Source organism: Jaculus jaculus, chromosome 10 (assembly GCF_020740685.1).
Source record: "Jaculus jaculus isolate mJacJac1 chromosome 10, mJacJac1.mat.Y.cur, whole genome shotgun sequence".
Taxonomy (NCBI): domain Eukaryota; kingdom Metazoa; phylum Chordata; class Mammalia; order Rodentia; family Dipodidae; genus Jaculus; species Jaculus jaculus.
The window spans coordinates 101407827-101543282 of NC_059111.1; the positions used below are offsets into that span (position 1 = coordinate 101407827).

The window sequence follows — 135456 nt, forward strand, 5'->3', positions numbered from 1 at the left end:
GCTATCCCTACCTAGAGTGACTTGGCCAGCTCAGTGGAGTCCCCAGCCCAGAGGCAGGTACCAGGGCTGCAGGGAGGTGTCACACATGGCCTCCCAACACCCGGCAGCCCTACTGACCCTTGGGGACCCAGGGACCCTGGCTTGGAGAAAGATGAGAACCACGGCCTTAGAAGGAGGTCCAAGGCAAGAGTCTGCTGAAGGGGAGGCCAGGCTGCATGCTGCATGGCTTGATGGAAAAAAACATTGGCCTGTATCAAAAGACCCGGATGTCTAGTTCTGCATCTCCTAATCTTGGGCAAAGCAGCCTGGCTTCTGAGTCTCCGAGCTCGTCTGCCAACCACAGAACCACCTGTCCACTGCATAAAGACAGCAGTGCAGATAAAACAGCAAATAGGACAGTAAGTTTTAAAAGTCTATGCACCTATAAGGCATTATTTTACTAAAGACTGAAAGACCAGGGCTGGAGAAATGGCTTAGCCATTAAGTGCTTCTCTATGAAGCCTAAGGACCACGCTTTGAGGCTCGATTCCCCAGGACCCAAGTTAATCAGATACACAAGGGGGTGCATGCGTCTGGAGTTCATTTGCAGTGGCTAGACATCCTGATGCACCCATTCTCTTTCTTTATCTACCTTTTTCTGTCTGTTGCCTTCAAATAAATAAATAAAAATTTAAAAAACATTTTAAAGATTGAAAAACCACACCCTATATGTCCTGATATTCAAGTATCAGACTTGTTTAATGATACATAAACATATGTGTGATTGTGTTATGTTTCATATATACATATATGTATAGGTTCTTGCTTTTAAAAAGCAATTTAGGGGCTGCAGGGATGGCTTAGCAGTTAAGATGCTTGCCTGCAAAGCCAAAGGACCCAGGTTTGATTCTGCAGGACCCACATACGCCAGATGCACAAGGTTGCATGTGCGTCTGGAGTTCATTTGCAGCAGCTACAGGCCCTGGCATGCCCATTCTCTCTCTTTCCCTGCCTCTTTCTCTCTGTCAAATAGATAAATAAATAAAATTTAAATTTAAAAAAACAGCAATTTAGGGGGCTGGGAAGATGGTTTAGCAGTTAAGGTGCTTGCCTGCAAAGTGAAAGGACATAAGTTCAATGCCCCAGGACCCACAATAAAGCCAGATGAACAGGGTGGCACGTGCATCTAGAGTTCCCTAGGTGTGTAACATCTGCTGGTGTCTGGCTAAATGTATATACTATGCTCACCAAACTTCCCAGTAAGCACTTCTCTTAATGTTCATGCCCATATATTAATGCTACTCTCACTTTTGGTTAGAGAACCTTCTCTTTTCAGATGGCAGTGACCTTGGGATGACTCAGAAGGCACCATGGTGCTAAGAAGTGACAGAGGAGTGCTCAGCACTGAAATATCTCAATCACACCTTCCAAGGCTCAGGGTCCATTGCGGAAGAGGTGGCGGAAAGAATGTAAGAGCCAAAGGAAGGGTAGGACTCCTTACAATGTGCTTCCCCCAGACACAAAATGGCCTGGATATCCATGACCTCACAGTGCCTGACACTACCTACACAAGACCCTCATAATAGGAAGAAAAGATCATGACATCAAAATTAAAAAGAGACTGATTGAGAGGGAAAGGGGATATGATATAGAATGGAGTTTTAAAGGATAAAGTAGGGGAGGGAGGGCATTACCATGGGATATTGTTTGCAATTATGGAACTTGTCAATAAAAATTAAATTAATTTTTTTAAAAAGCAATTCAGGGACTGGGAAGATGGCTTAGCAGTTAAGGCGCTTGCCTGCAAAGTGAAAGGACCCAGGTTCAGTGCCCCAGGACCCACAATAAAGTCAGATGCACAGGGTGGCATGTGCATCTGGAGTTCATTTGCAGTGGCCGGAAGCCATGGTGTGCCCATTCTCTCCCTCAGTCTCTCTCTATCTGCCTCTCTCTCTCAAATAACTAAATAAAAGATTAGAAAAATAAAAATAAGGGCTGGAGAGATGGCTTAGTGGCTAAGGCACGTCTGCAAAACCAAAGGACCCAGGCTCAATTCCCTAGGACCACATAAACCAGATGATCAAGGTGGCACATGCATCTGGAGTTTGTTTGCAATGGCTAGAGGCTCTGGTATGCCCATTCTCTCTCTTTCTCTTTCTCTCAAATAAATAAAATTTTAAGTTTTTTTTTAAATAAAATAATTTTTAAAATACTTGTAACTATTATGTTTCAATATATACATACATATATATATATATATATATATATATATATATATATAGGTGCTTGCTTTTACAGTGCAATTTAGTAATACATATTTAAAGATACGTTACACAACCATTTACAACATGCCTACTTAGTTCCAAGTATTTCACATTTCTTTTTTATAATCCTAAAAATTTTTTGTTTATTTATTTATTTGAGAGTGACAGACAGAGAAAGAGGCAGAGAGAGAGAGAATGGGCATGCCACGGCCTCCAGCCACTGCAAACGAACTCCAGATGCGTGCGCCCCCTTGTGCATCTGGCTAACGTGTGTCCTGGGGAATCGACCCTAGAACCGGGGTCCTTAGGCCTCACAGTCAAGCGCTTAACTGCTAAGCCATCTCTCCAGCCCGTATTTCACATTTGATGTGATTTTTGTTATTTTTTTGCTTTTTAGGTAGGATTTCATTCTTGTCCAGGCTGACCTGGAATTCACTATGGAGTCTCAGGGTGCCCTTGAACTCACTGCAATCCTCCTACCTCTGCCTCCCGAGTGCTGGGATTAAAGGCGTGTGCCATCACATACGGCTTTAATGTGGTTTTTTCTAGATACACCCTGAAACTAACTTTGGATCATCAGAAATGCTCCCAGCAACTTAAAAAAAAAAAACAAAAAACGACAAAGAAAAGATAATTAAGATAGCATCTAAAAGCACAAGGGAGGCCATGTGGGACGGTGAAATGGCTGCTGGGTCTGTGGACGTGGTGCCCATGGCTCGCTATTTCACTGAGGAAATGACAACCAGAAGCACCCAGAGAACAGACAGGAAATCCAGTAGGCCTGCACAGGCTGTGTCTAAGATAAGGGTTCTGGAAGACTTCAGGAGGGAAGGCCCACTGCTAACGGGGTGATGGGAGATGGGGTGAGCGAGAGGGAGGTAGAGAATGCGGAAGGCTATGGAAGGAAAATACAGCCTGGGTAAGAACAGAGAGCAGGGCTGGAGAGATGGCTTAGCAGTTAAGCGCTTGCCTGTGAAGCCTAAGGACCCCAGTTTGAGGCTCGATTCCCCAGGACCCATGTTAGCCAGATGCACAAGGAGGCGCACGCGTCTCAAGTTCGTTTGCAGTGGCTGGAGGCCCTGGCGCGCCCATTCTCTCTCTTTCTATCTGCCTCTTTCTCTGTCGCTTTCAAATAAATAAATAAAAATGAAAACCAAAAAAAAATTTTAATAAAATTAAATTTAAAAAAAAAAAAAGAGAATAGTGCTGGAATCGCCTGAGCAGCTTAAGTCTGCACTGAAGACAGAACACCACCCTTCAAAGCCATTCTCCTAATGACCAGGCAGCTACAGGGGGCGGTATCCTGTGCAGAAGGGCAGTGTACAGGGCCCGTGAGCCTCAGCATGCTCTGACCATCCTCCACCTTCTTTTCTAATCTGAGCAACACTTATCCAGCATCAAACATGCAAGGGACTTGGTCTTGGCAAGAGAATAATAATCTCCTGGGGGCCGGAGACCCCCAACTATACATCAAGTGATATTGGTGTGACTGGCAAAGGAAGAAGAGGTGGTGGAGGTTGTTGCAAGGCTGGTTAGGAGCAGGTCCTTACACTAGATGGTGTTGGGCCATGCTTGAAGGAAAATGAAGATTCGGAGTTCTTGAGGGTGAAAAGAATTATGTATTTTGCTTTATAAACTCTCTTCCTCCTTTTTTTTTTTTTTTTTTTTGTTTGGTTTTGGTTTGTTTGTTTTTGTTTTTTTGAAGTAGGGTCTCACTCTAGTTCAGGCTGACCTGGAATTCACTATGTAGTCTCAGGGTGGCCTCAAACTCATGGCGATCCTCCTACCTCTGCCTCCGGAGTGCTGGGACTAAAGGCGTGCGCCACCATGCCTGACTTTTTTTTTTTGTTAAATATATTTTATTTATTTAATATTTGAGAGAGAAAGGGGCAGAGAGTGAGAGAGAATGCACATACCACGTCCTCCAGCCACTACAAAACGACCTCCAAATGCATGTGCCCCCTTGTACATCTATCTGGCTTATGTGGGTGGACATCACCTCCTAGGCAACATAAAGTAGACAATAGCAACAGGAGAGTGTATCAAACACTGGCAAGGGGAAACTGGCTATAACACCCATAAACCCACCCCCAATAATATAACGCCTCCAGGAGGCATTGATTCCCAAATCTCCATCAGCTGGGAACCCAGCATTCAGAACACTTAAGTTTATGGGGGACGCCTGAATCAAACCACCACAGGACTATTACTGCCAGCCCAGGTTTGATTCTCCAGTACCCACGTAAAGCCAGACATACAAAGTGGCACATGCATCTGGAGTTTATTTGCAGCAGCAAGAGGCCCTGTTGCTCCCATACTTACTCTAAATAAATAAATAAGTATCCTGCGAAAAAGATGGTTACCAGGGTAAAACAAAAGATAGAGATTAAGAAAGATGCTGAGGCAGGAGGATCACTGAGTTCAAGGCCAGTCTAGGGCTACAAAGTGAGCTCCAAGACAGCCTGGGCTAGAGTGAGACCCTACCTTATTAAAAACAAAAATATGGGCTGGAGAGATTGCATACAGTTAAAGCACTTGCCTGTGAAGCCTAAAGACCCAGGTTTAATTCTCCAGTAAGCCAGATGCACATAGTGGTACATGTGTCCGGAGTTCACTTGCAGTGGTTAGAGGCCCTGGCATGCCCATTCTCTCCCTCTCTCTCTCCCTCCCTCTCTCTCTCTCTCTCTCTCTCTCAGATAATAAATAAAACTATTTTAAAAATAAATAGCCGGGTGTAGTGGCGCACGCCTTTAATCCCAGCACTGGGAAGGCAGAGGTAGGAGGATCGCTATTCGTTTGAGGCCACCGAGACTACATAGTGAATTCCAGGTCAGCCTGGACTACAGTGAGACTCTACCTAGAAAAACCAAAACAAAACAACAAAAAATAAATAAATATAAGTAAATAAATAAAAAGTAGTAGGGGAACGGTTTCCAATTCAATGAGCTTCATATGCAGTTCCTGTAAGTAATACAAGGCCAAAGATTAAGAAAATGGTGTCTAAGCCAGAATTCAGAAAGCAGAAGGAGGTGACAGTGATGACTGTGACAAGATGACAGCATGAGGCAGGAGGATCATGGGCAGCAGACGCAGAGTCACCTAGTGAGGACTTGAGGAGGAAGCTGGATGTGCCTTTGCAAACGGCTGGATGTCCTGGGGCACCCATTCTCTCTGTCTTCCATCTGTCTCTCTCTACTTACAAATAAATAAAAATACTAAAAGTACCTCAAGAAAGCAGAAAATCCAAGGCACTCTCCCTCCCCCCTTCTCTGCCTCTTTCTCTCAAACAAATAAATAAAAATAAAATATGCTAAAAGAAAAAAAGAGGGGCTGGAGAGATGGCTCAGGGGTTAAGGTGCTTGTCTGCAAAGCCTAAGGACCAATGTTCAATTCCCCAGTACCCACGTAAAGCCGGATGCACAAAGTGGCACATGCTTCTGGAGTTCATTTGCAGTGGCTGGAGACCCTTCTGTCTCTCTTCTATCTCTGCTTGCAAATAAATAGTAAAAAAAAAGAAAGAAAGAAAGAAAGTCCGGTTGTAGTGGCGCACGCCTTGAATCCCAGCACTCAGGAGGCAGAGGTAGGAGGATCACCGTGAGTTCGAGGCCGCCCTGAGACTTCGTAGTGAATTCCAGGACAGCCTGGGCTAGAGTGAGCTCTACCTCTAAAAACCAAAATAAAGAAAGAAAAATAAAAGAAAATAGAGAAGGGGAGGGGAACTCAGCCAGTTATTCATTGAGATTCAAGAACTTGGAGCAATCTCCATTCTCCACCTCACCCCGTATCTGATGCACACAGCAGGCTCCTCCTCGGCCGGTTCTTGTGGGAGCATCAGCTGTGGCCCCCCAGGGACAGAGAGCACCTGCTTCGCAGCCATCGAGGCCCTGGGTTCCATCTGCAGCACCACACAGAAACAAAATCCCACCAGTGGGGTCTGTTCCCACCACCACCTAGCTGTCAGGGAGAGATGCACTTTCCTCTCCATTCTTTTTTTAAATTACTAAGGAATATTTTCCAAATTTTAGCTGGGCGTGGTAGCGCACATCTTTAATCCCAGCACTTGGCTGGGGAGGCAGAGGTAGGAGGATCGCTGTGAGTTCTAGGCCACCCTGAGACTACATAGTGAATTCCAAGTCAGCCTGGACTACAGCGAGAGCCTGCCTCGAAAAACCAAAAAAAAAAAAAAAAAAAAAAAAGAAAGGAAGGAAGAAAGAAAGAAAGAAAAGAATATTTTTCAATTTTTATTTATTTATTTGACAGGGACAGAGAATGGAAGTGCTAAGGCATCCAGCCACTGCAAATGAACTCCAGATTCATGCGCCACCTTGTGCCTCTGGCTTATGTGGGTCCTAGGGAACTGAACCTGGGTCCTTTGGCTTTGCAGGCAAGCACCCTGAACCACTAGGCCATCTCTTCAACCCACTTAAAGATTTTTTTTGTTTGTTTTTTTGATGTAGGGTAGCTCAGGCTGACCTGGAATTCACTATGTGGTCTCAGGGTGGCCTCGAACTCACAGAAATCCTCCTACCTCTGCCTCCTGAGTGCTGGGATTAATGGTGTGCACCACCACGCCCAACCTCTTAAACAATTTTTAACTAGTATTTTTATTTCCAGAACATGGGAAACTTGAAGGGCAAAATGTTTTCCATCCAACACTCCTTTATCTTAATGTGTAAAGGCTCCCTACTGTATATCTTTTCAAATTATTTTTTGACCAAGAACACATTTTCAAATGAGCTTTCACTAGAGCCTTTTCTTCAAGGGAAAAATTCAATGGGAGAGTGAAATGCGCTCATGGGCATTTGTTAAGGTTAACTTCTGCATAGGCTGGCAAAACTAGAACAGAAGGGAATATGCTCATAGGACGGCATATCATCTCAGCACCAAGTGTTTTTAGCATTTCATTCAGGCAGAGCTCAGGCGGCCACCGAGAGGTCAAGAGCTAAAGTGAGTAAGAAAACACTGGCTGGTGTTGGGACACAAAGGCATGACTCTTCTAATGAGATGTTTTGAGCCTCCTGTCAACAAGAAGGTTAATCATAAAAACAGGGTTCATTAATGGACAGCTCTTAAGTTACACACAGGGAATTTAGCCAAACTGAGCTTGCCACAAAGGGAGAAGGCAAATTTTCATAGACTGTCACATTATAATGAGGCCCTTCCAGCACCTAGGGCAAGGTGGCCCTGTGACTGGCAAGGCTGTGGGATCAGGGTCTGCAATGCTCAGCACGAAGCACACTTGAAGGCACCGTAGTATTGTAAGACTCAGAGCTGGAAGCTGGGTGTGGTGGTGCATGCCTTTAATGCCAGCACTTGAGAGGCAGAGGTAGAAGAATCACCATGAGTTCGAGGCCACCCTGAGACTGCATAGTGAATTCCAGGTCAGCCTGGGCTAGAGTGAAACTCTACCTAAAAAATAAAACTTCAGAGCTGGGAAGGCGGGGCGGGGGGGGGGGGGGGGGAAGGGGAGGGGAAGGGAGGGCAAGGCAGGGGAGGAAGGGAAGGCAGGGGAAGAGGGGGGAGGAGAGGGCCAGGGAGGAGGAGAGGAGAGGGGTGGGGGTGGGGGAAGGGGAGGAGAGGGTGGGGGAGGGGAGAGGGCTCCAGCATGCTGAGCATGAGCAGGCCTTGTGTTCCAACCCCAACACTATAAAAAAAAGAACATGAAATACAGAGACTTAACCAGATGGATGGACATTTATTATAAAAGTTGGGTTTTCCTCCCTTCCTGTGTTTATAGTTTCCCTTTATGTCAGCAAATGAACAATAAAGTGATCAGAAATCTGCATGATTAAGTAACAAATTCATCAACACATCATATTTTTGGAGAATAAAGCAAGAAGGGGAAAATATTCCTTTAATCCAATGCAAATTAGGTATTCCCTCAAAACTGTACATGTTCCTCCTACTTTGTTCACATATTTAAAAAAATATTTCATTTATTTATTTATTCATTTGAGAGACCGGGGGTGGGAGGGGTTGGAAGAGACAGATAGAATGGGCACACCAGGGCCTCCAGCCACTGAAAACAAAACTTCAGACACATGTACCCCCTTGTGCATCTGGCTTACGTGGGTCCTGAGGAATTGAACCCGGGTCCTTAGGCTTCGCAGGCAAGCACCTTAACTGCTAAGCCATCTCTCCAGCTCTGTTTGCATATTTTCAAATACATATACAGAAGGGCCTTAATATGTTGATTAATATAGAATTCACAGCCTTGAAGACATATTCTACAATCTTCTAAAGATGATATGCCTTGGGCCCTAGTAATCCATTAACATGATTCAATGTCACACACCACACACCTGGGACAAAATGTCTTTTCCCCTTTTCTCTAATTCAAGTTTTCTACTGAGGTAACTCCAGGAACCCAGTTGTAACAGACCTCAATCCTCCAAGAACAGAACCACACAGGGTAGCTTCCAAGAGCACCTTAATGTTCCATGACGCTGGGGCTGAAAGGTCCACACTGGAATGGTCAAGATGAACTGTGTTCCTCATGGTCCACGACAGACAGACTGCCTCCAGGAGTCAGAGTCAACGGTGAGTGACGTTGGAGAAGAACAAGAAGATGATCATTTCAGGACACGTCTGCTTCGGAGATGAGGCCAGAGTGACCAAGCCTACGGGCTCATGTAGCACCGTCTTCCTGTCCCAGAGAGAATGCTCTGTCTAGGGCGGGCCTGGGGCTGGAGCTCTTAATCAGGATCTGACGCCTTAGCAGTGATCCACTCTGCAGACTCATGACCAGAGCAAATTCTACTCCTTAGCCACACACACTTGCGTGATTCTGTCTCCTGCCCACGCAGCCTTAAGGCTGGAGAACAAGGCTGCGAGGACAATACTTACATTGAAGGCTAAAGGGGTAAACCTCAACAGGCTCATTCCCCTTTCAGTACATTCATGAAATGATCATAAAAATCTATAGTTCCTGTAGTGTAGAAAACCAGCACTCACTTCCTACTGGCCAGTGTCTCGGGCGGCTGGCAGTGTGGACGGGGCCTGAGAAGCCGAGGTTACGTGGGTGCTCTGAGACGACCCCTAAACGGGGAACTGAAAAACCAGCTGTCCTCAAGGATCCCCTATTCTTTCCTGAGGATTTATTCACTCAATATGTGAGCTCGTCTGCTGTGCATGAGAGAGACTATTTCCCTCACTATTAACGGTGAGATAAACAGAATTGTACAACTTGTCTGTGAAGAGAAAAGAAAAATTTAAACATACAGCAACAATTTACTTCTGTTAAAGCATCATGGTTTGAACCTAAACATGGATTTGGCAAGTACATTCATTGTTTTATTACTTTCAACCTTCAGCAAAATTTAGAACATTATTTCTGAAAACAGTAGCTAGTATAGTCAGTACAGAAGACACTTAATGTCACATTAGTTGTCAAAAAAAAAAAAAAAGAACTAAACGGACATGGTGGCGCACGCCTTTAATCCCAGCACTCGGGAGGCAGAGGTAGAAGGATCGCTGTGAGTTCAAGACCATCCTGAGACTACATAGTGAATTCCAGGTCAACTTGGGCTAGAGTGAGACCCTACCTCAAAAAAACAAAACAACAACAATTAAAAAAATAGAACTAAAGTGTGTAATTGTCATAAGTAAAGCAAAAACCAGTTACTGGGGCTGGAGATGGTGTAGTGGTTAAGGCACTTGCCTGCAAAGCCTAAGAATACATGTGCATGTTTGAATCTCCAGGTCCAACGTAGCCAGACGCAAAGTGACACAAGTGTGCAATGTCACATATGTGCACAAGGGAGTGAATGCATCTGAAGTTCGTTCACAGTGGCTGAAAGGCCTTGGTGTGCCCATTTTCTCATCCCCCCCATCTCGCTCTCTCTGTCAAAAATTAAAAAAAAAAAAAAATAGAGCCAGGTATGGTGGTACACGCCTTTAATCCCAATACTCAGGAGGCAGAGGTAGGAGGATCACTGTGAGTTCAAGGCCATCCTGAGATTATAGTGAATCCCAGGTCAGCCTGAGCTAGAGTGAGACCTTACCTCAAAATAAATAAATAAAATAAACCTGTTATTGACACTTTTTTTAAAGATGAAAAACAGTTTCTTAAAGCAGATCCAAGTCTTTCTATAACTCTTAGTGGGCTCACACCAGCAGATTGATCAGAAGGTATTTCCTCTACTTAGTAGGGAACACAATTTGTTTGTTTTATAGTTCTGGGGACTAAACCTCAGGCCTCCAACATGCTGCATTCCAGCTGTAAATTGATGTTTGAACCTTTTATTTATTTTTTTTTTATTTTATTTATTTTTTAGTTTTTCGAGGTAGGGTCTCACTCTGGCCCAGGCTAACCTGGAATTCACTATGGAGTCTCAGGGGCAATCCTCCTACCTCCGCCTCCCGAGTGCTGGGATTAAAGGCGTGCACCACCACGCCCAGCCTTTTACTTATTTTTTGAGCTAGGGTTTTGTTTTGTAACCCAGACTGACCTCAAACTCATAATCCTCCTGCCCCTGCCTCCAGAGTACTGGGATTACAGGCATGTGCCACCATATGTAAGTATTTAGAGCTGAAAAGCTACACGAGAACTCCAGGGACGTGCTCAGCTAAACGATCATGGAGCTCCCAGGAGCAAGCTGGGGACAGCTGCTTAGACTTGGAGTGACCATGGCTGGCTCCAATAAGGATGGCCTAGATTTATGGACATGATATTAAATTCATACAGCCAAGCACAGTGATACGTCTTTAGTTCAAGTACTTGGAAGGCTGAGGTAGAAGGATCTTTGTGCATTCAAGGCCAGACTGGGAACATAGAGTGAGTTCCAGATCAGCCTGGGCCAGAGTGAGATCTGTTGAAGGGAAAAAAATTCACTCCCAAAGGAGCTCAACTAGACGTGTCATGAGCAATGTCCTACCAATAATAAGACACAGTATGTCACATACCCATTCAACAGAAAGTAACATTTGAAAAACATAAATCTTAGCTGGGCATGGTAGTGCACACCTTCAATGGGAGGAAGAGGTAGAAAGATCACTTTTGAGTGTGAGGCCAGCCTGGGACTACAGAGTGAGTTCCAGCTCAGCCTGGGCTAAAGTGAGACCCTGCCTTCAAAGAATGAAAGAAAGAAAAACATAAGTCTTTTTTTTTTATGTGATACTAAGGTTTTTTTATAGTTTTTTTTTTAAATTTATTTGCGAGAAAGAGGCAGAGAGAGAGAGAGACAGAGAGAGAGAGAGAGAGAGAGAGCACATACCAGGGCCTCCAGACACTGCAAATGAACTAAACTCCAGATGCATGTGCCCCCTTATGCATCTGGCTCACGTGGGTTCTGGGGAAGCAAACCGAGGTCCTTTGGCTTTGCAGGCAAGTGCCTTAACCACTAAGCCAACTCTCCAGCCCAAGTTTTATTTTTTAATACTTTATTTATTTATTTATTTATTTGAGACAGAGAGAACGAAGTAGACATATAGAAAGTGGGTGAGCCAGGGCCTCTAGCCAATGCAAGTGAATTGCAGATGCATGTGCCACTTTGCATCTGGCTTACGTGGGTGCTGGAGAATTGAACCAAGAAGGTCCTTAGGCTCAGCAGGTAAGCGTCTTAGCCACTAAGCCACCTCTCCAGCCCAAGACACAAATCTTTACTTTGCATTAGTTATTTACCAGAAAGTACAAAACCCAACTAAGAATGTCTACAAGAACAACCGTTTCCTCCAGATACCGTCGTCATTTCTGAACGTGGGCACAGGCTGTGTTAATTACAGCAGCGCTTCTTTTTCTAACACCACGTTGCTTTCTTTCAGAATTCCCAAATCATATTTAGCAGACAGATGACAGCTCAAAGGAGTACATGATTAATAGCTGGCCGTACGTAAGTAAGCCTCTTGCTGCTCTGCAATCACGAATGACAATACTCCTCAGACTTAGGTCAAGACGGGAGAACCAGAGGCCCTTTGGCGCACTGGGAAAAGAAATGAGTCTTCTACACTAATGAAATATTACTTTTCGCATAAGGGTAGGGTTTAAAAATCAATCAGCAATTTTGTTGATTTCAAGAAGTGATGTCAGCAAATGCTGCAAATTAAATAAGAAAAATGTCTAGGAACCTCCCCAACACAAACACACACATTCAAGCTTACCATGAGAATGAAAAAGTAGAAAACCCACATCCATCCTAAGTTGTCTTGGATCAAAGACACCAAATACTAAAAGGGAAGAAAGCAAATTACAATATAATCTTTTATCAATTAAAAATGAAATAGCTAAAAAGCAGATTAAATATGGCATTTTCAGAAAATAGGCAGCTCAGGTTTGAATGTTGTTTTCTCATTTAAAGTCCTTCCACACACTATTCCCTGTGTAACAACTCTCAAATTCTCCCACGTCAGCCTGCCTTCTGTGATTACAAGTGTGCAAAAATAAAGCCTGGCGTGGTGGCGCACATCTTTAATCCCAGCACTTTGGAGGCAGAGGTAGGAGGATTGCTGTGAGTTTGAGGCCACCCTGAGACCACACAATGAATTCCAGGTCAGCCTGGGCTTACAGCAGGGAGGGGAGTGGCTTAAGGGCAAGGCTGATAGAGTTCTAATCTTAAAATCAGGAGTTTGTGAGTTCTCCCCGCAGGCAAAGGGAAATCATTCTAGAATGAACCAGGAGCAGGAATGAACAGACTAACAATCATTTACTCCTTCCTGATTTGCTTCCCTGACTGTGAAGGTCAGTCTAATGGCGACCCATGTTCAAAGCCAGGAATCTGAATACTAGCAAGTGAGGCATTAGAAATAAAACTCGAGGTAGACAGGTATGGTGGGACATGCCCGTAATCCCAGCATTCAGGAGGGTAAAGATAGGAGAATTGAAGGCCAGCCTAAGATACATGAAACCTTGTCTGGAAAAAAAAAAAAAAAAAAAACTCAAAAATGCCAATTACGGGCTGGAGAGGTGGCTTAGCAGTTAAGCGCTTGCCTATGAAGCCTAAGGACCCCAGTTTGAGGCTCAATCTTCCAGGACCCAAATTAGCCAGATGCACAAGAGGGTGCATGTGTCTGGAGTTCATCTGCAGTGGCTGAAGGTCCCGGTGTGCCCATTCTCTCTCCCTCTCTCTCTCTCTGCCTCTTTCTTTGTCACTCTCAAATAAATAAAAATGAAAAAATTTTTAAATGCCAATTATAATTCAACCACTTAATTAACAAAGAAAACATTGATAAGAATAATATAAAATGTCTTGGGGCCTGGGGAGATGACTCAGCAGTTATGGTGCTTGCTTGCAAGGCCTGCGTGCCTAAGTTCGCTTCCCCAGTACCCACATAAAGCCAGATGCACTAAGTGGCACATGCACCTGGAATTTGCAATGACTAGACACTCTGGAGCATCCATTCTCTCTCTCTCTCTCCCCCTCCCTCCCTCCCTCTGTGTGTCTCTATCTCTCTGCTCTCAACTAAATAAATAAACAGATAAAGACAAATATTTTTATTTTTTATTTTTGGTTTTTCAAGGTAGGGTTTCACTCTAGCCCAGGATGACCTGGAGTTCACATTGTAGTCTCAGGGTGACCTCGAACTCATGGCAATCCTCCCACCTCTTCCTGTGCTGGAATTAAAGGTGTGTACTACCATGCCCAGCTTGCCTTTTTATTTATTTATTTAAGAGAAAGAGGTGGATAGAGAGAATGGCCATGCCAGGCCTCCAGCCACTACAAACAAACTCCAGACGCATGCGCCACCACATGCATCTGGCTCATGTGGGTACTTGAGAATCAAACCTTGGTCCTTAGGTTTCATAGGCAAGCACCTTAACCCACCTCCCCAGCCCAATTCAACTACCTCACGCAGATGACTCCCAAATCTGTATTTCTGTGAAATTGCCACTTCTGAACCTGGACTGCTATATAGCCTAGGAGAGGGATGTCTCTTTTCTTTTTAATATTTTATTTTTATTTATTTGACAGAGAAAGAGGGAGATCAAGAGAGAGAGCAGACACACCAGGGCCTCCAGCCACTAAAAATGAACTCCAGACGTGTGCGCCCCCTTGTGCATCTGGCTAACATGGGTCCTGGGGAATCGAACCAGGGTCCTTTGGCTTTGCAGGCAAGCACCTCAACCGCTAAGCCATCCCTCCAGCCCTTTAATTTTTTTAAATATTTTATTTTTATTTATTTGGAGGGATGTCTCTTGCCTGACCCAGAGAGATCATGAGAGAAGGCATGAATGAAGCAAAAATAAAAGGCAAGGTAAACATTCTGACTAGCAGCCTGGAGCAATCCTAGCTTGGAGGCTCTCAAACCTCAGGGTGCACACTATCACCAGGAAGATCCAAGAAAACACGGGTGCCCAGGCTTGGTGACAGGAAGTCTGCAGGTAGCTCAGATGATTTCGCAACGTGACAGGTGTGACCCACCCTCAGAACGAGTCACAGATGTCTAGACATGGAAGAAAAAGTATGACTCAGAGCCAGCTGCACACCCCATGGCAAGCGTGGCAAGGGTCCATGTAAAGATGTGCATACACGTGTGTTTGGTAAAAAAAAAAAAAAAAAAAGGAGAACAGGTAGGGTTTGCATACAGGTGGTAACAATGAGAAACATAGGTCTCGTGTCCCCATCTTGGACTGTCAAATTTGGCTTGGGAAGAAGTGGGTGGCAAACTGGGGCACACAGAATAGCCTCATGAAGTCTTGGGTTACTTACAGACAGGAAGACTCTAGAAGTAAAAGTAAAAACAGCAGGGTGTGGTGGCACACACCTTTAATGCCAACACTCTGAAGGTTGAGGTGGGAGGATCAATGTGACCCGGAGGCTAGCCTGAGATCACTATAGTGAATTCCAGGTCAGTTTGAGCTAGAGCAAGACCCTACCTAAAAAAAGAAAAAAAAAAAGCAGCTAGGCGTGGTGGCGCACGCCTGTAATCCCAGCACTCAAGAGGCAGAGGTAGGAGGATCACCGTGAGTTCAAGAGCAACCTGAGATTACATAGTGAATCCCAGGTCAGCCTGGGCTAAAGTAAGACACTACCTTGAAAAGAGAAAGTGTGGGGGGGGACTAGAGAGATGGCTTAGCAGTTAAGGTGCATGCCTGTGCAGCCTAAGGACCCAGGTTCAATTCTCCAGGTCCCACATAAGCCAGATGCACATGGTGGTGCATACATCTGGAGTTTGTTTGCAGTGGCTAGAGGCCCTGGTGTGCCCATTCTTACTCTCTCCCTGTCTTTGTCTCTAATAAACAAATAAAAATTAAAAATTAAAAAAAGCTGGGCATGGTGGCACACAACTTTAGTCCCAGCACTCAGGAGATAGAGGTAGGAAGATAGCTGTAAGTTCGAGGCCACCATGAGCCTACATAGTGTATTCCAGATCAGTCTGGGCTACAGTGACACCCTACCTCAAAAAAAAAAAAAGGAACTAGGGCCTGGCATGGTGGCACATATCTTCTGTTTCAGCACTCGGAAGGTGGAGGTAGGAGGATTGCTTTAAGTTCAAGAATAGCCTGGGCTACAGAGAGAGTTCCAGGTCAGCCTGGGCTACAGTGAAACTGCCTTGAAAACCAACAACAACACAAAAAGAAGGAACTGGGCTAGAGAGATGGCATGGCAGTTAAGGCACTTGCCTGTGAAGCCTAAGGACCCAGGTTTGGTTCCCCAAGACCCACATAAGCCAGATGCACATGGTGGCACATGTGTCTGGAATTTATCTGCAATGGCTAGAGGCCATGGTATGCCAGTTTTTTTTTTTTTCTCTCTCTCTCTCTCTCTCTGTCTCTCATATATAAAAATTGTTAAAAAGGCTGGATGTGGTGGCGCATACCTTTGATCCTAGCACTTGGGAAGCAGAGGTAGGAGGGTTGCCGTGAGTTCAAAGCCACCCTGAGACTACATAGTGAATTCCAGGTCAGCCTGAGCTAGAGTGAGACCCTCAAAATAATAATAATAATTAATTTTTTTTTTAAAAAAGGAGGAAGTAAAACTAACAGAGGACCTTCCATATTAGATCCCATCGGCTGGACCTCAGAAGAGCGGGAAATCCCAAAGGCTTTCTTTCAGTCCAGGGTTCACAGCACAGAGTGCCACCTACTGTGGGTCCAATCAGCAAGCAAGCGCTTCCGTTTCTGATGGAACCAGACACGGGAATCCTAGCCCCTCTCTGGTCCTCACCTGGCCCACAGCAGCACCAATGCTCCCAGTTCCATCCACAATTCCTGTGACGGTTGCCAGCGCCTCACTGCTCCCCTGGATCAGCTCTTGCCGACCCAGGTCTGCCGAAATTGCCGAACTAATCATATTAGAGGGTCCACCAATGAAAAACCCTGCAGCCATAAACAGAACGGATCTTAGTGAGACACGACTCAGCAACGCTAGCAACCTAACATTTCAATTAATGTGTTGTCGCGGAGGGGAAGAAGGAAAGTCTACCGGAGAGTATCATCTTCTGACTAATTAGCATCCGCATTTCTGAAATGCTCTCGTGAATGATGTGACACTCCGGCGTATTTATAGATACGGAGAACACAGCAAAGCATGTAGCCGTTCTAATTCTGTGAAGTGTGTGTTCATTAATCACTAATTGCATGAGCTTGTCATAGTCTGTGACAGCAGAATCGTATCACATGAGCATCTAACTATCCAAACCCGACCAGCACACTGAAGAGATTTCCAGCTGCCACTGCTCGTGGTGACGCTGCCTCACAGGGACAGGCTGGTCCTTGTGAACTGGGTCACGCTACTGGACTCAGAGACGTGTGTCTTGCTGAAGTTAAAAAAAAATGATTTTTTCCATGGGATGCTCCCTAATTGCACCCAATTACTTCACCTGATGCTTGAGTTTAGAAATACTGACCAAGCCAGGCGTGGTGTCGCACACCTTTAATCCCAGCACTTGGGAGGCAGAGGTAGGAGGATTGCCGTGAGTTCGAGGCCACCCTGAGACTACACAGTGAATTCCAGGTCAGCCTGGGCTAAAGAGAGACCCTACCTTGAAACCCCCTCACACACAAAAAAAATACTGACCAATTCTGATATGGGAGGAAAAGCTAGCTATCCTGGACTTTTATAAGCTAATGAACTGATTTCCAGTGTGGCATCTTCCTAGTAAGTCACTTTCCTGTCATTGAGCTCTACGTAGTTAAGGCTTGCGTGTCACTCGGGTCTGGGGTGACGGGTTTCCCTTGTTCCTTTACATTTCCAGAGGAGCTTCGGGGCGAACAGAGCTGTCTGCCTGACGTACCTGTAACGGTCATCAGAAGCGCATTGATGGACTTGTTGTTTGGAGAGCCTGTGAGCAGACAGACACACCACAGTGACTGGACCCGCGGTTGCATGAGCCTCCATCCAGAGTGCGCAGCAGCCCTCCCAGAGACAACAAAGAGAGGCGACTTTCACTGCCCCCTCCAGCCTTTGTCATGTCTGCCTCTCACTGCTCTCAAGCTAATGAGACGTCTAAAAGCCAGAGAAAGACTCTACCCTGTCTTAAGAACACATACACCAGGCCTACTAATTACCATCTCCCCAGTTCTGAAACCTTGCCCCCTTTTATGGTTTTATTGGCTCTAATGCTCTCCCTCTGGAGCCACCCCTCAAACAAAGCGCTACACTCCCAAGCAAGCTTTTAAACAAATCCACAAAACAGGAGCCATGCCAGTTTCCGCCCCACACAAATAAAGCCATGTGATGACAATTCCCAGGCACTCCTCAGACTCTCCAGGGCTGGCCACTGACTCAAATGCATGCATGCTCCCAAGAGGTCAGGAACCCACACAATTGCAAAGGAATACTCACGACTGTACCCGACAAGGGACCCGATTGCCAGGAGCAGGCTGAGGGCCAGCACGGGCGCCCTCCTCTGTAGTACATCAGAGATGAAGCCTTGTAGAGTCCCACCTGCAATCACAAATAGCACACGGTGGTCAACAGCGGCCCTGAGTGAGCTCAGCTGCTGAGGCATGCTCCTTGGGTCCTTTACTCTGTCACATCCTGCCAAAGTACATCTGGCTCTCCTCAAGTCCCTTACATCACTTCCTTTTAGGAACATGAACTGACTACATCACCATGACAGCCGAAGGGGACAGGACACCATACATCAAGTACCAAAATAAGAAAAGAAAAACAAGCCGGGCATGGTGGCGCACGCCTTTAATCCCAGCACTCGGGAGGCAGAGGTGGGAGGATAGCCTTGAGTTCAAGACCACTCTGAGACTACATAGTGAATTCCAGGTCAGCCTGGGCTACAGTGAGACCCAACCTTGAAAAAAAAAAGAAAGAAAGAAAAAGAAAAACAAGCCAGGCATAGTGGCACACGCCTTTAATCCCAGCATTCAGAGGCAAAGGTAGGAGGCTCCCCATGAGTTTGAGGGCAGCCTGAGACTACACAGTGAATTCTAGGTCAGCCTGGGCTAGAGTGAGACCCTACCTTGAAAAGCCAAAAAAAAAAAAAAAAAAAAAAAAAGAAGAAGAAGAAGAAGAAAAACATCAGCCACATGTGGTGTCATGCACTTTTAATCCCATACTTGGGAGGCAAAAGTAGGAGGATCACCACCAGTTTGAGGCCACCCTGAGACTAGTGAATTCCAAATCAACCTGGGATACAGCAAGACCCTCCCTCAAAAAAACAACAACAAAAAAAAATCAAACCACTCACTGTTCCTTACTATTTTCCCTTTCAAGACAAGAAAACAAACTAATTATAAAATGCTTTTCCTAGCCAGGCATGGTGGCACACAACCTTTAATCCCAGCACTTGGGAGGCAGAGCTGGGAGGATTGTTGTGAGTTTGAGTCCACCCTGAGACTACATAGTGAATTCTGGGTCAGCCTGCTCTAAAGTGAGAGCCGACCTCAATAAATAGATAATTGCCTTTCCTGGTCTGTGTTTAAATTTAAAAGATGATTCATTGAGGCAGGTGTGATGATGAACACCTCCTAAGCACTCAGGACGCTAAAGCAGGAAGATCCTGAGTTTGAAGCCAGCTGAGGCTACATAATGAGTCTTGATCAAACTGGGCTGCCTAGTGAGGCCCTGTCTCACAACAAAAGAAAGAAAGAGAAAGGGGGCGGGGGAGGAGGGAAGGAGGAAGAATTATGGAAAGAAAGAAAGCGAGAGAGAGAGACAAGAGGAAGAGAAAAGAAGAATGAATTATAGAAGATGCCTCACAGGCTATTAATAGCAGCCAAGAAAACATTCACTAAAATTAAATACAACTGTTAGGTAATGACTAATGCATGAGGATGTTTTGGTTTCTTGCGGTGCTGGGAAGGAGGCCTGAGCCTGGGGTCACATATGAGGCAAGCAATCTACCAGTGAACTGCATCCCCAGATCAATTTTTTCCTTTTGCTCCTAAGCACAGCAGTATGGTCAGGTCTAAAGATGATAATATTACCTTTGGCTCTGAACTAAGAACAAGGGCAACCAAGTTCCAATATAGTAACAGTATGTCACCTAAGGACACGCATAGTGTGCACATTCATGTGCTCAAGGTAGTCAGTCTTACCACAATTCTAAATGCAAACATCACAGAGATACATGAAGGTGGGGCCATAACCATGTAAATAAGGAACACACACAGAAATACATTCTGTGCATCCAGCTTACTTAGAAGTTTCTTCCTTGTTTGTATTTCTGGCTGTAGCGCAAGGTCACTACTGACATCTGTTGTAGCAGGGTATAGGGAGGCATGTCTTTAATCCCAGCACTCCAGAGGTGGAGGGAGGAGAATCATCATGAGTTCAGAACCAGCCTGGGCTACAAAGTGAGTTCTAGGTCAGCCTGGGCTAGAGTGAGATCCTACCTCAAAAAAATAAAATAAAATAAAGGAAAAAAAAAAAGTCTGGTATAGGCCTAGCGTTGTAGCACATTTGCCTAGTGTGCAAGAGACCCAGAGTTCAATCTCCAACATTGTTAAGAAGAAATATGGAGGTGCACGCCTTTAATCCCAGCACTCGGGAGGCAGAGGTAGGAGGATTGCCATGAGTTCGAGGCCACCCTGAGACTACATAGTGAATTCCAGGTCAGCCTGGGATAGAGTGAGACGCTACCTCAAAAAAAAAAAAAAAGTTGGAAACAATGAGGCAAGTGTAAAACACTGACAAAAAGAAAACCTCTGGTACCAGACATTGTGTGCTCAGGTATTACGTTTGTTTCCTTGGCTGAAGATGGTGGGGAAGGTGGGGAGAAGCCACAAGGAACACATTCCCGCTCCAACTTGGCTCTCTCACAAAACTAGCTTCTGAGCCACGACAGCCCGAAACGTGTACAAAAGGGATGTGCTTAAAGAGATCCCCAAGTGTCTGCCAAGACAAAAGAACTGATCATAAACAAAGAGCCAAGGAAAAAAAAAAAAAAAAAGACAGCCCCATAAATCGCAGCCCTGGCCTGGCCTGGGCCTTCCTTCCTGTGAACTTTTGGTTTTTACAGGACTTTGGCTGTCGGCTGCCAGGACAGGTTAGGAACAAGGGCTGCAGGATAACTGCCGAAACCTTACGTGCCGTGTGATTTCCTAAGAGAGGGCAGTAGAGTCAGCGCGCCTACAGACGCACGCCAGCATACCTATGATTCCTCCGACATCGTACCAAATAGACAGCTGGTCGGCTTCAGCCTCCTTCCAGCCGAAATTGTTACTCAGGTAAAAGGGCAACCAGAAGAAGAAGGAGTAGTTCACCAGCTTCAGGCAGGCGTAGGCGAGCGAGTACTGCGAGAGAAACACAATTGTCAGCATGACAACCTTTCATGTCACTACTACGCAAGACGCAACACGCGAGGTTGGGACATGTGGCGCCTGACTGTAAAAGGAAATCTACAAATTCCCACTTGCCTGACTTCACCCAACCTCCTTCTTCTCTTTACTCGCTCTGGTTTCTAGAAAAGACTTCCAAAAAAAAAAAAAGCCTGCATGGCCATTTCTTAATTGTCCCCAGTTGCTTCTATCATTTCTCTGGTAGAAGTAAAGCAGGATCTGGAACCCAGCAAGCAGGGCACGTATGCATTTCCTTATTCAGACAAAAGCATGTGCTGGTCCTGCTTACAAAGAACATGCTTAGGAATAACCAGCGCTGTCCATAAGCAGATAAATGTAGAGACGCATCGCTGCTTCCTACAAAGGTAACATCGTAAACCACGGAGAGTAATGATGCCTACGCATCAAGTTCCAGAAGCCCTTTGTCAGAAGACAGCATCTCTGGTGAGTCGCAAAAGAGAGGGACTTGGCCATCGCCAGCCTCTTGACTTTGGAATGAAAACAGTTGCAGTGACCTTAAGACGGTGGTGGGGCTGAGACTCCCATATTCAACACGTTATTACCAGGAAATCCTGACATTTAGCATCAAAGGAGAAGGGGGAGGAGCAGAGGGGCTGACTTCAAAGGGTGTCTGGCGAGTAGACTCCTGCCTCTGGGCTGCCAGCTATTCCCTAGGTGCCACTTGTTTGAAAGGAGCTTCCCTGGCCCGGCAGCAGCCACCCCCTAGAGAGCCACATCCAATCACCAGTGTTCGGTCCAGACAGCTTACTATGAAGACAAAGACATGGAGTTAAGTGGACTTCCTTTCCTCCCCCTGCCCATGGCAGAGAACAATGGCTTGGGAAGTACAAAGGAACCAGCAAATGAGTTCCACGTTTAGCCACAACAATCTGAAGTTCTGTCTCAACAACAACCAAAAAAAAAAAAAAATTGCCAGGGGGAAATTTTAATACCTAGTTGGAAAACACTGTCTTAGCATAAGAACAGGACTAAAGAAACCAGCATGTCCCTTACTATCCCTCAGCCTGGGATTAAAGAACTGTACAACAGTGGGCTGGAGAGATGGCTCGGTGGTTAAGGCACTTGCCTGCAAAGCCTAAAGACCCAGATTCGATTCCCCAGGACCCACATAAGCCAAATGCACAAGGGGGTGCATGCGTCTGGAGTTTGTTTACAGTGGCTGGATGCCCTGGTGTGCCCATTCTCTCTATCTGCCTCTCTCTAAATTAAAAAAAAGAAAATTGTAGGACATTTAACTCACACTTACCTAGGGTTAGGTTAGATTAGGTTAGGTTTTCTCAGCTTGGGGACAAGACAAAGAGTCCTCAACTTACACACCAGTGCCAGAGCACCCCAAAACATCAAGACAGAAAGACTGCAACAAAAGGGACTCAATTCACACCCAGAGAGCTCTTCTGACTGCAAAGCTTGTGGGAACACTGGAACGCATTACCAAGAAAGACTGGAGTATTCTGTTCTAGGCCTTCTAAAAAAGGGGCAAACATTTTTTTTTTCCCTCTTGGAATGATTAGAATGTAGGCAAGCAAGGCAGTCAATGAACAATTCTAAATCCTTTGGGGTGGATGAGCTGGAGAAACTGCTCAGTGGTTAAAGGGACCTGCTTGCAAAGCCTTCTGCCCCAGCACCCATGTAAAGCCAGATGTGTTTGGCAAGAGACCCTGACATACCTACACACATGTGCAAATAAAATAAACCTTCGGTCTACATGTAATACTAGAAACCCAAAGTATATATATTTTTAAAGCCTCTGGCTGGAGAGATGGCTCAGAAGTTAAGGCAGTTGCATGCTAAGCCTAATGACCTGGGCTCTATTCCCAAGTACAGACAAAGCCAGATGCACAAGGTGGCACATGCATCTGGAGTTCATTTGCAGTGGCCAGAGGCCCTAATGAGTCCTTTCTCTCTTTCATCTATCTATCTATCGGCCTCTTTCTCTCTTATGCTCTCTCTTATATAAAAATAAATAAATAAGACAACATACTTAATTTTTTTTAAAGCCTTGAGCCAGGCATGGTGGTGCAAACACTAAGGAAGCAGACATAGAAGGACTGCTCCAAGTTTGAGGTCACCCTGAGATTACATAGTGACTTCCAGATCAGCCTGGGCTAGAGCGAGAACCTACCTCGAAAAAACAACAACAAAAAAGTCTCAATCTTGCCTTTCTAGCTGGGCTCATGGGTCCATTGCGGCCCTGCCCATCTTCCCACATTCCCTGTGACTTTTTTGCTCTAGAACTGAGTGATTATGGCAGGGTTTTTTTTTTTAATATATTATTTATTTATTTGAGAGACGGTGAGAGAATACGAATAAGCACGCCTGGGCCTCCAGCCACTGCAAGCAAACTCCAGATATATGCACCCCCTTGTGCATCTGGCTTATGTGGGTCCTGGAGAGTCGAACCGGGATCCTCTGGCTTTGCAGGCAAGCACCTTAACCGCTAAGCCAACTCACCAGCCCCACAGGTTGGTTGGTTGTTTTTTTTTTTTTTTTAAGTTCCCCAAAAGCTGAAAACGTTTCGTCTCTGGCCCATCATGGGAAGGGTTTGCCCACCCTGTATTAGACACCAGGGAAGCGCAGCTCGGGGGTATTACACGAACATTCTTCTCAACACATACTCCTAAAATTAAAGCAGCTGCCTTTCCCAGCAGAGTACGATGGAAGACATGGACCCTCGTCAACTGTGTGAGGAGACCAGAACTGTCCTTACCGGTATGACGCCAGGAAGGCAGCAGGCCTGGCAGAAGCTGATTGCCTTCACTGGGGGAGCAGCACTGTTCTCCTGGATTGAATAGTTAGGGTCATATTCATCTTCGTTTTCAGCACCATTAATGAGCGGCCGGTGTGAATCTTCTAAGTTTTCTTCCGCCTCAATACCTGGGAGACCTAGGACCACGAACGACCAGCACCGTTGATGGACCGCCTACTCTTTATACGCCCGGCATCATGCTAAGGGTTCTGCATATATCACTGCCTATGGGGGTCAATGCTACTTTTATTTTCTTTTTAAAGAAGACCAAACTAAAGTTCAGAGACCAAGGTCAACCAAGGCCGATTAAGGTCACAGTGCCTGTTTATACTCAAAGGACAGAACTATAAGCCCTTTGGCTTCTGAGGTTTCCCTTGGCCACATTCTATATTTAACCCAAATTAAACTTGACACTGAATCCACTTTGTGAAGGAAAAGAATCCGGTGTCAAGATGTAAAATTAGAAATGCACCCATGCCAATTCCTAGCTTCTGTCTCAGGTATACAAATGACTTGCAAGTGCTCCAGGTGGGGTTCCTGCGTCCGCAGGTGAGCGCTGCTCCCTCACACCTGGACTGGGCTGCAAAGTGCACAGGATGCAGAGCACAGCACTGCTCCTTTAACTCCCCAACGGGAGCATGCTGTTTCCCCGGGAAAAGAGGTTCCATTTCCTGCCTTCCGATTTCCCTTGACCCCTAAGAGTAAGACATCTTGAATGAAGAGATGGCTTCTCCTCACCGATTTCCTCTGGTGATACTAGCAGCCCAAAGAAGATGACGATCCCGCCAGCAAACTGCACCGATGCGGTCACCAGAAAGGCATACTGGAGGAGAGGAGAGGTGGCTCTTACACACGGGGTGGTCAGCACAGGGATGTTCATGATAGGCACCAGGGGGGAAGGCTGGGGCAGCAAACATGGGGCCTGGGAGGGACACTGGCACCCAGGGCTTCAGTGCTAGGTGCTACGTCAAGAGTTCTACTTGTAGCCAAGCGTGGTGGCGCACGCCTTTACTCCCAGCACTCGGGAGGCAGAGGTAGGGTGTTCGCTGTGAGTTCGAGGCCACCCTGAGACTACATAGTGAATTCCAGGTCAGCCTGGGCCAGAGTGAGACCCTACCTCAAAAAAAAACAAAAACAAAAACCTTAATTGTTGGGCTTGGCTGTGAAACCAAAGGACCCAGTTTCAACTCCCCAGGACCCACATAAGCCAGATGCACAAGGTGGCACATGCATCTAGAGTTCATTTGCAGTGGTTAGAAGCCCCGGTGCACCCATTCTCTCTCTCTCTCTCTCTCTCTCTCCCCTTCCCTCCCATCCTCCCTCTTTCTCTATCAAATAAGTAAAAATAAAATATACAAAGTAAAATGAAGCTTACTGTTAGGGTGGCCTGACTACAGAAATGATTGACATTTAAATTGTTACATCTTGTTTGTTTACTTACCCTTCCCCTTATCTATCACAAGTGTAAAATAGGGGCTGGAGAGATGGCTTAGTGGTTAAGTGCTGGCCTGTGAAGCCTAAGGACCCCAGTTCGAGGCTTGGTTCCCCAGAACCCACATTGGCCAGATGCACAAGGGGGTGCATGCATCTGGAGTTCGCTTGCAGTTGCTAGAGGCCCTGGTGTGCCCATTCTCTCTTTCTCTCTCTCCTCTTTCTCTGTCATTCTCAAATAAATAAAAATAATTTTTTTTATTTTTTAAATACTTTTTTTAAAAATTTTTACTTTATTTATTTGAGAGCGACAGACACAGAGAGAAAGACGGATAGAGGGAGAGAGAGAGAATGGGCGCGCCAGGGCTTCCAGCCACTGCAAACGAACTCCAGACACGTGCGCCCCCTTGGGCATCTGGCTAACGTGGGACCTGGGGAACCGAGCCTCGAACCGGGGTCCTGAGGCTTCACAGGCCAGCGCTTAACCGCTAAGCTATCTCTCCAGCCCAAAAATAATTTTTTAAAGTATAAAATAAAAATAAAATCTCAACATAGTGAATTCCAGGTCAGCCTGGGCTAGAGGTAAATCCCACATCAAAAAAAAAAAATCAAATAAATAAATGAAAATAAAAAATAAAACCTCTGTTCAGGGACCAAAGCTTTTTTGGAGGGCTACCTTATGCTATTTGTCCCCCAGGTAATCAACTCCTCCACTTTTACTCAGACTAGCAATGGAGTGACCTTTAAAATAGTACTGAATCCAGGACAGCCTGGGCTAGAGTGAGACCCTACCTTGAAAATAATAATAATAATAATTAATTTAATAGTACTGAAAGGCAGCATGCAGCTAAAGTAACAAGAAGGCCCAGGCCTAGCTGGGTGTGGTTACACACGCCTTTAATCCCAGCACTCGGAGGCAGAGGTAGGAGGGTTGCTGTGAGTTCACGGCCAGCCTGAGATTCCATAGTGAATCCCAGGTCAGCCTGGGCTACAGCGAGGCTGGGGTGAGGCACAAGCTTCCTGCATGGCTAAAGCAGGGAGCTCTGAACCACAGCGAAGAAAGCTGGTATCAGGACCCAGGCTCCACCACCAGGTGGCACCACAGGTGTGGTAAAATTCACACCTGAACCAGTTAGGACAATCCAGGTAGGATGCTGAGAAGCCTAAAATAAGGGTGGCTATGATCAAGGATGAGCCAAAATTGTTGGTAGACTGTTTGAAAATATATCTACTGGGCTGGAGAGATGGCTTAGCAGTTAAGGTGCTTGCCGGCAAAGCCAGAGGATCCAGGTTCAATTCCAAGTTCCCACATAAGACACATGCAAAAGGTGGCCCATGCATCTAGAGGCTGTGGTGTATCCATTCTCTCTCAAATAAATAATTTTTTAAAGTTTTTTTTTTTTACCTGGAATGCACTGTGTAGTCTTAGGGTGGCCTCAAATTCACAGTGATCCTCCCACCTCTGCCTCCTGAGTGCTGGGATTAAAGGCATGTGCCACCATGCCCAGCTCTTTATTTAAAGTTTTTAAAAAGCCCCTTCCATGATTTTCAAGGAATTTGCATCCTTCATTTTATTCACTCACTCGCCACACTGAGAGCGAGAAAAGAGAACATTCAACTTCCATACACGCAGAGCAATGACAGTCTGCACCGCGCCTCCGGTTCTGCTGGCTCGCAGAAGCAGAGGAGCCACTTACTAGGAGGACTCCATCTCCTCGAGAAATCTGGGGTGGGCACCTTGGGGCTTCTTGAACCTCTGGTGTTTCTGGGACAAGACAGGAATTCAAAGAAGTTCAAATGTTCCAAAGAATTGTCAACATTCCAAAATGATTCTCCCCAAAGACTCAGAGACAGAAAGTAATCTGTCCAAATTCCTCTGTCTACATGCAAAAGCCTCATTTACTTTTAACAATATTTTATTTAGCTGGGTGTGCTGGCTCATGCCTTTAATATCAGCACTCGGGAGTTAGAGGTAGGAGGATCACTGTGAGCTCAAGGCCACCCTGAGACTACAAAGTAAATTCCAGGTCAGCCTGGGCTAGAGTGAGATCCTATCTTGGAAACAACAAAGACAGAGACACAGAGAGAGAAAAAATGGGCATGCCAGAGCCTCTAGCCTCTGCAAACAAATTTCAGATGCATGTGCCAGCTTGTGCATCTGGCTTACGTGGGTCCTAGTGAATCAAACCAAGGACATTTGGCTTTGCAGGCAAACGTGTAACCGCTAAGCCATCTCTCCAGCCCTGTATTATTTATTTGAGAGAGAGAAGAGAGAATGGGCGTACCAGGACCTCTAGCCACTGCAAACAAACTCCAAACACATGCACCACCTTGTACATCTGGCTTACATGGGCCCTGGAGAATTGAACCTGGGTCCTTTGGCTTTGCCTGGCAAGTGTCTTAACCACTAAGCCATCTCTCCAGCCCTCAAAAGACTCATGTAAGTTTGAGCTATCGGGAATCCACTAGCTCACCATTCAGATCCTGCAAAAATGCACAATAGGTTGGATACTCGCCACCCCAAAAGACCTCTGCCCAGCTATACAGGCTAGTCTCTAGTGGGCAGTGCCCCTCAAAGAGGTCCATGGAGATGGGAGGTCCCTTCACTGAGACCGTCATTCCCATACTGGGTCCACCGCCTGGCTATGTGGCAGCAGCTCCTAGGCTCTCACTCAATACATACAGCTTTATGATGTTTTTCCCTACTTGAGCTGCATGGCTGCCAACGACAAACTCAAGTTTGAGTTTCCTTGTGCACAGCCTCTGCAAACCAGGTTAGCTTCCATCAGTTAGTAACGGCACACATGGGGGCCCATGAATCACTATGCCTTTTAAACCCATGTGGTGGCTTATGCCTGTAATCCTAGCCTCTGGAAATGGGGGTAGGAGGGCCAGGAGTTCCAGGTCACCCTTGGCTACATATTGAATGTAAACGCACAAATGCACACCCCAAAGCCTGTAATACCCACCTCGTAACCGTATTGCAGAACAGATGAAGCTAGGAAAGCGCCCAAAATATTGCCCACTGAAGCACACGCACTCCAGAGACCAAAGACAACCCCTCGCCTAGAAAAACAATGGAAGACAGGAGACCACAGTTATCAGCAGGGAGTTTATGTGAAGGTCAAAAAAAATAATAAAAATAAAAGGGGGGGCTAGTGATATGGCTTAGCTGGTAAGAAGCTTGCATGCAAAGCCTAAGGACCCATGTTCGATTCTCCAGATCCCACATTAGCCATATGCACAAAGGTGAAGCAAGTGCAAGTTTGCATACGCCCACTAGGTGGCGCAAGTGTCTGTAGTTTGATTACAATGGCTGAGGCCCTGGTGTGCCAATTCTCTACCTTTCCTCTCACTGTCTTTCTCTTGCTTCTTGCTCCTTCTAAAACAATAAAAAGCATGTCAGGTATCTTGGTGCATGCCTTTAATCAAAACACTCAGGAGACCAAGATAGGAGGATCATTGTGAGTTCTGGGCCAGCCTGAGACTACAGAGTAAGTTCCAGGTCAGCCTGGGCTACAGTGGGAAGGAAGAAAGGCAAAAGAAAACACACTATAAAAAATATGAGCTGGGTGTGGTGGTGCACACCTTTAATCCCAGCACTCTGGGAGGCAGAAGTAGGAAGATTGCTGTGAGTTCAAGGCCACCGTGAGATTACATAAAAATAAAAAATAAAAGTAGAACTTTAAAAATTAAAAAAATATTTCTTTTTTAAAAATTGGGGGCCAGGGGCTGGCTTAGCAGTTAAGTGCTTGCCTATGAAGCCAAGGACCCCAGTTCAAGGCTCACTTCCTCAGGACCCATGTTACCCAGATGCACAAGGGAGCGCACATGTCTGGAGTTTGTTTGCAGTGGCTGGAGGTCCTAGCATACCCATTCTCTCTCTGCCTGTCACACTCAAATAATAAAAATACATTTTTAAAAAGTTGGAGGCCACAGAGGTAGGAGGATCGGCGTGAGTTCAAGGCCACCCTGGGCTACAGTGAGACCCTACCTCGAAAAACCAAAAAAAAAGTTGGAGGTTAGGCATGCTGGTGCACACCTTTAATCCCAGTGCTTGGGAGGCAGAGGTAGGAGGATCACCATGAGTTCGAGGCCACCCTGAGACTACATAGTGAATTCCAGGTCAGCCTGGGCTAGACAGAGACCCTACCTTGAAAAACCAAAAAATATATACATATACATATACATATACACATACATACATACATATATATTAGACATAATAGCTTAGCGCATGAGATAGCCCAGCAGTGTAAGGAATGATCATCTCTAGGGCTCACAATATACTCTGCCACATCCTTCCCTCCAGTACTGTCTAAAATGCAGGGGCGATGGGCAGTCTTGAGCACCAAGTTAACTGACTTTGATAAGACTCCATAATCCAATATGAAAACCACTTCAACAAAGTGGCCAAAGAGCAAGGACACGGCGTACCCAGCTTTCCCAAACCAGTTGCCCATCACGGCCACCACACAGGGCCAGCCGGTGGACTGCAGGAGGCCGTTGACGATCCACAGGCTGCAGTAGAGCCAGGTGTTGTAGAAGTGTAGCCATTCTGTGAGCGTGCCAAAGGCAAACACCTCCGAGAGAAGGAAAGAAAGCACATGTGACATCCACTCGGTTCGTTCCAGAGCACTCACCTACCCACCAAGGAGGACATTCAATCAATCACGGAGCGCTGCAGAGGTGGCAGACTCTTACAGAGCTTTGACTCAGAGCTGGTACTGAGGAAGCAAACATGAGGCCGGCACCAGCCAAGGAGGCAAAGATGCCAAATGGCCGTGTTATCATCATCCCTTCACCTTGCACCTTCCACTCTGAATTTTTGAAATACTGCACTCATTTGTTTATTTTAATTGAAAGAGAGAAAGAGGCAGAGAGAGAGAGAAAATAGGCATGCCAGGGCCTAGAGCCACTGTACATGAACACCAGACGCAGTCCCTGGATTTTTTTTTTAATTTTTTTAACTGTTTTTGTTCATTTATTTATTAGAGAGTGACAGACACAGAGAGAAAGATAAAGAGGCAGTGAGAGAGAGAGAATGGGCGCGCCAGGGCCTCCAGCCACTGCAAACGAACTCCAGATGTGTGCGCCCCCTTGTGCATCTGGCTAACGTGGGTCCTGGGGAATCGAGCCTTAAACTGGGGTCCTTAGGCTTCACAGGCAAGAGCTCAACCGCTAAGCCATCTCTCCAGCCCTGAATTTTTTTTTTTAATATTGAAAAATATCCTGGGCTGTGGTAAGCACTTCTCTTAATGTTCATATCTATATATTAATGCTACTCACAGAAGCTTCTCTTTTCAGATGGCAGTGACCTTAGGATGACTCAGAAGGCACCGTGGTGCTGAGAAGAAGGGACAGGAGCACTCGGCACTACATTCTCTTAGCCCTTCCGGAGCTCAGAATCCATTGCGGAAGAAATGGTGGAAAGAATGTAAGAGCCAAAGGAAGGGTAGGGCTCCTTACAATGCGCTCTTCCAGACACAAGATGGCCTGGATATCCATGACCTCGCAGTGCCTGGCACTATATACACAAGACCCTCATAATAGGAGGAGGAGATGATATCAAAATAAAAGAGAGACTGGTTGAGAGGTAGAGGGGATTTGATGGGGAATGGGGTTGCAAAAAGGAAAGTGGGGGGTTATTATTATGGTTTTTTAATCTATAATTATGGAACTTGCCAATAAAAAATTTTCTGAGCTGGAGAGATAACTCAGCAATTAAGATAATTGCCTGCAAAGCCTAACAACCTGGGTTCAATTCTCCAGTATCCATGTCAAGCCAGATGCACAAGGTGGCAAATGCATTTGGAGTTTGTTTGCAGTGCTGGAGCCCAAATTTGCCCATTCTCTCTCTCTTCTCCCCAGCCCCCACCCCACATATAAATAAAATAAAATGAAATTTTAGCCAGGCTTGGTGGTGCACACCTTTCATCCCAACACTCGGGAGGCAGAGGTAGGGGGATCACTGTGAGCTCAGGGCCACCAGACTATATAGTGAATTCCAGGTGAGCCTGGACCAGAGTGAGATCCTACCTCGAAAAACCAAATAAATAAATAATTGTAAAAATTTCCTAAGAAAAGACATATAGGTAAATAGTGTGTAAGAAGTACAGATAAAGCCAGGTACAGTGACACACACCTTTAATACTAGCACTGAGGTAGTGGTAGGAGGATTGCTACTAGTTTGAGGCTAGTCTGGGACTACAGAGTGAATTCCAGGTCAGCCTGGGCTACAGCAAGGCCCTACATCAGAAAAAAAAAAAAAAAAAAAAATTTTTTTAGGAGGAGCTAGGAAGCACTCAAGATGACTCTGGTATGGAGACTGCCTGGCACACCAGTAATGGGCCAGGCACCATTCTGAATGCCCCGCGTATAGGCACTCACATGACCCCAGGAGGAGGGAATCCGTAAATGCCCTTTGCGAACGAGGAAGGTAAAGCGCTGGAAATCACATGCTGGAAAAATTCTGAAGTGGGAATGGGAGGAAAACCCAGGATGTCCCAAAATAGAGAATCTGCAGCCATAAGCACTATATGCCCACTGTTCGAGAAAGCCAGGCTGAGACAGAAATAACCAGAGTAAGCAGCAACAGATTATAAATGCTTGCAAGAGCCCAGAAGAGGGGGGAAAAAAAAGGTTACTTTCGAGAGTGGGGGTGGGAAAGTCAGGCCTCCTCAAGTGACTGGAAAGGGATGCTGAGGGAGAGGCTGACCCAGGTCCACAGAAAGCCAGGCGCGGTGGCGCACGCCTCTAATCCCAGCACTCAGGAGGCAGAGGTGGGAGGATTGCTGTGAGTTCGAGGCCACTCTGAGACTCCATAGTGAATTCCAGGTCAGCCTGGACTAGAGCGAGACCCTACCTCAAAAAAAAAAAAAAAAAGAATGAACGCACTGTGATGGAGAGGAACTGGCCAGATCAGGGGCATAGAATGTGACTGGTTTGACTCGAGCAAGGGGTGAAGCAAGTATGACTGGACAGGCAGGCAGGTCAGGGGCTCCAGACACCACATAACCCTGCGCTGTGGATTCAGACTCAAGACTCCAAGAGGGATGGGCACGGTGTTACTTGCCTCCGAGGATCACAACACTGAAGAGTAATCTCACTCTTCCATCCCACCCCCGGAAGCAGGAGGGTTACTTCCATTGTAGGATATCTGATCACAATAGAAATGGTTATTACAATTATAAAATCTTTCCAACTTACCACTAATGCAGAAGAGCACATGCCAAAAGATAGAACCCATCGTAAATTCAGCCGATCCCCAATGATGCCACTGACGAAGAGGCCCTAAAATTAAAGCATTTCTTGTGACAAGCTCGAAATAGGAACACAGACTACAAGAGGTGCCAGGCACGCAAAGCAAGTGAGGCGAACCGAACACTGAGGTGAGGGGGAAAAACAAAAGATCTCAAAGTTTCTTCTCACACCTACGCTAGCTGTCTATGCATACCACATTCAGAAAATGAGTCGGACTCCCAGAAGCACGCCACTGCAATCTTCTGCAAGACACCGCAAAGCAGGCAGACCCTGGTTTCACTTGAGTCCCTGACTGAGAACCAGTAGGAACAGTTCTGATGGAACGAGCGTCCCCATCACATAGAGGAGCTGGAGTCCCAAGCCTCGGCCCCTAGACGTTCCCCAGGGATTCCCTGAGCCATCTGCAGTTGCGTTAACAAAAGTTCCTAGGTCTGAAGAGATGGCTTAGTGGTTAAGGCCCTTGCCTGCAAAGCCTAAAGACCCATGTTTGACTCTTCGGATCCCACAAGAGCCAGGCGCACATTGACACATGTGCACAAGAAGGTGTACGTGTCTGGAGTTTGGTTATAGTGGCTGGAGGCCCTGGCACAACAATTCTCTCTCTTTCTCTTTCTCACTAACACATACAAACACACTCTTCACATTTAATAAAAAAAAAGGGGGGGAGGGCTGGAGAGATGACTTAGCAGTTAAGCACTTGCCTATGAAGCCTAAGGACCCTAGTTCAAGGCTCTATTCCCCAGGACCCAGGTAAGCCAGATGCACAAGGTGGCACATGCATCTGGAGTTCATTTACAGTGGCTGGAGGCCCTGGCGTGCCCATTTCTCTCTCTCTCTCTCCCTCTTTCTCTGTCACTCGCAAATAAATAAATAAAAATAAACAACAAAAAAAATTTTTTAAGTGTTCCCAAGGGCTGGAGAGGTGGCTTGACGGTTAAGGGGCTTGCCTGCAAAGGTTAAGGACTCAGGTTCAATTCCCCAGGACACACATAAGCCAAATACACAAGGTGGCACATGCATCTGGAGTTCATTTGCAGTGGCTAGAGGCCCTGGTGAGCCCATTTTCTCCCTCTGCCTTTAGCTGCCTCTTTCTCTCACTCTCTCTCACTAATAAATACATAAATAAATTTTTTAGAAAAGAAGTAATCCCTCAGGTATTCTGCACTCAGCAGTGACCTTCTATGACATGCGTAGAAGCTTACAGGGCACCCAGGCACTACTGAACGCTGCCTCTCGTTTCCTGACATCACAGGTAAGGAGAACTGGGAGGTAGGGAAGAGAATTAGTTGAACAGAGGCTAAAATGATGAGACCAGGCCAGTAACAGAAACTAAAGACCTTACAGGCAACACAACTTATGTTTCTTCCACAAGCATATAAAATGAATACATGGGCTAGAAAGATGGCTTAGCGGTTAAGGCACTTGCCTACAAAACCTAAGGACCCAGGTTCGATTCCCCAGTACCCACGTGAGCCAGATGCACAAGGTGGCCTCCACAAGCATGTGTACACACACGCACCTATGCAAACACAAATGCACACCACACACAAAAACACATGCAAAAAAAAAAAAAAAGTCAGGCATGGTAGTGCATGCCTTTAGTCCTAGCACTTGGGAGGCAGAAGTAGGATTGCCATGAGTTCAAGTTCAAGGTCATTTTGAGACTACAGAGTGAACTCCAAATCAGCCTGGGCTAGAGTGAGACCCTACTTTGAAAAATCACACACACACAAAAAAAAGTCTAGTTCTCTTTCAGATAAGGGGATTTAACAGGTTCTGTCACAGAAGAAAATGTACATCAAAAAAGAATTTAGGGGCTGGAAGGATGGCTTAAAGGTTAAGGCGTTTGCCTACAAAGCCAAAGGACCCAGGTTCGATTCCCCAGGACCCATGTTAACCAGAGGCACAAGGAGGCACACATGTCTGGAGTTAGTTCATTTGCAGTGGTTGGAGGCCCTGGCATGCCCATTCATTCTCTTTCTCTCTCTCTTCCTCTTTCTCTGTCAAATAAATAAATAAATAAAAATATTTTTTAAAAAAAAAGAATTTATTAGGCTGGAGAGATGGCTTAGTGGTTAAGGAGCTTGCCTGTAAAGTCTAAGGATTCAGGTTCAATTTTCCACGTCCCACATAAGCCAGATGCACAAGGTAGCAAATGCATCCCAAGTTCGTTTGCAGTGGCTAGAGGCCCTGGCACACCCATATTCATTCATTCTCTCTCTCTCTCCCTGTCTCAAATAAATAAATAAATATTAAAAAAAAAAAAGAATTTATTAGGGTTGTGGGTACGAGGACAGCTCAGAGGTCAATACTGAGAGCATGTATACCTAAGCATGAGACCCTGGTTTTGATACCCAGAAGTGCATTAAATTCTTTGAAATAAATTTTTTTTAAAACCCTCAAGTTTAAAAAAAAAAAAAACATTTTAAAGGGCTAGAGAGATGGCTCAACGGTTAAGATGCTTGCCTGCAAAGCCTAACAACCTAGGTCCCATGCTACACAAAGACACATGCACCAAGTGGCACATGCATATGGAGTTTCTTTGCAGTGGCTGAAGGCCCTGGTAACACCCATGCCCTCTCTCTCTTGTTCTCCTTCTCTCTCTCTGCTTACAAATAAATTTAAATTTAAATTTAAACACACACACACACACTCGAGGATGGTGAGACTTACCACAGCATAGGAAAAGAGGAAAACAGTATCCAGGGTTCCAAGGAAAAGAGTGGCTTCCTCAGTATTGGGAAACAAGTGGTTGCTGCTCCAAATCTGTAGGGACACAAGAATGAGTCACTCGCTGCTGGAATCTCTTAGTGCCTCACAGCTCTCAATCTCTTCATAACCACCTGCCCCCATCCCTGTGCCCACAGAACCTTGGTGGCAGCAAAGAGAGCAAATCAGTAACCCATGGATACAGGCTGGGCAGGGCACTTGTGCAGCCTGTGTGCGGCCCTGGGTTCAATCCCCAGCAATGCAATGCAATTTTTTTTTTTAATTTATTTATTTGAGAGAGATATAGAGATTGGGACAGAGAGAGAATGGGCACACACCAGGGTGTCTAGCCACTGCAAACAAACACCAGATGCATGTACCACCTTGTGCATCAGGCTCATGTGGGTACTGGGGAACTGAACCTGGGTCCTTAGGCTTTACAGGCAAACTCCTTAACCTTCAAGCCAACTCTACAGCGCCCCCCTCCGCCTTTTATTTTAATGCACACACGTGCGCGCACGCGAAAGGGGGGGGGGGAGAATTAGCATGCCAAGGCTTCCAGCCACTGAATTTGAACTCCAGATGTGTGTGGCCTCTTGTGTGCATGTGCAACCTTGTGTGCTTGTTTCACTCTGTGTCTGGCTTACATAGGACCTGGAGAGTCAAACATGAGTCCCTGGGCTTCTCAGGCAAGTGCCATCTTTCCAGCCCCAAATTTGTTTTAGAAAGTAACCATGGTTAGCATCTGGAGTGCATTTGCAATGGGAGAAGGAAAAAAAAGAAGACAGAAAGAAAGTAATCTATAGATAAGAAAACACAAGCCAGGCATGGTGGTGCATGCCTTTAATCCCAGCACCCAGAAGGCAGAGGTAGGAGGATCGCTGTGATATGATGTGATGTGAATCCCAGGTACTCCTGAACTAGAATGAGACTCTACCTTGAAAAACAAAAATCAAAAAACTGCAGGTCAAAATTGAGTGAGAAACTGTCTCAAGGAACCAGGCAGATGAGTCATACAGGACACCTGACATTCTCCTCTGGCCTCTGCATACACATGCACAAGACATGTGCATCTCTACACACACCACACCACACCCACGTGTGCATGCATGTACAAACACACGCACAGGCAAGGAAGGAAGGAAGAAATCATGTTGACCTCCATCTAGGACAAGCCTCTTTTTTTGTTTGTTTGTTTTGGTTTTTCGAGGTGGGGTTTCACTCTAACCCAGGCTGACCTGGAATTCACTAGGCAGTCTCAGGGTGGCCTTGAACTCACAGCGATCCTACCTGTGCCTCCCAAGTGCTGGAATTAAAGGTGTGCGCCACCACGCCCGGCTGGTTGGTTTAGTTTTGTTTTGTTTTTTGTTTTTTTTTGAGATAGGGTTTCCCTCTAGCCCAGGCTGACCTGGAATTTACTATGTAGTCTCAGGGTAGCCTCAAACTCATGGCAATCCTCCTACCTTCTGCCTCCCCAGTGCTGGGATTAAAGGCATGCACCACCACATCCAGCAGGTTTTTTGAGGTAGGGTTTCACTCTAGTCCAGACTGATCTGGAATTCACTATGTAGTCTCAGGGTGGTCTGGAACTCACGGCGATCCTCCTACCTCTGCCTCCCAAGTGCTGGGATTAAAGGCATGCGCCACCACGCCCAGTGTGTTAAAGTATTCTTTAAACACAACTACCACAAAAGAGGCTACTAGAACTGGGGTAATAGGAAGGGCTAACTACAAAAGAGCACAGGAGAGTTTTTTGGAAGATGATACAAATGTTCTAAATGGTTGCTGCAGTAGTTAGAATATTTTTTAACTTTAGATTGTATGTATGTGTTCTTTTATCTTTTTATTGCCTTTTCATTATTATTATTATTATTTTTTGACGGTTGGTTCTCACTCTAGCCAAATTCACTATGTAGTCTCAAACTGGCCTCAAACTCACGGTAATCCTCCTACTGCTGCCTCCCACGTGCTGGGATTAAAGGCATGCATTAACACCCAGCTCTATTTTTTTTTAATATTTTTATTTATTTATTTGAGAGACAAAACAAGGCAGAGGAAGAGAGAGACAAAGACAGAGAGAATGGGTGTGCCAGGGCCTCCAGCCATTGCAAACGAACTCCAGACGCATGCGCCACCTTGGGCATCTGGCTTATGTGGGTCCTGGAGAATCGAACCAAAGTCCTTTGGCTTTGCAGGCAAGTGCCTTAACCACAAAGCCATCTCTCCAACCCCCAGTTCTATTTTTTTATTTTATCTTTTTTATATTTTATTTTTATTTATTAGAGAGAGAGAATGGGCATGCCAGGGCCTGTAGCCACTGCAAACAAACTCCAGATGCATGTGCCATCATATGCATCTGGCTTATGTGGATACCAGGGAAATCAAACCTGGGTCCTTAAAATTCATAGGCAAAGTGCTTTAATCACTAAGTCATCTTCTCAGCCATAATTTTATCTTTAACAAAAAGTAAAATCCCCAAAGCTGGTAGTATACTTCAGAGAAGGCAAGAAGCTGGACTTAAACTGAGAAAAAAGGAATGAGAAGCAAACCCTACTCTCCAAGAGTCTAGGTCTGCAAAGAGATGCCAAGGCCAGAACTTGATCTCTATTTAGCCAATCAACCCAGACTACAAAACCTTCTGTTCTGAAAAATCAGAATGGTAGCACCTGGGCTGAAGAAATGGCTTAGCAGTTAAGGCGCTTACCTACAAAACCAAAGGATCTCGGTTCAATTCCCCAGGACCTACATAAGCCAGATAGATGCACAAGGTGGTGCATACATCTGGAGTTCATTTGCAGTGGCCGGAGGCCCTGGAGCACCCATTCTCTCCCCCAAATAAATAAATAACAATAAAAAATTTAAAAAAAAAAGAATGGTAATACCCATTTTTCAAATTAGGGGGCAAGGTGGTACACGCCTAATCCCAGCACTCAGGAGACAGAGGCAGGAAGATTGCTGAGAGTTCAAGGCCAGCCTGGGACTACACAGTGGTCATTGTGGACTAGAGCCAAGACATTACTTTGAAGAAAACAAACAAAATAAATTAATAGTAAATAAGATGTGGAAATAAATCAATAAATACATAAAGGGCTGAGGGTGTAGCTCAATCGAGGAACATTTGTGTAGCAAATGCTGAGTTAAATCCCGGGGACCGCAATCAATCAATCCTCAAGCAAGCAGAAGGTCAATGTTTATCCAGACGAGCTCAGAATATGAAACGGCTACAGCAGAGAGAGCTCGCCTGCGCACAAGGCTGGCCCCTTGGGAACACACATTCCCCTAACGCGGGGCGAAGGGGGGGGTCTCCTACCATCCCGTAAAAGAGCAGTTCATTCTCTGTACCCAACAATGCTGAACCCTGCCTTCCTGGGAGCCTGGAATTTTGATGTGTGCCACACGAAGGGTGCCCACAGGGCCAGCTCCAATGAAACCCTGGGCGTAAGTCTCATGTTGTCACAGCTTGCTGCTGGAAGATTTAAACACATCCTGGGAGGGCAACCTTGAGGGCAAGTGCCTGGTGTCCCGCAGACTTCACACCAGGGCCCCTTCCATTTGCTGATTTCACGTTCTGTCTTTTGACTGTCAGAAGTCACAGCTGCGAGAACTACACGCTGGGTCCTGAAGTCCTCCCCGAGCCATCAAACCTGGGGTGGTCTTGAAAACCCGCCAAACACCACATTCATAAAAAATAAACAACCAACAATGACAATGACAATGAAAAAACCAGGGGCCACCTGCAGCAGTCAAACCAGACCCAACCCTTCTGTGTACTGGGCAGACTGCGCCTGACTCATCCCACTGAGCTGAAGGAGACAGGGATGAGGCTTTGCCTACACAGGAGAACCTGAGAGGGACAGATAATAAGACTTCTTCTCAGGTCAAACTGTGGCCTCAGAAAGTACCAAGTTTCTTCTCGCCAGAAGTGTTGAGCAGAACTGCGTGGTTGTCTTGCCCCAGTGACAGCACACACATCTACCAAGTCAGGCAGGTCACAGTCACTGAGACTCGGCTACAGTCTCACCCTTTCCTCAATCTTTCCTTTGAAGAGTTCCTGCAAACTTAAATTCCAAAACACTGTGCACGGTGCCTCTGCTGCCATGGAAGCTACATGAGGACAGATCTCTTTTTTTCTTCCCCATCTTCAGAGGCTTTTGTTTTTACCTTGTGTCTAGAACACGGCTTAGGAAGAAACATTGTTGCTCAAAAAGTAACTGAGTTAAAACTTCTTTGCCTTGGAAGCATATTCATTTCACCAACAAACAGCTGTCATGTGCTCGCTTCGGCAGCACATATACTAAAATTGGAACGATACAGAGAAGATTAGCATGGCCCCTGCGCAAGGATGACACGCAAATTCGTGAAGCGTTCCATATTTTTAAAGAATGTCAGAGTCACATGTTGGGTCATGATATGCAGAGACATTTATCGTACCAATAACTGTGGGCTAACTCCACAATGCACGACCCATTTACATCAACAAGGAGGGGCTATTGGGAGGGGGTAGGTCATGGATGAGCCTAAACAATGGTACCAAACTGCCTATATTTGCTGAAAAGAAATCTAATAAATTAAATTAAAAAAAAAAAAACAGCTGTCATGTTTGAAGCAGCTCAACTGGAGGAATAATTCTTAAGAAAAGAAAAAGAAGCTGGAGAGATGGCTTAGTAGTTAAGGCACTTGCCAGCAAAGCCTAAGATCCAGGTTCAAGTACCCAGTATCCATTATAAGCAGGATGCACAAGGTGGCGCATGTGTCTGAAGTTTGTTTACAGTGGCTAGAGGCCCTGGCACACCCATTCACATGTTCTCTCTTTCTCTCTCTCTCCTAGGCATGGTAGCACACACCATTAATCCCTGCACTAGGAAGGCAGAGGTCAGAGGATCACTCTGAGTTCGAGGTCAGCCTGGAACTACAGTAGTGAATTCCAGGTCAGCCTGGGCTAGAGTGAGACCCTACCTCAAAAAAAAAAAAAAAAAAAAAAAAAAAGAGGGGTGACAGATGGCTTAGCAGTTAAGGTCCTTGCATGAGAAATCTAAGTATCCAGGTTTGATTCTCCCTATGCACACAATGGTACATGCATTTGCAATGGCTAGAGGCCCTGGCATACCCATTCTCTGTCTGCCCCCCTCTCTAATAAATAAATAAAAACAAAATATTAAAAAAAGAAAGAAAGAAATTAAGAGGGCCGAAGACATGGCTTGGCAGTTAAGTGCTTTCTTGTGAAGCCTAAGGACCCCTGTTCGAGGCACGATTCCCCAGTACTCACGTAAGCCAGATGCACAAGGTGGTGCATGCATCTGGAGTTCGTTTGCAGGGGCTGGAAGCCCTGTTGCACCCATTTTCTCTCTCTCTCTGCCTCTTTCTCTGTCTGTCACTCTCAAATAAATAAATAAATAATTTTAGAAAAAAGAAATTTAAGATTACACATAAACAGAACTCAAGGAATATGGTGCCAGGCATAGTGGTGCACAGGATAATCCCATCACTCAGGAGGCAGAGGCAGGAGGATCACCGTGAGTTCAAGGCCACCCTGAGACTACACAGTAAATTCCAGGTCAGTCTGACCCAGAATGAGACCCTACCTTCAAAAACCACAAAAAGAAAAGAAAGGAAAGAAAGAAATATAGTAAAGACTGAGAAGGATGTATATTGAAAAAAAGTGCAGTAAAGGACAGCACCTCTGTCCCAAACAGGCATTAAAGGATTTACCTGATAAACAAACAACATATTTAAATACTGAAACACTAAACTTTATAATACAGAGTATGTAAGAGTTTAAAGAAAGGAAAATTCAGTACAAACTGGGGGGGGCGGGATTTGAGAAAGTGTTGTATGTCTGTGCATAATTATGTACCCGCGCTTACAGATGCACACACCCAGACTGCAGGTCAGAGGGAAACATCGGGGGTCCTCAGCTATTGCTCTTCTATTTGTTTCCTTGACACAGACTATCATAGACCCTAGAGGTGCCTTTTTTGGTTTAAAAAAAAAAAAGAGGGCTGGAGAGATGGCTTAGTGGTTAAGATGCTTGCCTATGAAGCCTAAGGACCCAGGTTCAATTCTCCAGGTCCCATGTAAGCCAGATGCATGTGGTGGTGCATGTGTCCGGAGATCCTTTGCAGTGGCTAGAGGCCCTGGTGTGCCCATTCTCACTGTCTCTCTTTCTCTCTCTGTCTCTAATGAATAAATAAATAAATCTTTAATGCTAGGCGTGGTGGCCCATGCCTTTAATCCCATCACTCAGGAGGCAGAGGTAGGAAGATCACCATGAGGAGTTTAAGGCCACCCTGAGACTACATAGTGAATGTAAATTCCAGGTCAGCCTGGGCTAGAGTGAAACCCTACCTCAGAAAACCCAAAAAAATAAATAAATAAATAATAAATAAAGAGTTTAAGGGTGACCCCTACTCTCCTCTTAAATCCACCCCAACACTTTGCTTACCTCTTCAGGGAGTTCCGCTGTTGTGTTATGAGCATTTGGGGTCCACTGCTTAGAGATACTGACTTTGACATTGCTGAATGTTTTTCTGGAAGCATGAAGCAACGAGTAACTGCAAAACAGAGAGAAGAAACACAACCAAGTAGCAAAAAACATTGCAGTCAACAAAACCAAACATATGCCCATTTACTCAATTTTAGAATTCTTGTCTGTTTTATTTTTTGAGGTAGGGTTTCACTAGAGCCCAGGCTGACCTGGAATTCACTATGTACTCTCAGGGTCACCTTGAACTCACAGCAATCCTCCTTCCTCTGCTTCCCAAGTGCTGGGATTAAAGATGTGTGCTATCATGCCCAGCTAATTTTGGAATTCTTTACAAAAAGGAAGTACTATTTTATAAGAACCATCAACAGAGACTGTCTCTACTCAGAAAAAAATATATATAATCAGTTGTCTTCACTAGGAGTCCACTGTTTCTTCATAACTTATCCCTGGAACTGGATGTGACTTTTCTTTTAAAAAAAAAAATGTTTTCTAAAAAAAAAAAAAATGTTTTCTTTGTTTATTTTGAGAGAGAAAGAGGCAGATAGAGAGAGAGAATGGGCACACCAGGGCTCTAGCCACTACAAACAAACTCCACACACATGCATCAACTTGGGCATCTATCTGGCTTAAGTGGGTACCAGGAAATCAAACCTGGGTCCTTAGTCTTCATAGGCCAAAGTTTTAACCACTAAACCATCTCTCCAGCCCATGGATGTGCCATTTCTGTCAAGCATTTGGGGTCTTTAGCAACCAGCCACTTGCATTAGCCACTCAGAAGTTTCTTCCACATATTGTTGTGTTTTCCTCGTATGGACTAACAGTACAACCAGAGCTGGGGCAATGCAGCTGCACACAATAGCACTGGATGTGCAAGCCATGAGGGCCTAACTTTGACATCCAGACCCCCATAAAAAGCCGGGTGTGGTGGAACACACCTTTAATCCCAGCACTCGGGAGGAAGAGGTAGGAGGATCGCCATGAATTTGAGGCCACCCTGAGACTACACAGTGAATTCCAGGGTAGCCTGGGCTAGACTGAGACACTACCTCGAAAAACAAAACAAAAAAAGCCTTGTGTGGTGATGCACACCCATAATCCCAGTCCTGAGGGGGCAGAGACAAGGGAATTAGTGAGGCTCATTGGCCAACGAGACTGACTAAGAAAGCAGTAGAAGGCTGGAGAAATGGCTCAGCAGTTAAGGTACTTGCCTGCAATACCTAACAACCTAGGTTCGATTCCCTAGAACCCATGTAAAGCCAGGTGCACAAGGTGGTATATGTGTCTGGAGTTCGTTTGTAGGGGCTAGAGACCCTGGTGTGCCCATTCTCTCTATCTGACTCTTTCTCTCATAAATAAATACACTTTAAAAAACAACCGTAGACCTAGGTTCAGTGAGAGACTCAAGGAAACAATGCAGAAGAGACAAAGGACACCTGACTTTCTACCCTGGCCTATGCACGCGTGCACCCAGAGTACACGCAACTGCATACATGACACATACACATACCACACACACGCACACGTAGTAAAATCTACTGAGAAGCTAGTGGAGTCACTGAGTCATATACACATGCTCTGATCGCAAATTGCCTGGTCTGTATTGCTACTGAAGAGATCACTTAGGGTTACACAATCGTCAACATGGAAAATGCCTTCAGTCATAGGTAGAGGCTGCTAGCCCTGGCCTCTCACAGGAGTGCTCAGAATTCACTACAGATGCCCCAAACCATCTTTCCTGCTCCAGAGGGCACAGAACATGAATATGTGCCCACTGTTAATGAGCTACTATTCCAATAAACAGTGCACTTCATATTTTATTGGTGCTTCTTTTTTTGGAATTAATTAATTTGCAAGCAGAGGAGAGAGAGAATGGACATGCCAGAGCCTTCAGCCACTTCAAACCAACTCCAGATGCATGCACCACTTTTATGCATATGGCTTTATGTGCTATGGTGGTTTGAGTCAGGTGTCCCCCATAAACTTAGGTGTTCTGACTGCTAGGTTCCCAGCTGATGGAGATTTGGGCATTAATGCTTCCTGGAGGGAGTGTATTGTTGGGGGCGGGCTTATGGGCTTTATAGCCAATTTCCCCATGCCAGTGTTTGGCACACCCTCCTGTTGCTGTGGTCCACCTTATGTTGGCCAGGGGGTGATGTCCACCCTCTGCTCATGTCATCGTTTTCCCCTGCCATCGTGGAGCTTCCCCTCGAGCCTGTAAACCAAAATAAATCTCTTTTTCCCAGAAGCTGCTCTTGGTTGGGTGATTTCTACCAGCAATGCGAACCGGACTGTAACATGTGCACACTGGGGAACTGAACTCAGATCATTAGGCTCTGCACGCAAATGCCTTAACCACTGAAACATCTCTCCAACTCCAGTGCTTCTTTTTAAATCTTTATTTGTTTGTTTGCATATAGGTGTGTGTATGGGCATGCCAGGGTCATTTGCCATTGCAATCCAATACTCTGGCCTTACGTGGGTGGCTAGGGCATTGAATCTGAGCCAGTAGACTTTGCAAGCAAGTACTTGAGCTATCCTTCTGCATCCCTAAATTAGTGTTTCTTTTTTTTTTTTAATTTTTTTATTTTTATTTACTTATTTGAGAGTGACAGACACAGAGAGAAAGACAGGTAGAGGGAGAGAGAGAGAATGGGCGCGCCAGGGCTTCCAGCCTCTGCAAACAAACTCCAGACGCGTGCGCCCCCTTGTGCATCTGGCTAACGTGGGACCTGGGGAACCGAGCCTCAAACCGGGGTCCTTAGGCGTCACAGGCAAGCACTTAACCGCTATGCCATCTCTCCAGCCCTAAATTAGTGTTTCTTAACCTCCACACTACTGATATTTTGTACCAAAAAAGAAAAAAAAAATCTTGTTGGAGGGGCTAACCTTATGCAGAGTGGGATGTTTAGCAGAATCCCTTGCCTCTGACAAAAAATAAAAATAGCAATACCCCCTCCGCCAATCAGGACAATCACGATGCCTCCAAACTGACAAATGTCCTAGGGAGGGCAAAATGACCCTTGACAACTACTGTACTGGATCTACCGAACAAAGGCAACCCGAGCTACATAATGAAAACTGTCTCAACGAAAGCCAAGAGGCAAGGATATGGTTCAGTAGTTCAGTGCTTGTCTAGCAACCCTAACCCTAACCAAAACAAAACAAAAAGCAGAAAAAAGATCAGGCATGGTGGCTCACGCCTTTAATGCCAGTACTCAAGAGGCAGAGGTAGGAGGATCGCCTTGAGTTCAAAGCCACCCTGACACTACATAGTGAATTCCAGGTCAGTCTGGGCTACAGTGAGACCCTACCCTGCAAAACCAAAACAGAAAAGGTAAGGCTCAGTGATTGAGTACACATACAAATGTTATGGCTTCATCTCCACCAAATACTAATTAAAATAGAATAGAAAGTTGAATTATGGAGCCAGGTACAGTGGCTCACACCTTTAATGCCAGCACTCAGGAGGCAGAGGTACAAGGATCACAGTGAGTTCAAGGCCACCCTGACACTACATGGTGAATTCCAGGTCAGTCTGGGCTAGAAGGAGACCCTACCTCAAAGAAAGAAAGAAGAAAAGGGGCTGGAGAGATGGTGTAGCGGTTAAGCGCTTGCCTGTGAAGCCTCAGGACCCCGGTTCGAGGCTCGGTTCCCCAGGTCCCACGTTAGCCAGATGCACAAGGGGGCGCACGCGTCTGGAGTTTGTTTGCAGAGGCTGGAAGCCCTGGTGCGCCCATTCTCTCTCTCTCTCTCCCTCCCTCTATCTGTCTTCCTCTCTGTGTCTGTCGCTCTCAAATAAATAAAATAAAAAGTTAAAAAAAAAAAAAAAGAAAGAAGAAAAGGATGGAAGGAAAGAAAGAAAAAAAAAGGGGAGGGGAGGGGAGGGGAGGGGAGGGGAGGGGAGGGGAGGGGAGGGGAGGGGAGGGGAGGGGAGGGGAGGGGAGGGGAGGGGAGGGGAGGGGAGGGGAGGATAGACACAAAGCACTGCATAATCCAGGTGTGGCACCACATACCTTGTGGTGGTTTGATTCAGGTGTCCCCCATAAACCTAGGTGTTCTGAATGCTAGGTTCTCAGCTGATGGAGATTTGGGAATTAACCCCTCCTGGGGGGAGTCTATTGTTGGGGGTGAGTGTATGGGTATTACAGCCAGTTTCTCCATGCCAGTGTTTGGTACACTCTCCTGTTCTTGTTGTCCACCTCTGCTCATGCCACTGTTTTGTCCTGCCATCGTGGGGCTTCCCCTCGAGGCTGTAAGCCAAAATCAACCTCCTTTTCCCACAAGCTGCTCTTGGTTGGGTGATTTCTACCAGCATTGCGAACCTGACTGCAACCCTCCTATAATCCCAGACGTGGGAGGTGGAAGCAAGAGAACAAGAAGCTTAAGGTTATCCTCGACTGCACAGTGATTCTGAGGCTAGCCTGGGGTATGTTAAGACCCTGTCTCAGGAAGAAAAAAATAAGTTATGAAGGTAACATTAAATATTTAGGGGGAGAAAAGGAAAGAATGACAGAGGGCTAGTGCTTAATAGGCGCCTCCATCTTCAGCTTCAAAATCAAAGCAAAAGCCGGGCGTGGTGGCGCACGCCTTTAATTCCAGCACTGGGGAGGCAGAGGTAGGAGGATCGCCGTGAGTTTGAGGCCACCCTGAGACTCCATAGTGAATTCCTGGTCAGCCTGGACTGGAGTGAGACCCCCACCTCAAAAAAAAAAAAAAAAAATCAAAGCAAAACAAACAGGAGTACAACAGGAGAAATAACTGTTATTTCCTTAGAGGCCTATGCCAATTGGTGCATTAGACACACTGAGACACTTCTCCCCCAGAAGCAGAGGACAGAACCAAACGAGCATGTCACATGCCACTACCTGAAAAAGGTGAGCAAGAACACGAGGACATGGTGATGGCTGAACCGGGTGAGCAGAGCCCCTCTCTGAAAAGCACGTGGCCACGCCATGGTCTTCCCGACCTCCTCCTCAGCCTGACCGGGAAGTCTGGGCAGTGAATGGGCTACATCACTTCTTCTGTCTGAAAAGAGAAAACATGTTATTAACTTTTCTCTTTTTTTAAACGAAAAACCAGTCATCATGGCACACACCTGTAATCCCAGCACTTGAGAGATGAAGGCAGGAGGGTGATCACAAGTCCAGGCCAGCCTAGAATACATATACTATGACCCTGTCTTCCCCTCTGCCTCTAAAACAGCTGGTTATGGTAGAGCTTGCCTACAATCCCAGCACTTGAAAGGCAGAGGCAGGAGGATCAGGAGTTTGAGGTCATCCCTCTATTCACTACACAGTGAGTTTGAGGCTGGCCTGGTCTACATGAGAGCCAGTCTCAAAAAGAAGAGATAGTTTAATGGTTAACACTGGCCGGCAAAGCCAGAGGACCCTGGCACCCATGTAAAGCCAGATGCACAAGACGGCGTGTGCGTCTGGGGTTTGTTTGCAGTGGCTAGAAGTTCTGGTATGCCCATTCTCATTCTATCTGCCTCTTTCTCTCTCAAATAAATATTTTTTTGGGAGCACTACTGACCTACAGTAAGAAAAACAAAAACAAAAAAAGAGGGTCTGGAGATATGACTTAGCTTAAGGTGCTTTTTGGCAAAGCCAAAGGACCTAGGTTGAATTCCCCAGTACACACATAAGCCAGGTGCCCAGGGTGGCACATGTGTCTGGAGTTCATTTGCTGTGGCTGAAGGCCCTGGCATTCCCATTTTCATTCTTTCTTTCTCTCTCTCTCTCTCTCTCTCTCTCTCTATCAAATAAATAAGTGATTTTTTTAGAAAAGGAACAGAAGGAAAGGGGAGGTAAGGGGAAGAGAAGGGAGAAAAGATAATCCAAACTGTCCAAACCAAAATTTGTAAAAGCTGAATTACATTTTTTTTTTTTTTGCACAGGTGTGTACATGTATGTATGGAGGCTGCCTCAATTGCTCTCTGTCTCAATTTGAAGACTTTGAGGGCTGGAAAGATGGCTCTGCGGTTGAGGACACTAGCTTGCCAGGCCTCACAGCCCTGGCTCTATTCCCCAGTGCCCACATAAAGCCAGATGCAAAGAACTATTTGTATGTGGAGTTTGGTTGCAGTGGCAGGAGGCCCTAATGTGTTCATTCCCCAAGCCCCCTCACTTGTAAATAAGTAAAATAAAAATGTTTTGGCTTTTATAAAATATTTTATTTTATTTATGAGAAAGAAGAGGTAGAGAGAGGGGGAACTGGGAGAGGGAGAGAATGGGCACACCAGGGCCTCGAGCTGCTGCAAACGAACTCCAGATACATGCACTACCTTGTGCATCTGGCTTACGTGGGTCCTGGGGAACTGAACCTGGGTCCTTTGGCTTTGCAGGCAAGTGCTTTAACCGCTAAACCATCTCACAAGTCTATAAAAATGTTTTAAGATTTTGAGGGTTGGAGAGATGGTTTAGTGGTTAAGGCGTTTGCCTACAAGGCCAAAGGACCCAGGTTCAATTCCTCAGGACCCACGTAAGCCAGATGCACAAGGTATTGCATGTGTCTGGAGCTCAACTGCACTGGCTGAAGGCCCTGGTGCACCCATTCTCTCTCTCTCTCTCGCTCTCGCTCTCTCTCTAATAAATAAAATAAAAAGCTTGGGCTGGAGAGATGGCTTAGCGGTTAAGCGCTTGCCTGTGAAGCCTAAGGACCCCGGTTCGAGGCTCGGTTCCCCAGGACCCACGTTAGCCAGATGCACAAGGGGGCGCACACGTCTGGAGTTCATTTGCAGAGGCTGGAAGCCCTGGCGCGCCCATTCTCTCTCCCTCTATCTGTCTTTCTCTCTTTGTCTGTAGCTCTCAAATAAATAAAAATTTAAAAAAAAAAAAAAAAAAGCTTTACAAAAAGATTTTGAGACAGAATGAACCAACAGCTCACTGATTTGGCGAGACTAGCTAGCCAGTAAGCCCCAGGGAGCCTCCTGTTTCTGCCTCCCCGGCACTAAGATTACTGGCACATGCTGTCCCGCCAGGCTCTTCAGAGGGTGTGGGCATGTGAACTCAGGTCCTCATCCTTGCACCAGCCCTCCTTATGCTTGCACAGCAAGAACTTCACTCAATGCGCCAGTAACCCGGCACCTGAATTAGTTACATTTGTGACAGGTCAGCCAATAATGGGGGAGGGCTCACAGGCCAGCTGACAGCAGACATCTTTTATAGTTATCAAGTCTCAGGGGGATGGGAAGGACCCTCGACAAAAGATTACCACCTCATAGAAGGAACACTCATATGAACAAGGCATGGTGGTGCATGTCTTTAGTCTCAGAACTCAGAGACTGAGGTAGGAGGATTGCTGTGAGTTCGATGCCATCCTGGAGCTGTAAGTGAATTTCAGGTCAACATAGGCTAGAGTGAGATCCTACCTTGAAAAAGAAATAAATAAAAGCAACCAGGCATGGTAGCACATGCCTTTAATCCCAGCATTTGGGAGGCCAAGGTAGGTAGTTCACCATGAGTTTGAGGATTCTCTAAGACTACATAGTGAATTCCAGGTCAGCCTCTGATACCCTACCTCAAAAAGGGAAAAAAAAAAAAAATTCGGGCTGGAGAGATGGCCTAGCGGTTAAGCGCTTGCCTGTGAAGCCTAAGGACCCCGGTTCGAGGCTCGGTTCCCCAGGTCCCACGTTAGCCAGATGCACAAGGGGGCACACGCGTCTGGAGTTCGTTTGCAGTGGCTAGAAGCCCTGGCGTGCCCATTCTCTCTCTCTCTCTCTCTACCTCTCTCCCTCTCTCTCTCTGTGTCACTCTCAATAAATAAAAATGAACAACAAAAAAATTAAAAAAAAAAAAAATTCTCACACAGAAAAATGGACAACCCTGGGGTAGAGATAGCTTAGAGGATAAGCTAAGCCTAAGGACGCAAGTACAATTCCCCAGTGCCTATGTAAAGCCATGCACAAGGTGGCACATGTGTCTGGAGTTCGTTTGCAATAGCTAAAGGCCCAGATGTGCTTATTCTCTCTTTACCTGCCTCTTTCTCTCTCTCTCTCTCTCCTTCATAAATAAAGACCCAGAAGAAATAGAAGTTCCAACTACATTAATAATATTAGAAATGTCAATTAAGGGTTGGACAGATGGCTTAGAGGTTAAGCACTTGCCTATGAAGCCTAAAGACCCCGGGTCAAGGCTCGATTCCCCAGAACCTATGTTAGCCAGATGCACAAGGGGGCGCATGCATCTGGAGTTCGTTTGCAATGGCTGGAGGCCCTGGTGCACCCATTCTTTATCTGCCTCTTTCTCCCACCACCACCCCCGCCTCTCTCTCTCTCTGTTGCTCTCAAATAAATAAATCGAAAGAAATGTTAATTAAGGCATGTATGGATGAAATTCAAATAAAGAGAATCAGAGGCCTTTGCTTTCCAGTGCATGTTGACAGTAGCAGTTACGACTTGTTTTCACTAGACACAGCTTAGGACATGCACCCAGTACAAAGACTTTTCTTGTAACTTTGGACAAAACGAATTTGGTGAGTTCGAGGCCACCCTGAGACGACATAGTTAATTCCAGGTCAGCCTGGACCAGACTGAGACCCTACCTCAAAAAACCAAAAGGAAAAAAAAAAAAAACCCAAAAACAAAGGCAGAAAAAAAATCCTGCAGTGAACCATCCATTTTTTTTGGGGGGGGGGATTGAGGTAGGGTCTCAATCTAGCCAACATAAGGTAGACAATAGCAACAGGAGAGTGTGCCAAACACTGGCAAGGGGACACTGGCTATAACACCCATAAAACTGCCCCCAACAATACACTCCCTCCAGGAGGCATTAATTCCCAAATCTCCATCAGCTGGGAACCGAGCATTCAGAACATCTAAGTTTATGGGTCACCTGAATCAAACCACCACAGTAGCCATGTAAAAATACAATTGGACAGGGCTGGAGAGATGGCTTAGCGGTTAAGCGCTTGCCTGTGATGCCTAAGGACCCCGGTTCAAGGCTCAATTCCCCAGGTCCCACATTAGCCAGATGCGCAAGGGGGCGCACACGTCTGGAGTTCGTTTGCAGAGGCTGGAGGCCCTGGCACGCCCATTCTCTCTCTCTCTCCCTCTATCTGTCTTTCTCTCTGTGTCTGTCGCTCTCAAATTTAAAAAAAAATTAAAAAAAAATACAATTGGACAAAAAGGGAATGATCTAAAAGTTAAGTTTGAGGGCTGGAGAAATTACTTAGCACTTAAAGGCACTTGCTTTCAAAGCCTGCTAGCTTAGGTTCAATTCCCTATACCTACATAAAGCCAGATGCACAATGTGGCATGTGCATGTGGAGTTCATTTGCAGTGGCAAGAGTCCCTGGTATTCTTTCTCTCTCTCAAATAAGTAAATAAAGTACTTTTTTTTTTTTTTTTTTAGGGCTGGCGAGATGGCTTAGCAGTTAAGGCACTTGCCTGCAAAGCCAAATGACCAAGGTTGAATTCCCCAAGACCCATGTAAGCCAGATGCATAAGGTGGCACATGTGTCTAGAGTTTGTTTGCAGTGGCTGGAGAACCTGGCACATCCACTCTCATTATATATTATATATTATATATTATATATTTTTTAAATATATTTTCTTAGCCAGGCATGGTGGCACTTCAGAGGCAGAGGTAGAAGGATTGCATGAGTTCAAGGCCATCCTGAGACTACATAGTGAATTTCAGGTCAACCTAGGCTAGAGTGAGACCCTACCTCGAAACACCAAAAAAAAAAAAAAAAAAAAAAGTTAGAAAGATAAAATAAAATGAGCTAGGTGTGGTGGTACACGCCTTTACTCCCAGCACTTGGAAAGGGAGGCAGAGGGAGGTGGATCACTGTGAGTTCAAGGCCACCCTGAGGCTACATAGTGAATTAATTCCAAGTCAGCCTGAGCACAAGTGAGACCCTATCTCGGGGAAAAAAAAAAAAAAAAAAAAACAAGAGGGCTGGAGAAATGGCTTAGCGGTTAAGCACTTGCCTGTGAAGCCCAAGGACCCCGGTTCGAGGCTCGGTTCCCCAGGTCCCACGTTAGCCAGATGTACAAGGGGGCGCACGCGTCTGGAGTTCGTTTGCAGAGGCTGGAAGCCCTGGCGCGCCCATTCTCTCTCTCTCCCTCTATCTGTCTTTCTCTCTGTGTCTGTCGCTCTCAAATAAATAAATAAATAAAATTTAAAAAAAAAAAAAAAAAAAAAAACAAGAGCTGGGAGAGTGTTCCCAGTTTGGGACAGGGCAAATACACCTGACCAGATCCTTCTTGGCCTCCCTCTCGAGTGCAGCATTCTATCTGTTAGGACCTTTCCTGGAATGGTGCTTGACCTATAATCAAACAAAGTAGGTCACAGGGTTTCTCTGCCTAACTCTTACCCAGAAAATCAAGGAAAAGTATTATTAAGTTTTATAGCTTACTTGATCGACCTTGGAATGAAAATTTCTAGCCTCTATAGTCTGCCTTTGGGGGGAGGCTGGGGAGCAGGAGACAGGAATGTAGATAAGTTAGAGAGAGAGATTTTATTTTATTTAATTCATTAATTTATTTTTTAGAGAGAGAGAGAGACAGAAAGAGGCAGATAGAGAGAGAATGGGCACACCAGGGCCTTCAGCCACTGCAAACAAACTCCAGACGCGTGCGCTACCTCGTGCACCTGACTTACATGAGTCCTGGGGAATCGAGCCTGGGTCTTTTGGCTTTGCAAGCAAGCACCTTAACTGCTAAGCCATCCCTCCAGCCTGAGACTTTGCTTTTGGTAGGCCCATTTGGGAGGACTTCACCTTAGGGCATCATTTTCTGGGTCTCAATGGGGGCAAACCTGAGGTTAAAAATATACATATAGTATGTTACCTACAGCTGTGTAAGTCACAATCATCTGCTTGACAGTTGTAAAGCTAAAACAGTCAATGTATATGGAGAATGGTTGCAGTCAACCTTGTGTTGCTGCACAAAGAACCTAACCAAGAGCTGCTTGTGGGAGGAGAGGGTTTATTTTGGCTTACAGACTCGAAGGGAAGCTCCATGACGGCAGGGGAAAACAATGGCATGAGCAGAGGGTGGACATCATGTGGAAGACAGCAGCAGAAGCCCGTTGCTGAACACAAACGGAAGCTGGCGATATTACCCATAAATCCACCCCCAACAATACACCACCTCCAGTAGTATCCAATTCCTGAACTGCCACCAGCTGGGGACCTGGCATTCAGAACACATAAATTTATGGGGGACAGCTGCATCAAATCTCAAGTATTAAGACAATTATTTGAGGTGGGTATGGTGACACATGCCCATAATCCCAGCATTCAGGAGGCTGAGGCAGGATTACAAATTTTAGGCTAATCTGAGATTCACAGCAACCACCTCCCAAAAGATAATTATCTTGGCTGCAAAGCAATAGCATAGCTAATTTCACTTTAAAGACATTCCTTCAAAAAAATGTTAACATAGCCGGGCGTGGTGGCGCACGCCTTTAATCCCAGCACTCGGGAGGCAGAGGTAAGAGGATCACCGTGAGTTCAAGGCCACCCTGAGACTACATAGTGAATTCCAGGTCAGCCTGAGCCAGAGTGAGACCCTACCTCGAAAAAAAAAAAAAAAAAAATGTTAACAGGGCTGGAGAGATGGCTTAGCAGTTAAGTGCTTGCCTGTGAAGCCTAAGGACCCCGGCTCAAGGCTCAATTCCCTAGGACCCACATAAGCCAAATGCACAAGATGTTGCAAGCATCTGCAGTTCGTTTGCAGTGGCTGGAGGCCCTGGCACGCCCATTCTCTCTTTATCTATCTGCCTCTTTCACTCTCTCTCTGTCTGTTGCTCTAAAATAAATAAATAAAAATAAACAAAAAAATCTCTCTAAAAGAATGTTAAGGGCTGGAGAGATGGCTTAGCAGTTAAGCACTCGCCTATGAAGCCTATGGACCCCGGTTCGAGGCTCGGTTCCCCAGGTCCCACGTTAGCCAGATGCACAAGGGGGCGCACGTGTCTAGAGTTCGTTTGCAGAGGCTGGAAGCCCTGGCGCGACCATTCTCTCTCTCTCCCTCTGTCTCTCTCTCTGTGTCTATTGCTCTCAAATAAATAAATAAAAAATGAACAAAAAAATATTTAAAAAAAGAATGTTAACAAGGGGCTGGAGAGGTGGATTAGTGGTTAAGGCACTTGCCTGCAAAGCCTAAGGACCCATGTTCAATTCCCCAGTACCATGTAAGCCAGATGCACATGCATCTGAAGTTTCACTGCAGTGGTTAGAGGCTCAGGCATGTCCATTCCCTATCTGGCTCGTTCTTTTTCTCAAATAAAAAAAAATAAAATAAAATGTTTAAAATATCACTGGGGCTGGAGAGATGGCTTAGCAGTTAAGACATGTGCCTGCAAAGCCTAAGGACCCAGGTTCGATTCCCAGAACCCACAAAAGTCAGATGCACATGGTGGCGCATGTATCTAGGGTTCATTTGTAGTGGCTAGAGGTCCTGATATGCCCATTCTTTCATTCTCATTCTCTTACCATAAATAAATAAATGGAAAAAAAAACTAATTTTTTTTTCAAGGTAGGGCCTTGCTCTAGCCCTGGCTGACCTGGAATTCACTAATTTATCAAGCAAAAGTAACACTTCTAGTCAGGCGTGGTGGCACATGCCTTTAATCCCAGCACTTGGGAGGCAGAGGTAGGAGGATCACCCTGAGTTCGAGGCCACCCTGAGACTACACAGTGAATTCCAGGTCAGCATGAACTACAGTGAAACCCCACCTTAAAACACACACACACACACACACACACACACACACACACACACCAAAAAAAAAAAAAACTTCCAAAAAGAAATGCTCCAAGTTGGGATTACATTGCTCTGACAGTAATAATGGCACAGTACAGGGTTGTGTAATACATGACTACTGAGATATTTCAGACGATTTTCTAAATAAACTACCTTTTTTAATCTTTCTTTGGTTTTTCGAGGTAGGGTCTCACACTAGCCCAGGCTGACCTGGAATTCACTATGTAGTCTCAGGGTGACCTCCAACTCACAGCGATCCTCCTACCTCTGCCTCACGAGTGCTGGAATTAAAGGCGTGCACCACCACACCCAGCTACTGAGATGGAGCAGAAAAGCCTTAATAAGTACATCAGGAAAATAGTTTTAAACAGTCACCTGCTATTGACAGAATGCCATCTAAATGCATACTATTATCCTATTTAGTCCTGTGTAATTAAAATAATTAAAAAGGAGCTGGAGAGAGGGTTTAGTAGCTAAGGTGCTTGCCTGCAAAGCCAAAGGACCTCAGTTTGATTCCCCAGTACACACATAAACCAGACGCACAATGTGGCGCACGCAGCAGGAGTTGGTTTGCAGTGTCTGGAAACCCTGGTGTGCCCATTCACTCTCTTTTTCCCTCTCTCAAACAAACAAATAATAATTAAAAAGAACACAGTGAATATATATCCTGGACATCCCAGAGATGACTTCCAATCAGACGTGAACACAGGCGTTCTTGCCAGTTCTGAAACATCGAGCACCTCCGGGGACCATTCTTGGTGCTTCCAAGTTTCATGTAGCCCAGGCAGGACTCAAACTCTCTATGTAGCTGAGGAGGACCTTGAATTTTTGATCCTCCTGACTCTATTTCCCCAATGCTGGGATTATAAGCGTGGTTTATGCAGTTGGGTGGGGGGCAATCAATCCTAGGGCTGCATGCATGCTAGGAAAACACTCTACCCACAGAGCTACATTCCCAGTTCCTTGTTGGTTTGGGTGTTACACTGTAGGTACCCTCATATTCACTGTGTCAGCACAAACTGCCCTCCAACATGTGGTAATCCTCCTGTCTCAGTCTCCCGTGTGTTGTGATGACGCATGCGCCACCACAACTGGCTCAAGGTAGGAGGACTGCCATGAATTAAAGAACATTCTAGGGGTAAAAGTGAGTTCCAGGTCAGCCTGGGTTCCAGTGAGATCCTGGCAAGAAAGGAAAGAAAGGGGCTGGAGGGATAGCTTAGCAGTTTGTCTGCAAAGCCAAAGGACACAGGTTCAACTCCCCAGGACCCACGTAAGCCAGATGCACAAGGGGGCGCATGCATCTGGAGTTCATTTGCAGTGGCTGGAGCCTTGGCATGCCCATTCTCTCTCTCTCCCTCTCTTTCTCTCTGTCAAATAAATTAATAAATAAAAATAAAATATTTTTTAAAAGAAAGGAAAGAAAGGGAAGATAGAAAAGGAAAGAGGGCAGCCAAATTTCTTTTCAATTTTTTTTTTTTATTTGAGAGTGACAGACAGAGAAAAAGGCAGAGAGATAGATAGAGAATGGGCGCACCAGAGCCTCCAGCCACTGCAAAGGAACTCCAGACACGTGGGCCCCTTGTGCATCTGGCTAATGTGGGTCCTGGGGAATCGAGCCTCAAATGGGGGTCCTTAGGCTTCACAATCAAGCGCTTATCCACCAAGCCATCTCTCCAGCCCTCTTTTCAATATTCTTGAAATCACAATAGCTTGTCATGTAATATTTTCGCAATTAATACTTAACTACCACATAATAACGGATAGAGATAAGAAGTCGCTCTTACAGTATTTGTGGGATTACACATGATGTGCATGTTTGGGTGCATAGTCCATGGCAAGGCAGGCTCTCTTGTTTACTGCTGTTTGCCAGGCTAGCTGGCCTGGGAGCATCTGGCATATTCTGGTGTCTTCGCCACCCTTCTTGCTGTAGGCACGCTGGGATCACAGACTACAACTAGTGTTTGACTTTTTCAAGGAGACTGCGGATTCAAATATTCATATTTGTACAGCAAGCGCTCAATCCACAGAGCTATCTCCCTACCCCCAGTATTTGCAATTCAAAAAGTAACAGTGTGGGCTGGAGAGATGGCTTAGTGGTTAAGGCACCTGCCCTTTTTTGTTTGTTTTGTTTTTCCAGGTAGGGTCTCACTCTAGCCCAGGCTGACCTGGAATTCACTATGGAGTCTCAGGGTGGCCTCAAAGTCACGGCGATCCTCCTACCTCTACCTCCCTAGTGCTGAGATCAAAGGCGTGCGCCACCACATGCAGCTTTCTACCTTCTTTTACCTTTAACCACAGACCCATCTCCCCAGGTCCCTACAATACTGGGAAATTGAACCCAGAGAGGGCAGGCCTTGCAAGCAAGCACCTTTAACCCCTAAATCATCTCCCCAGCCCTATAAGATACATTGTTATTGACCAAAGTCACCATATTGTACAATTTATCTCTGAAGTATTCCCTCTGAAATTCTTGTATCCTTTAACCAACATTCCATAATCCTCCATAGTTACCTTAAAAGAAAAAAAGAAAACTTGCCGGGTGTGGTGGCACATACCTTTAATCCCAGCATTCAGGGAGGCAGAGGTAGGAGGATTGTTACGAGTGCAAGGCCACCCTGAGACTATATAGTGAATTCCAGGTAAGACTGGGCTACAGTGAGACTCTACCTTGAAAAACAACAAAAAAACTTGTTAAAAAGAGTTGGCTTAATGGTTAAGGTACTCAGCTGCAAAGCCAAAAGACCATGGTTCGATTCCCCAGGACCCACAAGGTGGCACATGCATCTGGAGTTTGTTTGCAGTAGCCAGACCGTGGAGTGCCCATTCTCTCTCTCCCTCTCAAATAAATAAATAAAAATAAAAATTTTTTTAAATGAGATGGGGGTCTGGGCATGGTGGTGGCACGCCTTTAATCCCAGAACTCGGGAGGCAGAGGTAGGAGGATCACTGTGAATTCCAGGGCACCCTGAGACTACATAGTGAATTCCAGGTCAGCCTGGGCTAGAGTGAAACCCTACCTTGAGGGGGAAAAAAAAAATGAGATGGGGGAAGCCAGGCATGGTGGCACACACCTTTAATCCCAGCATTTGGGAGGCAGAGATAGGAGGATCATCATGAGTTCAGGGCCACCCTGAGACTACATAATTAACTCCAGGTCAGCTTGGGCTAGAGCGAGACCCTACCTCTAAAAATAAAAAAATAGTAATAATGAGATAGGGAAGCTGGCTTCTTCTCCAGGGTCTGACTCCTTCCCTGCACCCTCACAGCTGAGTTCTGTCAGAAGAAAATCACCCGAACAAGCTGACATCAGATTTAAACCACAAACCTCAAAGAACATGCAACACTGCCCAGGAAGCGACCACACTTTAACAATCGCGACTTGGTGCTTTTCCACTTCTCTTTTGACACTCCCAACAGCTTTCTCTGCTCTTTCACTCAGTCCCATGGCTTTCTGTCAATGACTCTGGGGTTTTAGGTCCTAACTCAGATCCTCCAGGGTTCTACCTGACGTCTTGATATCTCTCCACTGCCCTGAAATAGAATCCTTGCATTTCTCCCTTCCCAGGAATTTCCCGCCTCAAAAAACAGTACCTCCCTTTATTCCTGAGGCCAAGGTGACAGGAGATTTTTCTTTTTCCAGGTAAGGTCTCACTCTAGCCCAGACTGACCTGGAATTCACTATGGAGTCTCAGGGTGGCCTCAAACTCACAGCGATCCTCCTACCTCTGCCTCCCAAAAGTAAAAGGATTAGAGGCCTGCACCACCAAGCCTGGCCTCTCCTTCTTTATTGCTTTCCTCCATGGAGTTTATCCCAAAATGATCGCTTGGTTTATATGTTTGTTGTTCATTTATAAGCTTCATGAGACAGTGGCTTCTCTGTCCAAAGTCCACAGCTCTAGCTCCAGGATCTCCCAGAGCACTTAGAATGATAAAAACTTTATGATGACTCATTGACTGAGGGCCAATACTGACTGCCTGTAAGGTGCCAGGCACCCAGCTGGGTACTCTACTCTGCACACATTATTATATTAAGGCCTCCAGATATTTTCCAGACGAGAAACATATGAGAAAGAACTATTTCCTGTGGGGCATGGTGACTCACACCTTTAATCCCAGTATTTAGGAAGCTGAGGTAGGAGGCTCTCCTTGAGTTTGAGGGACTACATTGTGAATTCCAGGTCAGCCTGGGCTACAGCAAAAGCCTACTTCAAAAAAAAAAAAAAAAAAAACTAAACAAAACAAGCCGAGCATGGTGGGGCATGGCAGAGGTAGAAGGATCACCATGAGTTCAAGGCCACCCTGAGACTACGTAGTGCATTCCAAGTCAGCCTTGGCTAGAGTGAGACCCTACCTGGGGGTGGGGCGGGGGGGGAAGCCCACCTTATTGACTACAGTGCTTCCTGGGAAGTACAGTGGATCGGTAATTACTTCTCTCTCCAGAATTCAGTTTTTGCATTTGTAAAGCAAAAAGTTTACATGTACTCAAAGTATAAGAAGTAGATAGGAAAACAGTGGATGGATGGTACAGGGTACCAGTTTTTCTTTAATATTTATTTATGTGCTTATGTATGTGAGCGTATTTCAGGGTTTTTTTGCTGCTTCAAATGAGTAACCGTCCAGCTTTACAAGGAGGGCTGGGGAATTGAACCAGAGCCAGCAGGCTTTGCAAGCAAGTGCCTTTAACTGCTGAGCCCTACCATCTTCCCAGTACTTCCCAGGCCCTGCCATCTTCATAGTACTGTATATGTTATGATTTATCACCCCAACCCTCATCACTTACACAAGCATCTCTTTATCTCACATTATCTACTTTGAAATACTTACCAATATCACATACTTTTACTCAAGTCTACCCAAGTGTGGCAGTGTGTTCCTATATTTCTAGCACTCCCAGAACTGCATGTTTAAAGACAGCCTGGACTACACAGTTAGACCCTGTCTCAAAATTAATCTCCCTGTAATTTTTCTCTCTTCTTAAACTGGCTCATGTTAAGTATCTAATTATCTGTTTCAGAGTGCATAAAACAGCATCTTTATTTTAGGGTTCCTAAAACCATGTCTCCCTATTTTTCTGTTTTGAACACGTCTCAAATACAACTAGGGCTGGAGAGATCGCTTAGTGGCTAAGGCACTTGCCTGCAAAGCTAGGTTTGAATCCCCAGGACCCATTTAGATGCACAAAGTGGCACAAGCATCTGGAGTTCATTTGCAGCAGCTGGAGGCTCTGCCCATTCTCTTTCTCTCTATCTGCCTTTCTTTCTCTCTCTCTCTCAAATAAATTAATTAGTTAAAATGTTTTAAAAAAAAAAAAACATTTTTTTTAAGACAACTAGGAGCTAGAGAAACGGCTTAGTGGTTAAGGCACTTGCAAAGCCAAAGGACCCAGGTTTGATTCCCCAAGACCCACGTAAGCCAGATGTACAAGATGGCACATGTGTCTGGGAGGCCCTGGAGTGCCCCTTCTCTCCCTCCCTCCCCCGCCTCTTTCCCTCTCTCTCTCAAATAAATAAATAAAGACAACTAGTTTTAAGAATAAAAATCTGGGCTGGAGAGATGGCTTAGCGGTTAAATGCTTGCCTGTGAAGCCTAAGGACCCCGGTTCGAGGCTCGGTTCCCCAGGTCCCACGTTAGCCAGATGCACAAGGGGGCGCATGCGTCTGGAGTTCGTTTGCAGAGGCTGGAAGCCCTGGCGCGCCCATTCTCTCTCTCCCTCTATCTGTCTTTCTCTCTGTGTCTGTCGCTCTCAAATAAATAAATAAATAAATAAATTTAAAAAAAATAAATAAATAAATAAAAAGAATAAAAATCTCAGGGCCGACAGTGCAATTCAGTAGTAGGGCGCTAGAAGTTCTCACTGTCATCCCCAGCAGCAAAGGGAGAGGAAAAAAATGATATAAAACCACCTCCACCTTCCAGACAAACCACTTCAAATCATGTCAGTGGTCACTGCTGGGACATGTCATTACCACTGATGAAACAGGCAGCAATCCAGAACCTTAAACAATGAACAGTGCATTTGCTCCCAGCAGCCGGGAGCAAGCATACAGTGCACCCACACTATTTTTGCCTAAAAAGTTTTGTATTGTTTCAGACACTGGCCCACGCTTGTAACCCAGCACTTAGGAAGTGGAAGGAGAAGGATCAGGAGTTCAAGGCCTGAACCACATCCCAGTACTTGGGAGGAAGAGGTAGGAGAATCGCTGTGAGTTCAAGGCTAGCTTGGGACTACAGAGTGAGTTCCCAGTCAGCCTGGGCTATGTTGAAAAAAAAAAAATAGAAACAACTAAAAGTATTGTTCCACAGAGAGATTAGAAAAGAGTTAACAGAGGGCTAGAAAGATGGCTCCGTGGTTAAAGGCACTTGCATGCGAAGCCATATGGCCCAGGGTTTGACTCCCCAGTACTCAAGTAAAGCCAGATATACAAAATGCAGTTGGAAGTGGGCTTGTGGGTATTATAGCCAGTTTCCCCATGCCACTGTTTGGCTCACACTCCTGTTGCTATTGTCCACCTGATGTGGGCCAAGGGGTGATATCCACCCTCTGCTTATGCCATCGTTTCCCCCAGTCATCATGGAGCTTCCCCTCGAGCCTGTAAGCCACAATAAACCTCTTTTTCCCACACACAGACACAAAAAAGTGGCACATGCATCTGAAGGTAGTCTGTCCATGCACCCACTCACTGTCTCTCTCCGTCTCTGACTGCCTCTTTCTGTCAAATAAATAAATAGAAAAAAAAGGAAACCTTTAATCCCAGCACTCAGGAGGCAGAGGTAGGAGGATCGCCATGAGTTCAAGGCCACCCTGAGACTACAGAGTTAATTCCAGGTCAGCCTGGACCAGAGTGAGACCCTACCTCGAAAAACCAAAAAAAAAAAAAAAAAAAATGGAAAGATTAACTGAAAGTGTCATTCGGAGAATAAAAAACCATGCCTAGACTCCCAAAAGGCATTAAGTTTAAGTTGAAATCCCAGATTTTCCAGTTAATTTCTTTGGGCCTCAACTTTCCCACTTAGGGATTACATGAAATCATCCATGAGATTTGTTAGGATACAGTCTGTTGTAGAGGAAACACCTAACATGTAAATGAAAAATAAGTTAAGAACCAAAGCAGTGAAGTCATTCTCTCCAACTGATCCATAAACACACAAAATTATATGAAGGTAGATTGGAAGCAACGTTTCTCTACAAGGAGGGTAGCAATTAACAGTGGAATCGGGCTCAACCTGGCAACTATTCTTCTATAAACATTTCAGTAAGTTATCAAGGCATCGTCTAAGAGCTTCTATTTCGGGAAACAATCCAAACGTAAGTGAACACACTTATCCCTGTCAAAATCAAAAAATAAACAGACCACACTTTGCAAGGAAGAACAGCCAGACACGGTGATTGCACGCCTTTCACGCCCCTGCACTCTGGAGGCTGGAGTAGAAATTCGAGACAAGCCTGGGGCTAGAGAATGCGCTCCAGGCCTTTCTGGGCTACAGTGAGACCCCACTTTGACAAAGGGAGAGAAAGAAGAAAGGGAGAAAGAAAGGAACAGTGAAAGAATGGCAAGGAACACAGCCAAATTCCTAAGATCACGGTAGTTAACAGAAAACAAAAACCTAGTTATTCCGGGATGCCTCTTCGACTTCTGCTCCTCCTTTCCAAAAAGCCTCGCACTTTACCTGCAAAGCATCCCTCGGGCGGCCTGAACGGCGGATGTGCGGGCGGGGTGTGAGCGTCCCGCAAGCCTGGCTCGCGCAAACCCAGCAGCAAGGCGGACGGGCCGCGCGCGCGCGCGCGGGCTGGGATGCGGGGCGGGGGTGCACGCCGGCCCAGGACCCCGCGGCTGCAGCGGCCGCGCCCCGAGCCCGGCCCGGGTGGGGTTCACGGTGCGGGGCTTGCCGCGGGCCCCGCGCGGAGACACACACCCCCCGCCCCGCGAAGCCCCTGGGCTCCACGCGCCCCCGCCCGCCCGCGTGCGCACTCACCCGACGCCCGCAGCAGTCCGGCGCTCCAGCCGCCCGGCTCCGATCGCCAGCTCGCTCCCCCGGCTCGCCCGCTCCGCTAGGCTGCGCCGCCTGCCGCCACCTCACCCTCCCAGCCCCGGCCAGCGCTTCCGGGCGCTCACGTGCCCGCTCGTCCCGGGGCATGCCGGGAGTTGTAGTCCGCGCAGCCTCACCTGCGGGCGGCCCTGGGTTTTGCGGGCTAGGCTTGGAGAGGGAGGTGAAAATGTTAGCTGAAAAAAGACATTTGAGAGCCGGTTTGGCGCACGCCTTTAATCCCAGCCCTTGGGAGGCGGAGGTAGGAAGGTCACCCTGAGTTCGAGACCACCCTGAGCATATAGAGTGAATTCCAGATCAGCCTGGGTTAGAGCAAGACCCTACCTCAGGAAAAAAAAAAAAAAAAAAAAAGTGGAAGAATGGCTTAGCGGTTAAGGCCTTTGCCTGAAGGGCCAAAGGACGCAGGTTCGATTCCCCAGGACCCAAGTTAGCCGGATGCACAAGGGGGCGCACATGTCTGGAGTTCATTTGCAGTGGCTGGGGTGCCCATTCGTTCTTTCACTCTCCCTCTTTCTCTGTCAAATAAATAAATTTTACTTTATTTTTATTTTATTTTATTGACAGCTTCAATACTTACAGACAATAAACCATAATTCAGACCCCTCCCCCACTTTCCCCTTCCCAAACCTACACTCCATCATATCCCCCCCTCTCCCTTTCATTTTGATGTCATCATGTTTTCCTCCTATTATGAGGGTCTTGTGAAGGTACTGCCAGGTCATACATGGTCGACTGCACTTTAAGGAGTCCTACCCTTCCTTAGGTTCTTACATTCTTTCCACCACCTCTTCCACAATGGACCCTGAGCCTCAGATGTGATAGGGATGTTTTAGTGCTGAACATTCCTCCATCACGTCTTCTCAGCACTATGATGGCTTTTGGGTCATCCCAGTGGTCAACCGCCATCTGAAAAGAGACGCTTCTCTAACCAAACTTGAGAGTAGCATTAACATACAGGTATATCCAGGTGTGGTGGCACACACCTCTAATCCCAGCACTCAGGAGGCAGAGGTAGGAAGATTACTATGAGTTCAAGGGCAGCCTGAGACTACATAGTGAATGCCAGCTCAGCCTGGGCTACAGTGAGACCCTATCTCAAAAAACCATATACATACATGGGTATGAACATTAAGTTCTTACAGGGCAGTTTGGTATGCATAATATATGCATTTAGCCAGACAAGAGCAGGCATTATACTCCTAACGCTCATGACCTCTCCCACTATAGATTTTTTGTTAGGTTTTCAGTACCAGGCATGTATACCCTCCCATAGACTGGGTCTCCAGTCCAATTACAGAGCAACTGGTTTCCCCCATAACAGACATGCCACTGTTGTACCCATTGGCTCATTTGGCCTGACTGTCCAAACTTGAGGTTTGCAGTGTCCACTGTTTACACCACTGACGTCTTCTATCTCCCATAAGTCTGCATGCAGTGTAGCTTTTTCCAGCTTTCTGTCAGCTGGTCTGCAGGGAGAAGGTTCTCGGCCAGCCCATTTGATTTCTTGGTGACCTTGCAGCCCATGCATGTGGAGTCTTCAGCAATATGGTCATACCACCTACTCCTGGTGGGAAACCAAGACCCTTGGCAATAGCCTGTGATGTTTTGGGGGTATCAGGGACCTCCCAGGCCAACAACTCACTGAAAGGTATCCCATCTCTGGCACTGAAAATTTTCTAGTAACAATCAATGGCTTCTGGGTGTGCCATTATACAAAAAAGTAGATTATCATGTAGTTTATTTACAATATCATGAATTTTGATTACCCCTCCCCACCATTCTTTTTTTTTTTTTTTTTGAGGTAGGGTCTCACTCTGGTCCAGGCTGACCTGGAATTAACTATGTAGTCTCAGGGTGGCCTCGAACTCACGGCGATCCTCCTACCTCTGCCTCCCAAGTACTGGGATTAAAGGCGTGCGCCACCACGTCCGGCCCCCACTCCTTTTACTCAAACTCTTTCCCTGACCTGGCTTAGGCCATTCCACCCACGTCATCTGTCCATCTACTTACATATATACAGCACCATCCCCTTAAGTCCACTCCTCTCCCCCTCCATTTTATTTAGCCCTTTCTTGCTTACTGGCCTCTGCTACCAATTTTTACTCCAACTCACACACAAGTCTGGACATTTCGAACTAGGATCCACATATGAGAGAAAATATGTAACATTTGGCTTTCTGGGCCTGGGGGTTACCTCACTTACTATAATCCTTTCCAGAGCCACCCATTTCCCTGCAAATTTCATAATTTCATTTTTCTTTACTGCTGAATAGAACTCCATTGTGTAAATGTACCACATCTTTATTTTCCATTCATCTGTTGAGGGTCATCTAGGCTGGTTCCACTTCCTAGCTATTGTGACTAGAGCAGCAGTAAAAATGGTTGTGCAAGTATCTCTGAAGTAGTGAGAAGAGTCATTAGGACATATGCCTAGGATAGGTATAGCTGGATCATATGGTAAACCTATTTTTAGCTCTCAAGAACCTCCACACTGATTTCCACAATGGCTGTACCAGATTGCATTCCCACCAACAGTGTGAAAGGGTTCCCCTTTTTCTGCATCCTTGCCAACATTTATTGTCATTTCTTTTCTTTTATTATTATTATTATTTTGAATATCAGTTTTATTGATTTAGGTTAGAGAGGGAAAGAGGTAGAGGAATATGGAGAACAAGAGGGAGAGTAAGAAAAGGAAATAGACAGCAAGAGCGAAAACGGGCTTGCCAGGGTCTGTAGCCAGTACAGCCCAAGTATGTGGAGTCTTCAGCAATATCATTTCTTGTCTTGATGGTAGCCATTCTGACAGGAATGAGATGGAATCTCAACATAGTTTTAATTTGCATTTCCTTGATGGCTAAAGATGTAGATCACTTTAGATGTTTATATGTATTTCTTCTTTTGAGAATTCTCTATTTAGTTCCATAGCCCATTTTTTTAATTGGGTTGTTTGATTTCTTATGGTTTAGTGTTTTGAGTTCTTTGCATATTCTGGATATTAAGCCTCTGTCAGAAGTATAGCTGGAACAGATTTTCTCCCATTCTGTAGGTTGCCTCTTTGCTCTATTCACAGTGTTCTTTGCTGTACAAAAGCTTTGTAATTTCAATTTTTTTAATAAAGAAAAATAAGAGGGGTCAAGGGAATTTTCACTTTCAGCACTTTATAGTCTCTGGTTTCCAGGATTGTGAGAGAACACATTTCTGTTGTTTTAAGCTATCAAGTTGGCTGCTATTGTTAAAACAACCACAAAACAATTCATATCTTCCTTGTTCTTTATGTGTAGAACAATTTTGGATTGTATGTTAAACAATGTGAATGTGGGGGTTGAGGATTTAGCTCAGTGGATGAGCGCTTGCCTAGCAAGTGCAAGGCCCTGGGTTCAGTCCTCAGCACCGAAAAAAAAAAAAAAAAAAGACAAAATCATAAAAAAAAAACAAGGGAACAATGTGAATGTGATATTATAGAAATGTTACACTTAAAAAAAAATAAGAGGGGCCTGGCGAGATGGCTTAGCGGTTAAGGTGCATGCCTGCACAGCCTAAGGACCCAGGTTCAATTCTCCAGGTCCCATATCAGCCAGATGCACATGGTGGTGCATGCATCTGGAGTTCATATGTAGTAGCTAGAGGCCCTGTTATACCCATTCTTACTCTCTTTCTCTCTCTCTCTCATAAATAATAATAAAAATAATAAGTCAGGCATGGTGGCACACGCCTTTAATCCCAGCACTCAGGAGGCAGAGATAGGAGGATCGCCATGAGTTCAAGGCCACCCTGAGACTCCATAGTGAATTCCAGGCCAAGCTGGGCTAGAGTGAGACCATACCTCAAAAAGCTAAAAAGATAAGTTAATTTAAAAAAACAAAAAGGATGGGCTGGAGAGATGGCTTAGCGGTTAAGTGCTTGCCTGTGAAGCCTAACGACCCCGGTTCGAGGCTCCATTCCCCAGGACCCACGTTACCAGATGCACAAGGGGGCACACACATCTGGAGTTCATTTGCAGTGGCTGGAGGCCCTGGCGTGCCCATTCTCTCTCTCTCTATCTGCCTCTTTCTCTCTCTGTCACTCTCAAATAAGTAAATAAAAATTAAAAATATTTAAAAAAGAAAAAAAAAGCTTTAAACCTGCCCAGCGTAGTAGGCCACTTTTTTTTTTTTTTTTTGAGGTAGGGTCTCAATCTAGCTCAGGCTGACCTGGAATTCACTATGTAGTCTCAGAAGGGCACATTTTTTAAATCTCAACACTGGGGAGGCTGTGGAAGGAGGCTCGCTGTGACTTCAAGACCAACCTGGAGCTACAGAGTGAGTTCCAGGACAGCCTGGACTAGAGTGAAGCCCTGCCTTGAAAAAATAAACAATAACCTCCTCCATGTAGGCCAGTTGACAGAAAGCTGGAAGAAGCCATTCTACATGTAGTTCGATGGGAGAGAGAGATACCACCAGTGAAGATACTCAACAGTGGACACTGCAAGCCTTATAATTGGCCAGCCAGGCCAAATGAGCCAACGGGTACAATAGTGGCACATCTGTCATGGTGGAAACCAACTGCCCTCTAATTGGACTGGAGGCCTGCTCCATTGGGGGGAATACATCCCTGATACTGAAAACTTAAAACAGGAGTAGTCATGAGCCCTAGGGGTGTAACATCTGCTGATGTCTGGGAAAATGTATATACTATGTTTATCAAACTGCCCAGTAAGCACTTCTCTTAATATTCATACCCTTATATTAACGCTACTCTCACTTTGGGTAGAGAATCTTCTCTTTCAGATGGCAGTGACCTTGGGATGACTCAGAAGGTATCATAATGCTGGAAAGAAGTGACTGGAGTACTGAGTAACATCTCGATCACACCTTCCAAGGCTCAGGGTCTAATGCAGAAGAGGTGGTGGAAAGAACGTAAGAGCCAAAGGAAGGGTAGGACTCCTTACAACATGCTCCTCCAGACACAAAATGGCCTGGATATCCATGACCTCACAGTGCCTGACACTACCTACACAAGACCATCATAAGAGGAGGAAAAGATCATGACATCAAAATAAAAGAGAGACTGATTGAGATGGGGAGGGGATATGATGGAGAATGGAATTTCAAAGGGGAAAGTGGGGGGAGGGGAGGGAGGGTATTACCATGGGATATTTTTTATAATTATGGAAAATGTTAATAAAAATTGAGGAAAAAAAGAAAAAACAAACAACGTAACAATAACCAAAAATAAAAAAACTTAGAGGCAGTGTTATTAATCTGTCATTACCATTCACAGCTCTATACCCTGGTGCTCCCTCCACCCAAATAAGTCAATGAATATAAGATCCTGGCAGCCTCCAGGACAAACACTACATCAGACAAGTGAGCTGCCCTCCTGGGCTCTCTTTCAAATTGTTGGGGAAATAAAATAAAATATTTCCCACAGGGCACCAGAGAGCCTGAGACAGGATGATTGCCACCAATTTGAGGCTAGTCTAGGCTACACCTCTCGCCCCTCAAAAAAAAAAAAGAAAAAAAAAGCCAGATGTAGTAGTGACGGATAGATAGAAGGGTGATAGGCAGTCAAGGAGGAGAATTTGAGCCTTGAGGAGATCACAGTGACCTTATTCTAGTGACCTAAAAACCTCCAGAGAGAAGATGCTACCTGTCCCTAATAGTCCACAGCCAAGGCTATGAGCAAATCTTTTTTTAATATATTTTATTTTTATTTATTTATTTATGAGAGGAAAGGAGGGAGGGAGGGAAGGGGCATGCCAAGGCCTTCAGCCACTACAAACAAACTTCAGATACATGGGCTACCATGTGGATCTAGCTTACATGGGTCCTGGGGAATTGAACCTGGGTCTATAGGTTTGGCAGGCAAGCACCTTAACCACTAAGCCATCTCTCCAGCCTGCGAATGTCTTTTTAAGGTGCTCCCTTTCCTTCCCTCATAGCCTGCAGGCAAGGTCACTTGTTGAGAAAGTGTTTTTGTGCTCAGGGCCTCAGAGAGGAGGACAAGGAGTCCACTTCAATGTAATGTGTATACCATTGTGGTCATTGCTTATTCAGTAATAAAACCAATTTCTCTAAAGAACGATGTAGAGCCAGGTGTGATTGCACATGCCTTTAATCCCAGCACTTAGGAGGCAGAGGTATGAGGATTGCCATGAGTTCAAGGCCAGCCTGAGACTACATAGTAAATTCCAGGTCAGCCTGGACTAGAGTGAGACCCAACCTCATAAGACAAAAAAAAAAAAAAAAGAAGTAGAGCATCCAATTCACTATTAACTAAGAATGCATAGACAGGCAAGACCCTATAGAAATAGACATGATGTAGGCTGGGGATGGGGATATATTCTTAGATAAAAACTGTAGTCAGGGGCTGGAGAGATGGCTTAGTGGTTAAGACACTTGCCTGCAAAGCCTAAGGATCAAGGTTTGGTTCTCCACGTCCCATATAAGCCAGATACACAAGTTGGCACCTGCATCTGGAGTTTGTTTCAGGGGCTAGAGGCCCAGGTGTGCCCATTTCCTCTATCTCTAATAAATAAATAAAATAAAATCTTTAAAAAGAAAAAACTGTAGTCAGGGCAGGAGGGATGGCTTGGAGGTTAAGGCACTTGCCTGCAAAGCCAAAGGACCAGGTTTGATTCCCCAGGACCCACGTAAGCCAGGCACAAAGTGGCGCATGCATCTGGAGTTCATTTGCAGTGACTGGTAGCCCTGGCATGCCCATTCTCTCTGTCTCTCTCTCTCTCTCTCTCTCTCTCAAAGAAAGAAATATTAAAAAAAAAAAAATACTATGGCAAAAAAAAACCCCACAAAACTGTGGCCAGATAGAGATCAGTGGCCACCCTGCTCAGAGACCCCTCCTTATAAGGACGGGAGATGTTGCTTACTTTGGTTTTTATCTGAACAACTGCTTCTATTACTACATTTCCTGCATTCTGAGGCTTTATTGTGTGGAAACAACCTGTGAATTCTTGAGCCAAGATACCACCTCTCCCCTGTAACAGTAGCACACATCTGTCAATCCCAACACTTGGAAGGCACAAGCAAGAAGACGGCTGTGAGTCTGAGGACAGCCAAGGCTACATAGCAGACTCTGTCTCAACCAAAAGAAAAGAAAAAAAATTTCCCACATCCTACATCCTGGGGATGTAGTTTAGTGGTAGAGCACTTTGCCAGGCATGGTGGCCGCACGCCTTTAGTCCCAGGGAGGCAGAGGTAGGACGATCACTGTGACTGTGAGCTCAAGGCCAGTGTGAGCTTCAGGTCCTCCTGGGTTAGTGAGACCCTACCTTGCAAAAAAAAAAAAAAAAAAACACACAAAAAAAACAGTGGTACAGTACATGGCTAACGTTCTGGCCCTGGATCCACCTCTAGCACATACATGTTTATATACTTATAATAATATGTAATAAGCACACACACATACATACATATTCCAGAAAACACTCTCACAAAAGTAGTAGAGAAATCTGTTTTTATTACTGAATAAGCACTGAACCACAATAATATACCTATTACAGGAAATTGCTAAGGTTACAAAGAAAAGACACGGGGGTTTTGGCACACGCCTTTAATCCCAGGCAGAGGTAGAAGAATCACTGTGAGTTAGAGGTCACCCTGAGTCTACATACTGAGACCCTACATCGGAAAAAAGAAAGAAAGAAAGAATTTCACCCCTTTACATAGTCTATTACAAAGAGGTTCTCAAAATCAGCCATCTCCAGCTATCCAAGATGAGAACAGTAAAGTGTGAGTGAGCAAAATAAATCAGCCAAGTGCCCTAGGTATATATTTTTTTGTGTGTTTGTTTGTTTGTTTTGGTTTGGTTTGGTTTTTCAAGGTAGGGTCTCACTCTATCTCAGGCTGACCTGGAATTCACTATGTAGTCTCAGGGTGGCCTCGAACTCACAGTGATCCTTCTACCTCTGCTTCCTGAGTGCTGGGATTAAAGGTGTGCGCCACCACATCTGGCTTACATATACGTTTTTGAGGCAGGGTCTTACTCTAGCCCAAAGTAGCCTGAAACTCACAGTGATCCTACTGCAGCCTCCCAAGTGCTGGGATCAAAGGCACGAGCGACCAAAACCTCCAAGAGGACTTTAACTGTAAACCACAACCAGAAAAAAAAAAAAATTACACTTAACCTCATTGACTCACTTATTTCTGCCCAAGCCCATGCATTTGTGGTGGATCTTGACCTACATTCAACTTCCAATTTGCACGTATGTAATGGTGACTCTTAAAGCCACAGGCAGTTTTGGGAATGACTCCAGTTTTTTGTTTGTTTGTTTGTTGTTGTTTTAGTTATTTATTTGACAGAAAGAGTGAGGAGAGAGAGAGAGAAAGAGAAAGAGAGGGAGGGAGAGAATGGGCACTCCAGGGCCTCCAGCCACTGCAAACGAACTCCAGACATGTGCACCCCCTTGTGAATTTGGCTAACATGCGCCCTGGGGAATTGAACCTGGGTCCTGGGTCCTTTGGCTTTTCAGGCAAATGCCTTAATGACTAAGCCATCCTTCCAGCCCTGTCTCCAGTTTTTTTCTCACTGTATCTGCCAGTTTGGGGCTATCTCACCTAAAAGTGATATTCCTGAAAATACTTATGTGGGTGGAATTGTGGGTAAGATAAATCATAGTTTAAAGGTAATTTGAAAGAATCATAGAACAATGTTTTTGAACAGGGAATAAATTGTCCTCTGTGTCAGGGCTTCACAAACATTTTGAACCTCAACCTCACAGTAAGACACACATTGTATGTCACCCCCAATACAATGGGTATATACAACAGATCCAAACATTTCACAAAGCAATACCTTATTACATGAGGTGCATTCTGATATTTTTTAACTTCTTATGAAAGTGCTGGTTGTAAGCCACGTATGGTGGCACATACCTTTAACCCCAGCACTCAGAAGGCTGAAGTAGGAGGATGGATGTGAGTTCAAGGCCAGCATGGGGCTACAGAGTGAGTTCCAGAGGTCATCCTAGGCTAGACGGAGACCCCCCCCCACTTCAAAATAAAAGTCCTAGTTGCAACCCACCAAAATTGATTTCATTGTTCATTCAAGGGTTTTAGCCCATAGTTTGAAAACACTATGCTAACCTATCAGTCAGCATACTTCTGATTCTATGTTGTTTCTGGTACCCATAATGCTACTTAACTACTTGTCACAATGAATAAAACTTAGTCCTCATGATAGCTTCTGATGAACAGTCAATACTTTAGACTCTGGGGGTGAAAACAGAAAGGAAAATTCAGGATGGAGAGATAGCTTAGTGGTTAAGGCATTTGCCTGCAAAACCGTAAGACCTAGGATCGATTCTCCAGGACCCACGTAAGCCAGAAGCATAAGGTGGCTCATGTGTCTGGAGTTTGTTTTCAGTGGCTGGAGGCCCTGGCATGCCCATTCTCTCTCTCTGACTCCTCTCTTAAATAAATAAATAACTGAAATTAAAAAAAAGAAAGAAAGAAAGAAAGGAAAATTCATCTCAGCTCTTGGTTTCTACTGCCAGCATCAGGGACTGATGAATTTAAGGTTAGCAGTTAGCCTTTTCAGTGTGGTGCAACTTTTGAGTAAAACAGAATTTTTTGTTTGTTTGTTTGTTTGTTTTGTTTTTGTTTTTCGAGGTAGGGTCTCACTCTAGTCCAGGCTGACCTGGATTCACTCTATGTTCTCAGGGTAGCCTCAAACTCATGGTGATCCTCCTACCTCTGCCTCCCGAGTGCTGGGATTAAAGGCGTGCTCCATCACACTTGGCTCAAAACAGAAATTTTACTCAGCTCTTTCTTCCCATACATGATCAAAGTTCTTTTTCATTTTATATATATATATATATTTTTTGTCCCAGTGCTGCGGACAGAACCCAGGACCTTGTGCTCTACAGCTGATCTAAAACATTTTCTATTTATTTATTTATTTGACAGAGAGAGAGAAAGAGAGAGAGAGAATGGGCGCACCAGGGCCTCCAGCTACTGCAAACAAACTCCAAACGCATATGTTCCTTGTGCATCTGGCTAACGTGGGTCCTGGAGAATTGAACCTAGGTCCTTTGGCTTTGCAGGCAAATGCCTTAACCACTAAACCATTCCTCCAGCTCTCTACAGGTGATTTAACTCCCCAGCTCCTCAAAGCCTTTTTTTTTTCTTTTGGTTTTTCAAGGAAGGGTCTCACTCTAGCTCAGGCTGACCTGGAATTCACTTTGTAGTTTCAGGATGGCCATGAACTCACAGTGATCCTCCTACCTTTGCCTCCCTAGTGCTGGAATTAAAGGCGTGTGCCACCACGACTGGCTTAAGATTATTTTTTTTTTTTCTTTTGGTTTTTCGAGGTAGGGTCTCACTCTGGCCCAGGCTAACCTGGAATTCACTATGGAGTCTCAGGGTGACCTTGAACTCACGGTCATCCTCCTATCTCTGCCTCCCAAGTGCTGGGATTAAAGGCGTACGCCACCACGACCGGTTTAAGATATTTTATTTATTTATGTGAGAGAGATGCAGATATAGATATAGATAGATAGATAGATAGATAGATAGATAGATAGATATTCAGAAAGAGAATGGGCACACCAGGGCCTCAAGTCACTGCAAATAAACTCCAGATGCATGTACCATCTTCTTCATCTGGCTTACATAGGTCCTGGTGAATCAAACCTAGGTCCTTTGGCTTTGCAGGCAAGTGCCTTAACCACTAAGCCATCCCTCAAGCCCAAAGAATTTTTTTTTGGAGGGGGGTTGGTTTGTTTGATTGCTTGCTTTTCGGTTTTTGAGTGCTGGGATTAAAGGAGTGTGCCACCATGCTCAGCCCATTTTGCTTTCTTATATTTAGATATTTTATTTATTTATTTGAAAAAGAGAGAGAGAAAATGAGCATATAAGAGCCTTCAGCCATTGCAAATGAGCTCCAGATTCATGCACCACCTTGTGCATCTGGCTTACATGGGTCCTGGGTAATTGAACCTGGGTCCTTTAGCTTTGCAGGCACGTGCCTTAACCATTAAGCCATCCCTCCAGCCCTTGTTTTGTTTTATTCAGTTGTTTGATCTCCTTTCTTCCAGTGGCTTCTTATGGAGTTTTTCCAATACACAAAATAGGTCACTTAAGGGCTGGAGGGATGGCTTAGTGGTTAAAGCGCTTGCCTACAAAGCCAAAGGACCTAGGTTAGATTCTCCAGGACCCACGACTGCACAAGGGGTGCATGCATCTGGAGTTTGTTTACAGTGGCTGGAGGCCCTGGCGCACCCATTCTCTCTCTCACCCCTCCCCCTCTTTCTGTCAAATAAATTAATTAATAAAATTTAAGAGGGAATTACCATGGGATTTTTTTATAATCATGGAAAATATTAATACAAATTTAAAAAAATAAAATAAAATAAAAATTTAAAAAGGGGGGCTGGAGAGATGGCTTAGCAGTTAAGGCACTTGTCCTGCGAAGCCCTAAGGATCCAGGTTCGATTCCCCAGGACCCCGGTACACCAGATGCGCAAGGTGGCACATGCATCTGGATTTTGTTTGCAGTGGCTGGAGGCCCTGGTGCGCCCATTCTGTCTCTGTCTCGCTGTCTCAAATAAATACACAGAAGGGGGGGGAAAAAGTCACTTAAGAGCCAGTATCCTGCTTTTAGCGGATGTCCTTTCAGCTCGCAAAGCTCCAGCCCAGCCATAAAAAAGGGGGAGGGGGGCATTGAGGAAGTTGCCAGGGGAAGGACGGATGCCCAGCAGAAGAAGGGAAGAGGGCAGGTTAACAGGTGTCAGTTGCGTGAGCTGGCAATTGCGCTCGGGGTTGAGAAGTGCTGGAGGGCAACTTGGCTTGGTTTGACCGGCCAGGCGTTGGCAGCGGCTTTGAGGCCCGGTGGCAGGTGGGTGGATGGCGCTGGTTTTCCTTTCGCTTTCTCAGGCCGCTCAACCTGACACCTGGGGCCAGAACTACAGTTCCCGCCGCGCAGCAAGGCAGGAGGGAGAAGGGGGCCCAGAGGGCTGCAAAGGGAACCCGCAGGAGAAGCAAACGCTACCTGGCCTGCAGAGGAGGTGAGAAAGGGAGGCGGGAGAGTCGCAGGCGAACGGGGGTGGGGGGCGGGGGGGGGTCAAGGCTGCAGGATGTGGGATGCAGGGGCGCCGTCTAGGGAGGAGGGGGACTCTCCTGGGTTTTTTCCTTGCTGGGCTTGTAGGCTAACTCAAGGGGGCCTTTGTAGAAACTCCAGGATTTCTGGGGGGACGGGGAGTGAGGGTGGGCGAGGAAGAGAGAGAGAGTGACTTGGAAATGCGTTTCCAACTCCAGTTCGACAGGCCACCGGAAGTGGGGTGGCTTTCTTTAGTTGAAAAGTGTGGCGTGATGGTGTCTCTTACCTGGTAGATTACTTACCCATGTGCGATTTCAGAGGCATCCAGAAGAGCTGTGGAATTCCTTCCTCTCTCTTCAGAGCCCTGCGTTTCTGCATATAGATTGGATATTTGTGTGGTGACATGGATTGGGTCTTTTCTAAGACATTAGAGAAAACTGAATAATAAATCAGGGAGAAATGGGGTAGAGACTCATAAGGCAGAAGCAATTTTCAGCACATCAAATTCAATCATCAAATAGGATAAGCTTTCATTTACCTTCATGAGCTATTGGATGAGGACAGCCAACTCAATATCATATGAAGGACAGTTTAAAGCACCGCATATTCACCTCGAGGGAATACGCTCTGTGCTTCAAGTATCTGATGAGCTGTCGTGTGGGATAGGAATTTGATGCACTGAGGCAGAGGGAGGGGAGCTCTGGTTATTGCCAGATGGAAGTCTCAGGAAGATAGGGTTCAACGCATGGTACCCAGAGCCACCTATGCACAATGGATTTTATTCAGGAGAAACAGATTTTTAAGCATAGGTGGATATTGAAACAGAGGCTGAAATTGGGAGTGGAATATACTTATAGGTGGATGATTGCGTTGATTAACGTTTCCTCCCAAATCTCATGGGCATCAGCCTTGCCTGAGGAATGTTCAAGGCCAGCCTGGTGGGTGGGTGTGTGTAGCTCTGTTTTTGTTTTTTTTAAAATGGTCCAGTAATAATATATTTCTTTATTTCTTTATTTGAGAGCGACAGACACAGATAGAAAGACAGATGGAGGGAGAGAGAGAGAATGGGCGCGCCAGGGCTTCCAGCCTCTGCAAACGAACTCCAGACGCGTGCGCCCCCTTATGCATCTGGCTAACGTGGGACCTGGGGAACTGAGCCTCGAACCAGGGTCCTTAGGCTTCACAGGCAAGCGCTTAACCGCTAAGCCATCTCTCCAGCCCTGTTTTTGTTTTTTAATTTAATTTAATTTTAACTTTTTTTTTTTTTTTTGGTTATTGTTTGTTTATTGAGGTAGGGTTTTGCACTAGCCCAGGCTGACCGGGAATTCACTACGTAGTCTCAGGGTGGCCTCAAACTAACAACGATCCTCCTACCTCTGCCTCCCGAGTGCTGGTATTAAAGGCATCAGCACCATGCCTATTTATCTATTTTTTTTTAATATTTATATATTTCACAGACAGAGAAGGAGGAAGGGAGGAAGGGGAGTAGAATGGACATATCAGGTCCTCCTGCTGCAAATGAAATCTAGATGGATGCACCCGCCACTTTGTGCATCTGGCTTTACATGGCTACTGAGGATTTGAACCCAGTCCATCAGACTTTGCAAGGAAGTGCTTTTGACGGCTCAGCCACCACTCGAGTCCCTTGTTTTGTTTTGTTTTTTTTTCTTTTAATTTTAAAATATAGGTAATGGGGCTGCAGAGATGGCTTAACGGTTAAGCGCTTGCCTGTGAAGACCTTGGTTCAAGCCTAATTTAGGGAAGATTCATGTGACTTTTTAATTCTAGGTCAGGGCTGGAGAGATGGCTTAGCGGTTATGTCACTTGCCTGTGAAGCCTAAGGACTCTGGTTCAATTTCCCAGAACCCATATAAACCTCAGGACCCACGTAAGCCAGATGTACAAGGTGGCACATGCCTCTGGAGTTCATTTGCAGTGGCTGGAGGCCATGGAGTGCCCACTCTCTATCTGTCTCTTTTTAAATAAAAATAAACCAAAAAAATACAGATAAGGGATCTTAGATAGGTTCCAGAAATATTAGCCACTTCTGATAATCACTTAGTTTGGCAAAGTAAGTGTAATTAAAGCCGGGTGTGGTGGCGCACGCCTTTAATCCCAGCATTTAGGAGGCAGAGGTAGGAGAATCATCTTGAGTTCAAGGCCACCCTGAGACTATATAGTGAATTCCAGGTCAACCTGGGCTAAAGTGAGACCCTACCTCAAAAAACAAAACAAAAAAAGAAAGAGGCTGATAGAGATAGAAAGAGAATGGGTGTGCCAGGGCCTCAAGCCATTGCAAATGAACTCCAGAAGCACTTGTACATCTGGCTTTATGTGGGTCCTAGGGAATCAATCCCAGATCCTTAGGCTTTTCAGGCAAGTGCCTTAACTGCTGAGCCATCTCTCCAGTCCATTATATGGTAATTTTTACCACAGCATTCTAGCCACAGTTTAAATTTTGAATACCCTCAAGATACTATCTCTCGGGCTGGGGAGATGGCTTAGCAGTTAAGTGCTTGCCTGTGAAGCCTAAGGACCCCGGTTCGAGGCTCGGTTCCCCAGGTCCCACGTTAGGCAGATGCACAAGGGGGCGCACGCGTCTGGAGTTCGTTTGCAGTGGCTGGAGGCCCTGGTGCGCCCATTCTCTCTTTCTCTCTGCCTCTTTCTCTGTTGCTCTCAAATAAATAAGTAAGAATAAACAAAAAAATAAATTAATTTTAAAAAAAAGATACTATCTCTCTGGTTAAGAAAAATGAGGTGCAGCTGGGGAGTCAACTCATGAGTAAATACTGACCTTGTGAGCCTGAGGTCGTGAGCCCCATCTTCAGCCTGTGTAAAATGCTAGGCATGGTGGCAAGTGCCTGTAATCCCAGAGATGGGGGGAAAGAAACAGAAGGATCCCTGGTACTCACTGGCTAACGAGTCTAGCCTAATTGATGATCTCTTTGTTTGCTTGTTTCTGGTTTTTCGAGGTAGGGTCTCACTCTAGCCCAGGCTGACCTGTCATTCACTCTGTAGTCTCATGGTGGCCTTGAACTCACAGCAGTCCTCCTACCTTTGTCTCCTGAGTGCTGGGATTAAAGGTGTGCGCCACCACACCCAGCTGTAAGTGGTGATCTCTAGGCCAACAAAAGACCCTGTCTCAGAAAGAGGTGGATGGTGCTCCTGAGGGTAACACCTGAGGTTATGCTCTGGCCCCCCCATCCCACCCCACTCACACATGCACCCACACACATCACACACACCACCACCAAAAAAAAAAGGAAGAAAGAAAGAAAAGAAAAAATTTGGGAAAATGAGGTATTACCTGGAATTAATTATTTTTTAAAGTATTTTATTTATTTGCAAGCAGAGAGAGAGATGGAGATGAGAGACAGAGAGAATGGATGCACCAGGGCCTCCAGCCACTGCAAATGAACTCCAGACTCATGTGCCACCTTGTGCATCTGGCTTATATGGGTTCTGGGAAATTGAACCAGGGTCCTTAGGCTTCACAGGCAAGTGACGTAACCGCTAAGCCATCTCTCCAGCCCTGACCTAGAATTAAAAAGTCACATGAATCTTCCCTAAACTAGCTTACCAGTCAGGTTTCATCAGTTCTTACTGCAGGTGGCCCAGCGTGTTGTCATCAATGGCCTTCCCTCCCATTTGAAATTCTCCTCCGGGCTGATGCCAGGGAGTTGCTCTTGTAGGCATCTCCCCACCAGCCTGCTGTCTGGATGCTCTGCCGAGACACTGGCACCTTATCTTTGGTACTAGGATTTCACCAATGCTATCATTGGGTGCAGTTGACTGCTGTTGCGGTCAAGTTCACATTGCTGGCAGAAATCACCTGACCAAGAGCAGCTTGTGGGGGAAAAAAAGATTATTTTGGTTTACAGACTTGAGGAGAAGCTCCATGATGGCAGGGGAAAATGATGGCATGAGCAGAGGGTAGACATCACCCCCTGGCCAACATAAGGTGGACAATAGCAACAGGAGAGTGTGCCAAACACTGGCACAGGGAAACTGGCTATAATCCCGCCCCCAACAATACACTGCCTCCAGGAGGCACTAATTCCCAACTGCTATCAGCTGGGAACCTAGCATTCAGAATACCTAAATTTATGGAGGATACCTGAATCAAACCACAACATTCCACCCCTGGCCCCCATAAACTGTTAACCATCCATGATGTAAAATGCAAACACATTCAGTCCAACTTTCAAAGTCCCCACATTTTTTATCAATCCTAATGATGTTCAAACATACCCATATTCAGAGATCTTTTAACTGAGCCATAATACCAAAAACCCATAATGGCATGGAATAAACATTCACACTGCAAAAGATGGCATTGGGCATAGCAAAGAAACATTCAACTAATACAAGATTTAAAACAACCAGGGCAAACATCAAACTCTATAGCTCCAAGTCCAACAACTGTAGTCAATGACAAGTTTCTAAATCCAATAATCCTTACCAGCAATAATTCCGCCCCTCCAGCTAGGCTCCTCACAATCCTGGAAAACTTCATCAGGGGCCAGCAGCTCTCCTTAGCAGTCATCTCGTGGTCCCGGCATCTCCACTGGGTCTCCACTGCAGCCCACGGTTCATCCTCACAGCTCCATCGGGTTTCCATGCAGGCATCCAGCAAACTTCACACTGCCCATGGCCATTTCCAAAACACAAGACCGTGTTGCAAACTCAATGAACCTCTCTTTCCTGTGTTTCTTATACTCCACAATACCAGGTAGGGTGCCAGTTTGTTAATTCAGGAGGGAATAAAGCAGACTTTGAAGAACAGCACACTCCTTGAGCACTCAGGCCCCTTCAAAAGACTGCATTTTTTCTGGGCATGGTTGGTTTACACCTTTAATCCCAGGATTTGGGAGACAGAGGTAGGAGGATCACCATGAGTTTGAGGCTACCCTGAGACTACATAGTGAATTCCAGGTCAGCCTGGGCCAGAGTTAAGACCCTACCTCAAAAAAAAAGAAGACTGCATTCTTCCCGTTGTCCCAGAGCAGGTCAGTTGGCCCAATCTCAATGATTGTAATCTCTCAATTGCAGTTGAACAGTTTCAGCCTAAAGATTTCTTTCTGTGCCATAACCATCTGCTCATACCAGTCCATTTCTACACAATACAACCCTGCACAACTTCTTAGGACACGGGCATAACAGCAAGCTCTCACACAAACTATTTCTAGCCCAGTTCAGACAAAGCTCTTTCTCACCCTCATAAGCCAAACCTCACTCACAGTCCATAGTTCTTACTGCATTCACGTCTTTCAACTCTGACCAGAATAGTCCATCAAGCTGTACTTACAGCACTGCAAGGCGTCTCTTAGGCCAAGGTTTCAAATCCTTCCACATTCCTCTTGAAAATCAGCTCCAAAAGGCCAAAGCCACACAGTCAGGTGTCTAGCAGCAATGCCATTCTCAGTACCACTTTACTGTTGCAGTTAGCTTCACGTTGCTGGCAGAAAACACCCGGCCAAGAGCAGCTTGTGGGAAGAAAGGTTTATTTTGGCTTACAGACTCGAGGGGGAAGCTCCATGATGGCAGGGGAAGACAATGGCATGAGCATAGGGTGGACATCACCCCCTGGCCAACATAAAGTGGACAACAGCAACAGGAGAGTGTGCCAAAGACTAGCATGGGGAAACTGGCTATAATCCCGCCCCCAACAATACACTGCCTCCAGGAGGCATTAATTCCCAACTGCCATCAGCTAGCATTCAGAACACCTAAGCTTGTGGGGGACATCTGAATCAAGCCACAACTGAATACTGTTTTCCCCAGAGAATGGCTGTAAAACCTCATCAATCCTAGGGCTGCCCTGGAGTAGTGTCCACATACACCTAAGGCAGGGGAGGGCTCAAGGGGCAGCTCCCTGCAACTGACCAGTCATTGGTGTCCTGCTCCCACAAGAATGCTCACACTGGGGGCTGGAGAGATGACTTAGTGGTTAAGGTGTTTGCCTGCAAAGCCTGAGGGCCCAGGTTCCATTCCCCAGGACCCACCTAAGCCAGGTGCACAAGAGAGTACATGCATCTGGAGTCCATTTGCAGTGTCTAGAGGCCCTGGCATGCCCATTCTCTCTCTCTCTCAAATAAGTTTTTTTTTTTTTTTTTTTTTTTTTAAGAGGGCTGGAGAGATGGCTTAGCAGTTAAGATGCTTGCTTGCCTGCTGTTGCAGTCCGGTTCGCATTGCTGGTATAAATCACCCAACCAAGAGCAGCTTATAGGAAAAAGAGGTTTATTTTGGCTTACAGAGTCGAGGGGAAGCTCCACGATGGCAGGGAAAACGATGGCATGAGCAGAGGGTGGACATCACCCCCTGGCCCATATAAGGTGTACAACAGGAACAAGAGAGTGTGCCAAACGCTGGCATGGGGAAACTGGCTGTAACATCCATAAGCCCAACCCCAACAACACACTCCGTCCAGGAGGCATTAATTCCCAAATCTCCATCAGCTGGGAACCTAGCATTCAGAACACTTGAGTTTATGGGGGACACCTGACTCAAACCACTACCCCTACAAACCTAAGAACTTAGTTTCAACTCCTCAGAACCCTCATAAGCCAGCTGCACATGGTGGCGCATGCATCTGGAGTTCATTTGCAGTGGCTAGAGGTCCTGGCATGCCCATTCTCTCTCTCTGTCATATATAAATAAAAATAATTTTTTAAAAAAGGGGGGAGGGAGGGAATTACCATGGGATTTTTTTTATAATCATGGAAAATGCTAATAAAAATTAAAAATAAAAAGTAAAAAAAAAAGAATGCTCACACTGTAAAAGCTACGACTGGGCCACCTTGTGTTTACCAGGTCTCTGGTGCCTGGTGCTTAGCAGGTGCTCAGTGCAGATAAAGTGAGTTCCTCCTTTCTCCCCCGCTGTTCCAGGAGGCCCGAGCCATGCAGTTCTCCAGCTCAGCCAGGGCAGCAGATGAGAACTTTGACTATCTGTTCAAGGTCATCCTCATTGGGGATTCCAATGTGGGGAAGACGTGTGTGGTGCAGCATTTCAAATCCGGAGCCTACAAGGAGTCACAGCAGAACACCATTGGGGTGGACTTCACGGTGCGCTCCCTTGAGATCGATGGCAAGAAAGTGAAGGTTAGAGGCTTACTAGGATTGGTTCTGCTGCTTTTATTTTATTTGATTTTTGTGGGTGGGGAGGTTGAGGTAGGGTCTCATTCTAGCCCAGGCTGACCTGGAATTCACTATGTAGTCTCAGGATAGCCACAAACTCATGGCGATCCTCCTACCTCTGCCTCCCAAGTACTGCGATTAAAGGCGTGCGCCACCACGCCTGGCTGGTTCTGCTGTTTTTAGCCAGAGTTCCCAATACTGAAACCCATGGCTGTCATTCTAGAATAATGACATCCATCGACCTTTTAAGTAAGGTATAAACACAGAAGCCACAAAAGGAAATACTGATAAGTTTATCTAAGGGTCAAAATGTCTACATACTTTTAAAAATACCATAAACATCAGCCAGACATGGTAGTGCACGCCTTTAATCTCAGCATTTAAAAGGCAGAGGTAGGAGGATTGCTGTCAGTTCAAGGCCACCCTGAGACTACATAATGAATTCCAGTTAAGCCTGGGCTAGAGTGAGACCCTATCTCACAAAACCTAAATAAAATAATAATAGACAAAAGACTAAGAACCAAATATAAAAAATGGCTAATTCATCCAGGTATGGTGTCACATGCTTTTAATCCCAGCACTCAGGAGGCAGAGGTAGGAGGATCTCTGTGAGTTCAAGGCCACCCTGACACTACATAGTGAATTCCAGGTCAGCCTGAGGTAGAGTGACACCCTACTTAAAAAAAGAGAGAGAGTGTGTATGTACGGGCATGCCAGAGCCTCTTACCGATGCAAACAAACTCCAGGACCCACCTGTGTTAGAGAAAAAATTTAAAAGAAAAAACAAAGAAACAGATCCAACAGAAATAGATCCTCCCGAGAGCTGGGCGTGGTGGCGCACACCTTTAATCCCAGCACTCGGGATTCAGGGGTAGGAGGATTGCTGTGAGTTCGAGGCCACCCTGAGACTACATGGTGAATTCCAGGTCAGCCTGAGCTAGAGTAAGACCCTACCTTGAAAAATCAAAGAAAAAAGAAAAAAAGAAATAGATCCTCCCCTCAATGGAAGAGGCTCTCAGGTGATATTTCCCAAACCCCAGAGTACATTCATTCATCTCACCCAAGAGATAACTAAAGGGACCAATTCCCAGCCCCTGACTCTTCTGAATATGTAACAGTGAGCCCCAGGAAACTATTGTTATTTATTTGAAAGAAAGAAAGAGGGAGGGCTGGAGAGATGGCTTAGCGGTTAAGCGCTTGCCTGTGAAGCCTAAGGACCCCGGTTCGAGGTTCGGTTCCCCAGGTCCCACGTTAGCCAGATGCACAAGGGGGCGCATGCGTCTGGAGTTCGTTTGCAGAGGCTGGAAGCCCTGGCACGCCCATTCTCTCTCTCTCCCTCTATCTGTCTTTCTCTCTGTGTCTGTCGCTCTCAAATAAATAAACAAAGAAAAAAAAATTTAAAAAAAAAAAAGAAAGAAAGAAAGAGGGAGGAGGAGAGAGAATGGGCAGGCCAGGGCCTTCAGCTGCTGTAAATGAACTCCAGACGCATGTGCCACCTTGTGCATCTGGCTTACATGGGTCCTGGGGGATCGAACCTGAGTTGTTTGGCTTCACAGACAAATGCCTTGACTGCTAAGCCTTCTCTCTCTGCTTCTGCAGATGCAGGTATGGGACACCGCAGGCCAGGAGCGCTTCCGCACCATCACCCAGAGCTACTACCGCAGCGCCCACGCAGCTGTCATTGCCTACGACCTCACACGGCGGTCCACATTTGAGTCTGTCCCTCACTGGATTCATGAGATCGAAAAATACGGTGCAGCTAACTTGCTCATTATGCTGATCGGTAGGTCAGGTGTTTTCCAGTCTCTTCTGCTGATGCTAAGCAGTGGCATGAAATCCTAAAAGTTCAGGAGGTAGGTGTGACCTCAGGAAGTATCTTGTCCAGCCAGGGGTGATGGCACAAGCCTTTAATCCCAGCACTCAGGAGGCAGAGGTAAGAGGATCGCTGTGAGGTTGGGACCAGCGAGTTCCAGGTCAGCCTGGGCTAGAGTGAGAACCTACCTGGAAACAACAACAAAAGAATGAAAGTGCATAGGTAAGGACTGGAGAGATGGCTTAGTGGTTAAGCGATTGCCTGTAAAGCCTATGGACCCAGGTTTGAAGCTTGATTCCCCAAGACCCACGTTTGCCAGATGCACAAGGGGGTGCACGCATCTGGAGTTCGTTTGCAGTGGTTGGAGGACCTGGCGCGCCCACTCTCTCTCTCTCTGTTTCTCTGCCTCTTTCTCTCTCTGTCTGTCACTCTCAAAAAAATAAATAAAAATGAATAACCAAAAAAAACATTTTTTTTAAAGAAAGTACATAGATAAGCATGTTTTGTTTTTCTTCACATGCATATACATAGTAGGTATGCATGTGTAATGTGTATATATGTTCTTGTGTGTGCACGTGTGTGATCAGAGGGCAAAGTCAAATACTTTTCTCGATCATGCTCAACTTTTTTATATATATATTTATTTATTTGTAAACAGAGAGAGAGAGAAGAAAGACAGAAAGAGAGGATGAGAATGGGCATACCAGGGCCTCCAGCCACTGAAAACGAACTCCAGATGCATGTGACATCTTGTGCATCTGGCTTATGTGGGTTTTGGGGAATCTAACCTGGGTCCTTAGGCTTCCCAGGCAAGCACCTTAACTGCTAAGCCATCTCTCCAGCCTTCCACTTTCTTTTCTTTTCTTTTCTTTTTTTTCTTTTTTTTTTTTTTTTTGAGGTAGGGTCTCACTCTAGTCCAGGCTGACCTGGAATTCACTATGTAGTCTCAGGGTGGCCTCGAACTCATGGTGATCCACCTACCTCTGCCTCCCAAGTGCTGGGATTAAAGGTGTGCGCCACCACGCCTGGCTTCCACTTATTTTTTAAATATTTTTATTTATTTATTTGCAAGCAGAGAAAAATAGAACAGAGACAAAGATAATGGGTACCCAGGGCCTCCAGCTGCTGCAAACGAACTCCAGATCCATATGCCACTTTGTGCATCTGGCTTTATGCGGGTACTGGGGAATTGAACTCAGGCCGTTAGGCTTTACTGGTAGCGCCTTTAACTGGTCAACTATCTCTTCAGCTCATCCACTTATTTTGGAGTCAGGGTCACACTGAACTTTTGAGGTTTACCAATTCAGCTAGATTAGCTGACTAGCAAGCCACAAGGATCTCACTGGCTCTGCCTCCCAACACTTCTTCCCTTCTGCTGACATTACTGATTCTGGGATAAAAGGCTCTCACTGATGCACCTAACTTTCATGTTGGCACTAAGGATCCGAACTCACGTCCTCATGTAGGCAGAGCAAGGGTTTTTCCCAACTGAGCCATCTACCCAAACCCTAAGCATGTTTTAAAAAAACACATATTCTAAGCAGGGTAAGGTGGCATGCACCTTTAATCCCAGCACTCAGGAAGAAGAGGCAAGATCACCATGAGTTTGAGGCTACCCTGAAACTACCAAGTGAATTCCTGTGCTAGAATGAGACCCTATCTTGAAAAGCCAAAGGGCGGGGGGGTGGGGGGGAAGCCCTGGCATACCCATATTCTCTCTCTTATAAATATTTTTTTGTTGGGGGGAGTTTTTAAAAGTTTTTTTTTTTTAATATTTCATTTATTTAACAGAGAAAGAGGGAAAGAGAGAAAGAGAGAGAATGGGCACGCCAGGGCCTCCAGCCACTGCAAACTAACTCCAGATATGTGTGACCCCTTGTGCATCTGGCTAACGTGGGTCCTGGGGAATCAAACCTGGATCTTTTGGCTTTGCAGGCAAACTCCTTAATTGCTAAGCCATCCCTCCAGCCCAAGGGGGGCAATTTTTATATAAGGTTTTACTCTAGTCTAGACTGACCTGGAATGTAGTCTCAGGGTGGCCTCAAATTTACTGCAATTCTCCCACCTCTGCCTCCCGAGTGCTGGGACAAACAGCATGCGCCACCATGCCCAGTGCTAAATAATTTTTTTTTTTTTTTGGTTTTATGAGGTAGGGTCTCACTCTAAATAATTTTTAAATTTCCTTTTTTAATCTAGTTTTTTAAAAAATACTTTGTTTATTTATTTGAGAGAGGCAGAGAGAGAGAATGGGCATGCCAGGGCTTCTAGCCACTGCAATTGAACTCCAAATGTGTGTGTCCCCTTGTGCATCTGGCTAACGTGGGTCCTGGGAAATTGAGCCTCGAACTGGGGTCCTTAGGCTTCACTGGCAAGCGCTTAACCGCTAAGCCATCTCTCCAGCCCAAATTTCTTTTTTTTTTCCAAATTTATTTTTTTATGTATATATTCTTGTTTTATTTGTTTATTTGAGTGAGTGACAGAGAGAGAGAGAGAGAGAGAGAGAGAGAGAGAGAGAGAGAGAGAGAATGGGTAGAATGGGTGCACCAGGGCCTCCAGCCACTGCAAACAAACTCCAGACGCATGCACCACTTGTGCATCTGGCTTATGTGGGTCCTGGAGAATCAAACCTGGGTCCTTTGCCTTTACAGGCAAATGCCTTAACCCCTAAGCCATCTCTCAACCCTCACTCCAAATAATTTATATATATATATATATATGTATGTATGTATGTATATGTGTATATATATATATAAATTCTTTTAACTTATTTTCTACTTTTTATTAACAACTTCCATGATTATAAACAGTATCCCATGGTAATGCCCTCCCTCCTCCCATAAATAATTTTTTAAATTCAGATTTTTTTATTTAAAAAATTTTTAATGACAACTTCCATAATTCTAGAGAATAACCCATGGTAATTCCCTCCCCCACATTCCCCTTTGCAACTCTACTATGTCATTAAATACAGATTTTTATACCTCCTATGCCAGAGTTTTTCACTGCGGGTATCTGGGATGGGATGGGTGGGGGTCAAGTCTATGAAGGGGATACCAGCAGATTTTAGGCACAAACGCTCTGTATGCCACACATGAAATAATGTTAGTGTGTCTGAGGTTAACCTTGAAATGGCCCCAAATTCCCAGGGAGCCATTCAATGAATGTGACTAGCTACCTCAAATGAATGGTTACATCATATAAGAGTAAGTGGTGGCGCACGCCTTTAAACCCAGCACTCAGGAGGCAGAGGTAGGAGGATCGCCGTGAGTTTGAGGCCACCTTGAGACTACATACTGAATTCCAGGTGAGCCTGGGCTAGAGTGAGACCCTATCTTGAAAAACCAAAATAAATAAATAAAATAAAATGGGGCTGGAGAGATGCCTTAGCAGTTAAGCACTTGCTTATGAAGCCTAAGGACCCTGGTTCGAGGCTTAGTTCCCCAGGACCCACGTTAGCCAGATGCACAAGGTGGCTCATGCATCTGGAGTTCGTTTGCTGTGCCTGGAGGCCCTGGTGCACCCATTCTCTCTCTCTGCCTCTTTCTCTGCCTGTCGCTCTCAAATAAATAAATAAAAATAAATAATTCACTAAACAAGCAATCAAGCCTAGCCAGAGTAGGTAACATACTAGAGTCAGGTCACCACAAAGCAAGAGCCGGCCACAATGCACGACCCATATACATCAACAAGGAGGGGCCAATGGGGAGGGGGTAGGACATGGATGAGCCTAATAATGGTACCAAGCTGCCTGTATTTGCTGAATAGAAAAGTAATAAAAAAATAAATAATAAAAAGTTGCGGGGAGGGGGGGAAGAGCCGGAAGAGCCTGTGAGGAGACTGGGCCAAGACACACCCTCCCCATGACTGAGCCTCCCTGCTCTGTGCTCTGCCCCTATCTGCTAACTCACATCTTACTCCATGCATGAAAGATAACTCAGGCCTACCACACACTTTCTTTTTTTTCAGGGTGGCCTCTAACTCATGGCGATCCTACCTCAGCCTCCCAAGTGCTGGGATTAAAGTTGTGCTCCACCATGCCTGGCTCACCACACACTTTACCCATGAACTTCCCCTTGTGGTTTTTCTCAAAGCATCATCTCTTGTCTATTCTGCTAAAATCTCTGCTCTCAGCAACTGCCAGCTGCCCTCAAGAAGGGAATCCTGCCCAGCGTGGTGGCACACCTTTAATCCCAGCACTTGGAAGGCAGAGGTAGGTGGATCCCCAGGAGTTCTAGGCCACCTTGAGACTCCATAGTGAATTCCAGGTCTGCCTGAGCTAGAGTGAGACCTTATCTCTGGGCGGGGGAGGGGGAAGAATACTATTGGTCCATTCCTGCCCCCTCCCCTCCAGAGGTAGGGTCTCACTCTAACCCAGGCTGACCTGGAATTCACACTGTAGTCTCAGGGTGACCTCAAACTCATGACTATCCCACCTTTGTCTCCCAAGTGCTGTGCACCACCATGCCCAGCTTCATTCCTGTTTTGTTTTGTTTTTTCTTTTTTCTTTTTTTTCTGATGACACAGTATGACCCGGGCTGTGTGCAGCTGAAGGCAGAATGGCTGGTGGAGAGAGCCCAGCCTGGATCTAGCAGCTGAAGCCCAAGAGAGGAGGCAATCACATTATGCAAAACCAATCTGCTGATGAGCCAACATACCTGGAGGTCAATGGCACCACTTGTTGGCACATGTAGCCTGTTTATTGTTACTGGTTATCATTACCGGGGCATGCCATTTCAGAACCCTTTTCTCAGATTTTGCTGGATTAGTTTGTTTGGGGTTCTTTTTCTCTTTCTTTTTTTTCGGTGCTCAGGAATTGAACCTAGGACCTCAGGCATGCTAGACAAGAACTCTGCCATTAAGCTACACCTCCAGATCTGACTTTACTGTCTGGATTCTCACTCTAGCCTTTCTCCCAAGCACAGCTCTAGGGGAATGCTGCTTTTATAACTCATTCTGCTTCTCCTCACTAATCCAAAATTCTTCCTAGGGTCTAGATGACACCCTCCCTACCATTACCTCAGACCCAAAGCTCCACATCCCACAGTCTGCTGCAAAGCAGAGGTGCCTCCCCAGTGAGTGTCTTTTTCCACTTGGCATAAACCACAGCAGAGACCATAGTGGGGCCCAGAGGGGCCTTCCAAATGGAGGGCTTTCCTTTCTTCTGGGAAGGGGTAAGAAAACTTAACTTGGAGCCAGGCGTGGTGGCGCACGCCTTTAATTCCAGCACTTTGGAGGCAGAGGTAAGAGGATCACCGAGAGTTTGAGGCCACCCTGAGACTGCATAGTGAATTCCAGGTCAGCCTGTGGTAGAGTGGGACCCTACCTCAAAAAAACAAAGAAAGAAAGAAAAGAAAAGTAGAAGATCTCCTTTGGAACCAGAAACTTGTGTGATTTGGCTCTTGATAAGGACATGTCTAGTGGCTTAGTGGTGGTGTTCGGGTCATAAAAATAAAAACTACACATAGGGCTGGAGAGAGGGCTTAGCAGTTAAGGCGCTTGCCTGCGAAGCTTAAAGACCCAGGTTCAAATCCCTAATCCCTATGTAAGGCAGATGCACAAGGTGGTGCATACATCTGGAGTTTAAACAAAAAGGACTGGAGAAGTGGCTTAGTGGTTATGGTACTTGCCTATCTATGAAGCCTGAGGATCCAAGTTCAAATCCCTAATACCCATGTAAGGCTGTTGTACAAAGTGGTGCATGTGCCTGGAGTATTTTTTTTTTTTAAAGGTTGTAGAGATGGCTCAGTGGTTAAGGTATTTGTCTGTGAAGTTTAAGGACTTATGTTGGACTCTCCAGGTCCCACATCAGCCAGACAAACAGGGTGACACACGTGTACAAGGTCACACATGTGTACCATTTCTGTGCACACGTCTGGAGTTTAATTGAGGTGGCAGGAGGCATTGGCACACCAATTCTCTCTGTCTGTCTCTCTCTGATTTAAAAAAGAAATTGCCGACGTGGTAGCACACACCTTTGATCCCAGCACTCGGGAGGCAGAGGGAGGATTGCTGTGAGATCGAGGCCACCCTGAGACTATATAGTGAATTCCAGGTCATCCTGGACTAGAGTGAGACCCTTTCTCAAAAAAACAAAACAAGGGCTGGAGAGATGGTTTAGTGGTTAAGTGCTTGCCTATGAAGCCTAAGGACCCCAGTTTGAGGCTCACTTCCCCAGGACCCATGTAAGCCAGATGCACAAGGTGGCACATGCATCTAGAGTTCATTTGCAGTGGCTGGAAGCCCTGGCACGCCCATTCTCTCTATGTGTCTGTCACTTTTAAATAAATAAAAATAAACAAAAAAATTTTTAAAAATAAATTTTTTTTTTTTTAGCTATACCTAGAAGAATACATAATTCTTCCTCAACTGCTCTGGCACAGCAATGAGTCACCAGGATTCCCAGATACTCAGAGATACTTCACAGATACTCCTTCCTGTTGAACGAGGTTCCCTGCACTCCCAGAGGTCTGGGCCCTAGACTACGTGCTCTTCTGGGTCACTTTTTAAAAGTATTTATTTGAAAGAAAGAGGCAGAGAGAGAGAGAGAGAGAGAGAGAGAGAGAGAGAATGGGCGCATCAGGTCCTCCTGCCACCACAAACAAACTCCAGATGTATGCGCCACCTTGTGCATCTGGTTCATATAGGTACTAGGGAATTGAATCTGGGTCCTTAGGCTTCACCAACAACTGCCTTAACTGCTAAGCCATCACTCCAGCCCTTCTGGGTCACTTTTATCTAATGGCACCACCATAGTAACAGGTAGAGACGGATTCATATCTCCATCTCCCAGACAAAATGAAATGGAGAGGTCTGCAAAGAGAAGGATCCAGACAAGTAACCTGATCCAGCTGCATTTTTTTAAAAATGTTTTTTGGTTTATTTTTATTTCTTTATTTGAGAGCAACAGATAGAGAACAAGGCAGAGAGAGAGAGAGAATGGGCGTGCCAGGGCTTCCAGCCACTGCAGACAAATTCCAGATGCATGCGCCCCCTTGTGCATCTGGCTAACGTGGGTCCTGGGGAAACAAACCCAGGTCTCCAGATTTTGCAAGCAATTGCCTTTAACTGCTGAGCCATCTCTCCAGCCCCAGAATGTTCTTTGTGTGTGTGTGTTTTAATTTGTTTATTTCAGAGAGCGAGAGAGAAAAAGGCAGAAGGAGAGAGAGAATGGGCGCTCTAGGGCCTCCAGCCACTGCAAACAAACTCCAGATGCACGTGCCCTTTTGTGCGTCTGGCTTACGTGGGTCCTGGAGAATCAAGCCAGGATCCTTTGGCTTATGCAGGCAAACACCTTAACCGCTAAGCCATCTCTCCAGTCCTGGAGTGTTCTTATTCAAGTTCATGTTGGACAGAAAGACAGGACACCTCAAGTTACTCAGTGGAATGCCTGCACGTCTCTCACCTGCAGGAAACAAATCAGACCTGTGGGAAAAGCGCCATGTCCTTTTTGAGGAAGCCTGCACACTGGCTGAGAAGCATGGCCTGCTGGCTGTCCTGGAGACATCGGCCAAGGAGTCCAGGAACATAGACGAAGTGTTCGTGCTCATGGCCAAGGAGCTGATTGCCCGCAACAACCTGCACCTGTATGAGGACAGCACCCAGCACAGCCTCTCTCCAGATTCCCGCTCTGTTCTTGTGGCCCAGGTCCCCAGTGAAAAGACACAGTGCACTTGCTGAATCCACGTGCAAGGCCAGCTCGGAGGCCAGAGGCGGCCACACGGCCCAGTGTCTCCTGGTGGCCCTGCAGGCCAGAGCCTACACTTGCCACCTACACCTTCTCCTTGGGCCTGAATGGGCCACATTTTTGTGACAATTCACTCCACAGACTGAGTAGAGGGGACATCAGGATTCCTAGGGAAACCAGGACTGTAGGCCCAGGGAAAGAGGGCCGAGAAAGCTTTTCCCCTCTTGTCTGACTCCCCCACACTCCAGCTGCTTCCCACTGGATTTTATTTCTCATAGAATAAGTAAAGATCACCCTTTTTGACCACAGGGGTGGCAGAGAACCCTATAATGTGTTCCTATAGCGTCTACTTCTCTACTGTTTTAAAAAGTCAGTCCTAGCCAGGCATGGTGGCGCACGCCTTTAATCCCAGCACTCTGGAGACAGAGGTAGGAGGACTGCCAAGAGTTCGAGGCCACCTTGAGACTACATTCCTGGTCAGCCTGGGCTAGAAGACCCTACCTAGGGGGAAAAAAAAAAAAAAGCCAGTCCTGAATTGAAATTAAATGGTCTCACAGATGAGTAGCAAACAGTATTGCACTGCCTTCTGCAAGATGTCACCAGCTGGGGGTGAGGTAGTTTCTACTTTCAGAACTAAAACAAGGAGGGCTAGGCTGTAGCTCAGTGGTACAGCACTTGCCTGGCATGTACAATGCCCTAGGTTCAATCCCCAGCCCTACAAAATAAATTTAAAAAACAATAATAAATGTCAATTGGTTAAAAAAATACAAAAGAGCCTGGCGTGGTGGCGCACGCCTTTAATCCCAGCACTCAGGAGGCAGAGGTAGGAGGATCGCCGTGAGTTCGAGGCCACCCTGAGACCCCATAGTGAATCCCAGGTCAGCCTGGGCTAGAGTGAGACCCTACTGCAAAAAGAAACAATAAAGGTGGATGGCAGGGGTGGACCCAGGGCAGGCTCTGGGACAAGGTTCCACTTAAGACAACCCACGTGAGTGCCTCCCCTAAACAAGAGGTGGTCCTTGATTTATGACTTTGTTTGATGGTGACCCTGCCCTTTCCAACAGCACCCTCTTCCCACACCTACTCTGCCCCCTCACTTGGCTCACAAAAAGGAAGTTCTTTGAGACCAGCTACCGCCAAACTCTAGTTTCTAGGGGAAACTAGTGATATGGGGGCTGGTGTTCTGGGAGGGATCAAATCTTGCAGGAGACCCCAGGACAGTGAAGCCACAATTTTGGGTCCTTGATCATATTATCAAAGACTTGTAAACACGACAAACTCAGAGCAGGGTGAATTATGAGGCTTATTTTAGGGAGAGCTAGGATCCAAGCAGTAAAGTATAAGCCAAAAGAAAACTCCCCAGCAGCTAGGTTGGGAAGGGTGAGGGGAAAGCAAGATCTTCCTCAAGGGCAAAGTAAGAGGCAGGGGCCAGCAGGTCATAATGGAGCACACCTCTAATCCCAGCATTCTGGAGCCTGTGGTAGGAGGATCGCTGTGAGTTGAGGGCAGCCTGAGATTACATAGTGAATTCCAGGTCAGCCTGGACTAGAGTGAGAACCTACCTCAAAAACCAAAAATAGGGCTGGAGAGGTGGCTTAGTGGTTAAGCTCTTGCCTATGAAGCCTAAGGACCCTGGTTCAAGGCTCAATTCCCCAGGACCCACATTAGCCAGATGCACAAGGGGGCGCATGCAGCCGGAGTGCATTTGCAGTGGCTGGAGGCCCTGGCGCGCCCATTCTCTCTCTCTGCCTCTTTCTCTAATAAAAATTAAAAATAAAGGGCTGGAGAGATGGCTTAGCTTTTAAGTGCTTGCCTGTGAAGCCTAAGGACCCCGGTTCGAGGTTCGATTCTCCAGATCCCACGTTAGCCAGATGCACAAGGGGGCGCACGCGTCTGGAGTTCGTTTGCAGAGGCTGGAAGCCCTGGCGCGTCCATTCTCTCTCCCCCCTCTATCTGTCTTTCTCTCTGTGTCTGTTGCTCTCAAATAAATAAATTAATTAATTAATTTAAAAAAAAAAACAGAGCCGGGCGTGGGGGCCCTCGCCTTTAATCCCAGCACTTGGGAGGCAGAGGTAGGAGGATCAATCGTCATAAATTAGAGGCCACCGTGAGACTACATACTGAAGTCCAGGTCAGCCTGGGATAGAGTGAGACTCTACCTCAAAAATAAATAAATAAATAAAATATATTTTAAAATTTATTTATTTGAGGGAGAAAAGAATGGGAGCACCAGGGTCTGTAGCCCGCTGCAAACAAACTCCAGATGCATCCACCCCATTGTGCATCTACCTTAGGAGGGTCCTGGGGAACAGAACCTGAGTCCTTTGGCTTTCAATGGCAAACACTTTCACCGCTAAACCATCTCTCCAGCCTCCAAAACATAAATAGCCAAGATGAACCAAGAGAGCTAAGAGCCAAGAGCCTAAAAGGGAGGATCACACATGTAGTCAGGTCCATTTATATGGGTCAAATATTTTTTTTTTACTGGCCCAGGCTGACCTGTAATTCTCTCTGTAGTCTCAGGGTGGCCTCAAACTCACAGCAATCCTCCTACTTCTGCCTCCTGAGTGCTGGGATTAAAGGCGTGCACCACCACACCCGGCTTCAGAGATCTAGAATAAGCCTCATGTTCAGACTCAGGTCTTAAGGACAGCTGACTTAGGAAGGGGTGCTTCCCACCTACAAATGTCCTCCTTCCAGAACTCATTTTCTCTTTTTAATCCTTTGACAGAAAAGGGAGCCCCTTTCTCATTCCACATGGTTGGAGTTCAGGTTAGTGGAACAGCCTGGGACTGAGTTCCAGGTCTGCCTGAGACCCTACCTACGGTCAAACAGCTAGTAGGTGACCCAGTCTGGATCCAACCCAGCAATCTGAGATGGCTGGTTTTACAAGCAAGCACTTCAACCACCGAGCATTTCCTCAGCTCATTTCCCAGCTTTTTAAAAAAAAATTATTTTATTATTTTTATTTATTTATATGAGAGCAACAGAGAGAGAGAGCGCACACCAGGGCCTCCAGCCACTGTAAACGAACTCCAGACGCGTGTGCCCCCTTGTGCATCTGGCTAACGTGGGTCCTGGGGAATTGAGCCTCGAACCGGGGTCCTTAGACTTCACAGGCAAGCACTTAACCGCTAAGCCATCTCTCCAGCCCCCGCTTTTTTTTGAGAACTTTATAAGTGAGCACACTGTACCTTCATCAAGCCTTCTATTTATTAGTTATTAGTTACCTCACCCTGCTGAATTGGTTTTATTCATGCAGTCCCTCTTCTAACTTGACATCGACCCCGCACCTCCATCATTATCTACATCAGACGTTGATACAATCAATATTGTGATGGTCTTAAGGTGGTGTCCATCTGCACTGTGAGGTCATGTCTGAAGGACAGTGTTCCACCCTCTGGCTCTTACATTTTTCTGCAGTTTCCTGAGCCTTGAGGGCATGACAGAGACCTCATGGGAGGTGGTGACCGTGCAAGAGACTCTTGATCTCAGAAGTTTGTTAAATTTGAGAAAGCGGCAGAGAGAGAGAATGGGCGTGTCAGGGCCTTCAGCCACTATGAAGGAACTCCTGACGCATGCGACACCTTGTGTATCTGGTTTACATAGGTCCTTGGAGAGTTGAACCTGGATCCTTTGGCTTTGCAGGCAAGTGCCTTAACCACTAAGCCATCTCTCCAGCCTTTGATTTCAGTACTTTTATGAGACTGCCCAGTTTCCACAGCCAACTACCAACTCTGAAACAGAACTCCGGCACTGATGATGGTGCTTCACAGTGGGTACTGGTGAACTCGAACCTGGAGCAGTAGGTTTTCCAAGCAAGCACCTCTAGCTGCTGACCCATCTCTTCAGCCCAAATTCAGTTTTACATTTAAGATTATATTCCCTGAGAGGTCGGGCATGGTGGTGCACGCCTCTAATCCCAGCACTTGGGAGGCAGAGGGAGGATTGTGAGTTCAAGTCTATATAGTGAATTCCAGGTCAGTCTGGGATTCGCTGTATATTCACTACTGGTAGTCCATACAACCTTCTGGAAGTATTTATGATAGATTAAAAAGCGCATCACCTCAGGGTTAGGGAGACTGGCAGCCTAAGTTCGATTCCCCAGCACCCATTAGGGCCAGAAGCATAAAGGTGCACATTGTATTTAAGCCCAGGCACTCCCATACTTTTCCTCAAGTCATTTTCCTTAAGTTCATCACTTACATAGCTGGGCATGGTGGTTCAAGTTTGAGGGTACCCTAAGCTACATAATGAGATCATCTGGCTGAAAAGGTTTTAGGTTGAGACTGCTTCAAAAAAATACGAAAAAGGGGCTGGAGAGATAGCTTAGTAGCTAAAGCATTTGTCTGCAAAGCCAAAGGATCCAGGTTCAGCTCCGCAGAACCCAAGTAAGACAGATGCACAAGGGGTACATGTGTCTGACGTGCCCATTCTCTTACTTGCCTTTCTCTTTCCCTCTCAAATAAATGTATTTAAAAAAAGATTTAAGCCGGACATGGTGGCACACGCCTTTAACCCCAGCACTCAGGAGGCGCAGATAGGAGGGTTGCCGTGAGTTCGAGGCCACCCTGAGACTAGAGTTAATTCCAGGCCAGGCTGGACCAGAGTGAGACCCTACCTCAAAAAACCAAAAAAAAAAAAACCAAAAAACCTAAGGTGTATAGAGACAGAAGGCACATGTATGTGTGACAAGAGCTCTGCCAGTGACAGCCAGTCCTTCTGTTTTTTTTTTTTATAAAATTATTTATTTATTTGAGAACGACAGACAGAGAGAGAAAGACAGATAGAAGGAGAGAGAATGGGCACGCCAGGGCTTCCAGCCTCTGCAAACGAACTCCTGACGCGTGCGCCTCCTTGTGCATCTGGCTAACATGGGTCCTGGGGAACCGAGCCTCGAACCGGGGTCCTTAGACTTCACAGGCAAGCGCTTAACCACTAAGCCATCTCTCCAGCCCCAGTCCTTGTGTTGTTGAGCAGTCTCTCCCACAGTAGTCCTACCTCAGCCTCCTGAGTGCTGGGGTTAAAGATGCGCGGCACATCCGGCATTAGGAAAGATGCCGAGTGAGATTGAAGGCTTGAGGCCTAATCTGACTTTTGTAGATTGCTTGTCATTATTGAAGGCCACCCAGCTTCTATTTAATACTTCTAGGGAAAAGAAACTTGCTTTCTCTTAACTCTGAGAACTCAAATTATTATCTGTCTTCCCTGGATCCTTCAGCCATAGTGCTGGGTTGTGTCTCACCATGCCCAGCATTTTTGTTTTAAGAGATGTGCTCTTGAAGCTCAGTAGTAGAGTATATGCCTAACAGCATGCTAAGTCCCGGGTTTCATCCTATAAATAAAAACATATTTGCTCAACAATACCATTCACTTGATTACTCTAGCCTAATTGGTGTGACTTCCAGGGAAATGAGACCTAACCACCAGCTGAGGTACTATTTTTTAATTTAAAAAAAAAAAAGTTTATTTTTATTTGAGAGCGACAGACAGAAAGGAAGAGGTAGAGAGAGAGAATGGGAGCATCAGAGCCTCAAGCCACTGCAAACTCCAGACTCATGTGCCACCTTATGCATCTGGCTTACATGGGTACTGGGGAATTGAGCCTTGAACCGAGATCCTTAGACTTCACAGGAAAGCACTTAATCGCTAAGCCATCTCTCCAGCCAGAGTTTTTGTTTATTAGAGACGGGGGGGAGAGAGAAAAATAGGCATGACAGGGTCTCAAGCCACTGCAAATGAACTCCAAATGCATGTGTCGTCATGTGCATCAGGCTTACATGAGATCTGGAGAATCAAACTTGGATCCTTAGGATTCACAGGCCTAAGGCTTCACCTTACCTGCTGAACCATCCCTCCAGCCCTAAACAATAAAAGTTGTAGCAACACGTTTAACCCCAGAACTAGGGAGACAGAGGTAAGAGTTTGAGGTCACCTTGAGACTAAATTCCAGGTCAGCCTGGGTTAGAACAAGACCCTACCTCAAAAAGTAGCTGTGGGGAGCTGGGGAAATGGCTTAGTGGTTAAGGCATTTGCCTGTGAAGCCTAAGGACCCCAGTTCAATTCCCTAGGACCCACATAAGCCAGATGCACAAGGAGGCGCACACATTTGAAGATCGTCTGCAGTGGCTGGAGGCCCTAGTGTGTCCATTCTCTCTGCCTCTTCCTCTCTTTCTCCCTCACTCTCACACGCACCCACACATGCATAAATAAATAAATAAAGTATTTAAAAAAAAAAAGTAGCTGTGCTCCTGGCCAAATGAGCCAACGGGTGCAATAGTGGCAAGTCTGTCATGGTGAAACCAACTGCCCTCTAATTGGACTGGAGGCCCGCTCCATGGGAGGGAGTACATCCCTGATACTGAAAACTTAAAACAGGGGTAGTCATGAGCCCTAGGGGGTGTTAACATCTGCTGCTGTCTGTATATACTATGTATATACTACTAAATGTATATACTATGCTTATCAAACTGCCCAGTAAGCACTTCTCTTAAGTCATGCCCATATATTAATGCTACTCTTTTTTTTTTTGTTTTGTTTTTCGAGGTAGGGAGATAGGGTCTTGGTTTGGCCCAAGCTAACTTGGAATTCACTATGTAGTCTCAGGTTAGCCTCACTCTCAGCGATCCTCCTACCTCTGTCTCTGCAGGGCTGGCATTATTAAAGGCGTGTACCATTATGCCCAGCCTACTCTCACTTTTGCTAGAAAATCTTCTCTTTTCAGATGGCAGTGACCTTGGGATGCCTCAAAAGGCATCATGGTGCTGGAAAGAAGTGACAGGAGTGCTCAGCACTGCAACATCTTTATCACACCTTCCAAGGCTCACGGTCTAATGCGGCAAAGGTGGCAGAAAGAATGCAAGAGCCAAAGGAAGGGTAGGACTCCTTACAACGTGCTCCTCCAGACACAAAATGGCCCAGATGTCCTTGACCTCAGTGCCTGACACTACCTACACAGACCGTCATAAAAAAAGATCACAACATCAAAATAAAAGAGACTCATTGAGAAGGGGATGGGATATGATGGAAAGTGGAGTTTCAAAGGGGAAAGGGGGGGCACATTACCATGGGATATTGTTTACAATCATGTAAATTGCTAATAAAAATAATAAAATAAAAATTGGATTAACACCCAAGGTTTCCCGGCTCTCATGCATTGCCTCCCCCATAAGTATAGTTTTCCTTGTGGCAGATCATTTCCCCACATGCTGTTTGTGATGACAGATGACAAACTCTCAGATGGTTGTGGCAGTATATGCCTTAATCCCAGCGCTTAAGAGACAGAGGTAGGACTGCCTTGAGTTGGAGGCCACCCTCAGATTGCACAGTGAATTCCAGGTCAGCCTGGGCCAGAGGCAGCGACCCTAGACCATGAAAAACCAAGAGAAAAGCAGAGTTGGTAACTCCAAAATGCTGACTCCTGCACACATTCACAATTGTACATGTTTCATGTGGGCAGTGAGATCATGTTTTTTAGCCATAAGTAATGCAAAGCCAGGAACTTAGGAGTTGAGGCAGGAGGACAGTTTGGTGTTAACTTGGAATACTTATATATTCAATGGGAGAGAGAGAAATCACCAGTGAAGATACTTAACAGTGGATACTGTAAGTCTTATATTTAGCCAGTCAGGCCAAATGAGCCAACCGGTGCAATAGTGGCACGTCTGTCATGGTGGAAACCAATTGCCCTCTATTTGGACTGGAGGCCTGCTCCATGGGAGGGAATACATCCCTGATAGTGAAAACTTAAAACAGGGGTAGTCAGTCACGAGCCCTAGAGATGTAACATCGGCTGCTGTCCGGCTAAATGTATACACTTTGTTTATCAAACTGCCCAGTAAGCACTTCTCTTAATGTTCATACCCTTATATTAATTCTACTCTCACTTTTGGTAGAGAATCTTCTCTTTTCAGATGGCAGTGACCCTGGGATGACTCAGAAGACATCATAGTGCTGGAAAGAAGTGACTGGAATGCTCAGTACTTATCACACCTTCCAAGGCTCAGGGTCTATTGCAGAAGAGATGGCAGAAATATAAGAACCAAAGGAAGGGTAGGACTCCTTACAACGTGTTCCCCCCAGACACAAAATGGCCTGGATATCCATGACCTCACAGTGCCCAACCCTACCTACACAAGACCATTGTAATAGGAGAAAAAGATCATGGCATCAAAAGAGACTGAGATGGGGAGAATGGGGTCTCAAAGGGGGAAAGTGGGGAAAGGGAGAGTATTACCATGGGTTATTTTTTAATAATCATGGAAGTTGTTAATAAAAAAACTTTTTCTAAAGAAAAAATTTACCACTTTTTATTCCAGGTGGAGGAAAGTGCTTTGTTGGTACTGACTGAGTACATGGGTTCAGACTCCCAGGCCTATCTGTAAAAGCTAGAGGTCATGGATGCTGTAATCCCAGCACACTGACAATGAAGTGAGAGGCACAAGCAGAATTTTCCATTAATGAACAGCTAGCCCGCTGAACACAGCAGACTAAAGAACATGCTTCAAAGGTCAAGAGTCTCAAGATACTAATTCTATGATGAGCTATACCTATCTCCTGAAGAAAGTTCTTCTATAAGCATATGGTACCAAGAAAAAAGTTAGATAGGCTTGCAGGTCAATGCTGGCAGCCATCATGGGTGCCCTCTCTAAAGCAGCTGGGGAATAAAAAAAAAAAAAAAAAAGCCACTTTTGCTGGGTGTGATGGCACACATCTTTAATCCCAGTGCTTGGGAGAAAGAGAGGTAGGAGATTCACCATGAGTTCCAAAGACCCTGGAGTGGGGGTCACTTTTCCCACTGCATCTACTGCTACAGCCACACAAACATGGCATTGAAGCAAAACGATGAAAGTAGTCTTTGACATCTGTGTTTATAAGCTTATTTTGCTGGGCGTGGCAGCACATGCCTTTAATTCCAGCACTTGGGAGATGGAGATAGAGATAGGAAGATCAGCATAAGTTCGAGGACACCCTAAGACTATACACAGTGAATTCCAGGTCAGTCTGGGCTAGAGTGGGACCCTATCTCAAAAAAAAAAAAAAAAAAAATCAAAATATTTTTTTAAAAAGCAGCTTATTGGGCTGGAGAGATGGCTTAGCGGTTAAGCGCTTGCCTGTGAAGCCTAAGGACCCTGGTTCAAGGCGCGATTCCCCAGGACCAGATGCACCAGGGGGTGGACGCATCTGGAGTTGGTTTGCAGTGGCTGGAGGCCCTGGCGCGCCCATTCTCTCTCTCTGCCTCTTTCTGTCACTCTCAAATAAATAAATAAAAAATGTATTTTTAAAAAAGCAGCTTATTTTATTACACAAACCAGAAAGCCAAACTTTTTTTATTGTTTTATTTGGGAAAAGTGCTTCTTACAAAAGGGCAGCTGCAAAATACAGAGACCTCTGCAACAATTACTTGTTCTCTTAACGTGGAAGAACGGGTGGGTTCCAAGGACTCGAAGCAGATGGACAATCAGGAGTATTCCCAAGTTATTTTTAGGAAACAGCAATAAAATGCAACGGTGAAATTTCCCATCAAGGAATTCTAACAACGTAACAACTTCAGCTTGTCTTACGGGATACCACCACCTCCTCCCCTTTAGTGGGAATGTTTTCTAATTGTAAACCAATTATGCCACTATAAGAAACGCCTCAGAATACAGATTTGCATCCATCTGTCCACCTGCAAAGTCCAGGGGTGGGATGAGGCAGATATCCACAAACAAACACAAAAACCTTAACAACAGAACCCCTCAAATGAGGACAAAGTTTTTGTTTCCCCAAAAAGTGCCTGGATTGGAAAAGCTAGACCATAAAACATTAAATACAACTGTGCATCCAAGACCCAGCTTGTGTTGATAAGTGGGATCAGCAGGTCATTTTACCTCTACGGCGGATCCCATTTCTCTATTATAGACAGACTGCTAGCACCGCTACATTAACAACTACTGATAGACTGTTGGTCCTTTAAGATCTACCTGGCGCCATGAGGCTGACCACGGCCCCAAGTTTGTCCACTAAGGCTAACACTGCATCTATACACAGATGGGAAGCTGCTCGCGCGCTCGCTTCATGCTCGCCCAAGTCCATCAACCCTTGGGAGCTAACCACCAAGTCTGCATTGATGGAACGCTACTGCATCTTCCATCGTTTCCAGATTTTCTATCATGTTAACCCCAACACCTCTGCACCTGGCCCAGTAGTATTCCTTGTGTGCAACTAAACTAGAGCCCCAAACCACCGGACAAGTGCCTGTGGTGGGACTGCAGGGTAGGGAACAAACCTACCACCAGATGTACAGAGCCCACCAGAAACCTCGAGGAGCCCCCTTCTGCACTCGTAGCAGAAGGCTACTTACTTGCCAGCTTAGGTCCCTTTACCCATCACCCCTAACTCCGTGGACCCCAAAGCACAAACAGTGCTTTTACCCTTGAACCTGGGGGGGGGGGTCTTCAAAATGAGTGTGCAAAGTCCATAAACACAACCTGGCTGAACATAGATGTCGCAACAAACCTACACTAACTGTCTGACAGTTAAATTCATGTTACAAAAAACTAACTTTAAGATTTATTTTTGTAACTTTTTGAAACAGAGAACACACGCTTGGGGAAAGGTGAGGGGTGGAGGAGCAGGCCCTGGGTAAGTGATCACGACAGCACCTGGAGTTGAGAGGCCTGCCTAGGAGAGCCACACGCACTGCCACACGGCACAGGGGACAGCTACTGTCTGAGGCTCCGCAGACCAGTTCACGTGCCACACAAAGCTGCTATAGGTCCAAGTCATAAAAATCTTCCAGCTCATCGTGAAACAAGTCCCACTCGTCCTCAGAGTCTGTCAGCTCGTCGTCCCCACCTGCAGCCAAAAGCATAAGCAACATCTCGCCCAGCTCAAAGGTGACAACCTCCTCTTCGTCGTTGTCAAAGGGGTTGCTGTTCTCTCTTTCCTCAATGAGCTCCCAGAAGTGGTTCCTTCGTTGGGCCTGTAAAAAACAAGGCCATGATAGGAGTGGCACTGCCGGGAAGTGTCTTCTATGCTGTTGTCTCTAAGGCCAACCGTGCGCCACACCAGAGGGCATGATGAACCAGACTTCTCACTCGGGTTCCATCCTACAATGCCTCCCCTCCGCCTACTGGCAGCCAACAGCCTAGGCCAGGGCTTTTGGCTCTTTCCTACCCCTCCTTTACTCTTTCCTCCTCTCCTCTCGTCTGGCTCCCAGACACGAGTGGCAAGAGTCTTCCCCTACCCCAGAATGTGTAGGACTCAACTGATATTGTGGTATTTCCCCTCCTTTAAAAAAACAGTGAGAGTTACCCGGTATCTGCTTGATGTTCCCACTTTCTGTCTCTGTGGCTCCTCTCTACGGCCATCAGGGTACGCATGCTTGTAAAAACAGTTCCCTCCAAATGGACAGCTCCCACGTCCTTCATCAAAATACCTGCACGCCTTGTTGCTGGAAAGGAAAATATCGCAACCCTTATTCACAGTGGACTTCAGGTCTGTATTTGACTATCATCCAGGGTTTTCTTTAAAAAGGGGCAGAGCCACTATGTCTCTGCACAGTCCCCCCAAGGTGTTATTCTTAACGATGTGTGCTACTGCATGAGGAACTGCCTAGAAACACATCTGTGGTCAAGTAAGTCTGTTACCAGTGCTAATAATGTAGCTCAAGGAAAGTGACAATCACAATCTTCCACAAAGCCAACATGTAAGAAACTAACACAGACTCGAAAGATGTAGAACCTTCCACACACAGGTTTCAGCTATCAGCAGCAGAGACTCCGTTATAACACAGTCCCTTGGCACACAACCCCAAACTGGTATGGGCAGTCACCCTGAGTAAGCAGTTCATGGGGGCCGCAAAGTTAGCGGTCCTGGGAAGTAACGGGAAGGGTAGGAAGGAGGTCAGAGTGCGTCGTGCAGCACTGTTCTTTCCAATGGGAACCCAGGCTGCTGGGCTCTGGCTTGAGAAAAGGCCGCAGTGCTCATACCTCATTGCCTCCTTGTATTTCTGAATGAGTTTCTGCTTCTCTTCTTTCTCCTCCACCCAGTACTCACTTGGAATGACAAAGTTAGATGTGATCCGGCATTCAGGGCAGGACCTGGGAAACAATAACAGGCTGCAGTGCACGTTCCCTTCTAATGCCCACTCTAAGACACACCCTGGTGTGCCACCTCCACACTTAACGCCTTAGCTGGGAGGACGTGGGCATTTCCTGAAAGGGTTCCAGTCACACAACTGACCCTGTCTTTGGAGGCAAGACAATCTCCTTCATAAATCCAACCCAATGGCTAGCCAGTTCAATTTAAAAAACAACAAAAAAAGAAAAACTTAGGTTAAAAAAAGACATTTCACACAGACTCCTTTTCTTTCGTTTAAATAAATTTATTTCTTGTAACTTTGCTCTGTTTAGATTATGTAGTAGTTTTTGTTCAGTTATGAGAACAATCTTTTTAAAGGATGGTGGATTATTGGCTAGCTTAATGGATGGAATAGCAAAGTGGAAAATGTTAAAACGCCAGGAAACATACATTCAGAGCTAGATAAGTTTGTTCACGGAGCCTAAACTGACTAATCCATTAATCACAATCTCCTCAGAAAAAGCACGAAGATTCTACTGATACATAGGGTTTCCTCATTCAAATAAAGTAGACCAAACTAGCCTAGCAGCTGGCTGCAATACAAACATGAAATCCCAATTAGAATATCCCGGGTTCAAGATAAAATGCATGCATTTAAATGCGATCCTTCTGGTTGAAAGTTGGCACAAGATACTAAATTCGTCCCCAAAATAGAAAGCACAAACGAAGATTGGGGAGGAGTCTCACTTTATGATCTTGCTCTCAAATTGCTTAGCACTCCTCCACTTGCGAATACACTTGAGACAGTAGGTGTGGTTGCAGTTGGAGAGGATCCCAAAGCGGCGCTCGCTGGGGTTGGCTTTCTCATAGACCACCTCCATGCAGATCCCGCACACCATGTCCTTACTGCGCTGCACAGCGAAAGAGAGCTCCATGTCCTTCTCATGGGCCTCAATGCAAGACTAGAAGAGACAGGATGGAGTTAAGTCACCCCACAGCGCTCAGTGAGGCAATCCAACCCCCTACTGAAAAGACCATGTCCCTAACTTGGCTTGAAAGAAAATCATCAACTAGTCAGATCAGTTTTAGAATCTCACAATATTACAAATCAAACTGGGGGGAGGGGCCTGACTTCAATTGAAGAATCTCAATTTCCTCTATCCTAAACAGGTAGCTCCACCCTGCTGTTCTCCGCATTAGACATCAGACCAACTTGTGTTGATTTTCTGGCCTTTGAATAGAAAATATAATTAGGACTAATGTTCTAATTAAAAACTATCTAGGGTCTAGAGAGAGGGCTCAGCACCTGAGGGCACTTGCTTATAAAAAGCCTTGACAGCTCAGGTTTGATTCACCAGAGCCCACATAAAGCCAGATGCAGACTGGCACCCACATCTAGAATCAATCTGCAGTGGCAGGAGGTCCTGGCATGCACACGCTCACTGTTTGGTTATCCATGTATTCTACTTCTTTTTATTGCTAGTTAAGAAACCTATTTTCTTTACCCATTTCCATACTGAAGCTGTTCTGAAAGGGCTAAGGGTGTGTACTGGGCCCTGGTTGAAACCCTGGTATGGCGAGGCACATGCTCTTCATTTATAGCAAGACTGAAGTCGTCCATAATCCCCACATGACCTAACAATTTAAATACATATTTTACTCTTCTTAAACCAATGTCCCTGATAAGAAGACTTTCCTCAATATAGAGATAAATGAGTTAACTAACCTGCACGAATTTATACAATCAGTAGTGTTCAGTGAAAGCCTCATACCATGTTTCTTTTTTTGTTTTTTGAGGTAGGGTCTTACTCTAACCCAGGCTGACCTAGAACTCACTCACTAGTCTCAGGGTGGCTTAAATTCACAGCAATCCTCCTACCTCAGCCTCCCAAGTGCTGGGATTAAAGGCGTGTACCACCAAGCCTAGCTTCATACCATATTTCAATTTCCACAACCAACTGTGAGGATAGAAATGGTTAGCAGCCAGTTTATTCTAAGGTTTCCAAAACATTGTCACCCCAAAATGGCCAAGTATAAACCTTGCCAGTTGCCCTATCACCCATTCTCTCTTCCCCTTCCCTGTTTGTCTCTCTGCTTGCAAACAAAAATACAAAGGTGTTTTGAAAACATGACTTTTTTGGTTGTTGTTTTTTTTTTTTGTTTTTTCGAGGTAGGGTCTCACTCGGGTCCAGGCTGACCTGGAATTAACTCTGTAGTCTCAGGGTGGCCTTGAACTCACGGCGATCCTCCTACCTCTGCCTCCCGAGTGCTGGGATTAAAGGCGTGAGCCACCACGCCTGGCAAAAACATGACTTTTTAAGAAATAGGGTCTCACTATTTAGTCAAGCTCCTCCCTTAGCTTCCAAAGCTGGAATTAGGGGTGTGTGTCACCAGTTAAAGTGTGACACTCTACAAGCTACTTATGAACAACCACTCAACTCACTAAAGGTTTCCAAACCAAAAACACTTTCTGGAAGGGCAAAGGCAGTTTCCTGTGGTCACTTACTTTGATGTGCTGTGACCGCTGGGCCGCGTCTCTGGGGTGGAGGACGCGCAGGCCGCACATGTCACAGGGCTCTCCGTGGACGCACACGCAGTTCTCCCCGTAGCGGCACTCTCCCACGGCAGCGTAGGGGCACAGCTGCTGCTTCGCCTCCCCGGCACTGTGCTCCTTCTCGGACTCGTCCTTGGCCTCTGAGCCCTGCAGGGGTGCTTCGGCGCAGGAAGGGGCGGCTGAAAACGGTAAGAGGGGCAAAAGTCTGGATGTAAGGCCGAATATGAGCCAAAAAGTAACTGAGGACCTAACTGAAAAGAAACAATGAAAACTAACTGCAGTAGACTAATGTGGAGATTAACTGCACACATTTTTTTTTCACTTCTGTTATCCTTGGGTTTTTGTTTTTTTCCTTTTTTTTTGAGACATTCTCATGTGGCCCAACCTGGCTTGGAACTTACCAACTGTCTGCCTTGGTCCATCTAGTGATAAATTACAGTTGAGCACAATCACCACCCTGCAGTGTTCCTTTGCTTGTAGGGTTTTTTGTTGTTGTTGCTATGGTTTTAATATTTATTTTTATAGATATATATATATTTTAATTTTTTATTTATTTGAGAGCAACAGACAGAGAGAGAAAGACAGAGAGAATGGGTGCGCCAGGGCTTCCAGCCTCTGCAAACGAACTCCAGACGTGTGCGCCCCCCCTTGTGCATCTGGCTAACAACGTGGGACCTGGGGAACTGAGCCTCGAACCGGGGTCCTTAGGCTTCACAGGCAAGCGCTTAACCACTAAGCCATCTCTCCAGCCCAATATTTTTATATATTTGACAGAGAAAAAGGGAGAGATTCTTTGCAGGCAAACACCTAAACTGCTAAACCACCCCCCCCTCGAGACAGGATCTTACTATGTAGCCAGGCTGGCTACTTGGGCCTCTTAAATGCTAGAATTATAAACATTATGCCTCCAGCCCATTTCCCTGTATGAATTACTTATGGAGTAAGAATTTATTATTATTTATTAGGTAGAGGGATCAGGAGTTCAAGATCATTCTTGGCCCTGCTTCAACACACAGGGCTGGAGAGATGGCTTAGTACAGTTAACATGCTTGCCTGTGAAGCCTACAGTCCAAGCCACCTAGAATAAATAAGCCATGTGGAAACCTCTTTTTTGGATACAGGTACAACCCAGAAGCCATAAACTGTTACTAGAAATAGTCCAGTACCATGGATGGGATACCTTCCTGTGAGTTGTTGGCCAGGGAGGTCCTTGTTGCCCCCAAAATATTACTGGCTATTTTCAAGGCTCTAGGTTCCCCACCAGAACTAGATGGTGAGACACTATTGCTGAAGACTCCACCTGCTTGGGCTGCAAGGTCACTGAGAAATCAAGCTGGAGCTGAGCTGGAACCGCCACCCTATAGGCATGTGGACAGAAAGCTGGAAAAAAGCTATGTGCAGCCGTACAGGAGACAGAAATCAGTGTAGATCAACACTGGACACTGCAAGCCTTAAGTGTGGCCAGCTTGGCCAAATGACCCAACAGGTACAATAGAGGCATGTCTGTTATGGGGGGAACCGAACCACTGTAATTGGACTGTAGGACCCCTCCAGAGGAGGGAATATATGCCTGGTACTGAAAACCAAGTCAAAAGCCTGGTGAGGGGGAGGTCACGAGCCCTAGGATGTTATAATGCCTGCTGTTGTCTGGTGAAATGCATATATTATGCTCACCAAACTGCCCTGTAAGCACTTTTCTTAACATTCATACCCATGTATTAAAGCTCTCACTTTTGGCAGTGACCTCTGAGATGAGTCAAAAGGCATCCATAGTGATGAGAAGTGACAGGAGTGCTCAGCACTGAAACACCTCTATCACACCTTCCAAGACATAGGGTCCACTGCGAAAGAGGTGGCGGAAGGAATGTAAGAGCCAAAGGAAACTTAGGACTGCTTATGGTGTTATCTTTCAGACACACTGGCCTCGATATCCATGACCACACAGTGCCTAGCATTACCTACATAAAGCCCTCATAATAGGAGGAAAAGATGATGGTGTCAAAATAAAATATGGAGAATGGATTTGTGAAAGGGATAGTTATCATGGTTTATTGTCTCCAATTATGGAAGTTGTGAATAATTTTTTTTTAAACCCAGGCACTACTAATTAGGTTTGTGGCATAATGGCAAAGCACTTGTCCAGCATGTATGAAGCCCTGCACCAAACAAGGGAGCTGCATCACCAGCCTGGGACAACAGACTTCTAGGTCTGCCCAGCTGGGGACCATACCTCGAACAAAATAAATATGAGCTTCAAAAAAAGAGAGCTTCAAAAAGCATGGATGATCAACATGGTGCCCTCACTTGGTATTCAGATGTGGGCCATGCCAGAACTACTACTACCGGCAAAAAAGTTTGTGGGGTCCTAAAACGAGCTGTGGATAGGGACTTGTCTATTCACATCACCGAATGATTCTGTGGTTACCATTGTTCAAACAAGGAGTGTCAGGCAGAAGCTTATGGGCAACCCATTATGGGTCTATGTTGCAGACTAAAACTGACACCTAATGGGATGTTTATAAGATAGTCCTCCAATGAAGGAGATAAATAAAGCCAACAAGAATCCAGTCTTGAGTTGGGTATGGTGATAGAGCCTGTAATCCAAGTTCTACGAGGTAGAGGCAGGGTGAGCCGGAGTTCACAGCACGCCTTGGTGTGATGGTTGTGTGTCAACTTGATCTGTTTAGGAATCCACAGACATTGCTCATAAGTGGGTCTCTGAGATTTCTTCCAGGAAGAATTAACTAAAGGAAGAATCCTCCCAGGGTGAGCCTCCCCCCCCCCCCAGTGGATGGCCCCTCTCCGAGGTGGGGCTTTATCTAAGGAAGCTCTGGGAAGGAAAGCGCCCTCCTCTCCCTCCTGGCTGCTGGTGCTGCTTTCCAGAGAGGACTGAAGAGCGTGTCTCTCCAGGAGGCCTCCAGGCCTTCAGTGCCGGACTGGGGCTGCTGCCTGTAATTTGCTATTGTTAAACTGAGCCAATCCAATAAATTCCCTTTTAATACAATGCAAAAAAAAAAAAAAAGAGAGAGCTTCTTCAGTTTTTCTTAACGTTCTTAGTTTAGTACTATTGGGATTCAATTTTTTTTCCTCTTCTTTTCCTCAGTCCTAACGAATCCAATTATCAGGTATTGATATAAGACTGGAAGCAGAAATGCTTTATGAAAAGAGCTCCCTGATGATGAACCGTCCCCCATCCCATTAACTGTACTGTATGGAACCCCCTCACAGAATAAATACTTACTGCGGCCACAGTAGGGCTGCCCAGGAACAAACTCAACGGCATTGACCCAGTCCTCTGAACCCGCGCCTACAGTTGGAAAGGCTGGGTTTCTTGACTCGGCTTCACTGGTATTCATTTCGATAAGTGGTCCAACCCCCGATGGGAGGCTTGAGGAAGCAGCCAGGGATGCTTTCGCACTTGGATCTGCAGCAGTCACTGCTTCCTGTTTCAGTGGCTTGCTGTGTTCGTATCTGACAAAACAGTAAGCAGTCACAAAAGGAAAAGAGAACAAAGAGCAGTTACTTACATAGTCCCTAGACTCATAACACACATTGAACTGGTTAAAAGAGGTGCTTGAACTCTGCCTCAGCCTCGTGAGCTTGTGGCCTACTTCTTTGCACCTCCTTTTTTCTTCCTGTAGTGCTGTGGACTGAACCCAGGATCCTGTGCATCTAGGCAAGTTTTCCAACATTGATCTATATGCCCACCCCAGATACCTAACTTGTTAATCTGGAAGAGAGGCCAGGCTATAATAAGTCTAACAAGCTTCAATGTGATCTAGGCAGGCCTTAAAGTCAGTACACAGTAGAAGGTCAGAGTTGGCCATGGCAGCACACCACCTTCAACCCTCGCACCTGAGAGGCAGGGGAAGGAATAGATCCCAGTTCAGCCTGGGACAGAGTGAGACCCTTCCTTGGGGGGAGGGGGGAGAAAATCTACTATTCCAAAATAAAGGTGCAACTGGAGCATGACCACAATCACATGTGGTCTATGGCTGGTTCTGCACACAAGATACCATCTATTTTAAATCATCAAGATTTACTCTTTGGCTTCGTAATAAGGTTATGAGGATTCTAACATCCACTGGATTCAAGGGCACTGACAACTAATTTTGGGCTAGAGAGATGGCTTAGTGGTTAAGGCTCCAGGTTCTATTCTCCTCAGTAAACCAGATAGATAACCAGGCTGACTTGAATTTACTATGTAGTCTGTCTCAGGCTGGCCTGGAACTCAATGCTCAGTGCTAGGATTAAAAGCATAAATAAATGTTTTAAATTAACTTTGAGGCTGAGAAGATGGTCCAGCAGTTAAAGGTATGTCCTAGCGAAGCTTGCCAGCCTGGGTTTAACTGTCACCAGATGCAAAGTGACAAAGTCAGGCCTGGTGTTGCACACCTTTATCCTGGCACAAGGGAAGCAGAGTAGGAGGATCAAGGTGTTCCAGGCCACCCTGAGACTACATAGTGAATTTCAGGTCAGCTACATGTGGTAGCACTTATCTCTGATCTCAGACACTTGGGAGGCTAAAGAAAGATGACAGCAAGTTTGAGACCACTAACATGATTTCAAGACAAGTGTGCCTGATATGGCCTGCATGCTCTCATCAATATTCAGCTTCTTCCCCCAGGTCAAGGTGGATCCTAATTAGAATCCACACCAAGGAACCCAGACACCCCTAGTGAGCCTAGTCCATAGTAATATTCACTCATTTATCATAGGCTAGTATACTGATAACCTTTCCTCTGTGACTGTGACTATGAAAAGAATGTCTGCAAAATGACTATTCTACTCAGTGATTGGGAAATCCTACTTGGAAAAAAAAAAAAGAAGACCGGGCAGGGCTTGAGGGATTGCTTAGTGGTTAAAGCATTTGCCTGCAAAGCCAAACGACCCAGGTTCAATTCCTCAGGACTCTCGATGGCCAGATGCATAAAGGGGCGCACGTGTTTGAAGTTCAGTTGCAGTGGCTGGAGGCCCTGACGTGCCCATTCTTCCCCCCTTCTCTGTCAAATAAATAAAAATAAATGAAAGGAGGCCAGACACAACTTGGGCATGGTGGCACGCATCTTTAATCCCAGCACTCAGGAGGCAGAGGTATTAGGATCAATGTCAGTCTAGTTCTGCCCAACTTTTATTTAAATATTTCGGGGGGTGGGGAGGGAGGGAATTACCATGGGATTTTTTTTTAATAATCATGGAAAATGCTAATAAAAACATTAAAAAATAAATAAATATTTCACTGAGGGCTGAGAGGCTCAGTAGCAGTTAAGGTGCTTGCCTGCAAAGCCAGACAATATGGCATATGCATGTGGAGTTCATTTACAGTGGTAGGGGCCCTAGTGTGCCCATTCTCACTCTCTGTTACATTTAAGTAAATCAATCTTTAAGTATTTTTTTTTACAAAGGAACTCCAGACATGCACCAGTTCGTGCATCTGGCTTCCATGTGTGCTAGAGAACTGAACCTGGACCTTCAGGCTTTGCAAGGCACCTCTCCAGTCCTGCTCACTTTTCACATGGTTTCGGAGTTTTATTTATTTTTATTTCTTTAGAGGTAGATGGAGAGAAAGAATAACAATGGGTGTGCCAGGGCCTCTGGTCACTGCAAAACACACTCTAGATGCATGTGCACCATGTGCATCAGGCTTATGTAGGACCTAGAGAATTGAACCTGGGTCCCTAGGCTTCACAAGCAAGCACCTTAACCACTAAGCCATCTCTCCAGCCCTCAGTTTTAAAACACTCCTAAGGAATGTTCTCTCTTCTGCCTATATAGACCAAAACAAGTACTTTTCAAAGCACCAGTTTTAGATGATACATAAAGCCACTGGAATTATATTTTATTCTCATTTCTTCCCAAACCCAGTCCTACACAAAAGTGAGTATATAGATAAATTCTTACCTGCAGCGGTCTCCGTAAATACAGTACCCTCTTTGAAAATACTTGCACACTACACCGTATGGACTGTCAGAGAGATCATGTGAGTAGCGACAGTTATCTCCTTCCTTACAAACCCCATGCATAAAATACCTGTAAGACAAAACACCACAAAACTAGATTAATACTTTTAAAGCAGCCCTTCAAGAATTTGTTGTTGTTTCTTTTTAAATAATTTTTTTTGCAGAGTGTGTTGGCACATGCCTTCCTAGCACTTGGAAGGCAGGTGGCAGGATCTTCATGAGTTTGAGTCTACACTGACACTGCATAGTGAATTCCAGGTCAGCCGGGGCTAGAGTGAGACCCTACCTTGAAAAACCTGAAAAGCAAAATTCATTTAAGGAAAGAGTGTGGTTGGGCATAGGGCGTCTTGCCCAACTTCAGATGCATACAGCATTCTGCATTTAGCTTTACAAGCATAGTACTAAGCAATCAAATCCCGGCCATAGTGAATTCCAGGTCAGCCTGAACTAGAGTTGAGACAGTGAGACCTTACCTCGAAAAACCAAACAAAAAGGGGGGGGGGGCTGTACAGAAGGCTCAGTAGCTGAAGGCATGTGCTTGCAAAGCCTGACAACTGGGGTGCAATTCCCCAGTACCCATGTAAAGCCAGATGCACAAAGGGATGGATGCATCTAGAGGTCATTTGCACTGGAAAGAGGCCATGGCACTCCCTCCCTTTCTCTTCCAATATCTTTCTGCTTGCAAATAAAGAAATTTTAACAAGAGGGCTGGAGTCGGCTCAGCAGTTAAGGCGCTTGTCTGTCTGTGAAGAGTAAGAACCCATATTCTACTCACCAGCAAACCACTGATCCATCTCCCAGCCACTGATGCTTCTCTTTTTTCTTATTTTATCTTAGAGAGAGAATTGGCACGCTAGGGCCCCAGCCTCTACAGTCAAACTCCAGATATTTGCCCACATACCCAGCATGGTGGTGCATGCCTTTAATCCCAGCACTTTTCTGAGGCAGGAGGATCATTGTCAGTTCAAGGCCACCCAGAGAGTACATAGTGAATTCCAGGTCTGCCTGGGCTAGAGTGAGCCCTTACCTTGAAAACAAAACAAACAAACAAAAAACCACATATCTGTGTGGAATTGAACTGTGACTGGTTCTATAGAGAATGCCTGAAAACTTCCTATGTAATAGCAGTGTATCACAAGAAAAAAAAATCTTGGTGGTAAGAGTTAAAATTACAAAAAACATCAGCTGGGTGTGGTGGTGCACGCCTTTAAATCCCAGCACTAAGGAGGCAGAGGTAAGACGATCACCAAGTTCAAGGCTACCCTGAGACTGCATAGTGAAATCCAGGTCAGCCTGAACTAGAGTGAGACCCTACCTGGAAAAACAAAAATCAAAACAAACAAAAATTACAAAAAAAAAAAAACAAACCAGAAACAGCCTAGGGTTGTAGTTCCTAACAAACATAACTTAGGAAATAAAAATGTATGGATAGGGCTGGAGAGATGGCTTAGCAGTTAAGCGCTTGCCTGTGAAGCCTAAGGACCCCGGTTCGAGGCTCGGTTCCCCAGGTCCCATGTTAGCCAGATGCACAAGGGGATGCACGCGTCTGGAGTTCATTTGCAGAGGCTGGAAGCCCTGGCGCGCCCATTCTCTCTCTCTCCCTCTATCTGTCTTTCTCTCTGTGTCTGTCGCTCTCAAATAAATAAATAAATAATTTTAAAAAATAAAAAAAAAGTATGGATAATTACACTAATTTCAAGTACATTATTAGTTTGAACCTAACTCATCAGTAAGAAGGAAAATTATACATACCATTAGCCAGCAAGAATTACAATTATACATATCATTAGCCTAATTTCAACTGTATTACATTTAACCTAATTCAGGCTTTAACCTTTTTTGTTTACTTTTATTTATTTATTTATTTATTTGGGAGCGACAGAGAGGCAGAGAGAATGGGCGCACCAGGGCCTCCAGCCACTGCAAACTCCAGATGCATGTGCCCCCTTGTGCATCTGGCTTATGTGGGTCCTGGGGAAATCAAGCCTCAAACCGGGGTCCTTGGGCTTTACAGGCAAGCACTTAACTACTAAGCCATCTCTCCAGCCCATTTAATAAATTGTTTACTGTTTTTTTAAATTTTTTTTGTTCATTTTTTATTTATTTATTTGAGTGACAGACACAGGGAGAAAGACAGATAGAGGGGGGAGAGAGAATGGGCGCGCCAGGGCCTCCAGCCACTGCAAACGAACTCCAGACGCGTGCGCCCCCTTGTGCATCTGGCTAACGTGGGACCTGGGGAACGGAGCCTCGAACCCGGGTCCTTAGGCTTCACAGGCAAGCGCTTAACCGCTAAGCCATCTCTCCAGCCCAATTTTTGTTTACTTTTAAACCTTTTATCATTTAAGGGGAGAGAGAGAGAGAACACACACAGTGCGCGTGCGTGAGTGTGTGCACTCCAGAGCCTCCAGCCACTGTAAAAACACGACACAAGTGCCACTATATGCATCTGGGTAAGGCTGTGTACTAGGGAATCAAACCTTGGTCCTTAGGCTTCACAGGCAAGTGCCTTTAACCACTAAGGGTTTAACTTTTTGCTGTTAGACCTACTTTCTCAGTGAAGTTAGACACAATTGGCTTCCACCTATAATTCCAGAAGCTGAGGAAGGAGAATCACTGTGAGCTCAAGGCCAGCCAGGGCTAAATACAGAAATCTAGGTTACGCTGTAGAATAAGGTCCGATATGGTTTATCTGTGGTTGGCTTGATGGAAAGAAAATCGACCATACTGGCATAGCTGATTGAGAATAACCTCTTCCAGCACTATTCCGACAAAAGAACAGATTCAGTAGCTCAACCCAAGAACTGAGAAGCACCAGCAGCAGCAGGCGCATTGTGGAAGGATGGCTGCAGCAGCCAATCCATCAAGAGAAACACGAGAATTCAAGACCTCAACTAGGTACTGCCAAAACCCACGTTTTTACCTAGAGGATCACCCTGATTTCGAGGCCACCGTGAGACTACAGTGAAAAAGGGCTAGAGTGATACCCTACCTGGAAAACAAAACAAAAGTAACACTTTACCCCCTATATTAACTATTTTAATACAAGCTTGGGTGTATGCCTCTAATCCAGCACTCAGGAAGCTGAGATAGATGCATCACTGCTGAGTTCAAGACCAGCCTGGAACCAAAAGAATTTAGGTCCAGGTTGTAGCAAAGATTTATTTCATTAGCGCCCCCTTTCTAATGAGATAAAAACCAACCTGATGGTGGTGGCATACTACAGTTTCTCAGCAGATATTTTAGACTTTTTAGCTGCAGAAATTAAATACAATGAGAATCTCAAATGAGCATCCATCTAGCTGGACACGGTGGCACATGCCTATTCCTAGCACTTGGGAAGCAGAGAGAGGTAGGAGGATTGCTATTAGTTTGAGGTCAGCTTGGGGCTACAGAAGTTTCAACTCAGCCTGGGCTAAAGTGAGACCCTACCTTAAAAAGAAAAAAAAAAAAAAAAAAAAACCAAAGAACTTCATTTATTTGTATTTTTTATTTATATTTATTTGAGCAACAGAAAGAGGCAGAGAGAGAGAGAGAGAGAGAGAGAGAGAGAGCGCTAAAATGGGTGCACCAGGGCCTCCAGCCACTGCAAAAGAGAACTCCAGATGCATGCGTGCCTTGTGCACCTGGCTTGTGGGTCCTGGAGAATAGAGCCTTGAATCTGGGGTCCTTGGGCTAAGCCATCTCTCCAGCCCCATTTTTTAATTTTTACTTTTTATTTCCAAAGAACTTCTTAAATGAGGATTATGCCTTAGGTATGGATAATATCCGGACTCAAATTCCTTAATGTAAAGAATCTGTGAAGGAAATAACACTAAAACTTGCCAGCACCACAGAACATTTAAGCTATCATATACACTCAAAATACTTAGTTCTAATACAGTATATTGTGTATTCATTTAACAGACAAATTTCTTTGCACTGTATACCCAATGCTTATTTATTGGAAAGGTAAATAAGGTAGTCCCAAGACACCCCCCCCCCAATTCTGTTAAGTCCTTTAGCTTTGGAAATTTGAATTTTTCCTTTTTTAAGTTTTTTGAGGTAGGGTCTTACTCTATTTACCCCAGGCTGTCCTAGAATTCACTATGTAGTCTCAGGGTGGCCTGGAACTCATGGTGATCCTCCTACCTCTGCCTCCAGAGTGCTGGGATTAAAGGTGTGGGCCACCATACCTGGCTAACTAAAATTTAATTTTAAATGAAAGCATAAAAATCTTACAAATTCAGGGCTGGAGAGATGGCTTAGCAGCTAAGGCTTTTGCCTACAAAGCCAGAGAATCCCAGTTCGATTCTCCAGGACCCAGGTAAGCCAGAATGCATAAAGGGATACATAGATCTGGAGGAGTTCGTTTGCAGTGGCTGGAGGCCCTGATGTGCCCATTCTTTCCTCACTCTCTCTGCCTCTTTCTCTCAAATAAATAATATGGTTTAAAATCTTACAAATTCGTATTAAAGTGGGCAATTTTAGTTATGGCTCTATCAACATATTCTATGCTAAGCACTTAAGGAAAGCTCTGCAGGTATAAAAAAAAAAAACTCTTGTATTTCTCAGAAAGCTCTAGAATGAAGATTTCAGTTATTCATTGCCTAAAGAAGAAAAATTTAGAATCACTGTATTGGTACCTAGGTCAGAAAACATTTATGTCCAAGGCACAGTCAATTAACCGGTATGGTTTCTATTTGTTTTGGGGGCATTGTTGTCTGTGCTGCCAAAGTTGGGGTCAACCTAACTAGAGGGGATCTTAACTTTAAGATGACTGATTTAAGCCAAAAGCTATGGGGAAGGCTTATAGGAAAACTATCAAAACTACATTAAAAAGACTGAATTGTTTCTAATCTCAAGTATCCTGGGCTAGCCAAACTTACTATGGCTGGGTGTGATGCCTTTTATCCCAGCACTCATTCTGGAGGCAGAGCTAGGAGGACCAAGGAAGGGTCTCACTCTAGCCCAAGCTGACCTGTGATCCTTCCACCTCTGCTGCAACACCACACCTGGTTATATGCTTTTTTAAAAAGTTAATGTCTTAAGAGATGTAAACCTACTAGATCACAATGCTCCAGAAAATTTCAAAGAACCTAAGGGCTCACCTCACACATTTAGTCCCAGCACTCAGGAGACAGAGGTAGACCACCCTGAGACTACATAGTGAATTCCAGGTCAGCCTGGACTAGAGCAAGACCCTATCTCAGAAAACCAAAACAGAAAAAAATGAAGACCCTATGGGGAGGAAGGCTTGACAAATTTGTAATCCCAATTTTAAAAGGTGGAGGTGGAAGGAGCCGCATAAAGTTCAAGGTAGGTGCCAGGGGTGGTGGCACACTCCTTTAATCTCAGCATTGGGTCCAAGGCCACTAGTCAGTATTTTGTATTCCTAAAAAATATAAATAAATAAAGTTTAATCGCAGCACTGGGGAGGCAGAGGTTGGAGGAGGATCACCATGAGTTCCAAGGCCAGCCTAAGACTATAGTGAATTCCAGGTCAGCCCAGGCTACAGCAAAAGCTTTCTCAAAAATTTTTTTTTGCTCTAGCCTGACTAACCTGGAATTCAGTGATCCTCCTACACCTATCTGCCTGAGTGCTGGGATTGAAGGCATGAGCCACCATATTTGGCAAAAAGCTGAAGATGGCCCAGTGTCTTAAAAGTCTTATTGTCCAGGTTGGAGTCCCCAGTACCTATCTATGTACAGCAAAATACACCAAGTGATTCCTGTGTCTGGAGAGCCCTAACACTCACTGAGCTAGCAAATATTCTTAGCAGCTAACCCATCTCCTTAGCACGCAAATATATTCCTAAAACTCCAGACGGACTGGTGGCGCATGCTTGTAATTCCGGTTGAGGTATGACCATTACCTTGGGTTCGAGGCCGGCCTGGAGCTACAGAGTAATTAAGTTCCAGGTCAGCCTGGGCTAGAGAACCTACCTGGGGGGGGGGGGAGGGAAATAAATAAATCGTTCATATAGTGAGGCATGATGATGTCACACGCCTCTGTAATACCAGAACTCAGGCAGTCTGGACCACAAAGATCAATGAGGGTTACCCCTGTCAAAATACACACCTCATCCCCCCCCCCAAAATGGTTAACAGACATGCAACCCAATACACCGAGGCTGTGCTGAAGTGGGACATTGACATGCATGCGCATCCGAATAACCGCCACCGAGCTCTCATTTTCCCACAGTCTCATATGGCTTTTTTGACCCTGTCTCTGTATATTTCATTAAAAAAGAAAAAGGAGGAGGAAGAAAGAGGCCCGGCAGCAGCAAGCAAGGGTAGGAAGGGGAGGGGGCGGCGGCAAATAATGGCAGTTCACAAAATCCCGGGTGGCGGAGGAGACAAAGCTGGGAACGGCCGGCCTTCGCAAATATACAAAAGAAATAACAACAAAAAAGGCAGGCTTCTCGCGGGGGGCGGGGGGGAGGCGGTGATGTTGGGGTGGTAGGGGGCCCGAGTGCGGGTCGCAGGGAGGAGAAAAAAAAAAAGACGTTAGTTACAAACGGATGATGCGGGGGGGGAAGCCACCCCGGGGAGGGGGGAGGGGACCGCCGGGCCCCACGCTCGCGTCCCGCCACCGTCCCCGCCAGAGCCCGGAGCCGCGGGAGACGAGGCGCGCTCATCCGCACCCGCCCCGGGGCCGGGGCCAGCGGGGGCCGAGCCGGCCTACCTCCGTCCCCGCGAGCGATCGCGCCGGGCGGACAGCCGGACCCGGCCTCGGCCCGAGCTTGACGCAGCGACCCCGGGTGGAGGCGACGCCGACCTCCGTGAACACCGCGCCCGCCTTCTCCTCCTCCTCCTCCCTCCGTTCGGTCACGCAACGTCCTTACCTGCAGGTGACCTGTTTAGTCCAGCCGCCGCCGCCGCCTCCGTCGCTGCCGCCCCCTCCTCCTCCTCCCGCCCCCGGCGACGGGACAGCGACGGTGGGGATAAAGGTGGGGGAGGCCGCTGCCACCGCCGCCGCCGCCGCCGCTCCTGATGTGGTGGCTGTTGTTCCGGGAGCCGCAGCCTCCGCCATTACTGTTTATCCCACACAGCGATGGCCCCGGAACTTCCGGGATCACATAGTTCCGGTCCCGCTGAGGGAGGTGAAAAAGCGGCGAGAGGCGGCTGGGGAGGGTGGGGGGAGGCGGGGAGGGAGGCCGAGGAGCCCCGGATCGCTCCTCGCCGTCCCCCCGCGTCGCCGCTCAGAGCGCTCCCGACCCCTGGAGCTGCGGGACTCAGGGCCCCGGAGCTCCCCCGCAGCCCGCCCCCGCCCACCCCGCGGCCGGCAACGCTGATTGGTGGAGCGCCACGTCTCCGACGCCGCGGGGGGCGGGGCCTCGCGGGCTGCAGCCAGGTAAACCCTGGCGCTCCACATCCGAGCCCGGGAGGCGCGCTGAGGGCCGAGCGCTGAAGAGAAAGGAGATGGGGACCGGCGTGGTGGCGCAAGCCTTTAGTTCCAGCATCTACACACTGAATTCCGGATCAGCCTGAGCTAGGGTGAGACGTACTTCGAAAATCCACAAAAAAAAAGAGAAAAAGGCTAGAGAGATGGTTTATCCGTTGTCTGCGGCGAAGACCCCCCCCCCCGTTCAATTCCCCACGCCCACGTGAGCCAGATACACAAGGTGGCACAAGCATCTGGAGTTCGTTTGCAGGCGCTTAAGCCCTGGAGCACCCATTCTCTTCCTCCCTGTTTCTCTCTCAAACAAATAAACATTTAAAAATAAAAATAAAGGGAGATGGGAGTGCGGGTGGAGAGACGGCTTAGCCGTTAGCTAAGGGACCCTGGTTCCTACTCCCCAGGACCCACATAAGTCAGATGCACAAGGTGGCGTCTGGAGTTCGTTTGCACGGGCTGGAGGCCCTTGGTGCACCCCATTCATTCTCTCAAAAGTAGCCGGGTGGCGCAGGCCTTCAATCCCAGCACTGGGGAGGCAGAGGTAGGTGGATCAACGTGAGTTTGAGGCCACCCTAACACTACAGTGAATTCCAGGTCAGTCAGGGCCTACCTGGAGGCCCTGACATGCCCATTCACTCTCTTAAATTAAAAAAAAAAGTCGGGAGAAACTGCTTAGCAGTTAAGGCACTTTTCCTAAAAACCCATGTGGGCCAGATGCAGATGTACATGGTGGGCTATGAGTCTGAGTTTCCATTCTCATCAATTCCCAGTGCCAGGGACTAGGATCCATTGCATGACTCAGGGGGCTGAGGCATGAGAAGGATCACAAGCTCCAGACTATCCAGGGCTACAAAGCAAGAACGCAGAAAAGAGAACAGCCCTGAACAGCGTGTCCTCAAACTCAAACACCTTTAACTTTAACCTAGGCTCCCTAACTTCCAAAAGCTCATCCAATTATGAATCCAGTGCAAAGCGCATGCACATGAGACACTGAGAAGGAATATCTCTGCACGGGGTAGGAATATTGCCAGTCCAGGGTTCAATTCCCCAGCCACCCACATTAGCTGTTAGCAGAGTATGCCACTCAGACATTTGTTTGCAAGGGCATACCTTCCAGGCTCACACACTCACAGATACTCCCAAAGCAGGCGTGGTGGCGCACACCTTTAATCCCTGCACCTGGGAGGCAGAGGTAGGAGGGTCACCATAAGTTCGAGGCCACCCTGAGACTACATAGTGCATTCCAGGTCAGCCTGGGCTAGAGACCCTACCTCAAAAAAAAAAAAAAAAAAAAAAAACGGTTCAAAGGGGAAAGTGTGGGGGGAGGAGAGAGGGAATTACCATGGGATATTTTTTTATAATCATGGAAAATGTTAATAAAAATTTGAAAAATAAAAAATAAAAAAAACGGGAATATAGAGTTGGAGAGATGACTCAAAATAGTTAAAAGCACTTCTTGCAAAGCCTAATTCAACTCCCCGATGCCCATGTAAAGCCAGATGCAATGTGATGCACGTGTCTGGAGTTCTTTGCAGGAGACCCTGGCTTGTCCTCTCTTTCTCCTTAAATAAATCAAATCCTAGGCTAACCTAGAATTAACCATAGTAAATTTCAACCAGCCAGTTACATTATACATATATGAATCCACCAGGGGATTGACCTACTGATAAGGCCGGAGTCTTTATGTTCCAATAATTCCCCAAAGTTCCACCTTTAATTCACTGTTGCATTAAAGACAGTGATTAACCCCGTGAGCCTGGGCTAGAGTGAATTCCAGGTCAGCCTGAGTTAAGAGCCAGATCCTAACTCGAAAAAGCAAAAAAGAAAAAGAAAAACAATTCCAATAGGTGAGGCCATTTTTCATGATATCTGGTTTTCTTCACTTAATATAATCTCCATCAGATTCATTTGTGTCACAACTTGAATGATTTTTTCCTATCTTTGTCTGTTTTGCTGTGATGGGGATACAGTTAAGCCCTCCTGTATGCCAACCACGTGCTTCACCCCACTCACTAAATAACCCTTTATACCCTTCAAACATTGGACCCCACTGTTTTTGAGTTTCATGTAGTCCAAGCTGTCCTCAAACATAGCATAACCTGGCCTTGAACTCCCGATCAAGCATGTGCTGGGATTGTTATATGTAAGAATTGAGTCAATGAGAGAAATCGAGCAAAAGATCTACTTCAGAGAGAGTGAGCCTTTATTGACGCGCGGACTCTGCTAGCTAAGGCCAGAAAGACAGAGGCCCTGAACTCAGATTTTACTGGCCTTACATACCTTTTACAACGCTTTGTCTGAATTCTCCCGCACTTACAGCAGGGAGATTTACATCCATGGGTGTAGGGTTCTGTCAAATAAGACTAAATACAGACAGGTCTCCTGAGGTAAGGGTCAGGCTTGGGGGTCACAAAATTCTTGTCAGTTACCATCAGAGGAATCCTCCCCCCCTTCACTGAAAGTCCTAGGAACATTTACATTTCTTATAAATACACTGACTGTATTCCATCTAAATAAATGAACTAGAAACATTAGGTATATGGCATTCCTTTAATCGGACTACAGGTTTGCACGCCATGTCTAGCCTCCTTGAGCTCACCACTAATGTCCACTGTCCACTCTTACTCCCTAGCATATTCTGCACATCTACAGTTTAATGCCTTTGGAAATGAGCACCATTGATAATCAGCCCAGGATGTACCTAACAAGGGCCAAGGTTAAATAATCAACAGAAAACCAACCTCTCCCCTCAACACCATACCACAGCAGGAAAAATGACCAAGGATTCCTCCCCACCAGCCCCTCCAAGTATCCAATGCTTTTCTCTGATGAGTTCCTGCCCAGCTTCCCACCACCAAAATAAAGATAGTTGAGGTTGCCTATTTTCTTACCCCGTCCAGTCCTTGTCTGTTGATCACGAAGAATGAGATCAATGCCAGCGTCAGAGCAAGAGTGTGGAAGAAGAGTTTGAACTCGGCAGCAAAGAAGAGCAACTGAGTTGAAGGAGGGGCTTCAGGGGGTGTAGGCAGAGTATCTCATTAAGGGGATAATTATTCCTCCCATTTCCTTAGCATGTTTCCAGGTGACTCAGCTTTCCTGAGAGGTGGTCTTCCAGCTGAGTGATTTACATACTCAATAGGATTAACTCCTGAAGACTACAGTACATTTTATTTATTTATTTATTTTGGTTTTCTAAGGTAGGGTCTCACTGTAGCTCAGGCAGACCTGGAATTCACTATGTAGTCTCAGGGTGGCCTCGAACTCTCGGCGATCCTCCTACCTCTGCCTCCCGAGGGCTGGGAATAAAGGCGTGTGCCACCACACCCGGTTTGTAGTACATTTTAGTAATCTTCTATCTTGGGCAGTTTAGAATATCACTTCTCCAATCTTCACCAGAGGTGGAGCTCAGATTCTGTTCTTTGGAGTAGGAGGAACTTTCCCTCAAGGACCCTCAACAAAGCTCTGATACCTCCACCCTCCTCCCTTTCATATATTTTAATTTTTTTGTTTGTTCTGTTTTTCGAGGTAGGGTCTCACACTAGCCCAGGCTGAACTGGAATTCACTCTGGAGTTTCAGGGTGACCTTGAACTCACAGTGATCCTCCTACGTGCGCCACCACACCTGGTCCGCCAAGAAAAAAATTAAAATATATGAAAGCCGGGTGTGGCGGCGCAAGCCTTTAATCCCAGCACTCGGGAGGAAGAGGTAGGAGGATCGCCCTGAGTTCGAGGCCACCCTGGGACTCCAGTGAATTCCAGGTCATCCAGTGCTAGAGTGAGACTCTACCTCAGAAAGAATAATGGGGGTTGGGGGGAGTTTCCAGGTCGGGTCTCTTTCTAGCCCAAGCTGGCCCGGAATTCACTCTGTAGCCTCAAGCCCATGGCAATCCTCTTACCTCAGCCTCCCAGACTAAAAGCATGTGGCACTACACCCAGCTTGTATTTTAAATTTTACGGAGAGGCAAAGCTGATCATAAGTGAGGGTTCCATCTTCAGTGGCCTCCAAGAGGGCTAAAAGTACCTATCAGCTCCCCCCCCCCACACACAAGCCAGGTTCAGCCACCTTTTCCAGAAACCAGTTAAGTAATAGCAAAAAGAAGAAAAAGGAGATTGATTCAAGGTGACCACAAGGGAAGGAAGAACAAAGAAGTCCATTGACTACTCCCTTTCCCTGTCTGTTTTGGGTCAAGAAATTTAGAGTCAGGTGTGCATAAAAAAGAGAAAAAAAACTGTCCTGGTTATTAAGGTGTGGTCCGCCCATCCTTGTTTCAGCTCCAGTGGCCTGACAAGATGTAAATTTCCTTCCTGGAGACAAATTCGCCTCCGCCTGGTCCTTCCCTCAGCCTTTTTACCCTCCCAGCATGAGGTTCCTGAGGAAATTCCAATTTCCTGGGTCCAGTTGATTAATTCCCTGATAGCCAAGGAAAGGGGCACTCGTTCCTTCTTTGAGGAAGGTCACAAGGTTACCCTTGAACTTGCTAAATAACTGAGCAAGGTCTTGAATTCCTTATCCTCCTGCCTTGGCAACCCCCAAATGCTGGAATTCCAGTCTTGTGCAACTACGCTTGGAGTCTCATAAATTTGTCTTTTTGGTTTTTAGAGGTAGGGTCTCACTCTAAAACCAAGCTGACATGGAATTCACCATGTAGTCTCAGGGTAGCCTCGAACTCACAGTAATCCTTTTACCTCTGTCTTCCTAATGCTGGGATTAAAGGTGTGCATAACCACGCCCAGATTTGGCTTTTTTGGGTTTTTTTGGGTTTTTTTCCATCTTTTATTTTATATTTTCATTTTTTATTGACAACTTCCATAATTGTAAACAATATCCCATAGTAATTCCCTCCCCCCACCACTTTCCCCTTTGAAACTCCTCTCTCCATCATATCCCCGCCCCCTCTCGATCAGTCTCTCTTTTATTTTGATGATCTTTTCCTCCTATTATGATGGCCTTGTGTAGGTAGTGTCATGGACATCCAAGCCATTTTGTGTCCGGAGGAGCACGTTGTAAGGAGTCCTACCCTTCCTTTGGCTCTTACATTCTTTCTGTCACCTCTTCTGCAATGGCCCCTGAGCCTTGGAAAGTGTGATAGAGATATTGCAGTGCTGGGCACTCCTCTGTCACTTCTCAGCATCATGGTGCCTTTCTGAGTTGTCCCAAGGTCACTGCCATCTGAAAAGAGAAGGTTCTCTACCAAAAGTGAGAATACCATCAATATATGGGTATGAACATTAAGAGAAGTACTTACTGGGCATTTAGCCAGACAGCAGCAGACGTTACATCCCTAAGGCTCATGACTACCCCTGTTGTAGGTTTTCAGTATCAGGGATGTATTCCCTCCCATGGAGCTGGCCTCCAGTCCAATTATAGGGCAGTCGGAAACCCCAGGCTGTTTTTTTGTTTTTTGTTTTTTTTTGTTTCTTTTTGAGGCAAGGTCTGTCTCTGTGGCCCCAAACTCAACATGATTCACTGACCTCACCTGGGAATTAAAGGTGTGTGCTAACATGCCCATCTGGTTTTGTTTGTTTGTTTGTTTGTTTTGCTGCTGTTGCAAACAGGGTCTCACTTTAGCCCAGGCTGGCTGGCCTTCAACTGGTGGTCTTCCTACCTCAGCCTCGAAAACGCTGGGATTACAGGTTATGCCACCACACCCCAGTTTTTCTATAATCTAACCAATGAGGTATGGGGAAGTAGCTACAAAGCAGAGAGCACGCTTAACTTCTATGAGGCCACGGGTTCAATCCCCAGTATCAAAGAAATTAAAAAAAGAAAATGCCAGGCTTGGTGGTGCAAACGTTTAATCTGGGGAGGCAGAAGCAGGAGGATGGCCACCCTGAGACTACATAGTGAGTTCCAGGTCAACCTGAGCTAGAGTAAAACCCTACCTTGAAACTCCCCCTCCCCCAAAAAAATTCAAAGCCGGGCATGAAGGTACATGCTGGTAATCACAGCACTCTGGAGGATAAAGAAGGAGTATCAGGAGTTCAAGGCCAGCTTCGGTTGCAGAATGACTTTGCGGCCAGCCTGGACTACATGAGACCCAGTCTCAAAACGACAAAACAAAATAAGGCTATGTGGTGGCACATTCCCAGCATTCAAGGAAAACTGCCATAAGTTCAAGGCCATCCTGACGCTACACAGTGAATTCCAGGTCAGCCTGGGCTAGAGCAAGACCATACTTCGAAATCAAAAAACAACAACAACAAAAAAATTAAAAAACAAAAGCAAAAACAAAAAACAAATAAAAGCCGGTGTAGTGGCACACTGGGAAGGCAGAGGTAGGAGGATCGACGTGTGTTCGAGGCCACCCTGAGACTCCATAGTGAATTCCAGGTCAGCCTGACCTACAGTGAGACCCTACCTCAGAAAAAAAAAAATAATAACAAAATAAAATAAATAAATAAAGCCAGGCGTGGTGGCACACATCTTGAATCCCTGTACTCCTAGGAGGATCACCATGAGTTTGAGGCCACCCTGAGACTTCATAGTGAGTTACAGGTTAGCCTGGGCTAGAGTGAAACCTTAACTGAGAGGAAAAAAAAAAAAAGCACAAGCCTTTAATCCCCGCACTGGGGAGGCAGATGTAGGAGGATCACCATGAGTTCGAGGCCACCCTAAGACTACATAGTGAATTCCAGGTCAGACTGGGCTTCAGTGAGACCCTACCTCAGAAAACCAAAAATAAAATAAAATTACAATTAAATAAAATGATAATAATAAATAAATAAGGGTTGAGGATATTGCTCAGTTAGTAGAGTACTTGCCTTTTATGCATGACTAATGAAATTTGATCTCCACCACCACGCAAACTGGGCATGGTGGCATACACCCATAATCCCAGCACTGGGAGACAGAGGCAGGAGGTAGGAGCTCACTCCTCATTGGGCATTAGGGGTAAGGGTTCAAAGTAAATTACAAACTGGGTGTGGTGGCGCACGCCTTTAAACCCAGCACTTGGGAGGCAGATGTAGGAGGACTGCTGTGAGTTCGAGGCCACCCTGAGAATTCAGAGTGAATTCCAGGTCAGCTTGGACTAGAGAGAGACCCTACCTTGAAAAAACAAAAACAAAACAAAAGTGAAATACAAACTAGTCCCTTAGCCTGTTTCAAGTATGAACTGAAGTTTCCAGAAAGTGCGGCATGTATGTGCCTCAGATAAGGATGTAGAGATGGAATGTTGCAGGGTCAGAGCCAAATTACCTTAGGCTACCTTTAGTCCCTCAATAGCCATTTATCATGTGTGATTTACCATCCAAGTGACTATCAATCAATTGTCCACATGCAACCTTTTAGGAATGTACTAACATACTACTAGCTTCCACCAACCTAAGAGCTAAGAATGTCATCAGGTTGGGTGTGGTGGCGCACGCCTTTAATCACAGCATTTGAGAGGCAGAGGTAGGAGGATCGCTGTGAGTTCAAGGCCACCCTGAGACTCCATAGTGAATTCCAGGTCAGCCTGGGCTAGAGTGAGACCCTACCTCGAAAAACCAAAAAAAAAAGAGCAAAATTTCTCTCTGTTGTTTACAATCATGGAGGTTATTAATAAAAATAATAATAAATAGGGCTGGAGAGATGGCTTAGCGGTTAAGTGCTTGCATGTGAAGCCTAAGGACCCTGGTTGGAGGCTCTCAATTCCCTAGGACCCACGTTAGCCAGATGCACAAGGGGTGCATGCATCTGAAATTTGTTTGCAGTGGTTGGAGGCCCTGGCATGCCTATTCTCTCTCTCTTTCTCTTTCTGCCTATTTGTCTGTCTGTCACTCTCAAACAAATAAACAAATAATAATAATAACAATAATCAATAAATAAATAAATTACTTTAAATTTTTTTCTCTCTGTTTAAAAAAAAATAGCTGCCTTTAATCCCAGCACTCCAGAAGCAGAGGTAGTAGGGTCGTGGTAAGTTTGAGGCTACCTTGAGACTACTTAGTGAATTCCAGGTTAGCCTGGGCTACAGTGAGACCCTAATGATATGGCTGGAGAGATAGTTTAGTGGTTAAGACACTTTTCCTGCAGAGCCTAAGGACCTGAGTTTGATTCCCCAGTGCCCACATAAAGCCACATGTACAGCATGGTGCATGTGTGTGAAGTTTGTTTGCAGTGTCTGTGGGCCTTGGAAGGCCCATAATGCACTCAAGCTCTCTCCTGTACACATAGTCTCAGGCATGGTGGCACACACCTTTTATTTTAGATATTTATTTTTTAAAGTTTGTTCACTTTTTTCTGCTTTTTTTCTTAATATATTTTATTTATTTATTTATTTGAGAGAGAGAAAGAAGTAGAAAGAGAGAAAGGGAGGGAGAGAATGAGCGTGCCAGGGCCTCCAGCCACTGCAAATGAACTCCAGATGCATGCGCCCCCTTGTGCATCTGGCTAACGTGGGTCCTGGAGAATTGAACCCAGATCCTTTGGTTTTGCAGGCAAACGCCTTAACCGCTAAGCCATCTCTCCAGATCTTTTAATTTTTTTTTTTTTTTTTGTGTGTGTGTTTTTCAGGGTGGCCTTGAACCTCTGGCAGTCCTCCTACATCTGCCTGGGATAAGCCACAAACTCCAGATGTATGTGCTACCTTGTGCATCTGGTTTACGTGGGTCCTGGGGAAACGGAACCTGGGTCCTTTGGCTTTGCAGACAAGTGCCTTAATCGATAAATCATCCCTCCTCTAGCCCTGCTGCACACCTTTAATCCCAACACTCCAAAGGCTGAGGTCAGAGGATTGCTGTGAGCTCAAGGCCAGAGTACATAGTGTATTCCAGATCAGCCTGGGCTAGAGTGAGAACTTACTTCAAAATAAATAAATAAACTGGGCATGGTGATCTCAGGTGAGGTAGGGGTAGGAGGATCAAGGATCGTTGTGAGTTCAAGGCCATCCTGAGATTAACATAGTGAATTCCAGGTCAGCCTGGGCTAGAGTGAGACCCTACCTCAAAAACCAAAACCAAGAAAAAAAAAAAAATTAAACCCATTAGCCCAGACTAGCTGCAAAGATGCAATTATGAGCTGAGTTTAAGCGAGCTGGAGGTGGTGAGGTGAGTCCTTGCCCATAGACAGCGGGAGCATAGGGATGGTGTGGGAGGAAGCCGGAGGCAGCGCCGCAGGAGTCCTTGGGGTGCGGAGCCCTGGGCTGGGAGGGGCAGGTAGCTGGCTGCTAGCTGGGGGCGAGGCAGGTTTCTCCGCCCTGAGCTGCTTGCCTCTTCCTCAGCATGTATTCTCCTAGTTGGGACGCTTCCAAGTCCCAGACCAGGGCTCCGCATCCATGCTTTTCTGAAAACAAATTAACTCAGTTAAATGAGTCAAGTAAACAGGTCTAATCGCTTATCAGAGACCCTGGCACCTGCCTGGCCATCTCTCCTCCAATCCCTATCTCATGCTGTCGGGTATCTTTAAAAGCCACATGTTGATCACATGACCTCCCGCTTCTCATGCCCTCAGCTTCAGTGGACTTTTTTCCCGTTTTTCACTCAAGAGAAGTTCTCTAGTGCTTACACTCACAGGCCATCTCAGGCCGGAAACTGTTTTGTTACCATGTACCTTATTTTATTTTATTTATTTAGTATTTTTTTTTAGAGGGGAGGAAGACAGTACAAGGACTCAAACACAGAGCTCCACACATGCTGACCTTGAATTCACTAGGTAGTCTCATGGTGATCCTCCTACCTCTGCCTCCCAAGTGCTGGGATTAAAGGCTTGCGCCACCATGCCCTGGCTCCCTTAACTTTAAATATATATATTTCCAAAGAGAGAAGTATGGCACACCAGGGCCTCTTGCCGCTGCAAATGAACTTGAGATGCATGCGCCACTTGAGGTAGGCTTTACATGGGTATTGGGGACTCACAGCTAGGCCAGGAGTCTTTGCAAGCAAGCGCCTTTGACTGCTGAGCCATCTCCCCAGCCCTCCAACTTATTTATTTACAAATATTTGTTTTTAAAAGGTCGGTTCTCAGGCTGGGGAGATGGCTTAGCGGTTAAGCGCTTGCCTGTGAAGCCTAAGGACCCCAGTTCGGGGCTTGATTCTCCAGGACCCACTTAAGCCAGATGCACAAGGGGGCGCATGCATCTGGAGTTCGTTTGCAGTGGCTGGAGGCCCTGGTGCGCCCATTCTCTCTATCTGTCTATCTGACTCTTTCTCTCCCTGTCGCTCTCAAATAAATAAACAAAAATAAACAAAAAAATTAGAAAAAAGTATATTAAAAGGTAGGGTCTCACTAGCCCAGGCTGACTTGGAACTCACTCTTTAGTCCCAGGCTGGCCTTGAACTCAGAGTGATCCTCCTCCCATCCCACCCAACTCCAACTTTTTTTTTCGAGGCAGGGTTTCACTATAGCCCAAGCTGACCTGGAATTCACTATGGAGTCTCAGGGTGGCCTCAAACTCAAGGTGATCCTCCTACCTCTGCCTCCCAAGTGCTGGGATTAAAGGCGTGCGCCACCATGCCCCACTCCAATTTATTTTTTGAGACACAGTGTCTCTCAGGGAACCTGGAGCTCACTGACTGGGCTGGGCTAGCTAGCAAGCAAGCCCCAGAAATCCTCCTGTGTCTGCCTCCCCAGTGCTGGGATTACAAGCGTGTACTGCTATGCTCAATTTTTACCCGCATGGTGGGGTTCCAAACTCAAGTCCTTATACTGTAAGGCAAAGTACTTAACTTGCTGAATCATCTCCTCAGCCCACAGGATATTATACAAAATCAATGCCTCCAATTTCAACCAAAAAGAGCAGAAAAAGTTACCCCCAAGTAGGATAAAATGGCCCAAGGATTGTTTTGAGCAGAAAGCAGTTGAGAGTCAACAGCCACAGACTGCCTTATTCAACTAGAAGCAGCCTAAACTTTCCCTTGTGAAGGAGGCTCTCCTCCAAGACAGAGAGGAATTCTTATCACCGGGTGTAGAGCCAGCAATAGGGTGAGTCTGCATCAATAACCATATTAAAATAACTCTTATTTTCCAATCTTTTCCTCATTTCTCCTCACCTCCCTGTAAATCATGCCTTGAAGCCCAAATCATCGGCCTTTGTTTTTTCTTCGAGGTAGGGTCTCACTCTACGTCAGGCTGACCTGGAATTCACTATGTAGTCTCAGGGTGGCCTTGAACTCGCAGCAATCCTCATCCTACCTCTGCCTCCAAGTACTGGGACTAAAAGCATGCGCTACCACACCTGGCCATATTTGGTGTGTGTGTGTGTGTGTGTGTGTTTCTTTTGCTTGTATTTTTATTTTTTATTTATTTATTTATTTATTTTTTTGGTTTTTTGAGGTAGGGTCTCACTCTGGTCCAGGCTAACCTGGAATTCACTCTGTAGTCTCAGGGTGGCCTTGAACTCACGGCGATCCTTCTACCTCTGCCTCCCGAGTGCTGGGATTAAAGGCGTGCGCCACCACGCCCGGCTCTTTTGCTTGTATTTTTAGAAAGAGAGAGAGAGAGAGAGACGATTGGCATGCCAGGGCTTTCGACACTGCAATCGAACTCCAGATGCTTGCATCAGCTAGTGGGCATGTGACCTTGTGCTTGCCTCATCTTTGTGTGTCTGGTTTAAGTGGGATCTGGAGAATGGAACATGGGTCCTTACATTTCACAGGCAAATGTCTTAAATGCTAAGCCATCTCTCCAGACCATCTTTTTAAAAATTTACTTATTTATTTATTTTAACGGGTGTTCCAGGGCCTCTAGCCACTGCAAACAAACTCCAGACATATGCCACCATGTGCATCTGGCTTACGTGGATATTGGGAAATTGAAACTGGGTCCTTAGGCTTTGCTGGCAAGTGACTTAACCGCTAAACCATTTCTCCAGCACCCTCTACCCACTTTGTTTTGGAATCAGGAGAAATCTTGAGGCTCTCAGGCCACCTAGATTGGCCTTCACAGCAGCAAACCACAAAGGAGATTCTCACCAGGTATGGTGGCACTCGCCTTTGATCTCAGAACTCAGGAGGCAGAGGTAGGGGGATTGCCTAAATTTGAGGCCACCCTGAGACTACATAGTGAATTCCAAGTCAACCTGGGCTAGAGCAAGACACTACCTTAAAAAACAAAAGAAAAAGAGAGAGAGAGATCGCAAACAAGGTGGAAAGATGGAAACCTTGAGGTTGTCCTCTGACCACATGTGAATACGTACGTATATGCGCATACATCAAATACATACGCACTCACAGTCTAAAGCTCGTTAGTGCACTGAGGCCAGACTGGGTCACTGAATCTTTGTCTGTTTCTTTTCCTAATGTGGCCACGATGAATGAATCTCCTCATTCTGCTCTTGGGAAAAACAAACAAACAAACAAAAAAACAGGGCTGGAGAGATGGCTTAGTGGTTAAGGTGTTTGCCTGCAAAGCCATAGGATCCCAGTTCGACTCTCCAGGACCCACATAAGCCAGATGCACAAGGGGGGCGCATGCATCTGGAGTTTATCTGCAATGACTGGAGGCCCTGGCATGCCTATTATCTCCCTCTCTTGCTCTCTGCCTCTTTCTCAAATAAATAAATTAATTAAATAAAATTTTAAAAAAGAAAGGGCTGGAGAGATGGCTTAGCAGTTAAGGCATTTGGCTTAATTCCCTAGGATCCAGTAAGCCAGCTGCACAAGATGGGGTGTATGTTACATATGTGTGGAGTTCATTTGCAGTGGCTAGAAGCTCTGCTGCACCCATTCTCTCTCAAATAAATAAAGTATTAAAAACAACAAAGAGAGAGAGAGATTCCATGGAAAGGGAATTTAGGAAGGGGAAAAGTTAGAAAGGGATTATCAACTTGGCATATTTGTCTATATTTAGGGAAGTTGTCAATAAAAAGTATTTTTGTTGTTGTTTTTGTTTTGTTTTGTTTTGCGTGATAGGGTCTCACTCTAGCCCAGGCTGACCTGAAATTCACTGTTATTTCAGGGTGGCCATGAACTCATGGTGATCCTTCTACCTCTGCCTCCCGAGGGCTGGGATTTAAGGCATTTGCCACCATGCCCAGCTTAATAAAAAGTTTTTCTTTCTTTTTTCTTTTAGGGGCTGGACAGATTGCTTAGTGGTTAGGGTCTTGTCTGTGAAGCCTAAGGACCCTGGTTTCATTACCCACGTAAGCCAGATGCACAAGATAGGACATATGTCTGGAATTGTTTGCAGTGTCTAGAGGCCATGGTGTGCCCATTCTCTCTCTCTTTCTCTCTCTCTGCCTCTGTCTCAAATAAGTACAATGTTTTTATGAAAGTGTTTTTTTTTTTTTAATTTCTTTATTCAAAAAACCCAGACAGAAAATTTGTATGATCACAAACTTGTTTTGTAACCAATATCCCTGTCAAATTTCAGAACATTCTCATCACTCCAAAATGATCTGTTCATATGTGGGCTGACGTCCAATAGCCGGAGGCAAGCAGCAGAAGCTCAGGAATAATGTGTGCTTTCCACAAGCGGTTCGAAGAGGAAGGACATCTGCGATCTCATAGGTTTGGTGGTGGGAATAGCCCAGGCCAACTTATGACCACCTTAGGTGTTACAGAGCTTGGTGAGTAGTCAGGAGAGGATGACTACGGAAGGGTAGAATTCAGGACAGCCCTTGCTTCTCAGCTGTCTCCTCAGCCCAAATGCGCCACCATGCCTGGGTGTTCTTTTTTTTTTTTTTTTTTTTTTAAGGTAGGGTCTCTCTGGTTCAGGCTAACCTGGAATTAAATATGTAGTCTCAGGGTGGCCTCGAACTCACAGTGATCCTCCTACCTCTGCCTCCCGAGTGTTGGGATTAAAAGCGTGCACCACCATGCCTGGCTTGGGGGGGGGGTGCCTTTCTTTTTTTGGTTTTTCGAGGCACTCTAGGCTCACTCTAGACCTGGCTGACCTAGAATATACTATGTAGACTCAGGGTGGCCTGGAACTCTCAGTGATCCCCCTATCTCTGCCTCCCAAGTGGTAGGACTAAAGGGTGCACCACCACACCCAGTGAGGTCCAGACTTCCAGTAGTCTTACAGCCAAAAGGAGGGACACACGTGTCTGTAGAATATCTCCTTTCCTCCTATGCAGGCCACTGTGGGCTGATGGTCACCATACTGCTGGGAAAGGAACTCACCCTGAGTCACACAAACAGGGCTGCTGACCTCATCTTGGGTATGGGGCTATTCCGCCTTCTCAAGCCTGCCTGGGGTCTTGGGGTCTCCCCACCCACCCCAGGCTGGTAAAACAGTGGGAGTGGGGTGGAGAGTGCCTCAACCCATACCTCCTTGCCCCAGGGCTCCATAGACAACTACAGGAAGTGCATGGGCAGGAACCAACCTGGTTGTGTGGTGGTCAGGTCCTTCTGCACTGTTGGACTTTTGGCTAGAATGGTCGCCTGGTCTAGCCCACGGTATCATGGTCCAGTCAGAGGGCAAGGATGGAAGTTTGTGAATCTGAGATCTCTGTCCTATTGCTGGAGAGCTGGCACCAGGCCACAGTTAATTGTAGCCAGAAAGAAGTTAGAGGTTAGCAGGTGAACTCCACCCAGGATCTGGGTGAGGTTGAAGTGTGGTCACTGGGCAAGCCAGGGAGTGCAGTTAATTGGCTTTGACAGGTGTGAGTGGCAATAGCTGGGCTCACCTGCTTTCTTCTGCCCTTTGTTCCTTCTGCTCAGACTTGGCAAGTCCCCTTGCTCCAATGAGAGTTCGGCCCCTCCCATCCAGCCAAATCCAGTGAGCAGGGAGCTCTATGAAATGGATGTGAATTGGGGTAATGTTTTCATATCAATGCCCTTGAATTGTGTACTTAAAGGTAGTTAATTTGGGCTGGAGAGATGGCTTAGCAGTTAAGCGCTTGTCTGTGAAGCCTAAGGACCCCGGTTCGAGGCTTGATTCCCCAGGACCCACGTTAGCCAGAGGCACAAGGGGACACGCTGGTCTGGAGTCCATTTGCAGTGGCTGGAAGCCATGCCGCGCCCATTCTCTCTCTCTCTCTCTCTCTGCCTCTTTCTCTCTCTGTCTGTTGCTCTCAAATAAATAATTAAAAATAAACAAAAAAAAAATAGTTAATTTACCCTGAGACTACATAGTGAATTCCAGCTCAGCCTGGGCTAGAGTGAGACTCTACCTTGAAAAACAAAACAAAAGGGTCATTTAGGCCTGGCTTGGTGGCACATGCCTTTAATCTCAGCATTTAGGAGGCTGAGGTAGGAGGATCACCTTGAGTGAGTTCCAGGTCAGCCTGAGCTAGAGTGAGACCCTCCCTCGGACACCCCCCCCCCCCAAAAAAAAGGTTAATTTAGGCCTGGCGTGGTGGTGCACACACTTTTAATCCCAGCATTATCAGGTAGAGGTAGGAGGATCGCCATGAGCTTGAGGCCACCCTAAGACTAGATTGAATTCCACCTCAGCCTGAGCTAGAATGAGGCCCTACCTCGAAAAACAAACAAAAAGAAAAAAACATTTTTTTTTGTTTTTTTTTTGAGATAGGGTCTTGCTATCAAATATATACATTTGTTACAAATACGTATTTGTTTATGTATTGTATATACAAGTATACATATTTGTTTTTTTCCAATATGTTTACAGCTGCTGAAGGCCCTGGCTTGTCCATTCTCTCTCTAAAATGAATAAAATAAAATAAATAATAATAAAAAGAACACAGGTGGATGTGGAGGTACAAGCCTTTAATCCCAGAGCTGGGGAGGCAGAGTTAAAAGGATCACAATGAGTTCAAAGGCAGCCTGAGGGGCTGAGGAGATGGTTTAGAGGTTAAGGCGCTGGCCTGCAAAGCCGAAGGACCTCGGTTTGATCCCCCTTGTAAGCCAGCTGCAAAAGGTGGTGCATGCATCTGGAGTTCCTTTGCGGTGGCTGGAAGCCCTGGCGCGCCCATTCTCTCTCTCTCCCTCTCTCTTTCTCTCTCTCTCTCTCTGTCCCCTTCCTTCTCTCAGATAAATAAAGTATAAAACATTGAAAACTGAGCTTACATAGTGAGTTCCAGGTCAGCTTGGGCTAGGAGACCCTACCTCAAAAAAATAAACAATTGCTGTGAGTTTGAGGCCACCCTGAGACTGCATAGTGAATTCCAGGTCAGAATGGGCTAGAGTTACACCCGAAAACAAAAAAAGCAAAAACAACAACAAAAAAAACCCAGCCAGGTGTAGTAAAAAAGCAGCTGGGCATGGTGGTGCACGCCTTTAATCCCAGCACTTGGGAGGCAGAGGTAGGAGGATCACCTTGAGTTTGAGGCCACCTTGAGACTACAGAGTGAATTCCAGGTCAGCCCGGGCTAGAGTGAGGCTAGAGTACCTCGAAAAACAAACAAACAAAAAAGGGTTGCTGAAACTGTCTTTTCTTTTTTTGAGATAGGGTCTCACATAACCTAGGCTGACTTCAAACTCGGTATTTAGCACAGAACGACTTAGAACTTTTGATCCTTTTGTCTCTAACTCCCAAGTGCTGGGAATCCAGGCCTTAGTCACCATACCTAGTTTATGCTGTGCTGGGCATTAAACTCAGGATTTATATATTTTAGGAAGTCACTCTACCCAGTGAGCTACTCTCTCCCATCCCCTCATCCCCATGATAGAATC

General features: G+C 45.9%; 3 protein-coding genes and 1 non-coding gene across 4 annotated transcripts; 2 read left to right on the forward strand and 2 right to left on the reverse strand.

Moving 5' to 3' along the window:
- Positions 1 to 8271: 8271 nt before the first annotated feature.
- On the reverse strand, positions 8272 to 62361 carry Slc37a3 (solute carrier family 37 member 3). The gene is made up of 15 exons (XM_045160874.1): positions 62257 to 62361; positions 46436 to 46595; positions 41529 to 41637; positions 35051 to 35143; positions 32324 to 32407; positions 29552 to 29697; positions 28084 to 28180; positions 24422 to 24506; positions 23645 to 23820; positions 20730 to 20871; positions 17966 to 18067; positions 17415 to 17462; positions 16346 to 16497; positions 12342 to 12407; positions 8272 to 9433 (listed from the first exon to the last, which is right to left on the reverse strand). The coding sequence occupies exons 2-15, from the start codon at positions 46522 to 46524 to the stop codon at positions 9341 to 9343; spliced, it is 1482 nt and encodes a 493-aa protein (XP_045016809.1). The 5' UTR covers positions 46525 to 46595; positions 62257 to 62361; the 3' UTR covers positions 8272 to 9340.
- LOC123464150 lies at positions 39357 to 39463 on the forward strand. Its single transcript, XR_006639391.1, has one exon. It is a non-coding gene; the product is annotated as a U6 spliceosomal RNA (small nuclear RNA).
- An 11635-nt stretch (positions 62362 to 73996) lies between the features above and the next one.
- On the forward strand, positions 73997 to 91303 carry Rab19 (RAB19, member RAS oncogene family). The gene is made up of 4 exons (XM_004661167.2): positions 73997 to 74329; positions 81250 to 81462; positions 83098 to 83281; positions 90720 to 91303. Exons 2-4 carry the CDS (start codon positions 81262 to 81264, stop codon positions 90986 to 90988), a joined length of 654 nt encoding a protein of 217 aa, XP_004661224.1. The 5' UTR covers positions 73997 to 74329; positions 81250 to 81261; the 3' UTR covers positions 90989 to 91303.
- Positions 91304 to 100308: 9005 nt separating this feature from the next.
- On the reverse strand, positions 100309 to 118721 carry Mkrn1 (makorin ring finger protein 1). The gene is made up of 8 exons (XM_045160605.1): positions 118403 to 118721; positions 111517 to 111645; positions 108857 to 109086; positions 105568 to 105794; positions 103809 to 104023; positions 102971 to 103081; positions 102294 to 102432; positions 100309 to 101961 (listed from the first exon to the last, which is right to left on the reverse strand). The coding sequence occupies exons 1-8, from the start codon at positions 118588 to 118590 to the stop codon at positions 101749 to 101751; spliced, it is 1452 nt and encodes a 483-aa protein (XP_045016540.1). The 5' UTR covers positions 118591 to 118721; the 3' UTR covers positions 100309 to 101748.
- Between the last annotated feature and the right edge of the window lie 16735 nt (positions 118722 to 135456).

What these genes read in the sequence shown, in the direction of transcription:
- Rab19 (XM_004661167.2), top strand. Translation starts at nt 81,262, where the DNA reads ATGCAGTTCTCCAGCTCAGCCAGGGCAGCAGATGAGAACTTTGACTAT. An exon ending in TCGATGGCAAGAAAGTGAAG is followed by an intron (nt 81,463 to 83,097) that starts GTTAGAGGCTTA and finishes CTGCTTCTGCAG; the next exon opens with ATGCAGGTATGGGACACCGC. An exon ending in CTTGCTCATTATGCTGATCG is followed by an intron (nt 83,282 to 90,719) that starts GTAGGTCAGGTG and finishes TCTCACCTGCAG; the next exon opens with GAAACAAATCAGACCTGTGG.
- Slc37a3 (XM_045160874.1), bottom strand. Translation starts at nt 46,524, where the DNA reads ATGGCGTGGCCACGTGCTTTTCAGAGAGGGGCTCTGCTCACCCGGTTC. An exon ending in TGTGCTCTTCTGCATTAGTG is followed by an intron (nt 29,698 to 32,323) that starts GTAAGTTGGAAA and finishes CTTCTCTCGGAG; the next exon opens with GTGTTTGCCTTTGGCACGCT. An exon ending in GTCCCTTGTCGGGTACAGTC is followed by an intron (nt 17,463 to 17,965) that starts GTGAGTATTCCT and finishes GTCTGCTCACAG; the next exon opens with GCTCTCCAAACAACAAGTCC.
- Mkrn1 (XM_045160605.1), bottom strand. Translation starts at nt 118,590, where the DNA reads ATGGCGGAGGCTGCGGCTCCCGGAACAACAGCCACCACATCAGGAGCG. An exon ending in TTTGAGAGCAAGATCATAAA is followed by an intron (nt 103,082 to 103,808) that starts GTGAGACTCCTC and finishes ATTGTTTCCCAG; the next exon opens with GTCCTGCCCTGAATGCCGGA. An exon ending in AAATACAAGGAGGCAATGAG is followed by an intron (nt 102,433 to 102,970) that starts GTATGAGCACTG and finishes TTTCCTTTCCAG; the next exon opens with CAACAAGGCGTGCAGGTATT.